The sequence below is a fragment of the Pholcus phalangioides genome, unplaced genomic scaffold, assembly GCF_987345545.1.
Source record: "Pholcus phalangioides strain wild (caught in Gottingen) unplaced genomic scaffold, Ppha-v1.0 ptg000015l_1, whole genome shotgun sequence".
NCBI lineage: Eukaryota > Metazoa > Arthropoda > Arachnida > Araneae > Pholcidae > Pholcus > Pholcus phalangioides.
Genome location: NW_028301608.1, coordinates 99,451,109 through 99,554,258, shown reverse-complemented (window position 1 = coordinate 99,554,258; position 103,150 = coordinate 99,451,109). Strand labels below are relative to the sequence as shown.

Here is a 103,150-nt window from a genome sequence, read left to right as displayed (position 1 = left end):
TAATTTAAAAATATGATCCGTGCTTTTAAAAATCGATGAGCAATGAAATAAATTTATATATAGATCTGTCTTTAAACTTCCAATAGCATCCCATTGTCACAAGAATGTTTGGTTTGTAAAATATTTTTCCCTGAAAGGAAAAGTTATTGCATCATCCTTTTGCTGCCAATTCCAAATTTTTGTAATGAGAAAAGACAAGAAGCATGAATCTCTCAAAGCTATATTAAGTAAGTGCACATTTTAAAAAAATCAGTATATTGAATGATTCAGTAGCGCTATCAACCAACAGTTTTACTATAGTCCTACAACTGCAAAGCTTCTTAGCTACTTAGTATGGAAGTTACTATCACCCGATTGAAAGACTCTGAAGTTGGTGGCAATGAGAAAAGTCGTTGAAGTTTCGCGACGCCACATAACCAATAAATACCATGTTTAACACCACACTTTCGAGCACTTAGCCTTGTTGCATTGAGAATTTGAATATGCCTAAATTCTGCTTCTTAATAACTCTCACATATTTCTTCTCAAAGTGGATTCGTCCAAGCTTGAAATACTTTTGGTGAGACATCCGTATTCAGACAGTGTAACTGCAATCGCTGGTTAAAGAGTGAGATTTACATGGATTGGTTAAAATTCTGAATTTGACCAATCTTCGTTTCAATCGAATCCTTTAATCTGCAATTAAAGTTAAACTCTTATCAGTGAATATAACCGTTAGACCCTTTTTTCTGGTTCCGCCCTCTGACGAGAACTTTCATCTTTTTCCCTGCCAGTCACAAAAGCTTCTAAAATATACCCATGCCCGTTATCTGAGCTGTCTTCGGGCATAGTTAATTAAAACATGCAGAAAAATCAACCTTTTGTTGTCTCCCGAAGGTAAGATTCAAAATCTTTAGATTCATTATAATCATATTCAACATCCCAAGCTTGATTTGAACTTGAGCTTTCGATAGCACAATGGCCTTTGTATTCCATATCAAAGTTTATCACTATCTATGCTCAACGTTGTAAGACAACGGTAAATGTAATCTAAAAAGCTTTTTTTTAAAAAGGAAGTTCATCCAAGTGCTCTTTCAGAAAAAAAAAATTGGGGCATCATATAAATATATTCTATAAGTGTTGCAATCGATGCTTATTCTGCATAGGATGTATCTGCGTTTGATGGATATAAAATATTATGGTAATCAGGAAACCAAATCCTTAAAAAAAAAAAAAAAACAAGTGTTAAAAGTGTATGATCGGAATTATGTATGGCAGGTATTTTTGCATGTAAATGTGCTGGTATTCAAAATTCATGTTCATATTCTCTCAAAATTTTAAACCAATAGCGAAACCCTCATTAAAGTCATATCTTCTTGTTTTTTTTTTTTTTGTTTACTGGTTGAGTCATTAGCAAAGTATATATATATACTCATTTTTTCGTGTATTTATGAAGCGTTAAATTTCACAGAAGTGTTTGTTTTGAATTTGAGTATTTTTTTATGTTCATATTTATTGAAGATTCTTTGTTTTTTTTTCGTTGAATTACACAATATTTTGAAGACCGGGTTTACATGATAAAAGTTCTTTAAAAAAACTTGAAAAAAAACAACCACCAAGCCTATTTGTTACATTCGCTTCTTGGTTATATTTTTAAAGTTTTATAAAAGAACTTTTCTAAAACTTTTATAGTGTAATCCCGACCTGAAAGTATTATTTTATAAATATATATAATCAAAATTGATATAAGAGTATATATTTACTGTATATTTATTTTCCCCCCCCCCCCTTCCGCACATGTTCATTTTATGGAATAGTTTTATCTTTTTACAATCAAGCTATATATGAAGTTCCTAGAATGATTATCACAATTCAAGAAATGTTTCGCCTGTTTTATTTACAGAATCTGAGTCTACTTAATGGGGAAATTATTCGAAAGCATAGTTTCAAAATGTAATTAAGATCCATAACAGAAATTCCGTAGAAATCAATTATGAAAATGCTCATTATTGAAAACATAGGATTTCTTTTTCATGTTTACAATAATAAAATGGCGGTCTTTGATTTTAATTTTTTTTAATCATGTCCATCATGACGAGTTGCAAAGTATTGTCACAAAATTTTTTTTTCTCGGATTATTGTAGAGTTTCAGTGAAGCAGCTATTATTAAAAGGAAACACTGGAATTGTTATCTTGAAATTGTCTTTCTACTTAATAATAGGATACACTGCATCTTATATAGAAACGCTATTATTAATTTTTTAGTTGAATATATGCTTATATGTGAGGATACATTTGTGATAGGGTCTCCTTCAAAGATACCGGATGCCTTAACGCTTCCTAGGAAAAATTTTCTTGTGCGAAAATATATCAATTTGCTATTTTCTGCAGTAGGTGTTCTACTTAGTTGTAGGTTCGTTTAATTTCGATACAAGTTTTTCTTGTATCTTATGCAAAGGGAAAAAAATCTTTATCACTTATATAATATTTACAGTTTCTTTTTTTTGCAATTACTGTTTTGTTTGGCACTTGTGCAAGACTTAACCTGTGATATTTAGTTTATACTAGAATATAAAGAGAAAATAAATATCAGTTAGTTGCTTAATTATTTTTCTTTGATTCTGTGTGCTTCACTTGATTCTAAAAGAAAATATATATCAGGCCCGTAGCCAGAAATTTCATTCAGGGGGGATCAAAGTGATAGAACAATAGATTTATCAATCTTTTTCCGGTGATTTTCTCACATTTTGGGGGGGGGGGGGGAAGAAAGAACCAGACCCAAGTCCCCCCGCTACGGCCTTGATATATTTTCTGTGTTGGACCAGGGCCGTCACATATCGATGTCGGAGCCAGGACCTACAACTTAACCGTACCCATTCCTTTATGGAATTTCTAACTAATTGGTGCATGTCTGAGTGTGTGGCCCTAACGTAGTTTTACGTTGTCAGAATGTTGTGCTTGTTTTCATGTTCATGCTGGTGCGGCCATCTGCCTTCCATATTTTGAAGTAAAGAAGGTAAATGCTTCAACTTTTTTCCATGTTATCTGTATCTGGTGTTGCAGATCTGCCTGCTCTCTGCGGAGACACTTTTTTTATATATGGGAGACCGGCTCGCATTCACGCCTCGAAGTTTGAAACTACAGAAAACCAGTTTTTCAGCCGATATATCCAGTGTGCTAACTGGGCTCGAACCTGGATCCTCACGATGAGAGTCCAGCGATACTCGGATGCAAACGGTGTTCAAGCAACCCTAGTGTTCTGTACCACCGGTCTGGGCATCCCAGAATTCATTCAGGAATCAGTATTTGCTATATAATGCTCGAGCCAAGCACCCACAGGCGGGGGTGTTTGGTGACCAAGCGCCACTGGATCAAGAAGGACGCTGAGTTTACTGTTTTTTCGTTCAAAATTACGGGAGGAGGAGGGCGCCAAAGTAAATTTTTGTTTATAGTTTTTTCCTTGCCCATGGGCGCATACTTCCGAAGCCTTTCGAAAATAACCTTGAACATTTCTATTTTTGCAAAACTTATTGACAGTAATTGTTATGTGACATGGAGAGATGCTGATACAGGCCCGTAACTAGGGTTGCCCCGAGCCGAACTCTTCTTTATAGACAGTTTTCTGTTCACATCTGCAGATATTGCTGTAGCATTAGGAGTTCCAGCACCCGCTTGACTTTTTCCTTCGTAAGGAAAGAAATGTAGATCAGTCATGGTGAAAATTCTTGAAGCGGGTTTGAAACCCGCTTTTTATTTCCAGTGTGAATGGAGCTGTATTTTTTTTAACCCTTTCAAGGGAGCCCCAAGGAAAACGTCTGCCCCGAGGGTCCCGTGCTGATAGCTTTTTTGTCCGCCGGCTCCAATTTGGAAATAGCATATGACAAGAAAAGTCAACATTTTCACAACGGTGCCATCTCTGCATGGGCTCCCCGAGCCCGCAAGTGCAGAGGGGGCCTCATGATATCTCTAAGGTTAAGTAATTTCTAGTAGGGACCTTAGAAAAATCCATTTGCCCGGGGGTTCCTGTTCTATAGTAGCCGAAACTCCAAAGTTACTCATTCGAATACTCAGCAAACATTCTGCCGAACAGAATACAGTGAAGCCTCACTACAGCGATACTCTATATAACGATAAATTCCTCTACAACGTTTTTTCAAGTATTGTTTGAAAATGTCTGATGTGTTGAACTTCTGCCTCACGCTATAACGATAAAATCCCTATATTATAGTTTTTTCGTGGTCGGCAGAGTATCGTTATATCGAGGTTTCACTATTCGAAGAGATACCTGAAGAACCAGATACACCCAGGTTCCCATCACTAAAGCAGAGGCCAAACTCGTACCCAGACTTTCCCAATGCGTTAAGAGGTTGGTCATGGGCAAGTAGTGTGACCGCCCCACCATTGGCAATGATCGTTAAATGGAGGCAGTTCGGAGATAACGAGGACCGTTTAGCCCTTCTTTCCGATTCGTCTGGCTGCACATTGGCCGAAGGACGCCAACAGTCACACCCATAGGCGTCGGAAAAGCCTTAGATCTGTGGGTGTTTAGCTTTATGCAGGAAATTCGCATTCGTGAATAAATTCTGGAGGTGCTTAAACTTGTTCTCTACACAATACTGTACAGCAACTCCGACTCCACTGGTCACAACACGCGAGTGTTCTGGAAGCAAATATTCGTCAGGAAACGTTAGGCCAGCCTGTGCCACGGGTGCTTCATTGCAGCAGCGGGAGGTAAACATTAGGAGCAAGTATTTGAGAATGGCTAATGGACCAGGCTGGACACGAGTGTGGCCGTAGCCTTTATGCGATAAAGGTCTGAATATTCGTCCCATCTCTAACGGGCGGTCCTGTTCTGGAGTGAAAACAGAGTGTGCAAGAGAGATTTCATCTGAAGACTATCGAAAGTTTTAATTTACAGTAAAACTTCGATTAACCGTCACTCGTTTAACCGTCAGTTTCTGTTATCCGTCATCGTCTAAAAAAATACGGAAGAAACAGCCCTAGATTTTAAGGTCCAAAAAGATCGGGTCACTGCTATGGTCTGTACAAATGCCACCGGCAATCGTAGATTACCCTTGCTTGTAATTGGTAAATACAAAAAACCGTGTGCTTCTCCCAAAAATTTGAATATGAACGCATTGCCTGTGAACTTTTGTGTCCAAAAAAAGCCTACCCGTGTAATTACAGTCAAACCTCGTTAATGAGTCACTCTTGGGAGCGCAAAAATATGACTTAGCAGGCGGAGTGACTCGTTAAGCGGAGTAAGACATAGCTGTGCCAATTCCTGCCTGAGGATAATTGGCACTTCCAAAAAGTGACCCTGTAAGTGGAGTTGGAGTGACGTGTTAACAGGGTGACGCACTCACGAGGTTTGACTGTATATAATAATCTTTAATTAAGTTTATTGTGTGATTCATTCTAAATTTTGAATTTTCTTAAATTTTATATTTAATGCTTTGCGCAAATTGAGCCGTGTGCAGCGTTCGCGACACGAAGCAGGGCAGCACTCTGTTTTGCAGCCAACAGAAATCAGAGGGACAGCGCAAATTGAGACACGGGGTGACACTACGCTAAGCGCGTGTACGCGCGCACTCGTTGGCGCTGCTGTTGAGCCGCAGATTTTCGTGTCCCGCGCGCACGATTCTTCGTATTCGGTAGGGGTTTTTTAAAAATTAAACCGTCATTTTGATAGAGTTCGTATTCTCTTATAAAAACTGTTGTTTAATATCAACGTTATTTACATGTATTATCAATTATTTCTTTAATTAATTCCTGAATTATTTTCTTTCTTTCTGAGTTTTTATTAAATATTGTTCTTTCCAAGGTTTTGACTTTTCATTAGCTCTAAATTTTAATTCATTATGGAGTTATTTTTCGGAATTCATTATGGGATTCATTAATTTCGGGATTTTCATTGATACACGGAATTTTCACTAATTTTGTGATTCCAAATTTAAAAAATTGTCATTTATTCTGAATTTTCATTAACTTTTATGCATCCATAATTTTTATTAATTTTTAGAGGAAAAAAAATCCACTTTTGTTTTTTTTAATAGCCTACGAAATATTTTCCATTAAATTTCTGAATTCGGCTTTAATTCCGAATATTCATTAATTATGATATTTTATCCATCGATAGAGGAATAGTTTTTCATTAAATCTGAAATTTAATTATCAATTTCACTAATTCTGGTGTTTCATTAATCAAGTTTTCCATTAAATATGAATTTCCAGCAATAATTTATTAATTTTAAATTGTGATCAGTCGTTTCATTTGTTTTAACTTTTCACAAGTTCCACATTTTCATTCATTATGGGATTAATATCGGAAATTATTTTTGGAAAAATTCCATTAATTTCGGAATATTCATTCATTCCAATATCTGTTAATTATATAATAATCTTTAATTAAATTTATTGTGTGATTCATTCTAAATTTTTTAATTTTCTTAAATTTTATATTTTCATTAATTTTCATAAACACTGAATTGTCATTAAAATTTTTATCCCTCCTAAATTTACCTTAATTTTTATCCATTTTCAATTTCGATTAATTTATGTAAAGTTTTCATTAACTATGTACCTTTAGTTTTTCTTAAGGAATAATTCATCGGAAACATCTGAATTTTCAATAGTTTTTTAATTTTTCTCTAATTTTGAATTCAATCCTGATTTTTTATTATTTCTTTGTGTTCACGTTTTTATATACGGTATTTTAATGTATATTTTTTAGCGAATTCCCGTACTTTATATTTCAATTGTTTTGTCTTCATTAATGTCAACTTTAATGACAAATAATCCAGGTTCCGGGAGCGACAATATTTCCAGTCCCCGAAATCGTTTCCTTTCGAAAACGCTCGTGCACTGGGAAAGCGTTCCAATATGCGCATCCCCTCGCTACTCGTGGTGACGTCATCGCGCTCAGTTCCCGCCCAACCGCGACTCAATTTGCGCTTAGCCTATTAATGGCCTGCCTCTACCACTGAGCCATCAGGTCCATAGAAAGAAATTTCGTTCGGGGTGGGAGCAAGTGTTAGGACAATAGATTTGGCCATCTTTTTCCCTTTTTTCGGTCATTTTCTCACATTTCGTGGGGACCAGACCAACACCCCCCCCTATAGAAAAGATCTTATCTATAGGGGGTGTTGACCAGACTCCCAAGTCCCAATTCCCCACTCCCTAGAGCTATAGAGAAACTGGGGTTAGAACCCCCCCCCCCCCCCCGAAATGTGAGAAAATGACCGAAAAAAGGGAAAAAGATGGCCAAATCTATTGTTTTGTCACTTTGGTCTCCCCCCCCCCGAAATGAAAGTGGTCCCCCCCCGAACGAAATTTCTGGCTACGCCCCTGCCCCCACCTCTTTTTTTGCGTACGCCAATGACTTCACTACTGAAGATGTCTGCCTCGGCTTATGCATGAATACGGGGGTGGGAGGGAAACACACGATTGCCCTTCCCAAGAGCTAAAAAATGAGGGGGTCCGTAAAATACAGGACGATTCATCGAACCCTATTGAAATAAATCGCTCCCCCCCCCCCTTCTAACACATCACCCTAGATCCACGCCTAGTCAATATTAATAGGAGTTTTTGGGGGTATATAATAGGAACAAAAACTAACGGATCAGAAGAGAATTCGCAGTAAGGATATGAGTCATGCGAATACACACAGTTGCTGTCACTTATCACTTTTATAGTTATGACAGCTCGTTAATATCACGAAGTTTTTTTATGACTGGCGTGGAGCTAATCCGACGCAAAAAAAAATGTTGTGAAGACGGAAGAACAATAAATAAACGTAAAATGAGAGACGCTTCAGTGTCATCCTTGAAAATTCGCTTCCTCTCTGCCTCAAAGCAGTGATCGCAGCGTAGTAAAATATACTGTACGGGGTTATCATTAATGAAGTTCTTGGCTTACGTCGTGAATAGCGTAAATAAATTTTCGAATAAAAAAAAGTCTAGCGATAGAAACTGGGTAACAATTGTATACGAGAGAAATGATTGAGAACAATGATATTCAAATGTGAAAAATTTTCGAGACATATTTCGTAATCTTCCTTCGTTCATACTACACTCATGTCCATAAATTAAGGATCATTCAGAATCACACGGAAATCTAAATCCAAAGCCGCTTGTAAGTTAATGCAGCTCATAATGCAGCTTACTCTTAATGCAGCTTTGTCTAAATCTAAAGTAAAAATTTCACCTGTAGAATTATCACACACATTTGCAAGAATAATATGCAAATTTCAGGAAGTCACCAGATGATGCCGATAGTACGTCACAATGACGAGAGTGTAAGAGTGGGGGGGGGGGCACAGCATCCGACCTGTCTCGTCAGCTATCTGCAGCCACGGGTACCACAGTTTCAAGGCAAACTGTGTACATACGTTTGGGAGATATTGGTCTATATGCTCGCAAGCCTGTCAGATGTGTTCCGCTCACGGCAACTCACTGTCGGCAGCGATTAGCCTGGAGTAGAGAACATGCAATGTGGACATCGTCACAGTGGGCTTGTGCGATGTTTTCCGACGAGTCCAGGTTTTGCTTGCAGTCTGATTCCTGTCGGACTTTCATATGGAGAACGCCAGGAACCCGTTACCACCAAGACAACATCATTGAACGACACCGTTACGGTGGTGCAGCATTGCTCGTTTGGGGTGGAATTATACTGGGTTCCAGAACAGATCTGCATGTTCAAACCGGAACCATGAAAGCCCAAATTTATCGGGACATCATTCTGGAACAACATGTACGTTTGTTTAGGGGTGCCATGGGCGCAGAATTTGTGTTTATGGATGACAACGCCCGTCCTCACCGAGCAAACATCGTAAACGAATGCCTTGAATCTGAGGATATAGCCCGTATAAAATGGCCAGCATTCTCACCTGACTTGAATCCGATAGAGCATGTGTGGGACATGCTTGCCCGACGAGTTGCAGCCCGTCAACCACCTCCTACATGTGTACCGGAACTTCGGAGAGCATTGCTTGCTGAGTGGAATGATCTTCCCCAAGATCAGATCGATAATTTGATACTCAGCATACCTAGGCGTTGTACGGACTGTATTTCATCGCATGGGAGACATACAATGTATTAACCATCATACCAACCATGTAACAGAAAGTTTTTGTAAAGGAGATATTTTTTACAATTGCTCCAGTTAGCAAAAATCGTAGTTTTTATGAATGGTATCATGCATACACCATCGTTTTTGTTCTTTATCTTTTGTTTAATAAATGGGCTTTATGAATAAGTAACGTTTGTTTTGTTTCTGAACCTTTATTTGCCGGGGCTGGCATTAACCTTAATTTATGGACATGAGTGTATTTTGTTCACAGTATTTTGTAACAAAAAACGCACTTTTTTGTTCTTGAGTAGAAGTCGTTATTTCTGTGTTTGTTTAGCCTGAATAATTGTAAAAAAGATTATTCCCCTCAAACTTTGCTTTTACGGTGAGGGAATGCCATTAGGAGGCCATTTCATTTTTTTGTAAATTTTTGTTTTTCCACAAGCTCAATATGATTTGCCTAGGGAGCCATTAAGCCATGCAAACAAAGATATCCCAATTTTCTTTTTTCAGTCTTTGAATCTTTAAGGAAGAGAGTTCCTTGTATTCCACAGTTCTTTATTTGTGCAGGGGTTCTCAAAAACTTTTTCCACCCGCGGTGTCCCTTACCCTAATCAACGCTTATTCGTGGCTCCTCAGACAAAGCATCTCTTCGGAAAACCTATGTTGGGCCATGCTCCCCACGGTTCCCTTGACAAAGGATAGCGGTGCACTAGGATGCCACCTCGCACAATTTGGGAACCTCTGCTTTATTGTATAACCCGATAACCCCCCCACACCCTACTCTTTTAATCTTTGCCACAGAAAATGTACGGAGCGTGGCTAGGTGCTTTAGTGCTGCGGATTTCTCATCTAGGACTTTGACAAATTATTCAATGTTATAAATCTCTATGTATAAATGTAGCATTATCACTTTTCTTGGATCAGTCATGTGAAACAAGCAAAATATTATACTATTTTTTAAAAACAATTAACAGCGTGACCTAATGCCGTTGTCGTAGGCTGTGACTATAATTATACTGTTGAGTATACGTATATCGGAAGTATTTGGTCTCGAATCGGCTATTTGATTGATTGGCGTAATTTTGGTTTTGGTAATGAGAAGCAATTTGATCTTTTTGGCGATTGATTGTCGACGATTGGTTGTATTTCCGGCTTTGGTGTTAATGAAACATTGTTAAACCTGGATATCCATGATTTGTGAGATAGGTAGCTTTTACTACTTCACCGCACAGCTCAGTCATATCACCATACAACTTACTACCGATAGAGCTGGGTCGAAAATGGAGGCGCCATCTATCGGTGGTCACCTCAGGAAATAACTTGTTATGGGAGATCGCTAAGGCAAATCAAGGAAAAAAAGTCATTTATATCACACAATATTTTCGTAATACTTCATTAACCCTTTAAGCGGAACAGCAGAAATCATTAAACTCCCTGTAGAACACCATATATTTTTCAATGGAGTAGACTTCCGATTTTCAGCAGGTGCTGTACATCGGCGGAAATAGACTTAGAAGTCTGGGGGAGGGGGCACGATGATGATGATGTCAGTTCAAATGTACATATATACATTAGATCAGTCGACTCCACCTTTGACGCTGGGGGGGGGGGGGGGGGGCAATGCCCCCCGTATCTCCGCACCATGGTGCTGTACAAAGAAAAGTGCTCTATTGCGAAATCAACTCTTCAAAATATCTGGGCTTGCCAGTGCTAAAATAACAGGCTTTCAAATAGGAGAGATATCTTGCCAATGCCGCTTAAAGAGATAAAACTCGCATAATCCTGCTTTGGGTATTTACATATACCTGACCTTCCAAAATAACAAAATTTCACTCTCCGTCACGTTCAAAAGCAAAGTTTAAAACATGAAATTCTGTTTTCTACTCCTTGTAGTCGTATAAAAATAATTGTTATTCGATAACGATGCACTGCGGTGAAAAAAAGTTTTGAATCGTGTGTATACGCATTTCTAGTTAATTCCTGCATCATTTGATCATTTTTGTCGCACCACGGTAATTTTCTGCACACGAGGGCTAATTAGACCGGGACCTACAGTTTATTGCCGATTCCGAATGGCAGGCTTGTTTTTTTTTCATACTCATCGAGAGGTTGGTGCGCTAACCCCTCGATGGCGGACTCCCTGCGGTAGCAATTTTTTCTGCGGTCATGTCGCCGTTTTTTTTTGTCGTACCCCTGTGTCAGGAAAGTTTTCTGACAAGGACGAACCGGGTATCGAACTCGCGACATCTCTAAACATCCTTTGGTACTTTAGGCGAGTATCTTATCGACCTGCGTTACCACACGCCCATTCCTGCTTCGCTTCATTAATCGAAAATATGAAAAGCTATTAAATCCGCGCCGGACGCCTAAGAAGAGGAACATTTGAGCGTATTTAGACGAACGTGAACTGTCTAACAATTTTCAACCGAAGTCGAACCAGTCAAAAATTCAAAACCAAAACTAATTCATGAGAAACGGAAACCGAAGACGAGAGGAAAAGGAATTTTTTTCAGATTATAAATGAAATTTTAATACAGATCACTGAGTACAGGTCAACCGTAACACCTTTGTTTTGTCTTGGGATTTGTCTGGAAATGTTTTAAGAACATGTGAAGTAAATGATTATCAACCAAGCTTTCTTGAATGTTTCGCTTTTTCTTCAGGCATTTGAATGAATAAATCTATTCAAATAAATTAGGTGTTTCGTTTCTTATCGGTTAATAATTATGTCATTACGTTTTTAATCAAACCATACTTTATTAGCCTGGTTCAGTTTCCTCGGCGTGACGGCACTTCAGGTAGTAGGTAAAAAAAATGCTTTCGGGACTAGCAAAATCATTAAAAATTTCTGGAATGGTTATTACGGTAAATGTGATAAATACGGTTATTATGCATAATCGCTGAGCACATTTCGGTAAGTTTAATAGAGATTTCCCTAATTTATAACTTTTACCGGCAATTACACATAATACCCAAGCGTCGCATTGTTGCTAAACATGGTAAATCGTACTATATGGTATACAAGTGATTTCCAACGTGGGCGTTAACTCCCCTGGAGAGGAGATGGAATGCTCCGGGTGGGGGTAGAAGATACGAGTATAACATAACTATGGGTTGGATTGCGTTGGGGCAAAAAAAGTTGGGAAACTATGTGGTACACTGTATACATGGTAATTCATACATGTATCAGCCGGGGCAAGCCATTATCTCCTAGAGGTTCCGTAATGTTAAAAGGGAAGTTGAAGGATTAAAGGAGATATGGGGGGGGGGGTGTATACCTATACCTCCTCTGAGGGTTGAAGGGTGAAAATAGCGCCACTTCTGGTTCGACGCAGCAGACCTGTCTGCTCCCCCCCCCCCCCCCAATTTCGGAGCTGATCATTATCTGGGTACGATCGTAAAATTTATGATTATATCGGGCCCGACTATATTCATCACTAGAGCCTGGATGATCATCACCTGGGACATGCAAGACAGTGGGGGGTGATGCCCAGGTGCGAATGAGAGCCGATCGCCCCCTTTTGAAAAGTCTAGCCGCAGAGAACAATAGACCTACAAACGGCACAAATGTAATTCAATCATTTCACTTCCACAATATTAGGATGGCGGCAGCACTGAAAAATCAGACAATAGAACATGAACACTCAGACCAAGGTACACACACTTACACTTCCGGCATGGCTCATTAGGTAGTAAATTGCCCATAGATGGCGATAGACCCGAGTTGTGCTCGGTTTGATGGAAACGAGGATTGCTCAGGGGACCCGTGCTCTTTCCCCCAAGCCGACAAAAATTTAAAAAAATTTTATATTTTGGTGAAAAAAAATTAATATATCGAAAGAAACTACCTTTTTTAAATGCTATTTTAACCAATTTGTTAATTTAAATGCTTTTTGAAGGGTGATGACTCATAATTTCTTCGGAAGAAAGTTTTTGTGCCTCCCCAAAGGCCAATCCTGCATATGCCCTTGATTATATACACTAAAAAGTAGCAAAATATGCTCTAAAAATATGTAAATATGCACTTGAAAATGCCAAAATATGCATCAAAAACTCTTAAAAAGTTCTGAAATATGAACTAAAAATGTTAGAATATGCATTAAAAAAATTGTTTTAAAAATGCATATTTTCTATTTCTTAATGCATAGTTATTAACCAAAAATATATCCCCACATATATATATGCAAATGACTCTTTTTTTTTTTTTTTTTTTTTTAAAGTTTGGTAGTTTCGATTTCTAGTTTGTTACAGCTGCTAAGTAGCGAAATATGAGTAACAAAAGAATTTCGACGCTATCTCTAGAAGAAATTTAATACTTGACATATCTCTAGAAATAGCCTTACAATAAAACGGTTGATATTTGGAAAATACAGTACTACTAACATATCTATCGATTCACTAAATCAGGAAAAAACCCAATATTATGAAAACAGTGTATGAGCGATATTTATTTAAAAAATTATGTAAAAAAAGTGATTGAGCTTAAATAAACCTTCAAAAATATGCACTTATTCTTTGATTTTGTGAATTTTTATGCTTTAATGTAAAAAGGGCCAAAATATGCAAATGCATATATGCACACATACATTTTCATATAATCCAGTCTATATTCATCACACATACCGACTCATTTGGAATTTTTTTCATATTTATTAAATTGACCAATTACAATATTTTAACGCACACCAATTAGTCATATATTGCCATATGCCAATTTCCAACCATTGGAGTTGAGTGGGAAATGAAGGCACCAGCTATCAGTGGCCACCCCAGGCTTGGTAAGTAAAAAAACTTGTTTCTGATATTCTCCTCCAGATTCGAACCTGTGGATCTTGACAGTAACCTTCATGGTCGAAAACGAGCATCTTACCACTGCACCACTCGGGCTCAACCCAATTACACTAGTGTATTATGCATAATCACAGATAAAGACAATAAATTTCAAGTATTTGTCAAATTTACAGACACTTTTGGTTATGCATAATTGCAGGTAAAAGTGATGTTTTTAGTATTTATCAAATTTACCAACAATGCTTGGATATTATGCATAATCACCGGTTAAAAGTACAGTCGATTCCTGTTTTAATAAATACCGTTATATCAAAAATCTCATTTTAATGAAAATTTTTCTAATCTCAGATAAGTTTACAAAGGACCAATATATAAAAATCTTGTAATCCTTTATGACGAAATTTTGTAATAACAAAGTGATTTCTCCGGTCTCTTGGAGTTCATTATAATGGGATTTGACTGTATTTATCAAATTTACCGGCAATGCTTTGGGTATATGCACATTCACAGTAAAAGTGATAAATTTATCGAACTTGAAAAGACAATTGGTAAGTATGCAAAATTAACCGATTATGTGTAAGAACCGATTTATCACATTTGTTGTAACAGTTACATTTTTTTTTTTTTAACTTTCATCACGCCTAACAATAATAGACCCTCTTGTTTAGGTAATGATGAGCACAGATAGTTTTATTGTGAGATTTATCTTCGAGCATGTCCTTTCCCCTGACCTATCGATCAACAGCAAGTGGGCGAAGGGAAAATATAGAAGTAAAATAGTTAAAAAAATTGATGCCAACACTACACAGAAACGAACTTTACGTTAGGTTCACAACACTTACATGCACATACCATTGTTATAATATTCCCTTATTTTGGGGGGGGGCCACTATCACCTCTGTATGAAATCATAAAAAATAGACTTCTTAAAAAAATGTGGCATTTTACGTAGGGTTTGGTTATTACATTACAGCTGTGCCCAGGGTTGCAACTGGGGGGGGGGGGCTAGAGGGGATGCCAAGTTCACCATTCAACTGCTCCCTTTACATTAACATGAGGTGCCAAAATGTGTGCTTGCCCCAGGTGACAAAGTGTCTAGTTGCAGCCCTGGCTGTTCCAGTTTTAAGTTGGACGCTGGACATCATATGAATTTAGATTTTGTTTGGGAACGGAAAAAAAAAGTTATAAAAATTAAGTTCTGGACTGAATGCTGGATATTTCAGATGCAAATTAAGATCATATCTGAAGATTAACATGACAGAGTCTGTGCCATTTATCAGTGAAATATTAATTTTCCAATCAAAGTAAAAATCTGAATTCATAAACTTTAGTGCATACTCACATAACAATTTAAATGTTTTGGCTAGATTTGTTCAAAAAGTCCACTCCCACAGCTCTGTTTTTATCCTTTATGACCTCTAATCCCAAAAGGAACCACTTGTAAACGTTCCTATATATTTATCATCTCAAATAGCTCTGAAATTCAAATTATTACTCTTAGCAGAGTTGGTAAAAAAAACCAAAAAACCAGGTTTTTTTGGTTTAAACCAGTTTTTTGTTTTAAACAGTATTAACATTAAAAACAATAAAATTTCTGAAAAATCATTCAAACTTCTAATAATTAATTAAACTGAAATGTTTAATGTAATTAACACTATTCCCATATTTAATTAATAAATAAATATTTCTTACATTTTAACAAAAACCAACTTTCGCAATTTAATTATTTTTTGCTTAACTCAACTTTGTGTGTTCAAAAAAATTCTTTTAATGGTATTAATCATATAATATAAAGATTTTTTTTTCTCCAGTTACTTTCAGTATGCTTAATTAGGAAGCTATTTTGCAAAAACTATATTAAAAATTAGGTGAATGTAATGTATTTAATGAAGCATAAATAATGCAGATTAATTAGCAATGATTTACAATATAAATGACTTGAAAATTGACATGAATATTCCTGAAAAAATGGACTTTTATTTGGTAAAGGGAAAAAAATACTTAAAAATGCAAAATTAATGACATCATCCAACACTTAGGAAATTTGCTTGCAGAATGGAAACGATAGCCAGTCATGGCAAAATGATAACTTATAGCATTACAAGATTAAATTATAGCATTACAAGATTTCATAATTCATAGAAACATCACAAAAAACGAAGTAGTTGAACAAATAACTACAACTTACTCAAGAAATGTTAAATATCTTGTCCACTATGATATGAGGTGAATGCACAAAAATTCTTGTTCAACAACAGATCAGAGTATGCCATGGTCATGATGTAGATGCGCTTGCACCACCACTCACCTTTATTAAAACAAACTCGCCCACATGCTAATATTCCCGAGGAACTTCTAACATATAGGGGATGCGCTGGAGATTGCAATTCACCAATGGCATCACAACATTATGAGGTTGCCCCCCCCCCTCCCCAGCCAGAAGTTGTAAGAGGGTTAAGATGCATCCTGTTATTGTCAAAAAGGGTCTTCAGCAGCTGTTTTACTGGTATTGCAATGTGAATCTTGATAGAAGTTGTTCTATTCACACACTGATGCTGTGGAAGTGCTAAAATGATGTGGTTGCACAAAATAGATTATACTGCTGGCCAAGTACAGCATCATCTACTTGCACTTTTTTCTTTTGCCAAATTTCCATTGCTTCAGGAGTATCCATGCAAATTTTCAAGTCATTCTGGCCAGTAGTTGTATATATTGTATAGTTTTGGAATCAAAACTTTAATTATAATCACTTTGTACATAACTGATTATTTTTCATAAATTTGTTACTACTATATAATAGAACCTTGATCAACTGGGCTTAACGGTGAAAGTATAAAAAAAACTATTGAATATTAAGACTGGGAGCTATACAGTAGGAGATGTGCTACTTCTTATGGGAAATAAAATTAAAATGTCTGTGAGGTAATGTAACTACTAGTACACTAGTCTTTGTTTTTTTAAGGACAGCTGGTGTCTTTATTGGATTATAGGACCACCTGCCCCTAGCATGATGGTGTCACTACTGTTGCTGCTTCTTTGTGAAGGGAAAAAGAAATCCTGTGAGATAACACACCACTACATTTATATGTGTGATGCAATCCTTATTTATGAATTTGCTTAAGGTAGAACATCAGAATGTAGCCAAAGGTTAGAAAATGTGGTAAGAATGAGAAATTTTGGCTTCTGTATATAATTTTAAATAACTAAGATATTTCATATGAAAAAAATATATACATTGAGGCCACTTTTATGAGACTTTTTGAAGAAAAACCACTTATACCATCTTATGCCATTTAAAGATATACCATCAGAATGTAAACGAGAATATAAAATGTGGTAAAAAGGAAAAATTTTGGCTAATAATAAACCAATATGATATTTTTAATGGAAAAAAAAATTATATTTAGGCCACTTTTATTTGATTTTTTGAAAATTTTAAACCAAACAACCCTGACTCTTAATATAGAAAAATACAAGTTCAATAAATGAAACAGAGAATTATGTAACACACTTAAAAAATTGTGAAATACACTATCATCTTTTACTAGCCTAGTGAGCAGTTAAAACACATGCAACTGCGCTAATCAATTTTAATAACTTGTTATAACTTATGATAAATTTCGAAGAAAACTGATTAAAATTATTATGATGGCATATATGCAATGACATGCAAGACAGAGTGTCAACAATCGACTCACAGTTTTCAAAATGTGATAGCAAGAAAACTGACAGATATTACAGTCATTCTTGTGGAATATAAATGTGCGCGAACTCAGAATTTCAGATACATCATTCAAGTGCTCAAAAACCCATTAGAAAGTTGCTGCCTGTCTCTCCTGATGAAAAAAAATTCACATTTCTAAGTGCAATATTCGCAGAGATATTCAACTCAAAAATCACAATAAAGTTGCCAAAACAAAAAAACTAATGGACAATGCTTCTTTCCCACAACTTTTAAATTCAGATTTCTCTATGAATATTGCACTTGGAAATGTGATTTTTTTAATTTTTTTATAGCATCAGGAGAAACATCAACTTTCTAAGTGGGTTTCTGTGCACAGGGTGTCCATTTAATTTTTTTATTTTAATAACTACACAACCTCTTGCAACATGAATGACATATTGAAAATTCCTGACTTCAGCCATTTATATTCTGCAAGAATGTCTAATACATGTCACGGTTTTCTAGCTATTCCATTTTAGAAAGCATCAGTCGATTGTGGGGCACTCTGTATTAACATCAAAATAAAAACTATGACGAAAATATCTACATTTAAACATGAGAAAAATTTGCAGCTTGTGAGAACCAAATAAAACAAACAAATATGTTTGCATTCCAAAATTCATATTATCAAATACAAATATAGCCTTTGAAATTCAAAGGAATTTTTAAATATATAATTATGCATATAAATAATATACATGCAATACATTTTCACAATACTGGTATTAGACCGAACACTAATTTTGCAAGCAGCAATAAAAATCTGGACAAATAACAGGAAACAAAGGCTAAATTGGATGACTTCATCATGTCATCATTCATAATGAATCGATCTGAATAGAAATATATATATATATTAAATGGGAATGAATGGATGAAAATGAAAAAGAATTTTCTTACAGCAAAGATTATGAACAATGAGATTCGGTTAATAATGTCTCGACATGTTTAACTTTCTCTGGAATCTTCATCATTTCAGGCGTTATCTTTAGAAAAACCTTCTCCAGAAATGTCATCATCTCTTCGCACACAACTGGATATTTTATGTCGAATACATAATACGTAGCACACAGTGCAAAAAAAGCTGATCTCAGATCATTCGTATCACACACTCGTAGTTTTTCAACACACACTTTGAATTTTGAATTTTTGGCTAAGCAGTTTTCAAACGATGAGTTGCACACTATTTTTGTTGAAGTGCTATTTGGAACCTGCAATCATAACATATATATACTAGTTGGAAACAGCTTTAAAAAACAAGGTTTTAATTTTTAAACAAAACTATACTGAGAATATTTATAATCAAATCTTTATGAAAAACTTGCAAAAAGTTTTCTTTCTTAACTTTCTCAAAGTATTATAGCATTATTTATAAATTATGGCAGATGAATTCATTCGAGACGTTTCAAGGTACTTCATATGTGTACTCATATATGAGCTCACAATAAGTACAAAAAAACTCATGTAATAAATAATGAAAACTCTGATTCAAAGAATTAGAACAACATAAAAAGTCATAATTTTCTTTTCTGAAAAAGAGGATAGGGAAAAATAAATAACGAAAGGGAATTAGATTAGGATCTATAACAGCTCAGCGCAAGACAATTCAGTAGGAAACAATTTAGTGCAGCGACAATTCAACACAGTGATTTATAAATAACACAGTATTATAAATAAAAATTCCCTTCTTTTTCCAGACTTAGGACTAGCATGCTTTAAAATGGTTTTGCAAATAAGGTGTGGTTAAACTTTTTTTTGACACAAATATGTTGTTATCACAAAAAATAAGTAACTTTGCCTGGTTTTAATTTATACAAAAATTGCCACGTTTTTAAGACAAATAAATTTAATTGGTCGAATGGTCGTCGCGTTTCGGCTCTTCAATGGAGAGCCGTCATCAGGACTTCGTGGTGAGAATTCACACGAATGAGTCGTGGAAGAGTGATGTTTACGTCTGGTCGTCCGAAGAGTTCGCCTTTGTATTTGCTGCGTCCGAGTGGTCTTTGGATGTGAATTGGGGAGCCATCTGTTCTAAAGTGTTGAAAGTTTTTTCACGACTGAGGTTAATAAAGCCTGTCCAAGCTGACGAAATAGGTGGTGTGTTTCTTCCATCATTAACGAGGAAATTCTGGCATGTTCTGATGAAGTATCCCTCGAGAAAATTCAATTCAGAATTGTGCGTTGCTTTTTTAAAAACAAATGCTTTATCAAAATCAAAATAATGTGAATGTTGCCAACAGTGTTGGGCAATAGCTGAACTATCCGTCCGTCCCTTCTCAACATGCTTTCGGTGTTCGGTAACTCGAATATTTACCGAACACCGAAAGCATGTTGAGAAGGGACGGACGGATAGTTCAGCTATTGCCCAACACTGTTGGCAACATTCACATTATTTTGATTTTGATAAAGCATTTGTTTTTAAAAAAGCAACGCACAATTCTGAATTGAATTTTCTCGAGGGATACTTCATCAGAACATGCCAGAATTTCCTCGTTAATGATGGAAGAAACACACCACCTATTTCGTCAGCTTGGACAGGCTTTATTAACCTCAGTCGTGAAAAAACTTTCAACACTTTAGAACAGATGGCTCCCCAATTCACATCCAAAGACCACTCGGACGCAGCAAATACAAAGGTGAACTCTTCGGACGACCAGACGTAAACATCACTCTTCCACGACTCATTCGCGTGAATTCTCACCACGAAGTCCTGATGACGGCTCTCCATTGAAGAGCCGAAACGCGTCGACCATTCGACCAATTAAATTTATTTGTCTTAAAAACGTGGCAATTTTTGTATAAATATGTTGTTGTTGCGAGAAATGCATTATCATGTCATAAAAAGTAGTTACGCTTGCAGCTGAAAATTATGTGCTATTCCTCGTAGAAATTCATCTGATGTTCAATTCTTGTAATTTTGAACTATTTCAAAAAAAAAAAAAAAAAAAAAATTCGGTGTCCATAGCTTTTTTATGACGCTTAGTATTTTTTTGACTAAAGATGCACTGCTCTAATTTAATTTCTGTTAATCTTTGGTCACGGAAATGCTAAGTGTTGTAAAAGAGCTATGGACGCTGAAAAAAGAATTTTTGAAACAGTTCAAAATTTTGAGAATTGAACATCAGATGAATTTCTACAAGGAATAACACATAATTTTCAGCTGCAAGCATAACTACTTTTTATGACATGATCTCATGAAGACGACATATTTGTGTCAAAAAAAAAAATTCTAACCACACCTTATTTTTAAAATAATTTCAAAGCATTTTGAAAGTATGCCAGTTTTAAGTCTGAAAAAAGTATGAAGGAAATTTTTATTTGCAAAACAATCACTGCGCTGAATTTTTGCTGCGCTAAATTGTCTCGCGTAAACTGTCCTGATACCATGAAATATATAGTAGTTTAGAATAGCTTAAGTTGCTTAGACATTTATTATATGTCAGAATTGTAATCATTTATTCTTTGAAAAATATGTAAGATATTCACAAAATAATTAAATTTTTGGCAGAGTTTCTGATTGAATAAGTGCCAAAATTAGCATAAATCACACTTTTGCTAAGCTGTTAGACATGTAAAGGCATGCTTGGAAATAGGTTTTATTCAGTTGTCTGCAGAAAATGAGCTCACAAAAAGATCTAATGGAGGCCCTGAAATCTCTGATAGTGAATATCTGCAATTGCTTATAGTGAACTTGTTTCTCCCACTTCTTCGTGGGGACATGACTTCAGCTTCTGTCAATGTACCTAGATTGGCATTTAATTAATTATTGGATTTCTTTTATGTCCATATCATAGATTCATCCTTCATCAATCAAACGTAAATGTCTTTTATAATTTTTTGATTAGTACCGTATAAATGGAAGTGTCTTCGGGCACAAATTAAAGTTCAAGAGAGTTTTTCCAACACAAATTAACTATTTTTATATTTATAGCTCCCACAGCTACAACAGTGATATGAATGACATCAGCGATGGTGTAATTCATTTGTAACTTGAGACGTATGATATTCTTTAGATACACAATCATCACCATTAAGTAATGTGTATAGTGAGCTTTAAATGCTCACATCATATCCTAATCGTGCCACTGGATGATATGTTGTTATAATTACAAAACAAGTAAAGGACATTCTGCTTGGTAGATTCATTGACACCTTAATGATGCACAATTGGCTAAGTTTTGTTATTCATAGTCAGTATGTTGAATTTTTCTTGCAATGTTTTCACTTTCTTTTATTGTTTAGAAAAATTTCTAGATGCACTAGAAAAGCCTGGAGAGCCATCATTAACATGTATAATTCATAGTTTGTTCGAATACTAGAAAAAACATAAGAAGTGTTTTCCCATAAATGGGGTTTGTTTGAATACTAGAAAAAACATAAGAAGTGTTTTCCCATAAATGGGAAGAAGACCACGAATACGAAATCTACAAATACTGAGGGCAGACTGTATTAATTAATCTGCCTACATTGTACTAATAGAGGTACAGTAGACCAATACTACTAAACCATACATGCACCTCGTCCATATTCCTCTGCGGAACTTCTAATGAATTGGTACATATTGGAATGTGTGTTAATAAAGTTAAAATATCCTTACGTGTCCATGTTAGGAACCTAACGTGAAGCTTGTTTCTGTGTAATGCTTGTTCTGTGTGCTGCCATCTGCCTCTTATTTTTTGAACAATGAGTGAAGTGTAATGATTGAAGATTTTATTGTTGTAGGCCTGTTGCTTTCTGAGGCAAGACTTTCTTAATGGGGAGATCAGCTTGCATTCGCACCTCGAAGTTGGGAACTACAGAAAACCAACTTCAGTCGACAATAACATTTGAACCTGGGCCCCTCGCGATGAGAGTCCGTCACTATGACCAGTTACAGTAGACTCGATAACCTAGCATTTTCTTGCCAGTTCTTTTGCTCTCTCGCCAGACCACTTTTTTACATTAAAAATACATGCGTTAAAACATATTCCACAAATATGCGGACAGGATAAAACACTAAGACACACAAAGAGGAAGACAAATGAAAAAAAAAACCATAGCTGTTATATAACTGTATAAGTATATGTAAGTAATGTATGAGTAACTGTATAAGTAAGTAATTAAGTAAGTATAAAATTTTAAAGTACTTTTTAATTGGGTTGCTGTATTTTTGAAATATATGACATCCATATTTTTATGGGCATCATTTTATCAGCCACCTCATTGGGCATTTTGTCTGTCGTGGCATTGTATTTACTCGTATTTCAGTTCATTTTTGACTTTATATGGTGTTTTGTTAATAAAAATCTGGTGTACAGTAGTTTAAATGATTTGAATATATTGTTTTCCAAAGACCTTCCAGTAACCTGACATTTTCAGTAATTTGGTGTACCCCTGGTCTGATATACACAGGATTACAGAGTCTACTGTATGTGGCAAAATAATATCATATGAGAATCAATTTAAATAACACAGTAACAAATCATGACTGTTTCTCACCCGATCATTAAAGGTCATGAAATGATGGAGATCCACTTCAAATAACGAAGGAAGTAATAATACTGTACCAGCTGTCTTGACATCTGTTGAAAATAATAAAAAAATTGACTTGGAATTACACAATTTCAGTAGACACTCATTATAACCCCCATTGTTAAAAAGAAAAAAAGTTGTTATAATCGTATTAAGTCATTATATCGAAGTTTGAAAAAAACAAATTAGCTTTTTATGAGAATTATGTAATTGGATGGAATACAAATTTTATTATTCATTTTTTACTAATATAAGCAGTTGCAATGAAAATGCATCCAGTTAGAACAGTGATTCTCAAACTTTTGTCACCCACGGCTCTCTTGCCCAATTTATGGCTCATTTGCAGCTCCCCAGAATAGTTAAGTAGATATTTTCACTTTTAACACTAGAACCGCGGCACTTTCAGTATACCTAGAACCGTGGACTGGGTTAAATTAACCCAAACTGTGAAAAAACGGTGTTTCATAGCGAAAACAGGAATTTATTTTCAGTTCCTGGGTTTTTTCCTACTCTTATTCAATGTTGTTTAATTGCGTATTCATAATGGAAAACCATATTTGTTTATGAATATAAAATAAGCTTCAAAAAATTAGCTAAAAAATTATGTAATTCAGTAAAAATAAGATTTAGCATATATTATTTACTCTGTTCAGTCCAAAAACATTTTTCAGTAATCCCATAATATGACAAAGATGTAAAATAAGCATGTCGAATTGAGTATGAAAAAGTCTATAATGTGATTCTGTCAAATAAATATTGATTTCTTACTGATAAGTGGAATTTATGATGAGCAGTTGAGCAAATTTTTTTTTCATTATTCTTGCACATTCACCGCATGTTGAAGTTGCACATCCCATGCAAAAATTAACAGTTTTGTTTCAACATTTTTATGTTACCTGACATCAGACTCGTTTATTTTTATTTATTACTATTATTTTAATTGCTCTTGAACAGTTACATGATCAAGAGCACACAAACGCTTCCTTTTGCGCAAGGGCAGCACACGTATGATGAACGCAGTTCTTCAATAAGATTTTAGACGAACTGCTTTCGAAAAATAGTTCTGGCCTTCTGCACTGCTCTATACAAAATACAGGAATATTTTTTTAGTGAGATCCAGGATGTTGTAGGAAACGTCTGTGATGCCACCTTCACAGAACATTTGCTGGGCATTTGATCGCTACAACTATGATAGTTACACTTTGTTGAATTATAGTGTGAAATAACATTTGTGTATGTGTGTGGAAGCTTTTTGGGGCTACTACTGCCAATATCGACTGCCAGATGAAGCGTGCTGAGTAATGAAAAACATGATTCTTTCCTTGATAAACTGTCATTGTGGCATCATTGTTCCATACAACTGTAGTTTCACTATCTTTATTGCGTCAGATAATATTCCTCTTCGATTTCGTCTCTACTAAGCTTGTATTTTTTGGCTTTTAGCATTTGTGCCAGCTTCAGTGTAGTGAAAAAAAGGTGTCGGTTGAGGCATTTCTGCCCTTGTTCTCAAATGGCTTGATCAGTTGCATCACTATGTGCTCTGAAAGAGAGAGATTCGTTGGATGCTGATACTTCCCAAGGTTTGGAAATCTGTACAAAATGTATTTGGTGCAAGCTAGAATTTCATTCTTTTTCTGTGACATCGTTTGCCTACAGAAATTTTACCAACACGTTTTTTTAGAGTTAAACTTTTACTCTCCCAAAATCTTCATTGAGTCCTGACAGAATTTTAAGAATTCATGTTTACAAAGAAAAAAAATATATTTAGCTCCACTTGCCATTTCTAAATTGAAAAAACGATAATCTGCTCTGACAATGAATTGGCCCTGACCTTGAAAGACCTTTATTCTTCACTATCTTCATGTACAAATACTTTTTAAAAAAGGTAACCACTTCCAAGAAAATTCTACAACCCCTTTTTTCCTATAGAATAGTACGTTGGGGCAAAATGACCCAAACCACGGTTCTAGATACAAGTGCTTATAGCTTTGAAACATGAAATGTGAAGATGATAAAATTTTCTTGAATTAATATTCATGTGATATCATGAAGTCACGAAATTTTTTTAACATCTGCGTCTAAGTTTTCAAGATAAATGAAAACGAAGTTTGATTTGGGCCAAATTGACCCACTCTGCGGTTCTAGTGTTAAGAGAAACACTTTGAGGCATATGTAAATAGGCACACAAATCAATATTTCCACCTCATCGCGATGCCCTGACAAAGGTTGGTGACACCCCGGGAGCAGCAATGCACATTTTTAGAAACACTGGAATAGAAAATAATAAAAAATAGTAATAATTAATTGCATGTACATCCTTAAGTATTGAATTCTCCTACATCAAAGATCAAGGTCAAACAGACTCTTCCGAACGGATTTCTCTCATTTTTTTGCAAAAAACAATCAGAGCAAAGCTGAATTCGGACGTTGTATTGGAATGAATGATCTTTGTACGTCTTATGAGATGAATACGGGAAACATTTGAAACTTGCCTATAATAGCAGTCGTTATAATATGATTGTAACAATGCACGATTGTTATAATAAGTAGCGACTGTATTTTTTACACATTTGCAATCTAATTTGAATAAATGACAGGTTTTATCCAATTAAATCTAGAACAATAGAATATTTTGTTTAGCTTTCCTTAAACAGTTTCAAAAAATCCTGTTCCTTACGTGATGTTAATCGTCATTAATGCACAAACTTTTTGATCTGTCATATAAAAGATGAATTATCACTTTGAGGGCCAAATACAAAAGAAACATATCTCCCTCACTGATAAAATTAATATCAGTGTATTAACCTCTTCAGAGGTATGCTTGCGAAATCTTCCAAAACTTTCTCATAGAGATAATTAGAACCCAAGTTTGAAGGGGTGAATGCAAAAGTCTTCATGGACTTCAATCAACATTCAGAGTTCACATAATTCTGTTTCATATATATATCACAATAAATTTCATGACCTGTATTAATTTTAATGATTGAAAAATACTTTTTAACAATAATTCTCTTCTGGCCAGGGTATGAAAAAATCATGATTTTAAAAAAATTAGATTTTTTTAAATATTTAAATTAGATTTTTTTTAAATTAAAAATTAATTAATAAATATCTTGTTAATCATTGAAAATACATGTCTTCATATCAGCTACCTATTTTTTTCACCTAATCCCTCAAATTTAATTCAGCATTAATCCTACAAACTAAACATTAAACAAACTACAGTCAAAAAATATGAACACCAAAATTCTGTGTTTATGTAACATGAAAAGTTGTTGAGCCCAAATTAACTTCATAGATTAACACATTTCTCTTGTATAAAAGTGATTTTATTCATGAGGACTCCGCCCTTTAAAGTGAATGCCTGGTGGCGCTTCAGTATCACATATGGTGCAAGGTTTCTTGATTCATTCAATGTAACCAAAGTCATTTAGCATCAACTAAATGAAAAATATTCTATTGGCAGTCTGGGTCAAAGCACACGTAGGTATTGCTGGAAATGAAAAAGTGGATCAACTTGCCAAGGAAGCGACAACATTGAAAGACTTGGTTGTTCTACCTTGGCCGAGGAGTCATGTCCGCAATATCTTGAAAGACAGAATGCTTCATCTTTGGTAAGTTGAATGGAACAAGAACTCAAAGAAAGACACCCACAAGATAGAACGTAGAGTGGCTTTGCGCAAGTGTGTATGGCCGCGAGCAAAAACAATCTTTTTAACTGAGCATGGTCCGTTTCCGACATACTTGCAGCGCTTTGGACGATCATCTCACAATGCTTGTAAGTGTGGTGCTACGGGCTCACTATGGCATTACGTCTGCCAATGTCCACACACATCAGCGTTTCATTTTGGTCAGATGTCACAAAGTCAGATGACGGCATTCAAAAGAAGAATACTAAAAAGTCCGATGAACTTCTCGCGCATTCAAAATTTGATTCAATTTTTAGACAGTAACCTATATTTGCTGCACGACAAGAAGGGTGGACTAAGGAAGAAGCAGGATGAATTTCAGCCTTCCAGACCAGTAAAGCTGATACCAGGGAGAGTCTACAACTTGCGGCCACGTAGGGGTACTGGAAATTCACGAAACTGATACGTCGTTGAACGGCGAACTTTATTGGAGAAACTATAAACACTTAACATGTTAACGTGGTGAATCAATGCCACCCATAATCCAGCTAGCCAGCCGATGTAGCTCTGGGAATGATGAAAACCTCCTAATTGCCCAGGAGAATTAAGACGTAGGATGCTTATGGAACAGGAATGTGTGCCTAGAATGAGCTAAAACATCTGGGTGTCCGAACATTGGCTGACTTGGACACTTGGACCAGGACACGTGACGCAAACATGACATCGATTCGTCGCTGTACAGGCTACACGAATAGTGACATCCAACAAACGTGGATGGAGTGCCACCAACAGAATTTGATTATCGAGTCTGGACGTTCCAAGGACGCTATAATATCAATTTAGATTCTTAGATCATGATTTATCATAATTATTCCGTTGATTTATACTCCTGTAATTGGACTTGTTATTCTGTTATACAAATTTATATAGATATATATACATATTTAATAAAATTCCGGATGCACCCATCTTTCGGGAACACTTTGATATCTCCTTGAGATGGGAAGCGGGGTGTGTCTGGTCCTTCAATGTTCAATGTATTTCTATTACATGCATACCATACTAGGTTATTTTTACTTCAATATCATTGAAGTTAAATAAAGAAAAAATGAAACTTAAATTTTGTGATTTAAATCAATGATTAAAAAAATCAATTGGTTTAAATTCTGATTAAAATCACGATTTAAACAGTGATTTCATCGCATTATTAACTGTGATTAAAATCATGATTTAAGTCAAACTGATTTAAATCAGCGTACCCTGCTTTGGACAACTTGAAAGTCCACATAGGTCCTATAAAGATTCCAATGTGTATTATAATTCATAAGTGTATTATGTGTAATAAATATACTTAGCCATTTAAAAGGCCAAAATCGAGAAGAGTTATTTTTCTATCATGTAGTGGCAACGGAGCTTTTGTAAACACAATGTTTTTGTGCCTCCAGCAAGTAAGCGGCTTGGGCATTTTCACTCCAGTGCTTAGTTTATGTCTCTCCACTTTTAACGTAATAAATAATCTATTTTTAATATTAAACCAGTTCTTGAAACATTATTTATAATACAGAATATTATATTATAATAATGTATGAAACTAATTTAAAGGGGGAAAACACTGCATACACTGCAGATGTTCTCTGTCATCTTTGTATAGCTGAAGTTGAGACTCTACTAATGTCTTTTCTTTTGATCCACATGCATGCTCTAGGACTGATTGATGATAACATTCCAGGCCTTTGCTAAAATTTTCAAACACTTTCATGATTGTTATTCTTTTGAATTCTCTTTTTATCTGCAAAACAAATTAAAATAGAGTTAGATACAATTGCAAAACAACATTAAATACAACTGATATCAAAAGAGAAAAACATAAAAATGACAAATGAATTTGATTTGGGGGCACTAGACAGATTTCATATATTTAGGCACCTATCAGTCAATGATGAGAAATTTTAAGGGCTGCAACTGGACAGTTGGTTAACCACGACAAACTCTAAATTTGGAATCTTCATGAAATACTGAAAGTTGATGAGTTATATGGTTATATGGCTGTGGGCTGATTAGTCAAGAACCTAAAGTTTATAGCAGATTCTGAACAGCTTTTTCTTTTAATGGCTTTGGCTGAGAGGCTGGTGTGCAGACTAAGGTATGAAGACTTTCTATGGTGGAATATGCTGTGCAGTTGTACTTTTAGATGTCAAACTCACTACGACTCAGAACATTCTGTGGTATGGTAGGGGAACTGTCATCAATCTGGGCTACCATACCATTTGCTTTGCTCGCAGCCCACTGTTTTTAGCTTGAGATGTTCAGGAGAGAGTGAGAGATGTTGCTTTTTATATTTTTCTAAATGGAATAAACAGCAACAAGGAAAATGCATGTTACACTGGCAGATGTTTATAATGAAATGAATGCTTCCCCCTTCCTCCTCCTGGCAAAACAGCGTGAAGACTAATTGCGTCGAACTGACGGTGTCAAATGCCATGAATCCAAGTGTCTCATATTCGAACATAATGTACCTTTGTACTTTTTGCATCATTCATTATTTTTTTCATTGAAATCACACATGTACAAATATGAAAAAGAATACTTTTTATAGTAATCCTCACCTCTGAGAAATTGAACAAAGCTGGATAATTGTTTTGAATTTCAATTACTTTAGGTGAATAATAGCTGATAAAATGTCTTCTGTAGTCAAATGTTGCTGCCATGCATCTTTTAAGAATGTTATGATCAGGATCTGCACGAACGTGATGAATTTTCATGAAATCTATTACATCTTTCAGTTCTGTCCCTATTTCTTCTAGTTTAAAAATAAATATAAAATCAATTAGAAATCAAACTCTCTGTATATACAGTATTCAAGTACAATTGAAAGTGGTAAACACAAGTGCCAAAAGGGAAAATATTGGGAAAATCACAAAAAAAACAACATTTTTATAGCCAGTGGAGATGTTCACGTTTGCTATCTTTTTACATGCTCTTTTGAACTACTTAGAGGACTTCCACTCACATGCTACGTTGACAATGCTGAACAGCAAAACAATAATTTCAACAAGTTCAATATGTAATATTGTACACCCTCGCTGAGGTGGCCTCTGGCTACGTCAGAGCAGGTTGGTATTTTCCATTCGCGTCTTTTGTGCTATTTTAGAGTTTTTCTTCCCCCTTTCCCCCTATTTGAAAAATGAACCCTCCCTTCGCCTGTCAAGGTCAGAGGCCAACTCAGCATGGGCATACAATACATAGGTGCCAATTCCCAGACTAGAAAAATCTGTAGTTTGTCACGTGATGAAACATTTTGCTGCTAAAGAAAACATGCCATAAAAATAAAAGGGAAATGGAGGATTTTTCAGTGTGACCATATCACTTATTTCTAGGACATTCCTGTATTTTCCTGTAATTTTTGAGCTCCAGTCTTTAAATAAAACCACTTAAAATATTGTCACAAAAAGGTCCAGTTTTTTATATTTTCAACAAAGCCAACTTGAATTTTTATTTTTCACTGAAATCAAGGTAATTATGATTGAGTAGGCCCTATTCACCTCCCATATTTGCCATGTTAAATGTTTTTCCCCTGTAGAAATTATTTTAATCCACTGATTTGCAGTACTTTATTTTTTGCCATTAGCAATTTTTTTTTTTTTTTTTTTTTGGAAATTTTAGCAACAATTAGAAACTTTGCTCAGTTTTTGTATATTAGGCAACAATTGACAATTTCCCGCATGTTTCTCAAGAAAACTTAATCAGTTTGAGATTGCAAGGACTGAGGGCTTTTCTTTAGAGATTTTTAATTTATGCAAAGCAAACAATTTGAGGGTTTTTTAAGGGATTTAACTATAAAGATAAGAGAAATCGGAAGAATCTGGTTTTCAATTGAAAGATTTTGATAAGGCTAAAAAAATTAGAAGGCTTTTGGTCCCAAAGCAGAATGTTTTGCATTGTTCTGCAATGAGCCCTAAGCTAACTGGAAATGTTCTGAGGTAAAAATTTCCATAACAGTGTTTTCAACACATTTCTTGAAATTCTTCTAGACTGTTCTGCGACCTCTGTCACAGTTTTCGACATATTCTGTTTTGATGGCTTCTGGGTAAATCAAAGCATTGGCACTTAGGCAATATACGCAAAATACAAAACATAAAATATACTTACCATCAGTTTGAACTTTCTTATTATTCTTCTCTGTACAGATTGGCTTATGTGACATTTTCCTAAACACATAATCATACCTTTAATCTTGAATTTTTACATGAATAATGAAATAAAAATAACTGCACATTTTATTTTACTTTAATTTTTTTTTTTAAAACCAACATTTTCACAAGTAATGAGCTATGTAACACAGAATATTGGTGCTACTCGTGTCAACATCTATTAGGATCATATACAAGTTACACTTTTAATTCTGGGTTTAATTAACAGTTGAATTAATTTGTATTTTCATGCATACAACAATTCATGGTTTCATAACAATGGTTTTTTTTACAATCAAAGCATGATGTTTAGTGTATTGACAAGAGTATATTGTTTTGCATTCTTTTAAAATTGTTCTATATATTAATGTGCAGTAGACCCTTGATTACCCAGAGTACAAAATTTTTAAAACCTCACATACGGTGAAGGGGAGAAGAGAATAAAATCATTCGTTTTAAGGGAAGGGGAATCTTTAATTTGAAATAGAACGTGAGCACACTGCATGAAATTACATCAATAACTAAAGATTGAACGAAGGATTCAATTGAAGTCTGCGGCTTTCATGAACCGTTACTTTCCAACATTCAATGAGTCACAAATGGTTTCCAGGTTTTTAGGCCATGGTCTAAGGAATTTTCTTCCTAACATTTCGCCCACATCTATGGCAGGCATAGATGGTTTAAGGTTTAAATACAAATACAAGGCCACAACAGGCAAAATGCACGAGGTTAAACACAAGTAGGTTTTTGCACCAAGTAAGAAAGAAGTCATACATTCCTCAGAAGTCTATATAAAGAACAACTTGATGCCTTTCTCGTTTTTCTCAGAAACCTATGTGTATAACCTTAGAAGATGCCTGCCATAGACGTGGGCAAAACAGGAAGAAAATACCTTAGAAGATGCCTGCCATAGACGTGGGCAAAACAGGAAGAAAATGCCTTAGACCAAAGGTTTCTAACCCATGGCCCAAATGTGGTCTTTGCAGCTTCTTGCTGTGGCCCACTGACCATTTTGAGAAAATACAAAGAAAAACTACTTCTACTCAATGCCAGACTTGGCCAAGTGCGAAAAGTGCAGCCACACAACGGAATAAAATGCCTTTATTAAGTTACATTTTAACTGCTTAGCAAAGCAATAGCTTATAAAATTTTTTCTAAGAAGGGAACCCAGTCATAGGATTTTAATCCCTCCCCCCCCATCAAGAGTGCATACGGGTTTGGTGCTCTGGGTGCTGAACAAGGAGGAGAGCTAAGTTCATCCTTCAATTATGTACTTAAAACTACAATGGGGATGCGTGCTCACCCCAGCTGAAAGAGTATTTAGTTGCGGCTTTGGGTAGCAACTGTTTAGCCCTGACAGATCTTTCATTGTCTCGCTTATATATATTTGCAGACATAACTTGGCTTTTCACTTTGACCTTCCCCCCCCCCCCAAGAACAAATTTTTCACAGGCTCTTCTATAGCGAATTTATATGGTGAAGATAAAGAGAAAAAAAAATCGTTCTGGGCTGGAGCCCTGTTAGCCTCATTCTTGCTGGGACCATGATTGAAAAGAGCAATGGTTCTCAACCTTGTCTGCCTAAGGACAAACTTACGATTTTTCTTGGTGTGCAGCAAGTTGCCCAAATTTATTATTACCATAATGTATAGTACATAGTTTGACATTGGCTACACTTTAAGAACCTCACTCATGGGAGGGCAAGAACTGCACCATATAGGCAACTGTAGCGAGGCAGCACCCTGAAAACTGCACCAATTAGGCGACTACTCCAGAGGCAGCTGAACTTTGAAGGCTGGGCCACGACTGGCCAAATATTGCAAGGCAGCTGTGTGTATTACGTGTTTATTCGTATACTTCATATATATATATATTTGTATGTAATCTTCCTTGTGGCCCCACCCAGTGTTTTTGGGATCCAGGGATTTGGGGAGACACACTCACACTTCCCACACAACTCAATCAACTCAGTAGTAAATTACCTATGGCGATAGACCTGAGTTGTGCTTGGCTTGAATGAATATGTAGTCATTCTTGTGGGTTAGTGCCTGCCAGGATGTCCGAGGATATTAGAGGATCAAGAAAGCCATTTTAAAGGGCCGCAAAGGTTTTTTCTGCACCTGACCGCAAAATACTTAAGCCTGTCCCTGCTTCTACTTCACATAGAAGACGATTAAATCAGAAAAAAGAAGTAAAAAAGTTACTGAAATCTGTGTTGCTGTATTCAGAACTGTGAAATACTTTCAGATTTAATGGTACTAATCGAACTACTAATCGGTACTAATGGTAATTAATCGAACCCGGGTTCAACTCCCGGTAGAGGCAGAGATGAGTTTTTCCTTCCTTAAAAAAATTAATTAACATCTCAAATAATAAATATCTTCACAACATCTAGTCTTCCATATATCTTGTATTAACAAGTGAAGAGCAACACCCATGTCATATACCCTATATATTTATAAGATCACAACAAACATATGAATTTTGAAGCAATTTGTCGCAACGAAATGACTTTGCTACAACTTTGTACAGTGACGGAATGAGCCTGGAACAAATTTGTACCACGACGAATTGCTGCTGCGACAAATTGAACGCGACAAATTGTCCCACAACAAGTTGACCTAGACCCCGGTGAATATATAAACCAGGGCTGGGCAAATCCCAGGCAACAGGTCGCCATGGTGACTAAAAAATTAGTATCGATGCCTAAAATTTTCTTAGTGCAGATATTAAATTGTAGGCTGAGAGCAGCACCAAATGTTTGGAATTGATAGCAGCATATCTGCCACCATGAAAGAGGGGTCACCATGTCCTGAAAAAGTCAGAAGTATATATTATTTTAGACTTTTGTGTAAAAATTTTTTCTGGCACCTAGATTGTTTTGCAATTTGTCCAGCCTTGATATAAACCCAGGATAAATAATTTTTGTGCATACAAATATTGATTCTATAAATTTGAATTATTTTAAATTTCTGAAGATTTGTCTAGCCACACAATATACCTTTACAAAATGAAAAATAGGTTTAGTGTAATCCTTTCTTTCATTGGCGACTTTTTTTTTCACAATTTCCTTTTTCAGCCGGCTGACGCTTTTCTTTCCAGTCAGCCATTTTCTTCCATTAGCGTTTTCTTTTTATGTCGGCAATTGGTATTATTGTTTCCTTCAGCTTGTAGGTTTGTAATTTTTTTTACTTTCAGTCTATTTTGTCATTGTCTGAAGGCGAAGCTGCCGCTAGTGATATGCTTTTGAGTTGAAGAGTGCAGCTTTTGAGTCCATTAGAATTTTAAAGCTCATTTTCTTTTGTCAGAATATTTCGTTTTGGATCTTGTTTTCTCACAGGTTTGCCAGGGTTCCCCTGACTTTGTATCAATTGCAGCAATTTGGCTAATCAGATGGAAAAAGTTGCAGCCAAATGAGAGAGAACCTTAGCCAAATTAAAGTGTCATATATATAATACGGATTCCAAAACGACTTATATCAAGTTCAAGATGGAAAAATAAATGAAAATGCAAATCATGGACAATTAAAAATTGTTTAATATAAAATGTAAATTCCAGTAAAAAAAAAATATTTCAATTATCAATATCAAGAATTCACCGACATTTTTTATGCTGCCCACTATTCAAAAGCATTTTCAAAATCAAATCGTTACCTGCTGGAAACAGAAACAGAAGTACTCCTATTTGCATTTTATACATCCACTCTGTTCCGCACAATGGTATCTTAATGAAGTTCATGATACTAAGGCAGAGATGATGCTGTACTCTGATTTACCTGGGTCCCAGAATATTAGCAAAATCTGGGTCATTTGAGAGCGAAAGTGGGTCCCTCTCGAAAAAATGTATATGGTCTTTGCCCCCCCCCCCCACCCCCATTATTCACGGCTATCCCTGTAAATCAAATAACTTGTTTCTAAAAAGATTTTCAATCTAAAGGTTCATTGAAAAAAAATAGATTAATTTACCAGCTTACAACTAGGTTCTTTTACTTTAAATTGTCTACTAGTAGAGAAAGCTCGCAAAGAAACGCATAAACCACGGCCGTATCTAGAGGAGGGAAGGAGGGAAGCAACTGCCCTGGCAACTACTTTAGATAGGAACAAAGAACACATTATAAAATTATAGAATTTTAAAGTTGTGGGGGCGGCAAAATAATGTTTGCCTTGGCAGCTGAACAGCCCTATAGACAGAAATTTCGTTTGGTGGGGGAACCACTTTCATTTTGGGTGGGGACCTAAGTGATAGAACGATAGATTTGGCCATCTTTTTCCTCTTTTTTGGTAATTTTCTCACATTTCAGGAGGGGCGACCAGACCCTCAAGGGCCCCCCCCCCCGCTATGGTCTTGCGGCTGAATTACGTTTATCCCAGGCCGCAAAAATCCTATAGTTATAGCCCTGCATAAACACTGAGAATTTAACGCATGTAATAAATCTAAAACACATGTAATTAAATTAAGCTCATTTATATATATTTACTAATAAAAATCAGTCTATAAGTTATTTTTTTATTGATTTTCCAATTCGGACTTGGCTCTTTCAATAATATATTGTTTGAATTTTTTTTAAAGCAAATGAGGTTTTTAAGTTTATCTTCTGATTCCCTAATATTTGCGAAGCGATTTCCTGGTGGAATGATTTCCTTTTCCCTCCTTGGTGGTCCACAACTCTGATCCACCATCATTGAAATCCCACAATATTTTCACACCTAAATATGGGGAGCTATGTCAGATTTCTGTTGGTGAAACTTGTGTGTGTCCAGCGTTTGACATGTTTTGTGGTCAGTATAGTGCCATCTATCCTCCAAGTTGCTAATGTGTGGATTTGAAATATAAAGTGTATACATTTGTGTTGTAGAACTGTATGACCTTTGTGGCAACAGAGTTTTTTCTTTTTTCAAAGGAATAGTTAACTCAAAGTTGGAAAACCTTAGAAAATCATATTTAGCCGATTACCACTGTGCAATTGCGGGTTGTAAACCCAGATTTTTGTAGAAGGCAAAATCAGAGGAGAGCATGGGGACCCGTGCCCACTCTCGAAGGCAATGGTCCTCAACCTGTTCAAGCCAGCAGCTCGGTTACATTTATTTTTGTGAGTCGAAGTCCCGGTCAAACACACGACCGGCGAAAAACAAAACGGCTAATCACGAGCGTTCGGTATAAATGATGTCAGGGCCAAGTACCAGGCAGCAGTTGAGAAACACTGCTCTAAGGAGATCAAAAATTAAAAATATTTTAAATCTTTTTGAAGAAAATTAAAATATTTTTAAAAAAAAACATTCTAATACAATCTGTTATTTTGAAATTATTTTTGAGAGTTAGTGACCCGAAATTTCTGAAGAAGCAATCCTTGTGCCCTTCAAACAATGATTATGTATACACACCTCTGATTTTCGCAATGCAAAACGGTGACGACCACATAGCGGCTAGATGACAAAACTGTGGTTATTCAATATATAGTTTTTACAGATTCAGTTCGCCTTAACAACTATCTCGAAAAAAATTTACAATTTGAATGGGCATTCCAAACATTTATAATTTTTCAAAAAATATGCGTTTGCAATTTTATAGGAACAAAGCGAATTTAGACTGTCTTTGAATGCAAGTAGATAGCGATGAAAGTACCGTAATTTTCAGTATGTAACCCGAAGGGGGAACTCTCAGGAATTGGAAAATTCATTATACAGGGATGCAACTGGATACCTCATCATCTTATTCTTCATCAAGCCACGGATTATATCAATACACTACAGGAAAATTCTTCATCTGTACTTCAACGCAGTAAAATTGGTTTTCGAGATCCTGTAATCAGGATAAGCATTGGAAAGGGGGGAAAAGAAGTTGGGGAGGTTTCCTTCTTTCTATACTTTCTTCTTCTAAGAATTAGGAAAAAACACCAAATTTTTATGAATCCCCTTCTGGAAGTCCAGGTATTTGACACGCATTGCAATCTCTGCTGAGAGAAGTGTTCAAACAATAGGTTGTTTCTTGCATGTAGGCACTTGAATGTGCGGTCAACTAGTCATGGTTTGGTATGAGGTTAATTGCCCCTGTCAACCCCCTCCCTCCTCTGAAACCATCTCGAAAGTTGTTGAACATTGTTCGCGATTGGCCAACAAAAACTTCACTGCCTGATTTATGAACATGCGTCAAATAGTCGATTTGACCATCAAGAAGATTAATAAAAAACTCAGGATTTGGCAAATTCTATCTTTTATTTATTTGCCAAAGGAAATATTTTATCTCGATTTGGAACAATGGAAAAATCGGCAGCGTTGAACGATAGATTATATTTATATAATCCTACTCATCATATTTCCATTTTTATCACTTTTGCATACCAGCCCCGTTATACTTGGAGTTCTAATTCAGCAATCAAGTTTTTATTGAATTCAGAAACCATTCTTGAAGGAACCCAGAAACCTTTTTTTGCCCTGACCGTTTATTATTTAAAAAAAAATCCTGTTTTTATTCCTATCCTAGAGAATATATTTATTTATACATCAGGAGGGACCATTGCATTATTTAAAAGTAAAAGAGTCCAGATTTTGGAACGGCTATAGTATACTCCTCTTTTTCACCAAATATTTTCTTTTGCAATTAACACAAACAAAACTTTAAAGTTGTGTGTTGTGTGGGGGGGGGGGGGGGGAAGGCAAAAATCATAGTTTTACAACCCTGCCATATGTGGGGAACAGATACAGTATGGTCTGCCATGACTTTTTCCTGGCAATAAGTCGCCAAAACCGTCATAATGGTGATTCGGGTTGCCATATTTTTCATCTCCCCAGTTTTCGCTGGGTGATACCCATGGTGTTCCCATGGCTTCGTGAAAATGAGATATGATTGAAACTTTCAAGATTAAGCATGTAAAACTGTTAAGCAAGCATTACTAGACAGGTGAGGGCATCCAAAAAAATCAGTTTATTTGAGGCCACTGGATTGCTGGTGATTTTTTTTTTTTTCTGGCGTCTGCAGTCAGTTACAGCCTTGGCGACTTTTCGTCTGGCCGTCGGACCTGTTTGGCACCGAAAAAAAGTCGCCAAGGGGATCTGGATTATACTGCATCTGTTCGCTATAATCATATTATATATATAATACCTATTTATATGTTAATACCTCTTTCCAACCCTAGAATACTAACTCTACGTCTCAGAAACGTTGATATAGGCAGTAAACATGCAGTTTTTATCAGCTTTTTTTTTAGTTAGCATTCTAGGGTTAATAATAAAGTTTGAGAAAATATTTTTGATAACTACCTGATACAGAAAGGATGATACAACACAATGTTTCTTGAAGAGACTGCTAGAATGCCCAATACTAACTATCTTACTGGATACGATCCCAACATATGGTCATGTTCCAACGCACTTCCAGAATAGAAACCCTATTAACATGAACAACAAAATCTTTATCAGAATGTACAAATTGAAATTTCGAAAATCAGCACAATATAAAAAACAAACTCAATAATAAACGCAGAAAAAAACGCAAAGATCAACGGAGTTCACTGGGTCAACGAGATATGGACGGCTGGGGTTCCGAAAGAAAGAAAAAAAAATAGAAAAAAATATTTACCAGTTGAATTCTTTAAATTATGAAATTTATACGAATTTTTAAAAAAAATTAAAATTTTCATTTATCTTTTGATTATTTTTACGAATGAATCAGTAATTTTGAATTTCAACTTTAAATTTTCAACTAAAAGAGAAGTAATAAATAACAACTATCTAATTGTGTTGTTAAGATTGGCGGGCTCCGAAAAGTCACGTTTGTGTACATTTTTTTCATCAATAAACAATGGTTGATATGCGTTCGTTTTGATTTCACTTTTGTAAGTGCGTGTGTACATTTAATGTAATCTAATCTATAATTATGTAATATTCTTATATTAATGTAATCTAATCTATAATTATGTAATATTCTTATATTAATGTAATCTAATCTATAATATCTAACCAATTTACATGCTTATTCTCAAAAAATCTTAAGACATCTCATTATAAGGTCCTTAAGTGGCCTCAAACAAACTGATTTTTTTGGATGCCCTCACCTGTCTAGTAATGCTTGCTTAACAGTTTTACATGCTTACTCTTGAAAGTTTCAATCATATCTCATTTTCACGAAGCCATGGGAACACCATGGGTATCACCCAGCGAAAACTGGGAAGATGTTGAAAAATATGGCAACCCAAATCCCCATTATGACGGGTTTGGCGACTTATTGCCAGGAAAAAGTCGCCAAAGTCATGGCAGACCATACTGCATCTACAAGGATGATGTCACTCTCCACTACCATACGAAGGTTTTTAACAACTGGCTGTTGCGAAGATATATTTCGGAAAGTATAATTATACATCTTCGCAACAGCCGGTTGTTAAAAACCTTCGTATGGTAGCGGAGAGTGACGTCATCCTTGTATAAGTCGCCATCTGGTGGCAACGTCAGCAGTTCTGAGCTTGGCCTGAGTCTGGTCTGGCCGTCCATGTACGGTCCCTTTCGGTGTACACGAGCTCCGAGGAAAGATTGAAAAATTCTGTGCCTCTGTGGTCACCGGAAAAGGCGATCAAGGGCGTTCACCCGGAAAGTGAAAGGACGTGGGTTCGATTCCCCGCAGGGGCAGTTGAATTTTCTCTCTTTCCGAAATATATCTTCGCAACAGCCAGTTATTAAAAAACCTTCATACTGCATCTGTTCCGTTTTCTGATTTTGAGGCATAAATATGAGCTTGTTTCCCATTTATGAAGTCTCTAAACAAAGAGCAAGCAGATCCATAACATACAGTCGAATCCTGTTATATCGAACAGGAACATTTTAACGAACACGTTTCTAATCCCTACAGATAAGTTTATGTAAGAACAAAATCCAAAAACCTGGAATTCCTTTATAACAAAATTTCGTTATAACGAAGTGATTTCTCTAGTCTCTTGAAGTTCGTTATAACAGGATTTGACCATACTTTGTATATTGATTATGGCCCTTTGCTGTATTTGAAGGAACAACAATCTCACGGGATACCTATTGTACTGAGTAATGGTCAGAATTTTATATGTGATGAAATAAATTTATAAATTACAGACTGTGGAAAAAAAATTGAAATATTTTTTAATGCTTAAAAATTGTTCGATTATCTCTTAAAATGTGAAATAATAAGCCTTAAAATAATTATTTGCTGAATAGAAAGTTGATATTTAACGGCATTATAACAAATTTTACCACCTTAATTCAATAGCATTTTTTGAATTTCGAGATTTTTATTTTCTAGCTTTCATAATTTTGTTTTATTATTGAAAACTTCCAAATGGCTGCGAATTCAAAGAATTTCCTTTAATTTTAAACTATTACAACTTATTTCAGATAAAAAAAATTTTTTTAATTTATTGACATTTCTAATCTTCATATTTTCAGGAAAAAGAACATGTCTTCAAACTTCCGTAGCATTTTATCTCCCAAATGTGGGAAAAAATATTTGAAGCAAAAATCTGTGTCTTCTCCAAACTCTTTGAAAAAAGAAATGAGGAAATTGGGACTAGTCTCTCCAAGCCCCACCAAAAAGAATTTGAAACGTCCCGCTTCTCCAAAAAAAACTCCTACAAAAAAACAAGTAAGTGATCTTTGTATTGCCAAGTTTTTGATGGTTTAAACCGTAGTTTAAACTTTCACATCAAAAACCTCAAATATATTGCTTTTCAATATAAAAATTCCCATTTAACCAGTCAAGTGGTTACGACGGCGTTTGCCGACGCACAGACTTTTTTCGGTCTTTTTCACCAGTCAAGGTGTTAAGACGGCATTTGCCGTCGCTGATATACGTAATGGTGTTGCCTACGACGGCATTTGCCGACACACAGACTTTTCTGTCTTTTTCACATAGAAATGACGAAATAATTTGTCATACATGTGCTGCCATCTCTGTACAGCCATCCTTCTACTTTATTATCTCATCACTAGATGGAGTTGACAATTATATTTAAAGGTCTGAGATTATTATTACTATTATCTTTGTCATGCTTTGCAAAGCTGCATCCCCATCGTTTTTGTTTCAATTTCCAACTCCCTTGCGAAGATGCATCTGTTTTATTACTCATATATCTTTTAGCAAAGGTTCAACTACTATGGTTCCACATAAATCCATCAACAGCATTTCTTTTAGTCACAGGACATTATGACCGCCCCTCCCCACTTTTGGGGTGTCATTATGTCTCGACACATTCAAGCTATAAAAAAACAATCTATAAAAAAAATATTTTAATATTTCAAACTTCCAAGAAAAGGGAAAAAGCGCGCGCATCTGCAAAAAAAAAGTGGGCACTGCTGGTAACGCTCGGAGAAATTAGTTGGACAGTTGACTGGTTAAAATACACATTGATTGCATGTAATGTATAAGTGGTTATGTTATACAAAGAATAAGTACTTAATATCATTATGAAATAATTTTCTACTCTCTACAGAATTATTTTGGTAGATAATTGGTTAATTATGTATGTGTAAAGTACAGTTTAGTAAATTTTGATGTGTCCTTTTTAATTTGGCAGTGCTGATTGTATATGATGTTTAAAAATAAAAATTAATAATGACTAAGTATGATTATGATATGGTGGATCCTGCCTGTAATGTTTTTGTTAAAAAAAACATGAAAAAATGTTAGCAGGGAAATGCTTTAAACGGGAAATCTTAATGAAAATTACTTAGAGTTGTGGGACCGTGGGACCACAAAAATAAGTCATACCAAGCAAGAAAACATTATAAGCAGGATCAACTGTATGATACAATAATTTTCCCAATTGAAGCTGTATTCAAACACGCAAAACAATGCTTTAGGTATCCAATGCTTTGGTCTGAAGTGCTGCCACAGCTCTGCTTTGATTAAAAATACTCTTCAAAACTCTGGATTTATATGACCTAATCTAAGAAATTTTTAGGGGAGAATAAATGAGTTCAATTATTGAATTAACATATGCTGTGTGAGAATTCTTAGTATAGAATAAAATTTTAAGCAGATTTAAAATATCAAAATAATATATTTTGTACTCGGTAATTATAATTCAAAACACTGATCTACATAAAAGTAAGTTATTGTTATTTAACATATCTTTCAGGTTAAAAAGAAAACTATTTGACTACAGCGACAATAGGTTTTTGATTATTTTAATACTGAGTTAGTTTCTGAGGTCAAAAACCTAAACCCTCTCTGATGCCCTATCACATATTTTGAATAAACAGCTCTATTTTGCTTAGTAAATTAAACACAGGTAATCAGTAGTTTAGATAAAATTAATCATAAAATTATATATAATCTGTTCTAGACTCTTTGTATGTCAAAGAATTCAAAGCTGCACATCATAATTAATGCTCTTGTTTTGATTATTATAATAAATTAATGTTTAAAAATAAAATAATGTAATATAAAAAAGTAAGTTTTTCATCACGTTATATACCTATTGTGTTCAAAACTTAATCCAAAAGCATTCATTTAGGGTTTTGACAGTTTAAACCAGTTTTTGATGCAAATGTCATGTCAAAAACCATTTTTTACGTCAAAAAACCAAACCTGAATCATGAGAATCTTTATTCACTACATGAAGTTTACTACGTAATGGAAATTTCCCCAGGTATAGCAGAATTTCCATACTGATTGTGTGTTGTTTGAGTGCTAACTTAAATACATGGCAGGAGGCAGGCCCTTCATTTGGGGGCCCGTTGCCCCTGGCTTTTGAAAATACACTAAAAATTGTATATATATATATGCATATATAAAATTATAAATACATTGAGTACATGTTCTTTGCCCCCCCCCCCCTGGAGAAAGTTGAAATGATGGCCCTGGGGGGGGGGGCAGGAGGGAAGTTTATTTTTAACAATAAAGCAATATTCATGTGATTGAGTTAAATATATTTATTAACATATGATTGCCAACAAAAATTTATCGCATTACTCTTATTTTCCTACATTTGTCTAGACAAATATATTATCCTTTGATATTTAAGGTCAGGTGTGACCTTTATCAACAGAGAGAGAACTTAAGCATGGGTAATTGTAGAGTCTAATTCAAGAACCAAACATTTTGAAGAATTATTTTATATGCAAATATTTTTAAAAAAATATTGTACAGCCCTGGTGACTGTATTAGTATGATTTCTCAGTAATCACATCTCTTCAAGTATTATTCTGATTAATTTTGATTGTTTTGCCAATGGAAAAAAATATTTTTATTTATTTTTACAATAAGCAAAACCAGAAAATGCAAAAAAAATCGAACTTTTTTGGCTCTTGCATCAGGCTTTTCAATTTAGTTTTCATTAACTCAATTCACAGAGAAAATTTTATACAGTTAATTTTAGTTTTTTGGTAACAAATCTGAAATATTATTTATTTGAAATATTGCAGTATCATTTGTTATCCAGGAGCAAATTTATCAAAATAAAAATTAACAAAGATAGAGTAATCAATATCACAATACTTTTACTCATACAAGAACAAAAATACTCATATTAAAAATCTGTTGTTTGTATTTTGAATTTACTTTTAGGAAAATGATCATTTTGAGTTTGAACCAAAAATTTTTTTGCGCTGCCATTCACAAAAAAATGATCCTCAGGATTATAGAACTCAAGTTTGGGCAGCTTCATTCGAACCAGATTGTTCGAATGACAGTAAGTCTCATTAAATATTTGTGTTTTTTTATTTGTAATGTTTTTCCATTTACTACAAATCACTTTTTCATTCTCAAAAATAATTATTACCTTACTATATTTTTATACAGAAAGAACCACAGATTTAGTTGCAACGTGTGGTGGGAATATTGTGTGTTTCATCAACTGCAGGACAGGTCACGTCCTAAAAAGATATAAGAGTGATCTTCCTTCCGAGGCAAGCTATAATTTTTGTTGTGTAATTAATATTAATGCAGCATTTTTGAATGTTTCTGCTTCCTGTAAAGTTTTAATACTTGTGTTTTTTGTGTGTAGTGATATACTATAACAAGGGTGCTCAACCTTTAAGGGGGGGTCGTGTTTAAAAACATGCCATAGACCACTTAAGTAATTTGTAAATGTGCCACGTATCACGTAAGAGATCTATAGCTGTGCCACAGATCACTCCATTGATCTGAAACTGCTGGGGGTTGCTTAAGTGATCTGGGAATGTTCTGTGAACTACTTTGATGATCTGGAACTATGTTGGGTAACTTGAATCAAGTGTAACTGTACCATGGACAGCTTACATGCTCTGAATCTGTGGCACGTGTGGCTTGAGTAATCTGTAAATGTGCTGCGTATAACTTAAGTGATCCAAAACCTCTGTGGGGCACTCAAGTGACCTGAAAATATGCACTGTTTGCATTTGATTTGGAAGAAGCAAGAGATTTGGGAATGTGCCACGGGCTGCTTGAATGAACCAGAACTGTGCCATGAGTAATTTGAGTGATATGAAACTACATTGTGGGCCATTTAAGTGCTCTGAAACTCATAGATGTCTAAAGTATTTCAGATCAGTGGGTGCCCCGAGTTAAATTTAAGCAAGTAATTGTGATTTTGGATTCAATTCTGTGAGTGCTCAAACCTGTTCCACAAAGTTCTGTAGATGCTCGAGCACCCCTGGCTCCGACAGCACTGCTGGAACTGTGTCACAAGTGAGTCACTCAAGTGATCTGTAAAAATGTGCTGCCTAGTTCATTTTTACAAAATTAGGTTTGAGGCCATGAGCCTCTTCAGATGACTCAGAGGGCATATTTAACCTGCAGGTCATAGCATATATGTGCTTTAACAATAATATTGAAGCTAGTGCCCACTGGTGGCATGGCATCCTTGAACAAATAAAGTCACTATGGTAACAACGATATTAAAGCTAATGAAATGGTCATTTCTGACAGTAGTAGCAGTATAAGTGTTCAAAAGAGGGAGAGCAATAGAATTTGTGAGATTACACATTTGGGCACATTAAATTTAAACTAATTCTCCCATATTTTTTGGAACTGCTGCATTTTATTGTTTTACTTGAGTCGTTTGAATCATTTCCTTGCTCTAAAAATATTTTGATGTAGTATTTATGTAGTTTAAAACCCATCATATCTTTATTGTATCCACCCACATTAACCAGTATGCTGGGAAAAAAGTAAGGGGGACCAGAATGCTGGGAATACCAATTTCCGGCATGCAGTAAAAATCAAGCCAAATATTCCAGACAATTCTTAGATTCTAAAAATCTATTAAATTGGTTGATTTAAACATTTCTTTTCTCTGCATTTTAGTCTCCATCCATGCCGGACAATGCAGGGGAATACGGTAAATGTGGGATTCACATCCGGACTTTTATGCTAAAATTATTTGCGATTTGATCTCCCATATTTTTATAATCAAATGATGGTCACTTCAAGCTAGTTCCGACTAAAATAGACTTGTAATCTGTATAAGTTGTATTTAAAAGAATATTTTTTGTCTCCGATTTTTATCTACCCTGGTTTGGAGACTAGAATGATTATAACCTAATAAATATTCATATTAGTTTATGTATGTGTTGTGGTTTTTTTTTTTAATTAAATATTTTTGGTTATGCATTTTGATTCAATAGTTGAATGATTATTTGATTATATTTACAATCAAAAGTTTGAATTTAAAAGGCACATATTTAAATTTTTTTAGAATTTGTATACTCTGGATTGGACAGTTCTGCCTGTAAATGGAAATGATTCATTGAAAACTGGGGTAGTTGCTACTGCGGGACATGAAAAGAAGATCTATCTTATTCATCCTTCACAACTCAAATGCTATCTCAATTTCAAGGCTCATACTTCAGATATTAATTGTCTCAAATTTCATCCTTCTGAAAAGACTTTGTTATTTAGTGAGTAAGATTATTTTCTTTTTTAAAATAAATGTTTTCAATTTTGATATCTGAAGAAAATTGTGAAATGCTGAACTCAAGAGACATTCATGCTTTTAGTTAAATCAGAAACCTAATTTTTGTGCAGATAATTTGTACAGATTTGGATCAGGCAAAACGACATCTTCTGTTTCATTATAAGTCCTAAGTTTATTTATTTTGTCTTTTTTCCCAGGTTGTAGCTCAGATAAATTCATTCATGTTTGGGACATAGGCTCTCTTCTATTACCGTCTTACAAAACTTCTCATAGGTAATTATTGCATGGTTTCTTACTGCAATGGTTAATTTGCATTTTTTTAATCAATTTTTTTTAAATATTTTTGTCTTTTAGAATCATCTCAAGTAACTATCACTTCAACTGATTCAAAATTGTGTGGCTATTAGCTTGCCATCACTTGAAAAGCTTGATGCAAAGTTTTATAAAAAGAAATTGGAGATGACTTTTTTAAATTCTAGAAAATGATTCAATTCAGCAAATTTGGATACTCAGCAAGGAACTGCTTTTGCCTTGCATTATATACTAGTATCTGTTTTTGCACTAAATGAAAAAGAACACTTTTTATTAATAAAAAAAACCACAGAAACCTTGAAATTACAAAAGGAAAAAAGCTATGTGGTTCATGTATCTGGCTCTTTAGTTTCGAATATGAATTAGTTAAAACATGATCTCTATAGTTCTGCACCTAATTTGTGATAAATGTTCATTAAAGAACAGATTTTTATGATGATGCTTAGTCACGCACACAAACTATACATAAACCATACTATATCATTTCATAATTAACAATTGTTACTTCCAGATTATTTTTGGGCTCTTTCACTTTTGTAATTGAGAGTTTTCAATCAGCATTTTATTTATTTGCACATTAGAATTTCATGATGATAAAAATGTTTGAATTCCAACTTGAGTATTAGGTTTGAACTACTAAGTCATATCAGGTGGTCGAACTCAATACACTTTATTTACATGATGGTAAAATGGATATTCAGTGATCAGTAAACATTAAAAGCTTCCTAATTAGTATTGAGAAATTTTTTTATACAGACCAGTAATTTGTGAAATAGCTCACTAGTCTTAGAATTTCTCTTTGTTGAATTCATGCAGCATGGATAACTTTTTTTTTACAGATTTTGATCACCTGGTTTTGATAGGGAACTCAAGGGAAGTTTGTGAAAAATATCTATCCATACTTAGATAAGACAACAAATTTTTTTCATGGGCAATGCATTGTATTTTATCATAATTATTGTTTTTTGAGGTAATTGCTCTTTTATTGGGTTGCTGTGTAGATATATTTGACACCTATATTTTTTATGGGCTTTTCAGCCATCTTGTTGGGCATTTTTCCTGTTGTGGAATTTGTATTTGTATAAAATTCTAATCAATGAAGTTCCGATGTAGCCTTTCATTATAGAAATAAAAAAAGTTAAGCAACTGGAAAATTTCATTGATAAAACCATTAAGTTGATGTTAATCATAAAATGTGAGACTTAATTTGAAGATTTATATACACGTAGTTTTATTTGGTTCATAGTAAATGATGATCATTTTGCAGGAAGTTGATGACTTTTGAAATGCAAAGTGAAATTGTGCAACTCGCAATTTGTCCAGAACATAGCTGTCTCTTTGCATCATCTAATGCTGGACTAAAAGTATGGTCCATCGATGGCCAGCCAGAAACGTGGTCTAAGTAGGTTTTTAATTCTAAATCTTACTGAAGTATCAGATTGAAATTTTTATGAATAAAATTTTTATTTTTAAGGAGAAGAAAAAATAGCTAATACATGCATTCAATCATCCCACAGCCTATCCTTATTTTTATCAGCAACACCATAGTTGTCTATTTTATATCATGTTTCAGGGAACAACCCGTTAATCTACTTATACCAGAATCGTGTGCTTCACGTGATACCAAATTGGTTGATGGACTGACATTATTATCACCACATTATTTAGGTAAAGTGCTCAGTTTTTTGCAATATTTACCACTCCTTTCTTCTGCTGCATATATTATATTCAAAACTACCGTGGTTTTTTTAGTATTCTGGTTAGAAAATGTTTTATTATACTGTTAAGTAAGCGATTTCGGTTTTAAATGCATGATAATTTTAAGTATTTATGCGATGATTGTGCTTATAAAATCTATTCTATTTATAACAATAACTTTCTCACTATAATAAAAATTAAATTTATTTTCTCATATTTTTGTGCAAACAAAACCTTGTTTGATGAAATTTGAACCGTTTGTTGTATTATTGTTTAACATTTATAACGTACATCTCACAGGTTTGAAAGTCAGTCATAGTGGAAAAGTTTTCATTAGTAGGATTTCTCGAATTTTTGAGAAGGGAAAACTGAAGAAGAAAAAGTCTTTTCAGTTACCAGCAACTGCAATGTATCTTTGGAGTGATAGCAATAGTGATTACAATTACTTGAAGTCCAGTCTGAGTAAGTCTTTTAAAATAGTAAGTCTTTCAAAAAGAAATCAAATTCATCAATTACTTTCTGCAAATAAATGTATAGTAGACTTTCGGGTATCTGGCCTAATGTGGCAGGAGGACAGGCAGGATAATAAAAATAGCTGTATAGGCCAGAGTTCTATAAATGCTCACAGTCTACCCCATCTGTACAATTAAAAACACCCACCTTTTTTGAATCAAAACCTGCTCTTAATCATGTTTTTTGACCTCTTAGTAAAGGCCAGTACTTTATAATTGTTTGTTATGTACTTATACTCTATGTTTTAAAAATTTATTACAGAAAAAGAAGTCCAAGAATAAAATTATTGTATACATTTTTAAGGTAAATTTTATCATGTCTGACTTAATAGTAGGAAACATGAAATCGTGTATTCTGTACAGTGTACATAAACACATGCAATTTTAACCTTCTCAGCAGCATTGACAAGATATTCCACCTCCTAAAAAGCCTCTTATTTTAATATTGACAAGCTCAGATATTTTGTATGGGTAAGTTCTCAATTGACCACTTTTCCCTATATCCTTTACTTTGGACTTGCTGAAAATCGGAAGAAAGCCTACTTTATTAAAAAATATATGGCACTTTTTAAACGGGATGTTGTGAATTTTAAAATGCTGCAGAAATGGTTAAAATAAACTAACTATTAATGTAAAATGTAGGCTTAATTCTTACAAAAACTATATCAACTCATTTCACTGATAAATGATTACACTTGCGAAAAATGTCTTGGCAAAGTATATAATTATTATTTTAATTACAGAGTATTATAATAATTTTTTAAATAGGCTGGATAGTCGAGAGTCTACTGTACTTTGCATTCACACATATAATATTGTGCATTCATAGACTTTCATATTTTATTGACGAAACAAAACCTTACATAACCACATAAGTATGCTCAGTGTTCAGTCTGATTCAAATCAAATTGTTCTGAATGAGCAATGTGGTGACAGTTTTAATTGATCAGGATGGAAAAACTGATTCGGTCAATATTATCTAAATAAAACGACACTTTGCTAGCTGCAAATTTTTTGTCCTGATTGCTCCCAATGAATTAATTTTATTCAATTCTTTTTTTAACCTGGTTTAATTGTGATTTAATAATAGCTTATAGGAATTCTCATCACAAGAGTATATGTTGACACAAATTTTCTTCCTTTCATTACAGTATGTTCAAGTACTTTTCATTTCACTTATTTAGTTAAAATTACTCATTTCACTATCTCTGAGGACCAAAATCGAGCTGTTTTCTTCTCAGACTATAGAAATATTAGATGACTTTATACCTTTCAACCTATAGTTTCAATGTGAAAGATGTATTTGTAGTGGCATCAATACTTTGCCTGTTATTAACATAATAAATTATAGAATTCACCCTACAAATAGAGCAAGTGAATATATTTCTTTTTTAAAAAACATATATTATTTAAATTATTATACAGTCACGATACTGTTTACTTTTCAGGTGGTGATATAATGGCTTGTGGAGACAATGCAGGCACATTGTGGGTGTATGATACTAAGAAGTATTCCTCTGGCAAATGTTTTGAAGATTCGGAGGATGAATTGCAGTTGCCAACTATGATGTTACAGTGGCCTTTTCTGAAGTTTGAAGCGGATGATATGCTTGTCCGTTCATCAGTATGTTTCAAATAAGTTAACCTCTCATATCTCATTATGAATTTTTGGAGTTTTTTTCATATATATTCATGTGAATTTTGTTTTATTTATATATAAACTGAAGAGCCAAAAAAAACTGGTACAGGCATGCGTATGCAAATAAAGAGATATGGAACCAATCAGAGTATGGCGCTGCGGTCGGCGATGCCTATATAACACAACAAGTGTCTGGCATAGTTGTTAGATCGGTTACTGCTGCTACAATGGCAGGTTATCGAGATTTAAGTGAGTTTGAACGTGGTGTTATAGTCGGCGCACGAGAGATGGGACATAGCATCTCCGAGGTAGCGATGAAATTTGGATTTTCACGTACGACCATTTCACGAGTGTACCGTGAATATCGGGAATCCGGTAAAAAATTAAATCTACGACATCGCTGCGGCCGGAAAAAGATCATGCAAGAACGGGACTGACGAGAATCATTAAACGTGACAGACGTGCAACCCTTCCGCAAATTGCTGCAGATTTCAATGCTGGGCCATCAACAAGTGTCAGCGTGCGAACCATTCAACGAAACATCATCGATATGGGCGTTCGGAGCCGAAGGCCCACTCGTATACCCTTAATGACTGCACAACACAAAGCTTTACGCCTCGCCTGGGCCAGACAACACGACATTGGATTGTTGAGGACTGGAAACACGTTGCCTGGTCTGACGAGTCTCGGTTCCAATTGCTTCGAGCTGATGGACGTGTACGGGTATGGAGACAACCTCATGAATCCATGGACCCTACATGTCAACAGGGGACTGTTCAAGCTGGTGGAGGCTCTGTGATGGTATGGGGCGTGATATGGGACCCCTGATACGTCTAGATACGACTCTGACAGGTGACAGGTACGTAAGCATCCTGTCTGATCACCTGCACCCATTCATGTCCATTGTGCACTCCGACGGACTTGGACAATTTCAGCAGGACAATGCGACACCCCACACGTCCAGAATTGCTACAAAGTGGCTCCAGGAACACTCTTCTGACTTTAGACACTTCCGCTGGCCACCTAAATCCCCAGACATGAACATTATTGAACATATCTGGGATGCCTTGCAACATGCTGTTCAGAAGAGATCTCCACCCCCTCTTACTCCTACGGATTCATGGTGTCAATTACCTCCAGCACTACTTCAGACATTAGTCGAGTCCATGCCACGTCGTGTTGCAGCACTACTGCGTGCTCGCGGGGGGCCTACACGATATTAGGCAGGTGGACCAGTTTTTTTGGCTCTTTAGTGGGTATATTCACTTTTTTATGAACATGTGATATAACACATACAGTGTGCTTCACAAGGTGTCTGGAAGGAATAAAAATTCTGATTCTAGAAATAAACAATGATCATGAAAAATTCAACTACAGAGTAGTGCACCTCTGTCAAATAATAACAGGCAGAATATAAAAATGAAAAATTTTATACCTCTCCTCAATCAAAAAAACGTCAATTAGTAAAATTTACCCCCTCTCTTTCTGGTTCACAAAAATGAAATTTACTCTAACATTTACATTTTTGTGAATTCATTCACAAATGTATCTATGATTAAAATTCTTGATTTTTTTCAAAGTTTTTAAATTTCTCATTTAGTTATAAAGCACACAATTTTTTTAAACAAAAATTTAGCATTTCAATTTAATTCTTACATTTCCTTCTATCATCATTATATAGTGGAAGTGGTACTATCAGAAATACAATTCCTTTCTTTTGCTGATCATTTTTCATTTTAATTTAAGCATTAACCATAAAAATGTTTATTTCTTTCAAACACTCTTGCATTAAACACTGTGTTTATTTAAAAAAAATCCTGTATATATAATCATTAGACGGACCTTTTTCAATCTTTCATACACTGCAAATAGCATTGAAAATTCCAATGATGAATCCCATAGGCCACAAAGCTACACTTCTATATGCTATATAGATATATAATTATCAGGGCTGGACGAATCCCAAGTGCTAGATCATCATGGCATTCATTTGAATTGGTGCCTAATATTTTTTTATGTATGATAACTGTAGTGACCGGGTGGTAAGGCAGCACTCGACAACAGTATATGCAGGAAAACACATCGGAGGTTTAATTCATTAATGTGAACTTATTAATACGTTAGAAACTAATCACAGCACGCGAACACACATAAGCATCCCCGTGGAAGACACAATGAAGAACAAGCAAAACAGTGTGGGAGAGAGTAAGCCCCGCAACACGGTTACACAGGATATACAGTCAAACCTTGTTAGTGCGTCACCCAGTTAACACGTCACTCCGCTTACCGGGTCACTTTTTGGAAGTCCCAAGTGTCCTCAGGCAGGAATTGACACAGTTATGGCGTACTCCATTTAACGAGTCACTCCACTTACTAAGTCATATTTTTGCTCTCCCAAGAGTGACTCATTAACGAGGTTTGACTGTATATACATACAAAAATTCCAGTGGCGCCACCTAAGGGTTTAAACACAAATATGCAACAATAACTTAATTGAAGTTGGAGGACAGACATTTCTGCTAGCATGTAAATGGGTCCCTAGCCCCGTACAAGTAAAAAAAATACACTTTTTTTTGAAAACTTTATTTAACATAATGAAATGGTACATAATAATGCGAAAAACAAATTCATCGAGATCCCGTGGATCTGTACTGATGAACACAAAGTATCGATGAGTAATTACAATGCAATTTCAAGGACAGAACAAACAGATAAACAAAGAAAAGGTTGATAAATGTATCGAAATAATTCTGCATCTGTGTGTGTATGTGAGTGTGATCAAGTATGCAATCAGAATACAATATGACATTTCAGATATACAGTATACTTTCATATACATTATAAATGAAGAATATGAAATGCTAGTGATGCGAGAATTGTTTAGCTACTTCGATAATTGGAGGCAAACAGCAGGAAGTGTACTTTGACATTGATAAAATTGAATTTAGCACTGACCGATAGAGCTCTGTTTTTTTTTTCTTTCCTTTCAAAAATGATTGTTTATGTTAACTATTGGGAAAAGATAATTTTTTAAACGTTTTTTCAGTAACGGTAAGGAAAGGGAAAAATAATATACTGTAGTTTGTTATAAAATTTCAGAATAAGGTATGTAAAATGGTTTATTTTAGATCAATTTTGTTGGGGAAAAAATTGCTTAGTGCCTATAACATTTTGCTAGTGCTCAATTTTATTTAAGTCCCATCACTTTCCATTAACCTTCATATAATTAGTTCATTTTCAATTTTTTTTATATCATCAGGTGAATAAAAGTTTGCTATGAAAAGGCTGAATTACAATTGTATATTGTTTTATGTGCCATATTGCTTTATAAGTTTAAAAAAAAACTTGATTGCTTTTCTTTTAAAAAATTAATTTCAAATGGTGAACATGCATTTTAAAATTACTTTACTCTCTGCAACAGGCTTTAAAATGCAGAATAATCACTGTTACCTACCTTATATGAGATTCAGATAAAAAATATGTAAAACGAAAAATTACGTAACGGCAGGGCCACCCTTATCATATGCAGGGCCTGGTGTGAAAATAATTTCGGGGCACCCCAGCCTTTATTTCATATGTTTTGTGGGGGAGAAAAAACAAAAAACTTGGTTTTGCCATTTGATATTTTCTCACTGTAACTGTTAGAGTGACACTGTTGTTTTCCATATCATTCTTGAGCACATACCTCAAAATACCTTATGCCAAAATTTCATTCAGTTTCTGTGAATGGTATGATAGTTAGGGGCCCATATGTCGGGATAGTTTTTTTATAATCACCCCGTATATATATATATATATTTTTTTTTTCCCCCTTTTCTACTACCATAAGTGCATGGCTTCCCAAACCATTGGGCTCGGTGCAACTGCACCTGTCGCACACCCCCAAGGACAGCTCTGCTTAATAGATTAAATACATAAGGTTTTATTTTTCCACTTCAAAAAGTTGTTAAGGTTGTGTCAGTATAACAGCTGCATGAGTTTTGTGTGTGCAGGGGGTGGTTTAGAATGCATCTGTACAGAGCAGACAACTGCTGGTAGTGTGAGGTTTTCTGCTGTTGAAAGTTTTAATCTCCAGGAAACCTTTATATCAACGTTATGAAGACATATTCTACTATAAGGCATTAAAAAAAGTAACAAACTATTGTAAAAGGATAAACATGTTAATTCTTTTGATTCATTCCTATTGTGAGTGTAGTCTCCCAACCATGAGTTGAGACTTGGCTATGGCATGTCAGACAATTGTATTTTTTTCCGGAAGGGCAAGCCAAATGTGAAAGTTAGGCTTTGATGAGCTATTCTTAATGCACAATTGTTTGCTCTCTTTAAATCAGTTGAAATGACTTAGATTATCACAAAAAAAATAATAAATTTCTCATATTTGTTTTGATCTTTTAAAAATAGGTCATAGTGAACTCTGTCACCTTCAACTGGAATGGTGAATATCTTGTTGCCTGTACAGATTCAAATATTCTGTGCCTGTGGGAAAAGAAAAGCCTTTAGACTTTCATAGGTCAATCTAAATGGTTAAAAATCTCATTGTGAACATTTTCATCTTGTGTAAATTGTTAATGAAGTTTTACAATTTTTATGAATTTGTATGTATCTAATGTATTTTTTAAAATCTTTTGGGGGTGGAGAATCTAACCTCAAAATTTTGCCATACAAGGAGACATTTCTAATGAGGAAAAAAATTAAAATAAGATACATTTTAATTAACTTTTTATTCTTAGATTGACTTTCCTGTAAGTTTTATGGACTAATTATAATTAGTTCAAAATGAAACCATCAAAATAAATTAATTTAACATGAAAATCTAAAACTCAACAAATAAGATAATTCAAAGTTTAAGACGTTTGTAAGGCATCCCTTTCATCATAAACTCTGATAGATTAGCTTGCAGTATCTGGTTTTTCTTTACACTGGCAAGCCTGTTCTCGGTTTTGTAACACTTGAATCCCTATGTTAAAAAAATGTTCATAATTCTTTCAAGAATTGTAAACATTCATCACAGGGAAACTCTTCAGCAGTGTGGATTCCAACCTGGAAAATCTTGAAACATTTCATTCCCCAGCTAGACTAGAAGACTGCAGCTGTTCTCTGAAATATAAATTAAGGGAAAACATTTTGTTTCCTTCAGTGTATATGAATATGATGATCTTTTTTTTTTAGTCAAAAGTTTTGTTTAGCTAAATTCTAATTTTTTCTTTCTGATAAAATTAATTGCAGAATGGATGTGACATAATGCAAATAAGAAAAAGATTATATTCAAGAGCTGGAAATCATGAAATTAAATTTCAGGGAGGAAAAAATATTTTCCTCATTCTATATAAAAACTTGATTCATTTAAATATTATTTTGATTAAAGAGAGATGCACATAACATCTCTACCATGTAAAGGATACATAGAATGACTCAGTTCTTGAAGCTAAAAGATAAATGAAAAATTAATAGATATAGACTTATAGAAGAATTTAGTTTATTAATCAAAGATAAAATAATCATTAGGTATTTGTTTAGTTTTCATGAATAAATAATCAATGAATCAAAATTGACCCATTACCCCATGTTTAGACTATTACAAAATCATAACTCACATTTGCAGTCAGCTTGAGCAAATTATTTTTTGCCATCCTTATACCTTCTTCAGTATGCTGTCTAAATAGAACAAAAAAAATAAATAAAAAAATAACCATAAAGAATGATAAACTATGAAAAAAAGAATTCAGAATTCTGTAAAGTCACATCCATTTTCCTGAGGTAACATTTTCCTATAATGATGAAGAAATTATCATCACAGTCTGAAATTCTCCTACCAATGAACACGAAGGGAAATAACAATAGATGCACATTAGATAATTTAATTTTGATTTATCGAAGTAGACTTGTAATGATCATGTCCAATAATTGAGGTTTTACTGAACATCAATTTTTTTCTTTCGTATATTAATATATACATGGTGAACACTTAGGGCCCCCTTCGCCACAAACCACTGGGGAACCATTGATCCTAGAGGCATACTTCCAATTACAAAATGGATCCAAATAACGTGAGAACTTCAGATACGTCATTCATATTACAAGAGGTTGTGTATTTATCAGAATAAAAATTTTACTTATTGTTTGGCCACCCAGTCCTTAAAATACCCAATTATAAAGTTATAGCCCTGTCTCTCCCGAGGCCAACAAAGGAAAAAAAACAATTCCACATTTTTTAAGTGTAATCTTTGCTGAAATATTTGAATTCAAAAATCACCGAAAGTGATGGGGAAATAAGTGCAGAATGAGCTTGGTCGTTAGTTTATGCCATTCTTACTCTCATGTTCAGTGATTTTGGGACCCACATATCTCTGCAAATATTACACTTAAAAACGTGAAACTTTTTTCCCCTCAGGGAAGACAGGGCGACAACTTTTTAATTTTGTTTTTAGGACAAGATGTCTTCATAAAAAGTTAATCTTTTTAATTTCGATAACTATACAAATCCTTTGCAATATGAATGAGGCATCTGAAGTCTACAAGTTATTTGGATCCATTTTCTAACCGGGCGTATGTGTGTGCCTCCAGGACCAACTGTTCGTCAATAATTTGCAGCAAAGGGACTTAAGCTGGTTCACCCTGCATATGGGGGTCATGACAGGAAGGGGGGAGTGTTTGGATGATGCTTACGTCATCAACCACCCTTAATAAAAATATGAAACATTCTTAATGGCATCCTGAACTAACAATCTCCCTATTGATAAGTCCCCTACAGAACCACTTTAGTGATCTCAACATGTTTCACGGATCCTTCAAGTGCTCTGGAAATGTGTTTGGGCCACTTAAATACTCTCGAACTGTGCCATGCATCCTTCAAGAGATCCGTAATTATGACGCAGATCACTTAAGTAATCTGGGAATGTGCCGGGGGTAACTTGAGTGATGTAAAGCCACACTGGGGATGATGCTTACGTCATCAACCACCCTTAATAAAAATATGAAACATTCTTAATGGCATCCTGAACTAACTAATAGAGCACTTAAGTTATAAGTGCTCTATTAGTTAGTTCAGGATTAGCACTTATAACTTAAGTGCTCTAAAACTTTGCCAACTGTCACTCAAGGGATTTCTAAATGTGCTACGGATTGCTTAAGTGTTCTGGAACTGGGTCGTGGGTCACTTATGTGATCTGTGAATGTGACACAGGCTAACATGTGTGATCTGAAAAATGTGCTACAGGCCTACTTGAGTGATCTGAAAATTTGTCACAGGCCGCCTAAATGTTCTGGAATTGTGTCATGGGTCACCTAAGCGATCTGTAAATGTGCTGCTTAGTTCATTTTTACAAAATTAGGTTTGAGTGGGCGGGTCACATATGGTCCCCAGGCCAAGGATTTATCATTATTTGGCTTAGAGCAGGGGTTCTGAACCAGTGCTCCGTGTACACCTCCCAGGGCCTCCACAACGACTCGAGAAAAATAATCAATAATCAAATAATAATAAATCTGTAAATTTGATAGATAAATAAAAGAGGCCTACAAGTTCTACCATAAAAATTATGTACAAAAAGGGTTCTTTGAGTCATACAGGGCTCCCCCATAGAAATTATATACTGATAGGGCTCGGCGAGTGAAAAAAGGTTGAGAACCGCAGGCTTAGAGGATGTGTCACAATGAATTTCTTAAAAGGAAATTTTGAGTTCTTAGCCTTCGAATAGCATTGAAATTAACAGAAATTGATTATAATAACATATAAAGGTATTTTCTTTTGCAATTTTGATTTTTGACAAAATTTTTGCATTAAAAAAAAAAAGATTTTTTGATCATTTGGGGGGGGGGAAAGCGGGAGTTCCCCCCCCCCCTCCCCACGTACAGTCGCTCGTCCTATCCATATGTGATAGGAGGTAGGGGTGCAGAAATGATGAAATTTTGTTGACAAGGGGGGGGGTGAAAAATTGCTGACATAATACTTGAACTTCCCCATATTTATAAACATGAAAACACTTTATTTTCCTTTAGGATGATTGGTATTCGAATGATCTGTCAAACAATTTCTTACCCACATAGTTCTTGTTGAGCATTCAGATCAAAATGCAATCTGGCAAGCCTCTCTTGCTGCTCACGCACATTTTCCATTCTCTCGAATGTGCAGCCCTGTCCTGGCGAAGAATAATCATAACCATCAATTTGATATTTAAAAAAAATAAACTTTTTTGTTCCAAAATTTAATCTTTTTCTCAGTAACAACACTTAATTGCTTTTGATTCATACCATGACAGGTTATCAGATCAATTTTTGACAGCCTGTGTGCTGTCCAAAACATTGAGTATTTTTGCTCCAGGGTGACCAGATCCTAATCAGACAAAACCCGACGTTGCTGGTCATTGATAGCTTATTAATGACTAATAATAAGGCCAAATTAAGTTATCTCATGTTTACCATCTCAAAACCCCACTGAAACAAGTCCCTGAAGGTAGGTCATGTGGTGATACTCCACCATTTTCCTATAAGACATATAGACATACGCAAATTGGGGTGCGGTAGCTCAGGTCAATAAGATACTCACCTAAAGTGCCAAAGGATGTTAAGAGGTATCGTGAGTTTCATGCCTGGATCGTCCTTGTCAGAAACTTTCCTGACATGGGAGCCACATAAACAGCGACATGACTGATTAAAAAGACAGGAAATCTCACATCGAGGGGGTTAGCACACCAACCTCTCAGTGAGTATAAAAAAGGGCTGCTGTTTGGAATGGGAAATAAATTGTAGGTCCCAATCTAATTAACCTTCATTGTGCAGGAAAATTACTTATCTATTTCAGTTTCAAGAGAGCAATTCCTGTAAGCTTCAGACCGCTCAACAGGAAAATGATTGGTGCAAAAAAAATTGTGAAATGATATATCAGTTTTAAAGTATTTTATCTGTCTGTCAGCTGTATATGAAATTGATTGATATACTCATACATACCAAATGCTTCTAATTTTCCAGAATGGAAATCCTCGAGTAACTGGAGTAAACCTTGCTCCATTTTTCTAAAATCTGTTGTATCTGCTCATGGAAATAAGAAAAACTTTGAAAAACTGATATAAAGGATTGTTATTTATTGATGAATTTAGTGAGTGAGAACAAGAAATATCACAAACTTGAAAAAAAAAAAACTGATGCTTTACTTTTACAAACTCAGACGAGCAATTAGTAAAATAGTTTAGGTTGTGAATGGGAAAGACATTTAAACAAATGGTATATTTGTAGAGAAAGATGTACTCCCCACCTGTTAATACTAGATACAGTCAACACTCGATATAGTAACCTCCTTTGTCCTGTCGAAAACAGACGTTATACTGAGAGGGTCATTATATCAAAAGGAAAACATACATGATAGTTGTTCTGTGAAAACATTTGGGACTTATCCTACCAATCACTATAATGTGGGAGTCTTTACAACGAGCGTTGACTATATATTGAAGATTGGCTGTTTAGTGAAGATACTGATTTTAGGAAAAATTTCATCTCTGCCCTTACTGGGAGTGGTCTTGATGTCATTTACAAGCCATTAGCTGATTGTTGTCACCATCCACTGCACGGTACATTCAGCATATATAATGTAACCACAGAAAGATGACCATCACGAAAATGGAGGATTCATTCTTCAGTAAGAAGAAATGGGAAGGGGGGGGGGGGAACTACAGCAGCAACCTTTAAGGGGATGTTCTTCCCCCTCCCTCATTTCTCCCTACTCAACAATGAACTCTGTCTTTTTCGTCACAGTCAGAGACCATCTTTCCGTGGTCACACTATAAATGTACTCCACGGGAGAAATATTCTGTCACTATTGCTTAGCTTGGTAGAACAGTCGGCTGGCATTTGAAGGACCTGAGTTTGTGTTCTGGTAGAGGCAGAGGTGAAATTGTTTCCAAAAATCGGTATCGGAACTGTCTCATTTAGCATACATATGCATTTTAAGGGATGGAAATGTCAGTCCTCTGTAGCTTAATGGTAGAGTGATCGCCTGGACTATGAGAGGGGTGGTGGTTCGATTCTCTGCTGAGGCATGTGAATTTTTATCTGCACTTGGTATCCAATCTTTCATTACTTTGTATGAATATATATATGTTGCCATCTGGGGGGGGCTATTGTCGGCAAAAGCTATTAGCTGAGCTAGGAGGCTGCCTATGTGCGCTCCCATTTAAGCTGTCTTTTGGAATTATTATATTAAGTGACTGTACACTTTTTGTTTTGATGCAAAACAAAAAGTTTTGATCATTTTTGTCGCACCACAGTCATTTCTGCACACGAGGGCTAATTAGACCGGGACCTACAATTTTTTGCTAACTCCGAACGGCAGGTTTGTTTTTTATACTCATCGAGAGGTTGGTGCGCTAACCCTCGATGGGGGACTCCCTGCGGTAGCAATTTTTTGCTGCAGTCAAGTCGCAGTTTTTTGTTGTACCCCTGTGTCAGGAAAGTTTTCTGACCAGGACGAACCGGGTATCGAACTTGCGACACCTCTAAACATCCTTTGGTACTTTAGGGGAGTATCTTATCGACCGGGCTACCGTGCCCAAAACAAAAAGTACAGTCTAACAGAACACTTACTATTACAGAAAAGTAAGTTCTTAAAAAAAAAAAGAGTCCTCTAACAGGTTTGAAGGGGGTCAGTGAACTTGGATGGCGAAACAATTGCCATATGCTTTTATACATTATAATATACCTAATGAATATTAGGATCACAGCTATAGTATAATCCCTTCTTTCCCGGTGACTTTTTTGGTGAGTTCTTTACCGGAAAGCCAGTGGTTTTTTTTCTCTGGTCCTCTTTGGTACTGAATTGCCATTTCCTGTCTTTGCAGCACCATCCATTCATCAGGTGGTGCTAGTTTGAAGGAGAGTACTCATTGACCCTTCTTTGTCTTTCACAGGTCATTTGAAACTGCCTTTCATTTATTTTTTCCATTTTAGCGAGAGTAGCAGTGGTGTACCCTTCTCTGTCGTAGTCAGGTCAGGTTGTGCTGTTCCTTTCTACCATTTTTTTTATCATGCTGTCTTAGTTTAGTGTAGTTTAAAAATATCAGGATGTGTTCTCTAAGACCATCTTTTTTGCATACTAGCTATTATAATTTTAATCCCGCAATCAAGTTTTTATTGAACCCGGAGAGCTTCTTTTTCTGTGAGTTGTATTATTTAAAAGAGGGTCTTTTTGCTGTTTTAATATTTTCAATCCCATGTCTGGGCTAGGGTGTTACATTTTTAATCTCAATCACTCTTTTAGTCTGAATGTCATTGTTTTTATCCTTTTTATAGTCTTTTTCATTTTAACAGCCATAGTGTTATCTCCCTTTTTGGCAATTTTTTTCGCAAGAAAGCCATCTAAAAGCAGGATTCCATTTTACTCTTAGTGACTTCTCAACATGTTATTGGACGTTTTTCTCCCCAAAGGAGAAAGTCTCCGAAATGGTAAGAAAAAAAAAATTGCCAAAACCATATAGTATAGTTGTTTTGAATATTATTTTATAAAAGGGGTGTGTGTGTGCGTGTGGCCTTTTATTTTATTAGCACACTGGTATTAGCTTTTGGCGAGAAGATTTTACAAGTGGTTACTGCAGGACTGGACAAGCACCAGGTCGCTATGGTGACTAAAAAATTGATATTCTTTTTGTGCCTGAAATCCCATATTTCGTTGGCGTAAGAAAGAACGGGAGAGATATAATTTGGTAGCAGAATAGTTTGATATCCCAAGTGGAATGGCTAAGGTTTGTTTAGACACTTCTGATAAACATAGTAAACATGTTTGTTCCAGCATGGGTCAGCTGAGGTTATGACACCGAGATATTTGATTTGAGAAACTTGGGATAACGTTAAATTAGTGATGGAGTAAGTATTCAGGAGGAAGTAATTTACGAGTAACTTTCATGAGAACCGTTTTTGAGATATTGATAGGCATTTGCCATAAGGAACACCAGTCAGTGATGAAAGGTTATAGTGGAGAAGTTCTTGATTGGACTCTTGGTCAATGATATGGTAAATTACACAGTCATCAGCAAAGAATCTAGTGGTGCAGTGGAGAGATTCTGGGCGGTCATTGATGTAAATTAAGAATAGTAACGGGGAGAGGATCGATCCTTCAGGGGTTATGATCATTAAAATGGACAAACTATTTACAATATTTTAGGAAAGTCTCCAAGTAATTGTATGTTGAAGCCAAGTTTTAGCAGAATATCTACTAACATGAAAGAGGGTCACTATGTACCGAAAAAGTAAAAAAAGCATCATTTTGGACCTTTTCCTTCAGGTAAAATTTTTTTTGGCGTCTAGATTTTTTTGCTATTTGTCCAGCTGTGGGGTTACTAGGAATGACGTTGGTTGAGTGCATCGCCAAATTTCGAGCTGTACAAAATTCTGCGAATGCTCTAGTCAAAGTGATCACCTCTTTAGTATTGGCCTATATTTATTTTTCCTCACCAGCATAACTCACCTTTCCCGTTGGAGTGTTGGCTCCGTTTCGGAGTCATCCTCAGATCCATCTTCTTCTTGGAAGCGGGGTGGTCGTAGAAAGTGCCTGAGCTGGAGAAAGTCATGAGGCTGTTCTTGCTGGTCTGGCTCACGGACAGCGAATTCGTGACGCACACCTGGATCTCGGATTGGGATTTGGCCATCGTGTACTCCGGGGTATTCGTCCTGTCATTGCGGACGCTGCCGGTCGAGACGGGGCCCTTACCGTTCCGGTGATTAACGACTGGTGAGTTACTGGTGTTTATGAACTTGCTTTCCTCCTCTCCCTCATTTTCTACATCATCACCACCATCATCATTGGCCTTTTTCTTTTCGTGTTTGTCTTTCTTGCTGTCACTATCGAAGCATTCGATCTCTATCTCTTCGCTGTCCTTGCAAATCAGAGGCTGGTCCGTCGGGACAACCACTTCTAGATTGCTTTCCGTCGCCATGTCTAAACAATCTCCGAAATTGTAAACAAACGAATCTGTTGCCAAACCGACATAAATAAACTCCTATAAATAACCATAACAACTGTGACCATATATCCCCATTTGCTGAAAAACCGTTCCAATTAAGATTCTGATTTGGTGACTTTTTCTTAGCAAGATTTTTGTTTTATTGCAAAAGAAGTCTGAAAACCTCCCAGTTGTATTCATAACTGATAATTAGTACAATTTTTCTCACTGAAAATCGACTGTGGTCTTTTAATCGTGTGCTGCCATCTTCTGATTTGCAAGAAGACTTGTGTTTAGCAAATATTTAAATAGATGGAAGCACTAGTTTCTTTCTTAGAGAATTTAACGCGCCAATTTCAAATGGGGTAATTTTACTTTATCGATAGTAAATCTCGGGCTGAATCGTTTTATTGCTCATTCGGAGAATGGATACGTTTTCGGGTGGGTTTTAATTATCGTGTGGTTTCTTTCATGTAATTAAATTAACCATTTCAGTTAGATTCAGTCGGATTATAGTAGAAAAATCAGGACCGTAGCGTGCCTTCTTGGGGCCACCTTTGAAAGGTTCATTATTACGCAAATTAAGTGTAAATTGTTTTGGGGTCACCCAGTGGACTCTGGGCCCTGGAGTAGTGCCCCGGTTGCCCAGCCTAGTTACGGGCCTGGAATAGATTGGATAATATTATCAGATTAGATTAGAATCGAAATATCGATATATAGGGGCCGGCCAAAGCCCGAAATTCAGACATTGGCCGGATCAGCTTTGCGAACTGGACTATTTCGGGCTTTGGCAGTAACACATATACACATGTGGATTGGTTTTCCTTTTTTTTCCTCTCGTTATTATTTGTACGGAGAGATGATGCTCACCTCTACCTTCCCGGCCTATGGAAATAATAAAATTTTTTCACGAAACGGGAAGGCGATCACCCCATCGCTCTGCAACCGCCTATGGTCCGATCCTCCGTAAGAAAGCACTCACCCTCCTCCCCAAAAAAAAAAAATTGACGGAGAGTAGGCTATATGGAACCTACCTGGGTTAAGTAGGGTTTTTACGTAACAACAAGACTGCCGCGAGTAGAGTAGAGCAACGGTTATCAATATTTTTGACTTTAAGTAGGCCTTTTTTTAGAATGAATGAGAGAAGTTGTAATTGAATTTGTATAGCTCTGTTTCGACTAGAAAACAATTATTGTTCTCAATTGTAGTAGCAACATCTGTTGTGGGCATATGAAAGTGACGTTACCATGGGCGGAGATACCCCCCCCCCCCCCAGCGTCGAAGGTAAAGCCGACTAATATAATGTATTTGCGTATATATGCTAATATAGTGTATTTGCGTATATATGAATTGACATCATCATGTCTTAACAATCAGCGTGCCTCCCCAGACTTTCAAGTCTATCTTCGCCTATGGACGTTACCAAGGATGCGCGCTCATGTATCCTCCATTTCTGAGTTAGTTTTGGAATCTAGCAACCCCACAAAACACACATGTTGAAATGCCCAAACACTTCTTTCAAACCGAGTGCAATCTCGGCCTGCCTAAGGGCGGTCATCTTGTGACTGGCCAGAAGACTTGTGTATAGCACATATTTGAATAGATGGAAGCACGTTCTCCATTCAAAATCGGAGAATTTTGCGCGCCAGTTTCAAATGGGGTAATTTTACTTTAGCGTAGCATCGATAGTAAATCGGACTGAATCGTTTTATTGATCATTCGGAGAATGGATAAGTTTTCGGGTGGATTTTAATTAACGTGTGGTTTCTTTTATGTAATTAAATTAACCATTGCAGATTAGATTCAATCGGATTATATTAGAAAAGATCTGGGCCGCAGCGTTCTCTCTCGGGGCCCCCTTTGAAAGGGTCGTTATTAGGCAAAATAAGTGTACATTTTGTTTATTTTATACAAACATTGCCACGTTTTCAAGACAAATAAATTCAATTGGTCGAATGGTCGACGCGTTTCGGCTCTTCAATGGAGAGCCGTCATCAGGACCTCTTGGTCAGAATTCACACGAATCACGAACTGATGACGGCTCCCCATTGAAGAGCCGAAACGCGTCGACCATTCGAAAAATTGAATTTATTTGTCTTGAAAACGTGGCAATGTTTGTATAAATTAAAACCAGGCAAAGTTTCTAATTTTTGTGATAATTTTGTTTATTCTACAGTTTGTTTTTTACTACCGTTTTAATTCTTTCAGGGGCACGTAAGTTGTTGCGGAAGTGTATGTGTACCAAAACAATTTATGAAGTTAGTGTTACATGAGTACTGAATGAGCATTTGTAGCGTTGTAGGGTCTCTACTGCTCTCTGTGGTGAAACTTTTTAATGGGGGAAATCAGGTCCGGTGCAGAATCAACTTCAGCCGACCACCACTGCACCGCCTGTGAGGGAATCGAACCTGGGTTCTCACGATGCTAGTCCATCCTGGTGCAGTAGCTCCGAAATGTGCTATAGCAGTGATTCCCAACCTGGGATCCATGGAGCCTGACCACTCTAAGAAAATAAAATGAATCAGGAAATTTAGTAAATAATAATAATAATAAAAAGCTATAGATTTTAAGGCAGATGTTTTTCAACCTTTCAGACATTGCGGGCTAAATGAAAATTTCCACAGAGCCCGAGGGAGTCAACAAGCCATACTGCTGTATCTAGATTCCCACAGTGGCATCTTGATGGGTTTGGACCCCAGGGCTCCAAGTTAAGCAGGGATCTTTAAATCATTGGAGAATCCATTAATTTCAAATTTTCATCAATTATGAATTTACATTCATTTTTTTTTAGTGTCCATATTTTGGTATAGATATTTTTCATCATTCTTGTACATTCTGTAATAGTGACTACCCCCTCCCCCTAGGATTGTATAATAATATTGCTCAAGAAAGTCGCGAAAAATGTCTGTGTCTCAGTTCAGGCGACCAAAATCGTTATAACGCCCCTAAAACAAGAGGCGTAACAAATGAATATATAACCGGATGGTAAATGGATATGTGCGACCCATCCTAGGAGCCTCTATAATCGCGACCCATAGGTTAAGAACCTCTACCTTAGGATGAGAAAAAATCAAAAGTGATCTCACTCTCGCTAAGTTATAAAATGATTTAATAAATATTGAATCAAAAAATACAAAACGACATAAAATAAATTGCAAAGTCAGTTGCAAAGTCGCAAATTAATTTTGAAAACCGTAAAACAGATAATGAATGTTAAATTCACAAAAATGGGTTATTAAAGAAGTAAAATAAATGAAAATGTTACATAATCAAGTAAATATGAAAAAAAAAGAAAATTTGAAATATATATATGTATATAACAGTATGAAAAACTGTCTCATAAAATAGATGGGAAATAAAGTTGCGAAATGATGGAAAGAAAGTCGAAAATGAATGGGGAAAAAATCAAAAAATGAACAGAAAAAAAAATAAAAAAAATCAGTCGCAATTAATGAAAAAAAAAGTTTTAATGCTGTATAGCGCTGAAAAAAAGGTAAAACGAATGAAAGAAAGCCTGAAAATACATGGAAAACAGCGGATGAAATGAATGAAGAAGTCTCAAAATGGATTATAAAAAGGAGATAAATTGAATGAAAAAAGTAGATAAAATGAATGAAAAAGAAGATTGGGATAAAGGATTGTCCCATTCAAAAAATGAATGGGATAAAGGAAAGAAATATGAATGGGATAAAGGAAAGAAATATGAATGGGATAAAGGAAAGAAATATGAATGGAAAAAAAGGAAAGAAATATGAAAAAAAGGAAAGAAATATGAAAAAAAGGAAAGAAATATGAAAAAAAGGAAAGAAATATGAAAAAAGGAAAGAAATATCAAAAAAAGGAAAGAAATATGAATAAAAAAGGAGCTAAAATATGAATGAAAAAGGGAGCTAAAATATGAATGAAAAAAGGGAGCTGAAATGAATGAATAAAGTCTGAAAACAAATGAATAAAGTCTGAAAACAAATGAATAAAGTCTGAAAACGAATGAATAAAGTCTGAAAACGAATGAATAAAGTCTGAAAACGAATGAATAAAGTCTGAAAATGGATGAAAAAAAAGATAAAATGAATGAAAAAGCCTCAAAAAATGAATGGAAAAAGTTCCAGAACGAAAGAAAAGAAAGGCAATGACAAATTCACAAAATAAATGAATTAACAAAGCGCAAAATGCTAAAATCTGTTGGAAAAGTCACACAGGCTCTCAGCTCTTTCTTTTCTCATAATCTCCTCGAAAATAACCAGCGGCGATGGAATTGTCTAGAATTAATACTATTATACGCGTGTTTATGTATACGTGACTAGCATATACTCTTGCGCCATCGATTTGACCCACTTGATGAATGGATGGATGGATGACAAAAAAGGCGGTCCTTTTCTTTCTCTGTCCGTCCGTCTCAACCAACAATCGAATGTTTAACTTCTCATTCACCTGACTGACCCTTCTCGTGTGTCCAACACTGATTTCTTTCTCTTTGTGTCCATAACTTCCTCATACAAATTAAAGACGGCGTAATCAGCTCTACTGCTGCCGAGCACACAAACAACACTTCAAACCTGGCGACTACTTTCAGTCCGGATAACGTGACTAACTCATCCGTTAGTAAGTATTTCAAAAAATAATTATTATTGCTATGTGTGTGTTCACTATTTTTTACATTTTTAGTTCTTTTCTCATGCGTAGCAATCCTTAAAATATATCGAGGCCTAACTTTTATTTTTAGTGTTTGATTCGATTATTTCATGTCTTCACTGAATATGCCTGTATTTTTTTCTTTTCTTTTGAGTAATTCTGTATGCATTCAATGAGATTGGACTTTATATCAAAAATACATAATTTTATCAATAATTAATCATTTTAAATTAAAACTTGCCAGTATTCGGTTCTGCCATCATGTTCACCTGATAGTTAAAGTATAGATTCGTAAGGTAGAAAAAACGTGAAAAGGGGCGTAGGTGAATTCCGCGGAACCCCTTTGCCAGCAAATTGACAGCCACGGACCCTTTGACGGGAAAATATTCAGCATACTGTATAATGATGTGAATACAGTAAGTTGACTGCTTTCTCATTATAGCTCACGGACCCTTTAAACCTCTCCAAGGATCCCAAAGGCGACCGTGGACTCCTGATTTCATTCACGGTTAAGTTTTACGCCTTATTAAACGATCCTATTTCTACGATGGATAGATTATTTAACCCATGGTTTGAAACAACAGGCGATAGATAGACCTATGATACTCTTGAGACGGCTCTGGCGAGTTTCCACGCGAAATATATACACGTACATAGAGCGAAAAATGGGGAAAAATATATGTAAGGTCGATTCCCGGTGAATTATATTAGAGTCCTCTCAGCCTCTAGTGGCAGCCCTAGAATTTTGGGGGGGGGGGCCAGTGCCGTCCTAACGCATGGGCCCACCCTGGCACGGCCCGGAGACCACTAATGCAGAAGGGCCTGAAGAAAACAAGACCTGCGTGAAATTTTTGACAGCTAGTATGTAAATTGGTAGGGGCTTCAGAAAATCATTCAGCTTATAGATAGACCTATGATACTCTTGAGACAGCTCTGGCGAGTTCCCACGCGAAACTTTTATTTAAAACTCCCAAAATAGGCTGACTCCTATTTGGCTCCTAAAATAGTGACTGATGGAAAAATAAAACACTTTCATTCCTATTGTGATGGGCATCTCCAACCAGGGCCGCACCTAGGAGGGAAGCAGACGGGTCTCGTGCCCCCCGGGCACTGGATCGGGGGGGGGGCAAATTTTATTCTCAAACCTCTTTTTCAACATTACAAGGGGGCGTCAAAATGCGCACTTGCCCCGGGTGACCAAACATGTAGTTGCGGCTCTGTCTAAAACATCTGCGAGGTCCTCTTAAAGTGTGAGTCTCAAGGCGACACATTGTTGGCGTCTATGTCGGGCCACGTTGTCATCCTCTGTTTTGTAGTGGGAGCACCCATAGGTGCCGAAACCTTGAAGCTGAAACCACACATTTGATTCCCCCTCTCCAATAATTCATGTACATACAATGTAATGAACCATTCCGCCTCTTGCGTACGGACTCGTCCGTATATACGTAAAGTCCCGTATATACGGAACGAATAGGGATTTTCAAACATCCTCTCCTCCCCCCCCCCCACAATATTTTCTTCATGTCGGCGCCTCTGGACACACATACAGTCCAGGGGCAGTAAAAATAAAACATTGGAAAGGCCTAAAGTTGTTAGTGCTGTAGTCTCGCGCAGTGCCCGAAGAAAAGATGATGTGTGCCAGAAGATGTGCGCAGTGCCCCCTTCACACAAAATTTACTGAATTTACAGAAGTAATGGTTGCCAGTTTCTGGCACCTATGTATACTTGTAAATCTTTCCCCATTTGTAGACGTGCTCATCCTGTTTACGCCCTATAAGCAGGATATCCTGGGCATGATTTCCATGAAGATATCCCTCTTAATTTCACAGAAAAGCACGGAAAGAAATTTCAAGGGGTTATTGATAAATAACATACATAATTTATCGATGTTTTAGCACAAGAACTCTTTCTTGTATTATCAATGGCTGCGCAAAATACCCATAATTCTTTCTTTCGATTCCATCAACGTACGTAATCAAGGCTGTTATTTCGAATATACACTGCGGCGTGTCCTTCCGGCATTTTTCATGCTTCATGCATCGGATCATGGCTTGATCATCCTCAAGTACACAAAGCGGAAGTTCAGAAATATGTATTAATTCTCTGACATTTATTTATGTATTTTTTAAGTTTGTCACACATCCCCCATATCGATATATTTACGTGGACACAATTGCAATGTGAGGTCTCGCATGAGTCGTCGACCGTAAAAAAGTTCCGTTCCATCGTAAACAGTTTAACTGATTGTACTATATGGTATGTAAGAAAAAAGATGCCCGTTGTACAATGTTGTAAATGGCATTTGTTGTGTTTTAACCTTCTATTTGCTGAATGTTGACGACAGGAAAGTATTTAACTATTACCAGAGAGAGAGAGAGAGAGAAAAGGGAGAAAAGAATTATGAGTGGGAGGGCTGACCATATTTCGTAGAGAAAAATACGGGGATATATGGGCCATGGCCACGACCTCCTAGATCAGTGTTTTCCAACATTTTTAGCTCATGGCAAGCGTTGATCCAGAGGGGAGGGGCGATCCTTTGATCGTTTTTGTCGCACCTCGGTCATTTTCTGCACACTAGGGCTAATTAGACCGGGACCTACAATTTATTGCCGATTCCGAACGGCAGGCTTGTTTTTTTCGAGAGGTTGGTGCCCTGCTGTAGCAGTTTTTTCTGCGGTCATGTCGCCGTTTCTGTTGTACCCCTGTGTCAGGAAGGGGACACCAGTATCGATTGGTGAGGGACAATGCGAGGTTAGGGTGTCGCAGGGAATTTTTCTCTAATAGGGTTGTTAATAAATGGAATAGCTTACCCCCGGAGGTAGTAAATTGTAACACAATTGACACGTTTAAAAAGACATACGATAAACATGTTGGGGTAAATCGAGAAGCTATCCATACTTAGAATAAGACAACCAATCGATTTTAGTCGGAAATGAAGGCGCCATCTATGGGTGGCCCATCAAAGTCTATGAGGGAAAGAACTTGTTACCTATCCTACCCAGGATCGAACCCACGGACCTGACGGCAGACAAGCATCTTGCCACTGCACCACTCGGGCTAGGTTATTTTGTCTGCATGGGTGAATTTTAAATGTTGTAGGCTTGATTGCTCTCTGGTGCGAGATTTGTTTTCAAATGGGAGATGAGCTTGCATACGTGAAGTTGACAAACCAAAAGAAATCAAACTTTTCAGCCGACCAACCGCTGTGTCGTCAGTATAGGGTTCGAACCTGGATCCCCGCGTTGCGAACCCATGACGACACCCACCAGGGCCGCAACTAGATGCCAGTCACCCGGGGTCAAGCGCGAATCTAGTGCCCGGGGCACGAGACCCGCTTGCTCCCCCCTAGTTACCCACACGACCATCACACAATGGCAATGTCAACGATCTGAATGTCCATGAAAATTAAAGCACATAATGCACACACCCGTGATAGACGCATGCGCATTTGTATGATCAGCGCGTCGCAGCCGAGGTTGCTGTGAATGCTCGAGAACACAGTAATCTGTAGCGCATGCGTCCAAGCAACTCCAACTGAGTGTTTGTAACGATTAATTATATCGTAATTATTAGGGCTAGGATTTTTATGCTCTAAAAACTTCTAAAAAATGCTCTATAAAATATGCATTTACGCTCTTAAAAACCGTAAATATGCCCTGTAAAACGAAAAATATGTCTTAAAAAATTCTTCATTCCTATCTCAAATAACATTAGTTATTCAGCAAAATAATATGATAATGAGAAGTGTTGATGCAGTATAAACTATTTTGAACCATTACTTATTGTATGAACAGAAATTCTTCGTTTTACTAACTAACCTTATCGAGCCAAAATTTCCATTGAGAGCAATTTTGTCCCTCCGAATTCAACATTAATGTGCTGCCATCTATAGGCGAATGAATTCATTCATTACCATCTACACGTAAAAATACCTAGACAAGTAGTGTATATTTTTGGCTTTAGACAAAAGCACAAAATTAAATAAATAAATAATTCCTTTCATTTGATAAAAACTCGCAAAATTTCCCACAAGGGCTAAAAAATTCCCCCACTTACCAATTTTTCCCACGAGTTATACCATCACCGTTTCAAATGACTAATCTATTTACAGCCACACACCAGTGTCGTTAAAGGGCTACTACTTTACCGCACACCAACTCCGGTCATATATCGCCATACGGCAATTTCCAACATATTTGCATGTATGTGTGAGTTGTGAAAAGTAAAAAGTTTTTGTCAAGTCCAGTATGTGTGGAAAGGCTTACAAATTTTAGCCAGAGAACAGTTGGACCACTAGGTAAATGCAACCACAACTCATCTATGGCACCGCCTGCAAGAAAGGAGATAAATCCAAACCACAATATAGCCATAGTGGCAACTGCATGCACTGATATGAATTCAATATCTATCAAAAGAAAGGTGGTAGATAATCACAATAAAAAAATACACCATCTCAAAGTGATGCCATCCATTTGTTTTTTTTCCAAGTATCAAGAGTAGATGCCATGAGTAATAGTGACATGAGATAATTAGGTGCCAATGTAAGTATATACTAAATCCAAGAGTGAATAGGTGGCAATGAAATTATGTACCAAAAAACAAGAGTATAGGTGCCAATGTAAGCATGCGCAAATTCAAGATTATACGGATACACACATTTCTAATGAACCAGTGTGGGGGGGGGGGGGGGGAGAGCTCTTAAAACTCTCCTGGGGATGATTTTGTGTTGTGCTGTTTGCAATATTTTTATGTTTGTTATGCAATTCTAGTTTGCCGCCGATAACCCCCCGTTGTATAAATGGGTTTAATTACTCTCTTTGCAGCCGAAATACCACCAATGGCCATCACGTTAGCTGTCGAACAGGAATTCGGGTACGTCATCTTGGTTGGAGCAGCTTCGGTTCTTCTTGGTTTCGCTTTCGGAGGACACGTGTTTTTCGCTCGCAAGTTTTACAATGTTCCTGTGAGTACTGTATTCCGCTTTATTACAGATTATATGGAGCGTATAGCATCCGAAAATTTCACGGGAAAGGGGGGGGGAAAGCAAACAAATTGGGTTTTTTTGGATACTTTTGACTAAAAATATAGCATAATCATCAATAATTTATGCCGTGTTTGAATTTTTTTTTTTTTTTTTTTTGTATAGGCTAATATACGCCAAATTCACGTAAAGTCATTATTGAACGTAAACTAGTTATAAAAAGAAATGAAAAAAAATTCTTTGAACAGAGTCCGAATGCGGGTTACGAGAGTGAGTGACCTATTGTGTTGCTGACCAAGAAATAAAATACTGTAATTACGTGAACAGGTCATTTTACCGCAGGGCACCTTAAATCGTCTTTGAGAATCACGTGGGCCTACGTCACTTTTGCCCTGATATCCTTTTTTTGACATCAAACACATACAGGCCACTCTAATAACTCTGCCGATATACGAGCCCCCAGATGATAAAAAAAATGATTATCTGCAAAATGATCAGTGTATAAAAAAAATGGCGTTGGAACGGTACACGTAGCACCATAAATGCGGGTGCAGGACGCAGACAAAGATCTCATCAAGGGGTTGGTGCGCTTGACCAGTGGTTCTCAACTTCTAGAAGCCTGCGGCCCGGTTGGTATACTTTTGTGAGTAGATGGCCCGATTATACACACGACTAATGAAAGGGCTCCATGAATCAAAAACGGTTGAGAACCACTGACCTAGAGCATCAAAACAGTGTGCAAGCATGGGATTGACTAAATGAATGATTTAGAGAATGTATGAGCATATGAGAGTGCCCAAAAAGAGTGACTTAAAGACACAGGTGTGCTTGCAGGAGTGAGGGAGGGCAAGCGCGTTTAGCACAGGTTGTCGAATTCGAGGAGGGAGTAGCCAAAAAAATTTAGACCAGAATGGGAGAAGGGCGGCAAAACCATAAATGCGCCTCCTGCCGTTTCAACGCTATTTATGTTTTTTTAATACGCTGATCATTTTCCAATGCATAGAAGTGGGTGTTGCCATTTGGATTTTTGGAAATTTTGTTGCTGTAACTGTAAACGCGTACTTTTATATATGAACACCTATAGCTTGAATTTCATTCGCATTCGTTGATTTTTGCGGTCACTAGGGACTCGTATATCCGTAAAGTTATTTTATGACCAACCTGTCTATTAAACTTTTTTTGAACTTCTCATGTATGCATTCATCATCTGAGGTAAATAAGCCACCTATGCACTAATAATTAAAAAAAAAGTTTCGGTAGAAACGCCACCGCTTCCTATAGGATGCACGTAATTTTCTTGGTGGGGGTGGTGTCCCCGTCCTGTGGAGGGTTCTCTCTCGTGTCCGCGGTGGAGGTTCGTGGGGATGGTCGGGAGTCTCCCTTCGCGGGGCGTGTTGGGGCGTTGTGGGCCGCGTCGGTGGGGCTAAGGGGGGATTGCGCCCGCGGTGATGTGCCGTGGGATTGGGGGTGTGGTTGTGCTGCTTGGTTGGCGGGATGTTGGTCCCGGCTGGCTTGAGTTTTTTTTTTTCCGGCACGCCCACGATCAATGAGCTTATATCGCAAAAGCGACAGCACCTGGGCGTGCTCGGTTCTATACTAATACTATCTAGTAACTATTAATCTAGTAAATAACTGCATTAAAAAGAAATGCGTAAAAAAATTCTCATGAGAATTAATGACAATCCCTTCAAATTTCGTCGGAGGGGAAAAAGTTATTGAAGTTATTGTATAGGCTGCGCGTGGCTTCGAATTAGTCGAAAGAGCTAAAAATTTACTTTCAAAGCCACGGTTTTATTATGGTAAATAGTTTAAAAAAGGTCTTCAGAATTCGGAAACTTAAGGCCGCACTTGAAAGAATTTTATTGTATAATACGAGTTCAAATCCCCTACCACTACTCGTTACCGAGTTCTTAAGATTAATCCGTACGCTGGGTCATCAACGGCCCTTCATGTGGGGCCCCCGATTCAGGGGATCTTCAACCTTTCTCGAGTCGTGAGCGCACTGCCTATACTTGTCATCCAACAAAGAGCACCCTTTACTGCAAGAGTGCTCAAACTTTAGGAGAGTGCAGACCACTTCATTTGTTTGAAAACATGTCACGGGCCACTTAAGTACTTGACAGCCACTTGAGTGATCTGTGAATGCGCCGCGGGTCACTTAAATGATCTGGAACTACGCGGTGGGCCACTTAAGTGATCTGAGAATGTTCCGGGGATCTTTTACGACCTTTCCACTATAAATGTGCTGCGAGCCTGTAAAGTGGTTTGGAACCGTGTTGTGCACCGCTTGAGTGATCTGTAAATTTTCCGCCAACCACTTAAATATTTAAATACACCGCGGGACGCTTTTGTGATCTGGACTGCGCCACAAATCACAAGTTATCTGTAAATATGGCGCGGGTCGGTTAATTCCTCTGGAAATGTACCACGGGTCACTTAAGTGATCTGAAATTGTGCCGCTTAGTTCATTCTCACAAAATTAAGGTTTCAGGTTGCGGGCTACATCTATTTCTCAGAGGGTCACATTAAGCCCGCGGGCCATGAGTTGAGCACGTATGCCTTACGGCGACGTATGCTTGAAGTGTGGCGACAGCGTCCACCACTGGATGGCGCTGTCCGCCTAATAGGAAAAAGAGCGCGCCTGCGCGATGGTGGAATGGGACTTGGACTTTGCCGCTCAAACGAGACAATCACGTCCGGGTCACCCAAAGCCGCTTGTAAGTTAACTCTTAATGCAGCTTTGGGGTCACCACTTGTCGCAGAAGGAATAAGGCGATTGACGACAGGGAAGTGTTTGTCGTCAATCGCCTTATTCCTTCTGCGACAGAAGTCTGTATAATCGGAATTCTTGAATGCAATTTTTACCGGGTATTTAATTGAAGAGTTGATCAAGTGCTCGCAAACACGAAATCTGGCATGAACATTATCCCCGTTCACATGTGCAAATATTGCGGTAGCATTGGGAATTCTAGCACCCGCTTGACGACTTTTTCCTTCGTAAGGAAAGATTCTTGAAGCGGGTTTTAAACTAGCTTTTTCTATTTCCCATATGATCGGGCTATTGAGCACTGTTGGTCCTTCAGAGAACACCATAGTGCTCGAGAGCAACAGGTTGAAAAAGGCTGATTTAATTCATAGCTTCCCAAACTTCTTGTTCCATCGCCCCCAGCTCAAGAGAACCCATAGGGTCCCATGTTATACCTGTAGCTTCCATCTCCCCCGGGGAGCGATATTGCCCACTTTGGAAAACACTGATTTAATTTGATCATTTTCTGCATTAGGACTAATTAGATCTAGACCCACTATTGCTGATTCCAAACGGCAGCATTAGACATTCTTTTTATACTCATTGAGGAATTGGTTACGCTAACCCCTCGGTGTGGGAACTCCCTACGCTATCAATCGTTTTCTGCGATCTTGTTGTCGCAGTTTCTGTTGGACCTCCGTGTCAGGAAAGATTCTGACACGGGCGAATCGGGTATCCAACTCGACACACCTAAACATCCTTTGGTACTTTAGGCAAGTATCTTATCGACCTGGGTTACCGCGCCCTTCCTCCACATGATCGAAGCTACTCCAACCATGCAAACACCTCGTGCACATTCCTCTGCAGAATTTTTAAAGAACTGAAACTCAACGAATCGGTACATGCAGGAATGTGTTGTGTGTGGCCCTAAGGTATTTATGTTGACAGTGTTATGCTTGTTCGGTATTTTACGAGTGCTAGTGTCTGTCTTTCAAAATTTGAAATGAAAATCAAATTCAATCGACCACCACTGCGCCGTCAACTGGGGTTCCATTCTGTTCAGGGCTACTCATAGGTGAAATGGAATGACTTTATTGTAATTTAACAAGACCTGGACCCTTCTATCAATTACAATGTTCATTTTGAGCCATAAAATTATTTTCTAGCAACTGTAAAGATTCCAAATGTATTTTGAATATATTTTTCATTCGATTGTTATATATCATGCTACGCAAAATCATTTCAGTATCCAAAGATGTACAGTGACACGTCAGAAAGATTCAACTGTATCCAAAGGGTTCATGGAAATTAGTACGTATTCAACATTTTTACAATATTGAGTTATTTAACGTTAAAAAAGAAATTTCATACATTTCTTCACACAAGAAAAGTCAAGAATAACGTAACATCTAAAGTGAGAATCTGTCATTTTTCAAGCCGCTCAAAATGTAATAAATTTTAGTAACATAAAAAAATGAATTTAAATATTGACGATGTATAACTAATTGATAATAGAATGTTCTACTTAATTGATCATAATCCTCAGTGATTGAAAAAATCACTTAGAACGAACAAAAAAAAAGCCAAATATTCATCAATTTTTTTTAATACTATACTATTTTCACAAAATGCGATACATATATATTTTTTGCACACATGTACACAATAAATCTTGTATAACTTTTCAGTCTGGAGAATTTGCCGATGTTCCTAGTTTTTCTCTTCTGTGGTGGCTTGGCGAATCCGGTAATTACTTATCAATTTATAAATTCATAATTATAAATAAATATTTATACATGTGTAACTTTATCCTTGATTGAATGAGAAGTTACAGGTATTTCAATACAGAATAACAAGTACTCAAAACTTAATCTAAAATATGATTTAAGATATATGCATAAATTTTATATTTAAAAAATTGCGAAAATTGCTAAAAATTTATAATGAAATAATCCTCACCGTGTTTCAAATTCCAGAAACTTTTTCTTTTTTTAGATACATTAATGTTTAATAGTATGAAAATTTTCGAATCTGATAAAATCATATAAGTTGCGACAATTTAAGAGAATGGAATCATGATAACATAAATCAATTCCAAAGATTGCCCTTTAAATTTTGTTTATTTTTCAATTGGTTTTAAATTGGATTTCATAACGTCGTAATCATTAGCATGGCTGAAAGACATCATTGCTAGAAGATTCAAACATACATTTGTTGTCATAGAACATGATAATATTAACACACAATAAAGATTGAGGTTTCGAATTATACAAATAAAACTGTTTCAAGATGTCCTTGAGAAGACGTTTGCTAATGCTATGTCGACATCATTATGGAATTATCATAATAGGAGAAACAAAGTTTGAAAACTGGGAGAATACAAATATACCTTGATATAACGATGCTCTGGGGACTAAGAAAAAATATCATTGTAGAGAGATTATTGTTATATCGAGAGACAGCAGTTAAACGTTATAGTATTGACATTTCCAAAGGAGACGTGAAAAAATATCATTGCAGAGGGATTTATTATTATATTGAGCATTTTTATAGTGAAGGTTCACTGTACATAGCAAAAACCATGGCCGGAGACACGAGAGGGGACTGATCTAATGTACAGGATATCCATAATTAAAGAACCCTATTTCAAAGCTACCTACAGCCAAAACCAGTCATTAGAAAAATTTTGTGGATGACTTAATAAAAGAATGAGAATTTCTTTCAGCGAATGAAAGGTTTCAAATATCACCTCCAGAGGGCATATTATTTTGAAAACTTGAAGTATGCTTGTAAATTTTTTTTGATGTCACAGCAACTATTATAAAACCTAGAAACATTCACAGAGATCTTGTTTTCAATGTGCTTGCTACTTACTCACAATGACCTTTATAATACGAGATCAAACTTCACCTCAAGTTTCCAATCACACACTTCAACTGTGGAACAGGCCATCTTGCGATTTCAGATGGTAGCTGAAAATGGCCATCACGTGGAACATGTTTTGCTGTAATAAAAATTGTACTGGTAAAAAGTGTGGCTAAATGTGTAATTTATTAATAAAATGCCCTCTGGTGGCGATATTTGGAGCTTCGTTTTGCTGAAAGAAATTCCTATCTCTTTATTAACTCATTCACAAACTTCACAATTTTTTGATTGGTTTTAGCTGTAGGCAGCTTTGAAATAGGGTTATTAAATTATGGAATATGCATATAATATGAACCAACATCATCACCACCATCCTTCCCCCCCCCCCAACCCAGACATTCAAGTCTATCTCCGCCTATGGCAAAAACCATAACTCAGACCTGTCTATAACATTTTTCTTAGATATTGACTTATACCCAGTTTTATACTTAACAACATAGCCATGGCCTGGCTTTAAATGGACACGAGGCCCGTAAAAATTTTACCTGGGAGTCTAAACAAAAATCATGGCCAAGTTGCATAAGATATACTTAGTAACGTCAAAGAGAGCCTATTTCCCAGAAAAAATTATCTAACCAGTTCATGTTGAATCCTTCTTTTATTTCCTTTAATTAGCATAGAAAAAAAAAATACCTTGCTCACTATGTTTTAAATTATTTACCAATGTAGAGGCACTTTTTCTCTCACAATCTTAAATTATGTTTATGGGAGACAGACAAATTTGATTTTATAATCAATGGATACACAATTTTTTTGACAAGAATCTTTAAATATTTTTAAATCATTATCAATGTGTATACTATATATTTTTTAAATGATATTGAAAGCTATTTTTAATATTCAATATATTTTTCCCCTATTTCAATTGAGCTTTCGAAAAAAAAGGGGTAAAAAAAAGAAAATATTACCCCATCACTCAAAAATTTCAGAATCTCACCTTCCAATGTTGCCATTATTTATTTCAATGCTAATTATTTGCTTCATTTATAATTTATTTCATATGAATAGAACAGATCATTCACCTTAATTTAATTCAATGTAATATTTTGTGCCTGCGTGTGTATGTATCTGTCATATATTCATAGATGATGTCTTTGTGTGCCTTGCGTTTTTTATTTTATTTCCATTAAAATTATGATTCGTTTATTGTTATTATTTACTTTTCATGCTTGAAAATTAACCCAACAATGATTGTGTCCACCAGTATGGATTGACAACAATCTCTTGGATTGATTTTCTTTGTTTTGCACAATGTATGTTTGTTGACATGAATAAAATTGAATTGAATGTTGATTTTTCCCCCTCCCAAGTCTTATTCAGCAATAGCTGGCGTAATATATCTGATTGGAAAATTGGCATACTCTTTTGGATACTCTAGCGGAGGTGGGTTGCTTCTTAAATACTTAATTTAAACCGTATATTTTGTTAATTATGGAGGTGGTTCATAGGCATATTTTAATCTTTTTAGTACTTTTAAGTTATGGTTGATTTGTAAAATTCCCACTAACCACATTATTAGAATTCAGTCAAACCTTAATTGAATGATCTACAGCTGACAAAAAAGCTTCAAGTCATTGTTAGTCAAATTACCCAATAACATTGAAGTTCTAACGCCATGTAGAAAATTGACTTAAGCAGATATTCAGCTCATCGGAATTGACTGTATATGTATCTGAGCAATACAATGAGCTTAAATTTAATTATAAAGGAATTTTGATTGGCCAAATCACATAGCTGGAAACTTTGGCGGATCCATTTCGTACAAAAAAAAAGAAAAGAAATAGGGATTTTTCATGGATGAAAATAAAATGGAAATTTTTCCCCTTTGAAAATATGTATCATCCTGCTAGTCAATCGCCAATTAGCAAAAAGTCTCCAATCATGGCAAAACAGTAGGTTAAATTATTGTACTCAAATCAAACAAAATTGCCATCACACTATAAAACCGGCATGGGTGAAGATGAAACCGGCAGGAAAAGAGAGAGGCAGTGCCCTCTCAGAATCAATAATAAAGCTGACTGATCAAATGGAAATGCATATACAGTACAGCAAAACCTAAGACAGACACTGTTTGAGACACAAACCTGTGTTGAAAGGAACAGAAAAATAGTCTAGTGGATAATTAATGCTTTTTTTCAATTATGGAAAATTTCTGTAAGACGGAAACTGTCTAACACGAAAACAGAAAGCATATTTGGTAAATTTTTGGATGAAAAAACCTGCTGAAACAAAGGCTTTTGGCCAAGGGCAGTTTTTCCTCTGAATGGGAGGCCATACTGATCCCCTCTTTTGCTAGGAAACTCTTTTACTTCTTGGAAAAACAATGAATGCTTATTATGCATCTGAACTGGTTCTGGAAGTAAGGGGTTGGGCTTGGGTGAAAGCCTATTTAATAATCAAAATTTAATAAAAGCTTGTTCAGCATTTCATCTATGATGGAAATGATGGCTTTTGTTAGAAAACACTCTTTTCCTTGGTAAAATGTTGATAATTTCCATTTAAACAAGTTTGGGAGAATAATAGGTGAGGAGAAGACAATTACTGTTCACAATTTAGCACAATACAGTGTTTTACAATTTCATTGAGCGTAGAGTTATCGACCAGCCTAAAAAAAAAAGACGTCTTGGATTTAAACACAAAATGGAGGTCATAGAGGCCTAAGCAGAAAAGCAAAATTTAAGTGTTACAGAGATATAGAATCTTTCCTTCGTAAACATTATTGGTGGTTCATCTCATCGTCACTATTTTTAAAAAGACACACAATATTTCTCAATTTTTTATTTTAAATATTTAAGTTTTCATTTTTGGCAAAAGTGAGTGTTCATTCTATTGCTATTCAGGAGAACATTTAGGAAGTTTAACTATTAGTGCATTAAATATGAAAATTCAAATGTAAAGTAATTTGAAACACCAAACATGAAAAAATTCAAAATAATAGTATTCATGTCTCTGTTTGATACTTGTTGGTTTATAGTGGTTAGGGTGATTGTAAGGTTCAGGAGAAAAGAGGTTGGGAAAAAGGCACAGGAGAGAGAAGTCACGAGAAAAGAAAAGGGAACGAATTGAGACATTCGAAAAGGGGAGATGAGTATGAGAAATACGATAAACATGTTGGGATAAATCGAGAAGCTATCCATTCTTAGAATAAGACAACCATAAGTATTCTTTATGGGCATTGTATAATATTTTATCATGTGTATATATTGTTTGTAATTTGTGTTAATTGCATTTTTAATTGGGTTGCTGTATTTTTGAAACATATGACAACCATATTTTTATGGGCATCTTTTTATCAGCCACCTCGTTGGGCATTTTGCCTGTTGTGGCGGTGTATTTGTATTTGTATGAAGTTTGGTACCGAAGAGACATGACGGTTTCATTGGGGATGTTGCATAATAAATGAAATTAAGTGTTTTTTCTTCTTTCGGGAGTCTAGAACCCAGTTATTTCGCCCTGAAATTGTAGTCGAAGTACAGCAGAGGACCTACAACCGATAAGACGGAGGAAAGTTTACTGTGATATTCTCAAAATTTAAGTTTCATAGAACAACAGAAATAAATTATTACACATAATTTTGCACGAACCTTTATAAAATGGAAACCTGTTTGAAACAGAAAATAAATTTAGTGGCTTGATGTTTAGTTTTATATACGTTACACCGTATATGAATCGACACCATCATCATGCTCCTCTCCCTTCTATCCTCCCCTATAAAAACTGGGAGATACACTTAACAGGACATGTGTTAATTTATCCATCACTCCATCTTGTGGATCTGACTTCCGAGAGGCCAAACTGACATTGACTGTTTGGCGAATTTTGACTTTTCCCAGCCAAAATGAAATATTCCTTCATGATTTGAAGCAATGGCGACAACCCAAACTAAAAAGCTTTTGCAATGATGAAAATTCATGTGATATAAGTCTTTGGGAGTAGGAGAGGGAATAGAAATTGGCAGCAGTAAAATTTTTTGAATTCACAGAGTGTTATACCAGGAAACTAATGATTACGGGTCTCATAATATTTTAAAGTGCTACATGGATTACCATTTCAGAATAAGTATGTCTAATGAGGATAGGGTGTATCATTAGTATTGAAATCATGCTTAAAGATGGTAGCAATGGTTCTCATGAGGGACAGTTGACACTTCCAATAGCTGCAAATTATTTCATATCATTCAAGATTCAATTTCCTTTGAATTTTCAAAACAATACAAGTCATTGCGATGTTATTGCTCTGCGATACCTAGTGTAAAATGAATTTTTTGCAATTGTATCAAAATCAAGAAATTTTAATGTTTGTTGTTTTTTAACCAGATCCCAAGAAAAGATTATTTGGGCTATTTTCATACTTCGGACTGATATACCTTCTGTACAGTACCATGGCTTTGGCCGTCGGACTCTTAAGATGGTTTTGATGAAGGTATCAAGCAAAAAGAAAAAAATCCATGCTTATAATCCTCATGTGACATCTATTTGTTTTAATTGATCTTTGTATATATATTGATTTGTACACCATATACCATTGAATAACACACAATAAAGAACAAGTTTTTATAATATAATGTGATCTTGTGTACATTTCACTGCACAGTCTAATTTCTAATCCCATCAATTTACTGTACTGATATCTATGCATATATTAAAAAAAAATTCAATACGTGGGTACGAGTAAAAGAAAACCAGTCTCGATAACTGATTTTTTTTAAAGCAACAACTACAATACACCTGAACAAAATAACAAAGCCTTAAATCTTTGTGATACACAAAATAAATAAATCAACATCTTATCAACAAAATTTACGTAACTGAATTTTTCATTTTTCAATGATAATATTTTGTTTAAATAGGGTGCAATAAATCGCTAAATTCACAATATGTGAAGATCTATGGTTGATTAATATTAGAAGTCTGGTGTTATGCGATAATCATTATTACTGTGCATTTAGAAAATAATTTTTCTTACTTGAAATCTTTTGGAGAATGATCAAACTCCATCCCGAGAGACTATCTTTAAACAGCTTATGCTCATGCCTTTGAGGTGGGAAGGGACAGAAGCTTGACGGAGTCTGAAATCTTTTTTGAGTGAATCGTAATTAAGCTCCAAAGTGAATAACCAAAAGAATCCCACCAGCTCAATTTATTTAAAAACTCTGTTCATAAATTACGACAACTTATTTCAACATAAGATACTGGTCATTGAACTAAACATTTATATGCGTGTAAAATGAAAATAAGAAAAGAAAATTGGAAAATTTTAGAATTGTTATCACCAGATTGAACATTTTTAACACAATTATGAAATTAATAGCTCAATCCAGCTAGTACTAAACATCTTCCTGATTGATTTTGTGTTATTCTATTGATAGAAGCCCCTAAAGTGGGGAATAACTCTCCATAAGATGAATAAATACTAAACTGAATCATATGAAATGGACGGAACAGGAAATTAGAATATTTTTCTTATCAGCCAAAGCTACATCATCATCCAGATCAACCATGTTCATCAATCAACCAACACCAAATGACACCTGCTCTATTCAGTCAAATAAGTCCTCCTCCTCATACTGTCAGATATTATGTATTACAGCAATTGATTCCAGCAATTTCAAGTATGGCGAATGAGATGTCATAGACTATTGTAGGTGTGATCACAGAAGTGGATATGAAACTAAGAACTGGAACCGCAAAATAAGCTTTTATGTATTCAACATTGTGGTCCACAATGTTTTGATCAGCTAATGCTAGAATGCCCAAGTCCACATGCTGGGGTATATTAATTAGGAAAGTAGTTCTGGAGTCTAAAACACTTGACAATACAAGTGATTACTCCTACTAAACAGACAGATGAACCTCATACACATTTGGCAAACATTCACATTCTAATGAATCGATACATGCCAGAATACGTGTGGTCCCTAACATATTTATGTTGTGAGAATTGTACTTATTTTGTGCTGTATTGGTGCTGATATCTGCCTTCCATATTTTGGAATCACTGCAACATAATGGATTACTGCAGAATGAATTTCTGAGCAAAATAAAAACTCATCTGAAACAAACAGTACTGCGGATGACACAGATCCAGGGCAATCAGAATAATGCATTAAGTTGTAAGCTAATTAAGTTAAGAAAGGTTAACTCTTTCCACAGTACCATAAATTTCACTGATCCACATAAAATGGGAACAGTGGAAATAAGTAGACTGTAAAAATTACATTTTTTTTTTTTTTTTTCAAGAAGATTTTTTCCCGATTTTGTGCTGGGATGTGCCATTTCTGTTGTTTGATTCCTATACTACCCCAAAGGAAAAGTAGGGGAAAGTATATTTTAAACACCTTCTCTCTACTTCTGCCATCAAAATGTGAACAAAAGCTGATTTCGCCCACTGGCAATGACGTGGCAGGTTGGAGAAAAGGGAAATATGTTTTACAGAGAAATTGAATTGACAAACCTCTTTGGTTTAAGGAGACAAAATATATCATAATTGCTGAAGTACAAAACATCAAGTTGGGCTGGATATCTTGTTAATGCTGCTGAGAAGGTAAATCCAGACACTGGATGTTGATGCCCCAAGAAATCAATAGCTCATGGCATGACCCTACACAGACCATATGAAAATGATTGATTTGTGAACAGTGTTTGATCTGGATGACATGATACATCGACACATCTACGAGTTTCACTTCATTTCGGTTATCAAGATCAAAATCTCATCATTAGAAAAAAGTTTCCTTTGCATCCAAATCTAACGCAATAGTAAAAACATTGTTGTGCCAAATATAAATAATATATGAAGAAATATGTCGAGATCGGCAGAGCTGCTATATTCAAAACATGTACAAATTATAGTAAAAATAATAGCATATGAAAAAGGCTGCCTTTTTTTAAACCGACATTTGAATGATATGAATAGGGTGGATTTTAATCTAGAATATCAAGCAAATTTGAGAAAATAAATAAACATCTCTATACATTAATGCCTAATCACTAAGTAAACTCTTTTTTTTCTTGTGGAATGTCACAACACACTTAACAACAAGCATCAGCTACAGATTACAGATTCTGTACAATTTGATCATCTGACAAAGGCACTTCCACACACGTAATTTCACAGACATGCACTACCAGAGGAGGGAGGGCGGAGAAACAACTAAAATATAAGTCTAAACCTAATAATAATCCATAACAATTACCTGCTTAATAATAATTTAAGAGCACGTTCAAAAAATATTTACAAACGGTCAATACTTCGCTCACTCGAATGCAGCAAAAAAAATCTCACTTATTGCTACTTTGTAGACCGATTCCCACTTCAGGAGAAAAAAATTGAGATGGGCGTATACGTTCTTTCTTTAGAAATCAGTGGCTAACGAATCACATGAACAAGTATCATGATTTTAAAGATACAGGGTGTTTCAAAATTAGCACACATCATAGATTATGTGTGTTTTTCAAACATGTATGAACTTTTTAAGAGAAAATAACGGATTACATTTATGAATTGAAACATTACCTTTAATAAAAGTTTAAAATGGCTTTGAATTTACAATGAATGTTGCAAACGTTGGCCTTTTCTTCCCCCCCCCCCCCGACACATAGGCACATTTTTTTACCAGATTGTTAGAGACTTTACAAAGTCTGAGACAGTTAATGGGTGATATTGCATTAATGATGTTAGTCTTGAATTCATCAATTATATGCAGATTATTGCAGCACCCCATATTTTTAAGATAGTCCGAAATTTTGATATTGGTCCAACTATGCAAACCCTCATATTGTTCATGAACAGCCTTTAGATCAGCGATTTTCAACCGGTGGTCTGTGTGCATTTCCCAGAGGCTCCACTGTGACTTAAGGAAAATAAAATAAATAAGTAAATTTGATAGATAAATGAAAAAAAAGAGGCCTACAGGGTTCTGTCATAAGAATTATATACAAAAAGGGCTCCTCGAATCAAATGGAGCTCCGATATAAGAATTATATACTGAAAAGGGCTCCACGAATCAAAAAAGATTGAGAACCACTGCCTTAGATGATAAAAAAATTGTGTTTGGTGCACCAACATCACACCATCCAATTGTGGGAAGGGGGGAGAATGCCAAAGTCTACACAGAAATCATTACTCAATTCATGTCCCAGATGAACGGTGATGAATGGTAATCCTAGTTTTAACAGGCTAGTGCTAAACCTAAAAGAATGTTTTTATGGTTTAACTGAATTTTTTGTCAATTTTATCACTACGCGGACTTAAACTGCCTTTTCATCAAACTTATAACCCCAAGACATTTTTCTCTTTGGGGCTATCTTAAAAATGCAATAATCCACATATGATTGATGAACTGAAGCCTAACATCATTTCATTAATGTGATATTAGACATTAACTCTAGCAGACTTCGAAAGTCTCTACACACAATCTGGTAAAAAAATGTGCCTACATGTCCGTGAAAAAAGGCCAACGTTTCGATTCATAAGTTTGATTCTTTATTTTTTGTTAAATAGGTCATTCATTTAAAAAAAAAAAAAAACTTTCATAAACTATGATGCACACAAATTTAAGAAAACCCTGTACTTGAAAACCAATGCCATTAATTTTTTTGATCCATATATGCCTTGTGTGAGTACCATCAAAATATTTCTAAACATTATTAAAGCATTCTTCAAAAAAATATAATAACTGACCAAATATGTTTGCACGCAAAGCTTATATGTACATTTTGTTCAATCCTAAGTACATTTATGAACTTCAATAAGGCTGCTAAAAACAAACAAAACTTTTTGTAACAAATTGTTCTCACTTAAATCTCCTGCACAACAAGTTTTCTCAAGTTCCAGTTAAGTGAGGGGAAAAAACCAACACAGTCAGACCTCAGTATAAACATCATGCCTGGGACTGAATAAAAATGATTTTATAAGTAGGGTGACTTGATAACAAGTAAACCCAATATGATAATTATAATGGCAGGGGCCTTTTAAAACTGACATTAAAAGTGATTAACATTATACTTAGGTCTTACTGTACAGTGAAGATGAAAAATTCAGTTCTTTTTAGATTAAAAATGTTTCTATAAGCATTGCAAAATAATAATTAAATACAAACAGGGCTGTCTAAATGCATATTCCATGGACCCCAGGTGGATATATGATTACAATTGATTCTGGTACAACGTGATTGTCAACGGTAATTACACTAATAGTTATAATAAGAGCCGACTATCAAAGATTCTTGTCATGGACAAACACCTGGTTTTTTTTGCTCTGTTGAGCAATAGATTGGAAATCATACCTGCTGCCTTTTCTATACTAAAATCACAAAAGATATGAAATTTTCAACAGAACAATTAAAATTCTCAACTATTATTTCAAGGCTTGATTCCATTGCTTTATAGGCTAGATATTTCTGCTAAATCACAATTTTTTTCCCTTTTTATTTAGATTTGTCCAGCCACTCGGAAATGACTTCAAACTCAAATTCCAGTTATATAAGTCATCGCAGTGACAGTAGTATATTAGTCACTGGGAGTGATAAAAGTGTAATAAAATGGTCACATACCCAATGTTGAAAAAGATGTACCCAATGTACCCATAGTGAAAAAGCGTAAAAATGGGTTTGAAAATTTTTTCTTCGGTGTAAATCCTAAATTAGAAGTACCTCAGAGCAATGTTTACAACATGTGTGATAAGTGGTAGTTATCTTCTTAGTTTAATTTATGGGGGGGGGGGGCAAGGAAAACATACATTTTTAAGAATTTTGTTGACATTAAAGCGAAAAATTTCTTTCTGAGCAACTGAATAAAAACACATTTTTTGTATCTTTAATATTAGCTCTTTGATAACTACTTGCAAACCATTAATGTAATAGCTTAATTCTCCTTACAAGCTTTATTAATTATATCAGACTTTATGTGAACTGGTAGATCTGTACTTCCAGTCAGTTGGGAAAGTGCCTTAGATCAGGGGTTCTCAAACTGTAATCCATGTGCACTTCCCAGGGGCTCTTTAAATGCTCCAAGACAATGAAATAAATCCGTAAATTTCAAAAATGAAAAAAAAAGAAGCCCACAGGACTCCACCATAGTAATTATGAGCTAGAAAGGGCTCTGAAAGTCTAAAAAGGTTGAGAACAGCTGCCCCAGATCATCAATTTGTCTTTTAGACCATAATGCTGTTGAGACAGCCCTATATATTCAGTACAGGCAGCTTAATGCAATCACATTTGGTTCTTGATGTATAAAAAAACTATAAATACAAGAATGCTATAATAATCATTTTCCTTTAAAAAGTCTTAGGACCTTCCTATCAGTTTGGAAAAATGGTCACTTTGTCTCAAACGTTTTTTTAGAAAACTTCTCAATGTGTGTGTGTTGATTAGTAATCTGAGATTGTATAGAGAACCATCTTGGATATCAATGGCAATTTTGTGTGTAACATGATCAAACCCAGTGCTTGACAAATCTCAGGTGCCAGATTGCCAAGGTAACTAGAAAATAGGTAGTAGCATATATTTCATGAGTGATCACTAACTTGGAGTTTGAGAAGTTCGTAAAATTTTTAGAATTCGTGTTTGCTAACTTGAAGGAGTGAGTTAATAAGTCCCGTAAAATTAGAAAAATAGTTTTAGACCATTTTTCTCAGAGAGAAAAAAATGTGGTTGTCTTCTAAAAAATTTGGCTGGTGCCTAAATTTTTCTTTGATTTGTCAAGCTCTGATCTAACCCCATTTGGGAGACTTTATCAAAGTAGTTCAGAGTGAATCCTTTACCTTAAATTTGACCCTCTTTCTGTCTTAAATTGGCGACTATCAGCAATAATCGCAGTATTAGCCCATCATTTTTTGTCATCCCATATAACATTTTCACTTAGAAGAAAAAAAAGGTTACCTCGTCAATTAAAACAACATTTGTTTCCCTTTTCATGCCTCGTGAAACATTTACACAGATCACAACAATCAATGTGATTTAGCTAAGGAAAGTTTTGCATAAAGTAAGTAAGAATTTATTGTAACATCTCTTTTAGTCTGCATGCTGATAACAGCGATTTACAGGAGAAAAAAGTCTGCCACAACTTCACTCTTGAAATACAAACAACGTTTACGAATGAGAAAGTAATGCATCCCCATATTATAAAAGAAATAATAACATCAGTGGAAATCATGATCACTATTTAAGAAGTATTTGGTCTGTATATTTAAAAAGTAATAGCAATACTCAAACAACAGCATTATCTGTGATCCCAATAAGCGCCATTATCTGTATTAATGTTACACTATAAAGTGAAATGCCAAAAAATTAGACACAATAATACTAATAGATGTGTGTGTGTCAAGTATACATGTAGATAATAATAAAATTTAGTTGAGAAAGCCGTTGGACGGTTCTTTCACTTGACACTTACCGTACTGACTTGGTCTAGACTTTAGACCTTACACTCTATTTCATGGTGAAGTGGGTGCTGATAATTACAGGGACCATGGCACCATGTTGCTTGAAGATTAATCACATTTCTAGCTCTAAAAACTAATGGTATATAGTTAATGATAACCATAAAGGATTCATACTATTTATACATACAAGAAAGTGCCATGCCAGCAGGTGGTGTTTCTGGGTTTGCGTGCTTCATTTTAATTAATCATTGCGGTTTGCAAGTGAAATTCATGCCTCATATCGACAGATGAGCCATATGAAGGACATAGTGATAACTACTTAATAAAAATTTACTAATTTTTTTTCTGACATTTCAATTTATATTACAAGGAACAGAAATTAAATATAGTTCTGAAAAAAAATTATAAATGCAAAAACATAAAAAACCTAGTTTCTTAAAATTTATGGATTTGGTCAGCAATATTGATAAGTTGCGGTAAAAAGCAATTAAGCATAATTTTATACATCTCTATGAATCTCAACCAAGTGGCTTCAAATCACCAACTTGTAACAATGATCCCCTTCAAGTGTTCGACATTTTGACTAGCTCCTTTGAGAGTGAATCCCACATAATCAAACTTCTAATTCCTACATAATCTTAGTTGCGAGATGTGGGCGTACCACCTGTTGAGATAAATAAAAAAAGACATTAACTGATAAAACTAAGCTTATGAAAATTTTCACAAGTGAATTCCATGTTTACCACATTAGCTGGCCATGCAGGGAAATTCAATTCACAGAGCCTAGGAAATTCTTGAATATCTAAATTCTAAGAATTGACTCAATTGGTTAATTCCAAACTTGTCTGTTCCCTGCCTTTTAGGATTGTTTCTATTAATTAATGCACTTCAAGCTTCACATTTGTATTTTGCTGCAGAAAATCTTGGATTTTATTGGTAATTAGCTATAACACCTGGTACTGCCCAGGTTTTCTTCAATTACTAGCAGCATTAGAGAAGTGGTAAACCATTATAAAGGCATATGTATGTCCAGAACGCACTGCTAAGAATCCACATTAACCAAAGTAAACATTCTAAAAGTGATTGTTAAGGCCCAAGAACTACTGTTGCCCAACAGTTTTTGCCCATTTTGGGGATTTGCCCAGCTCTGACAAACTTTTAAAGTCGCCTATCATTCAAGTCAGGTCCTGTTTGGTATATATGCAAAATTTGATGACGATCTATCTAAAATTGTAGATATGTATAGAGAACATACACACACGCACACACAGAAAATCAATTTCATATTATTGGCAATGATGGATACTAAGTATATTTTTCCATGTTGATTGAGTTAAATAGAAACATAAGTGGATTCAAAGTATTTTTTATTCTTTGATCGTGCAATTCAATATGGAGTGAAAAATTAAAGAATCGCACAGCACAACATGATGTGATACAAAAACGACAAAATATTTCTCCAATCTCTGGAACATGCAGGAAAAAAATGTGTAAAATATCTGTACTTTGTATTAGATAACTAAAATTTTAGAGCAAAATGCTCTGTTTTTTATTTTAATTATTAAAATTTCTGGGCAAAGCAAGTTTTTTGCTGTGAAAAACTATCATGCATTGAAAGTATAGATGGCAAGCATTTCAAAACTCACACAGAACATTAGATACCCACTTAGACTGTAACGTTACATACACACACACACATTACTTCCAGCACAGCTCACTCAGTAATAAATTGCTCATGGTGATAAAACATAGTTTAACTCATTTTGAAAGAAAGAAAATACTGTAATCTGGGACTAATTTGATCCAACGTTGCCTAGCAATTATTCCAATGAATATTTCCACACAGTTATAATTCTGCCTGACAGGCGACCCTATGCTTAGAGGTCAACTCATGTGTTTGAATTATTGATGCATCTGACATTTTGGATATCATTTGCTGAATATATTTGTGGTGTACGATTTCAGATGGAACTTTTGGTCAAGAAAAAGATGAATTTTCTTTCATGAAATGCCAGATACATGAGTATTCAAATAGAATGAGTTGATCTATAACATCTCCTGCCGTACAGAATCAAAACTGTTTGGAAATATTCATTTGAATAGACACTAGGTAATACTTTTTAATTTCATACACGAGGTAAAGCTCCAGATTACAGTACTTTTATTAAAACTGTGTCAGTAATTTAAATTAATTCAAAAATCATTAAACCTTGCTTATTCTGACATGCTGAGAATGAACCAGGCTCCAACATTCAAAAAGCTGGTTTTATGGCATGCCAGTCTCACCTCCAAGTTTTATGGCATGCCAGCTAATGCGGGGGTGAATACGGCAAAAGAAATTTTCAATGAACATGCAACTAGAAATTTAACAGTGAGAAAGAGAGCTGAGTTACCCAATTTCCGTCTATTCCGCCGACCTTGCTGTTTTTTCAATCTAGCTTCTTTTGGATTGTAAACATACCCTAAAAAATATAATTAAAAATTGAAAAAACCACTAAAAAAAATCAGGGTAATATTTTTTAATTTCATATAATATAGAAAAATCAATAAATGTGACAATCACCTACAATCAATCTCATTAACAATAGCGGAGATCTGTCAAGACTTTTTTTTGTAGGGTCCCGTTTTTGTGAAAATGTTACTTAATTTTGTGAAAATTGAGTAACTTAGTGGGAAGCAAAATAATCTAGTTAATTTTTTGCAAAAGAAATGAAATGTCAGATTTAAGGTTTCACAAATTTGTAAATGGGTTGATTTTTTATCAGTGGCAACAGTGTTGTAGTGACGCTGTGAAGCAGTCAGGCCAAGTCGTTTATACCACAAGTTGACCCTTTAAACAGTATTGATGACATAGCTCGTCTCCTTAAAGGCCTGTTATACAAGCATTGGCAAGCCTAGACATTTTGTAAAGTTGATTGAACATTCTTTCCTATACCCATTAGTTTGCACCTGCTGAAAATCTACAGATAGATTACTTAATTAAAAAAGCTATGACATTTTTACAGGGGGGGGGGGGCATTAGTGATTTCTGCTTTGCAGCATAAAGGGTTAAATGCTTATCTTCCTTCAGAGCAAATGAACTCACCCTGCAGGCGTGATCACAGGCACAGAAAATTTGTGGACTAGCCAGTCAAATACTGTCACAATGTTTTCGAAGCAAGAGCAGAGGAGCTGGTTAAAAACTGGATGTGCTAGAGGTTGCAATGTACAACGTGGTTATCAAGAACTACTATTAAACCCCCACAGGCACCTTGTCCATGTTCCTCTATTTAATTTCTAATGAATGAGCATGTGTTGAAATGTGCACGTATATGTTGTGAACCTAATATAAAGTTTGTTTCTCAGACATGCTTGTTGTGTGTTAAACTATTGCTGCCATATGTCTTCTAAATTTGGAAGCAGACAACATGTCACCAAGTACTGCAAGAGGTTTGAGGTGCATCTGCATTGCCTTTCTAAATAGTGAGCAAAATAAGTAAGACCCTTCAGAGAGGGATGCGTAAATACATCAGGCAATAAACCGCTTTCTTCGCACCATCCAGAGATTAGACCCTGCCAATGGTATCCGAAGGCTTCCACATCAGTGGGAATACGCTGTATGCAACGTTGGTGGTTACATCAAAGGTCTGTAAAACTTGGAACCTTATATGCATACTACATACAGTCAAACCCTGTTACAGTGCTAACCCCGCTTAACACCAAAATTTTTGTGAACAAAAATCTTCCCCATATATAGGGATTACACATGTTAATTTGTGATTCGATATAACAGCAAACTCGTTCGTTACAGCACCAGAAATCTGAAGGACAAATGGCGGTGTTATATCAGGGTTCGACTGTGTTTAGAAAATAAATAGTTGCTACTACTAAAAAATCAATCTATGTATTTTGCGAAGGGTGATGAAAAATGGGTGGAAATTTCAGCTAGACAGATTCCTGGATAGACTTTCAGCATTCAAAAACAGCATTCATTCATACATTTGGATTTGATTAAGTTAAAATTATAGAAGCTCTAAATCAGGGTTTACATGAACATTTTCAGTAACACACAACAGAGCTGAGTAAGAAATAAAAGAATAACTTTGAAGCATAAAGAAAAGAAAACCCAATAATCAACCTGGATAATGCTGTTTGTGTATTGCATCAAGCTGCTCCGCCATTTTGTAGTACCGCGATTTTGCTTCCGGTGAAAGTCCTTGCCATTGCTGTCCCAAGAGAGTACTTATGGCTTTGTTTTCTTTCAGTGGATTCTGTTCCGAAACTTTTTTACGGTACTCTCGGGAGAAAAGCATGAAAGCATTAGGTGGACGACGAACTTTTCCTTCTTTTACAGAGAAGAGTAACTGAATGAGACTTGGGTCAACACCCATAGAACCGAAAATCATATCATATCCTGAGACAGAAAACAAAAACAATATAATATTCCGAAAAAAATTATCATTATGAAATGCATATATGTTTACGAAAAACCATTGTTATCACAACAAATGTAAATTCATAAACAGAATACAAGTTGGCTATTTTCCATAAATTTGTTGGAGCAGGTAATGACACTCTCTCTATATATTCAAAAAATCTTGACAGAAAGCATTAAAAATACGTCGATACTCAGTTGGATTTACTATTGATAGATTGCGCATAACAAGGCGTTGATGTCTGCTACACTTGAAAATGTATTTCTTGACCATCAGGTGTCCTATTTTTTTTCATTGAAAAAAAAAATACAATATTTTACACGAAAATAAAGATATACACTATACAGGCAGACCAACAATCATGAGCTATACTCATTTCATTCAGAGTAATTGAATCATTAGATATAATGTTTGGCTCATTTTTTATTTTAATAAAATCTTGAAAACAGATTTTTTTAATCATAAATTTATTTGTTGCATCTGAAATTCGAAGAGAGAAATCTCAAAACTGAATCCAAAATTGCTCAGAAATGAAAAAATTTCTTGACCTTATCTACCGCGATACTTGTTTTTAAAAGCGTTACTTTGGAGGCATATGACTCTTAAACTAATGCAGCACTCTGATCAATTTTTGTTTCGAAAAAACTTTTTAAAAAAAATGACTGTGAATTAAAACATTTAAATGGTATTTCAACAGTTCAGGGTTGATTCCGAACATTAACCTCCTTCACCAATAAGCTTTTGCAACAAATCTGGATTATATACATATATTGGACAAATCGGCAATAAACTTGATAACCTTGTCCTGACCTAACCATGCATGTTAGAAAAAACGAGGGGGGGGGGGAAACAAAAAAAAATAGAAGAAAGAGAAAAGAAAAAACAATATAATAGATAAATGGATAGAGTATACAGATCTCTTTTCATCCTCACCCTACATGTTCTCATTTGCTCTCTCATGTATGAAGTAGAAAGATACATTACATCGGGGGAGAAAATTACTAGTGTAGAAAAAAACTTTGGTTCATAGTTAGAAAGAAAACGCAGAACTGGGTTGAATTGATTTCACTGGCATTTGGACAAAATATTTCGTAAATGATTCATAGAGGGATTAACAAGCCTATTTGTTTATAGAAGTATAGGAAAACATTGATTATGTGCAAGACAAATTTTCATCCTGGAAAAGTGCAGGTAATATGTAGATGCTGCACTTAGGTGTAAAATTTTTTTCAGATTTTTTTTGAAACACAGCACTTATATCCATGCAGGGAATAGACCAAGAAATACACCAATTCCTTCTATTTTCTCTTAGTAGCTTTATGAAACTTTTTTTGTGAAGAGTTTGACATATGCCTTAATGAAAACTAATTTTTGGCTTGTTTAAATTTTTTTTTCGCAGTTATTTTTTCCACATTTTCCCAAAAAGCCTTAAACTTTTAAATAATTGAGAAATATAATTTCGCTTTTTCCAGCTGAAAACTATCAACCAATGCCTAACAAATTTAGAATTCAATAGGAAGTCAATTCAGAATTCCTTTTGAAGTCCTGATTACAAGACGTGTATTTAATAATTATTTAAATCATTTAATGAAATTAACATTAACTATTTAATAGTGATTGATCTTCACAAATATTAGTGAATTAATATCTGAAGATGTCAATCTCCACTATTACTACAAAGGTTTCGACAGCTGGTTAATGCAAAGATAAATCCAGGAAAGAAAATTCAACTGGCCTTGCGGGAATCAAACCCATGTCCACTTACTTGCCGGGTGAGTGTACTAGACTACAAAGCCAACGAATCCTCTTTTGTTAGAGCTTGTGTGTGCTGAAGGGGACTGTACGCGAGTATAACTCAGGCCAAAGCTCACAATTTCTGACACTACCACCAGATGGTACCTTACCCAAAGATGTCACTCTCTGCTATTATTAAGGTGGTTTCGACAGCTGGCTGATGTGAAGAAAAATTCACACATTACCACGAAAAAGTTAATCACTTATGAAAAATTTTATGTGCCAATTCCGCTATCTTCAAACCGCTCAATATTTTTTGTGCAAATCACATCCCATGTCTTACTTTCAACAAGCGAATTGATTCATCTATAAAAACCAATAATTTGGAAGCGATTTGTAAAGAGTTATATTCTCTTGAAAATCAATGAAAGGTAATATAGCACTAAATGTTCTTTTTTTTTCGTGACATGCCTCTTCATTCAACTGAATTAGCCATACCTACTTTTAAATTTTAGCAGGAGGACTAAATAACTAAATTTTTTTGTTTGCAACCGGTGTTTAAAATTCAATATAGTTATACAGGCAGCATAGCCAACACTTGGCACTGTAAATTACTGGCGAACCCTTAATATTAAGCATGCTTCCAGTTAGAAAAAGTATCCACACAACATGTGAACCTCAGATACATCATTCATATTGCTTAGGGATTGTACAGTTTTATTAAAATAAAAAATTTAACTTTTTATACAGACACCCTGTGCTCAATAAGCCAATTAGAAAGTTGTTGCCCTGTCTCTCCTGATGCCAACTAAAAGCATTCCACATTTCTAAGCGCAATATTTCCTAAAATATTTGAATTACAAAAAATCAGAAAAAAAGTAAGAAAAAAATGCTCTCCCTTTTTTTCAACTTTCCTCAGATTTTTGAATTAAAATATTTCAGTGAATATTGCACTCAGAAATGTGGAATTTTTTCATTGGCCTAAGGAGAGACAAAGCAACAACTTTCCAATTGGGTTTTTGAGCACAGGGCATATGTACAAAAAGTTATTTTTATTCCAATAACTAACAAATTCCTTGCAGTATGAATGATGTATTGATATATCTGAGGTCAATATGTTGTTTGGATACTTTTTCTAACTGGAAGTATGCCTCTAGGATCAACGGTTTGCCAGTAATTTGCGATGCCAGGTGTTAGCTATGCACCTTGCATGCTATACTGACATGTCATAGCACGGTCATGTGAATATGTAGCAAAACCTAAGAGTATTTCTGCTGCCAGTTCTTGATCAAATGTTTCACAGCAAAGATAAAAGCTTAATAAAAAAAATCAAGCCAAGTTTCATAATGACAGAGGTCACAGGTGAATATATATATATATGGTGACTCATAAAAAGAATGGATATGTTAATTCCTCATTTTTCCTTCCAATCAAAATACAGCTCATTGTCAAAAGGTGCCATGTTATAATGAACATTTAGCTATATTACAGCTATTATAATTTCTGTGAAAAATTTAATAGAACCCAAATAAAGTCAATTATATCAGTCTTTATCCACTTCGCTTGCATTTTACTGAATTAAATTTTTTAAAAACCCGACTACTTTTATACTGTTAAAAAAAGAATTATCTAGTGTGTGAGGATAGAAATCATGCAACTACTGCTGTAATTACATCATGGCGACTGCCCCAAAAATTAATAAACAACAGTTTATTTCGCATTTGATTAAACATATGCAGTCGAACTCGCTTATAACGAACAAAGGTATTATAAATTTTCGCATGCAATCAAGCTTTATTTCTTTGCTTATCAAGCCAAAACAAATATAATGAATATTTTCCCTGTTTTTTTCTGACTTTGTTACAAGTGAATCCGACTGTATAACTAAATAGATCTTTCACGGCTCCAGATTAAGACATGCTTAAGACTTTCAAACCATTTCCACAGCAATCATCATCTCATATCAACCAGTTCTTATAGATTCAAGAAATTTCCTTGCAATCTGTTTATCAAAGAGAAACTATATATTCCACAATGTGAATGAATAAAATTTAGATACATGAGATAAAATAATGTAGTTTGCTAATGTTAATTCAGAAAACATGAAAGTAATATAAAAATAATGCATGATATCGAAAGAAACTATAATTAGCAAAATTAAAACTTATACTGGTAACAAGTAAATCACATTACTCTGCTATATTTAAATTCAAACGAATGCAACAATTGTGCTAAAAAAATATATATATATATATAGTCATAATTTTAAGAAGTAATATGCAACTGATGTAGTTTGTTTCGAGGATAGTATGTAGAAAACAATGCTTTAAATTCTTTTTTTCTTTAGTGATGTATTTCTTTTTAATCTTCTTCATTGATAATCCTGAAATGAAAAAAGGCTTGAAAACAAAACTTCAAGAGAAAACTTTAATCATTACTAATAAAAAAAAATTAACATCAGCACTTGCTACAAAATGGTCAAAAGCAATAAGCACATACATCCTTATACCTTTCGCCTCAAATCGCAAAAAAAAAACATAAGCAAAAAAATAAAGAAACAATTAAGAACTTCCATAACCAAGATCTTGATTATTACATGTAGGGAAAAAAACTTTCATCACAATTAAGAAACTTAATGAATAATCCACAAATGAAGCATTGGTCTACATGCGCTTATTCTGTCCATGAATTAAACATTTGCAATAGCATACGCAAACTAAAACTTTTGAATCAACTCAACGCGAAGCTACATAGTAAAATGGATTCCTGCTTAAAATACATGGTACAATACAGGCATAATATATAAAAGCAGATTTCAAAAAAATTCCAAAACACAGTAATTCATCAAAATATGCATCAACACATTTGATTTAAAAAAAAAAAAGGAATTAAAAAATTATTGTATTTATCAGTCGGGGTCTAGGTTACTGTTTCCCAAACTGGGCAATGGAATGATCCAAGGGGGCAGTAGAAGCTATGGGTTGGCTTGAGGGGGGAAAAATCTGAAGGCAAAGCAAAAAGATCGGGGAACTCTGGCCTATAATAAATCGTGATCCATGCATAAAGTTTCACAACATAAATTTAATCACAGGTGGATTAGAGATTCTGCACACACAGTTAGAACTACATCACATTCTTCTTAAATGGAATAGGCCAACAAGGCTTTGGTCTGGAGACACGTGGATAAAACTTACTTTTAAAACTAGGCCTATATAGGCAGGCATGCTAAAACGTGTGGGGCCAGGGTATAATCTTTGAAAAAGAAATATATGATATGATTAAGATCACAAAATAGTTCACGAGAATACAATAAAATGTAGGTGTTACACACACACCCATGATGGAATGGTTTAAAATTGTAAACACACAAAACTTGTATCAAGACATTGCCAGCAATTAACACAATAGATTTTAGTAAAATAGACTATATATATATATAAAGCATGGTATTTCAACATTACTTATCAAAAATCTAAGTATTTCAGTAACATATCCATTTAAAATACAATGAATATAAAAGATATATGCCTTGCAATAACACCATATATATATATGAGGGACGTTATGAAAGTGTCACACAGAGTTAATGAAAAAGTGGGAATCATCACAATGGGTAAAAAGCAAGGAATAGATCCACACATTTTTACACATTTCCAGGCTGCCCAGACAGCATGACGAGAGGATCAAAAATAAGAACAGGGGAGGGCATGTGCAGTGTTCCAGAGAAGTGAGATAAACAGCGGAGAAGTGTGTGGGCATTACTACAAGCAGAGACTGCGTAACAAATATCCAAAGCCATTTAGAGCAACTATTGCGATGATGGCTATGTTCCATCAAATTGTTAGCACTGCCAGGACATTATTCCAGAAGCGATAAAAAGGTCCAACCGGCTGTCAAGAATTTCACCAAAATGCAGGGGTAAAGTTTTACAAAGAATGTTTCCTCCAACTGATTGCACAATTTGACAAATGCATTGACATTGGTGGTGATCATGAGAAAAAAACTAACTAAAACATAACATTATGTTTTGACATTAGGCATCTCTGTGATAAAGCTTGCTTCTAGAAAAAAAAAGATACAACTTATTTTCAAAACGTCCCACATATAAAAACAATTGAATCAATAACCACTTTCTCCTGAATTACAACCAGACAATGTAAATCACAACTGTTATAAAAAATTTGAAACATTCTCGTCAAATTCAACAATTTCCAAGGCACAATTTGGCATTGGCACATACATATAAAACTATACATTTTTGGTCCTTTGCATTAAATGTATACAAATGAATATTATGTGGATTAAAATATCAAAGATAACAATTCAATTCTAAGTAAATCGCACTAGCAAGATTCTTGAAAAATCAACGAAAATTTTGTTGCACTGCACCATTACATGTTATACATCAACAGTGAAAAATGTATTGCATAAAATTGAACAAAAACATTCAAATTTCATAATGCAAGGAAAAATTATAATAGAATATACTCATAATAATATTCAATATACATAACTATGTTTCCTTGGTTTGGAAATAATTTCGAAGGAACTGTCCAAGAGATATGGTTAAACAGTGGTTAATGACTAAATTACCACATATTTAATCATATCCTAATGGTACACAGAGCACATATAAAGCTGGTTTTGATTTAGAGTTGTGAGTTATAATAACACACAAACTTTACAGGCCTATATTATACGACAAAGACTTCATGTTGATGGAGGCGATGTCACTGAAACAACCAACGCGCTTATACACGTCTGTGGCACGAACTGCAAAGTGATAGCATCCTCCTCCAGCAAAGTGTGTGAGTGTGCAGGCCATCGGCAAGGGCAAGGCTTTGAACTCACTGAGTTTCCTCCATACTGGAAAAGGAATGTTGTTTGACATTTGGCATACATACAATTGGTAGGACCTCATTGGCGCATGGCTGGCAGTCAGTGTCAAATTCCATGCCAAAATAATGCCTTCATTGCATCTTTCGATCTTCAAGACTGGTTGTGGCGGTGGCTCTTCAACAAGGTTGCAACTCTCCAGAGGTGGCATGGGTTGCGAAGGTAAACGCGGAGGATACCTCATGTTTCTTGTTGGAACCGTAGATACAACTGTACTTCTTCCAAGATTTTGTGACACTACAGTTGCAGCTAAATGTGAAACAGTTCCCAATCGAACACCAACATTCGGAGGAGCTTGATTTTCTGAAACATCCGAGGCAACCACATCAGAGACATTAGGTTGTGATGCTGGTGAGCAGAAAGAAAATTCACTCAGCTGGGACGGGGTAACATAAAATATTGCGGAATCATCAATTTGAGACGTGGAAGGACCTGGTACAGCATCCGAGCTTCCAGGCATCTGAATTGGTGCTGCATATCTCTTCCTACCATCTGTGTTAGAGACCACACGTCCAACATTCGCCGGCAATCTGGACACCTTCACCAACTTCGGAATCGAATCTCTTAAAGCCAAATCATGTCCCACAGCTGATACATTTGCAGTACCCAGGAATGGATCAATCCCAAAATCACTAGAACTTCGGGAAGGTCCAGCTATAGGTGAAAATCGAGCTAAATCCTCCTGCTGTGGCACGGACGTGTGAGACATTGAAACCACAGCTGGAGAGGCCCCAGGGATGTCACGCTGAATATCAACTTGGACTCCAACACTCACTTGCGACATGCGGGTGTGAAGGAACTTCTCGTGTTTCGCGATGATGGAATCGGTGGCTGCACCCAGCGAGCTGGTTCTCTTGGAGGCTTCATCCAGCTGAGACTCCAATCCTCTCATTGAATTCTCTATCTTGGCTATCGGATCTTTCATCGTGTTCATGCAATCTTCTATTTTTTCACGCAGTAGAGTATGTAAAGTTTCTCTGGTTAGTATTTCGTAACGCTCACCATCCTCACCAACAAATTGGTTTTTATCATCCATTTTCTCGGAGCCGCACACACACACAAAACACGCCTCTTTCTATGGACAACTTACAAACAAAATCAAATAGTTTCGTTAAAATAAACTCTTTGGGTTTTTCAAAATGTTTTTTTACATAGTTTATAATTTAAATCATGAAACACTAATCCACGAAACAAAACCTTCCCGATGTTACTTCACCAGTTTCCATTAACGAAAACACAAACACTAGTTTCATAAACACCAAAGGACAGATTTACAAATGCGTGCATTCACTTTCTAACACTGAAGCCATCCTGAGGATTCCGGCCAATAATGCACCGCCTCTGATCACAGCTGACTGTTCAAAAATGCAAATTGATTCGTGATTGGCTGTTGTTTTGAAAGCTGTTTCTGACATCTCATCCCACAAGCACGCCTAGAAATAATTTAGCCAATACAAAATTGTTTTATAGATTTTGGATAGCAATATTTTTGTTCAAAGATATAAAATAAAATTCTGAATAAAATGAAAGAATAAAAAATTGATTCAAAACATTATTTTTTATATATAGTGTTTTGCGATATGAATTTTCAACTAAAATTCATTCTAAACTTTATGATTAGTTTCACTTTTTATGACTCTATTACAAAGGTCGTTTTTTGCTGTCAGGGCCCAAAGTTGAAGAACCTTCAACGCTTTGTCAGGGCCTAAAAACTTCTGCTAAAAAGACGTTAAACGTTAGCAGATTTACAGATTACTTGAGTAACAAACGATACAATCCAGATCACTCACGTGGCTCGCGGCACATTTATAGATCACTTACGGCGCGTATATATTAGCGTATGCCTGTGTGGTTTAGTAATAGATCACTTAGGTGGTTCGCGGTACAATCCCACATTACTTGAGTTATCCGCGGCACAGTTCCAGATCACTCACGGCACACCTAACTGATCTATGGCTCAGTTTCAGATCGTTTGAGTGACTAGCGGTGCTGCTTCAGATAACTTCAGTGGCCTGCGGTACTTTTCGAACCAATTAAGTGGCCCACACTCTCTTAAAGGTTGAGCACCCTTATCATACGGTGACTAAATAAGTCCCATTTTTTACGGGGGGGAGGAGGAGGGGGAGAGCAAATTCTTTTCTCGCATAATTCTTTTGCTTCCAGGATATACGGTGAAGGGGCGGGAGAAAAATCGCAGCCCTCTGGGTCTAGGTAAGTGCCAAACTTACACAACAACGAGTCGAAAGTTCTATTTCCATTGAAGCAAAAACCATTTGAAATTATGAACATCACCATTTCGGAACTATTCATAGATATGTATAACTAACCTCAAATAATTACAGTCATGCAATGAAAACGATGAAACCTAGAAAAGAACACGTGGTGTTTAAACTGAACAAGTTTATAATGGAAATTTTCCTAAAAGAAGAGATAAACAATAAAAAATATGTTTTGGCACCGGTAAGAATTTGCTTTATACGCCTCATGCTCTCGAAGAAAGTGTTTTATATTCACACCTCAAGTTTTTTTATCAGATTTTCAATCAAATATTGCTACATTGTTTCGTGAAAAATGAAAAATGTGTTATGCATATACTGTATGCACAT

The 103,150-nt window shown here is 35.6% G+C and overlaps 6 protein-coding genes across 7 annotated transcripts; 2 read left to right on the top strand and 4 right to left on the bottom strand.

Moving 5' to 3' along the window:
• Positions 1–17,934: 17,934 nt before the first annotated feature.
• On the bottom strand, positions 17,935–38,445 carry LOC149077181 (sterile alpha motif domain-containing protein 3-like). 2 transcript variants are annotated; one of them, XM_089244917.1, is made up of 6 exons: positions 38,152–38,445; positions 30,856–30,914; positions 29,313–29,506; positions 28,327–28,495; positions 23,045–23,127; positions 17,935–18,777 (listed from the first exon to the last, which is right to left on the bottom strand). In XM_089244917.1, the coding sequence occupies exons 2-6, from the start codon at positions 30,908–30,910 to the stop codon at positions 18,475–18,477; spliced, it is 804 nt and encodes a 267-aa protein (XP_089101043.1). In that variant the 5' UTR covers positions 30,911–30,914; positions 38,152–38,445; the 3' UTR covers positions 17,935–18,474. The 2 variants fall into 2 exon arrangements, with proteins under 2 accessions (XP_089101043.1, XP_089101044.1); XM_089244918.1 differs by having other exon boundaries at positions 29,313–29,503.
• A 191-nt stretch (positions 38,446–38,636) lies between these two features.
• On the top strand, positions 38,637–54,498 carry LOC149077180 (leucine-rich repeat and WD repeat-containing protein 1-like). The gene is made up of 11 exons (XM_089244914.1): positions 38,637–38,726; positions 40,300–40,495; positions 43,421–43,544; positions 43,655–43,761; positions 45,531–45,732; positions 45,947–46,022; positions 47,329–47,463; positions 47,635–47,729; positions 48,060–48,221; positions 49,720–49,895; positions 54,312–54,498. Exons 2-11 carry the CDS (start codon positions 40,310–40,312, stop codon positions 54,408–54,410), a joined length of 1,362 nt encoding a protein of 453 aa, XP_089101040.1. The 5' UTR covers positions 38,637–38,726; positions 40,300–40,309; the 3' UTR covers positions 54,411–54,498.
• On the bottom strand, positions 53,722–62,847 carry LOC149077179 (uncharacterized). The gene is made up of 6 exons (XM_089244915.1): positions 62,359–62,847; positions 58,854–58,934; positions 57,946–58,045; positions 55,505–55,565; positions 55,313–55,335; positions 53,722–55,007 (listed from the first exon to the last, which is right to left on the bottom strand). Exons 1-6 carry the CDS (start codon positions 62,825–62,827, stop codon positions 54,971–54,973), a joined length of 771 nt encoding a protein of 256 aa, XP_089101041.1. The 5' UTR covers positions 62,828–62,847; the 3' UTR covers positions 53,722–54,970.
• Positions 62,848–67,154: 4,307 nt separating this feature from the next.
• On the top strand, positions 67,155–82,681 carry LOC149077178 (glutathione S-transferase 3, mitochondrial-like). The gene is made up of 6 exons (XM_089244912.1): positions 67,155–67,435; positions 72,289–72,428; positions 76,439–76,503; positions 76,881–76,938; positions 79,428–79,500; positions 82,434–82,681. Exons 2-6 carry the CDS (start codon positions 72,303–72,305, stop codon positions 82,532–82,534), a joined length of 423 nt encoding a protein of 140 aa, XP_089101038.1. The 5' UTR covers positions 67,155–67,435; positions 72,289–72,302; the 3' UTR covers positions 82,535–82,681.
• On the bottom strand, positions 76,781–97,783 carry LOC149077177 (sex-determining region Y protein-like). The gene is made up of 3 exons (XM_089244913.1): positions 93,617–97,783; positions 91,893–91,961; positions 76,781–90,163 (listed from the first exon to the last, which is right to left on the bottom strand). The coding sequence occupies exons 1-3, from the start codon at positions 93,882–93,884 to the stop codon at positions 90,138–90,140; spliced, it is 363 nt and encodes a 120-aa protein (XP_089101039.1). The 5' UTR covers positions 93,885–97,783; the 3' UTR covers positions 76,781–90,137.
• A 278-nt stretch (positions 97,784–98,061) lies between these two features.
• LOC149077176 (uncharacterized) lies at positions 98,062–101,841 on the bottom strand. Its single transcript, XM_089244911.1, has one exon. The coding sequence runs from the start codon at positions 101,578–101,580 to the stop codon at positions 100,330–100,332; it is 1,251 nt and encodes a 416-aa protein (XP_089101037.1). The 5' UTR covers positions 101,581–101,841; the 3' UTR covers positions 98,062–100,329.
• Positions 101,842–103,150: the final 1,309 nt, after the last annotated feature.

Excerpts from the sequence above, each read along its gene's own strand:
- LOC149077179 (XM_089244915.1), bottom strand. The coding sequence starts at position 62,827 with ATGGCGACGGAAAGCAATCTAGAAGTGGTTGTCCCGACGGACCAGCCT. Across the intron at positions 58,935-62,358 it reads CCAACACTCCAACGGGAAAG|ATACAACAGATTTTAGAAAA; the intron begins GTGAGTTATGCT and ends TTCCATGAGCAG. Across the intron at positions 58,046-58,853 it reads TGGAAAATTAGAAGCATTTG|GACAGGGCTGCACATTCGAG; the intron begins GTATGTATGAGT and ends ATTCTTCGCCAG.
- LOC149077180 (XM_089244914.1), top strand. The coding sequence starts at position 40,310 with ATGTCTTCAAACTTCCGTAGCATTTTATCTCCCAAATGTGGGAAAAAA. Across the intron at positions 43,545-43,654 it reads ACCAGATTGTTCGAATGACA|AAAGAACCACAGATTTAGTT; the intron begins GTAAGTCTCATT and ends ATTTTTATACAG. Across the intron at positions 47,730-48,059 it reads ATTATCACCACATTATTTAG|GTTTGAAAGTCAGTCATAGT; the intron begins GTAAAGTGCTCA and ends TACATCTCACAG.
- LOC149077181 (XM_089244917.1), bottom strand. The coding sequence starts at position 30,910 with ATGTCACATAAGCCAATCTGTACAGAGAAGAATAATAAGAAAGTTCAA. Across the intron at positions 29,507-30,855 it reads TAAGAAAGTTCAAACTGATG|AAGAAATAGGGACAGAACTG; the intron begins GTAAGTATATTT and ends TTTTTAAACTAG. Across the intron at positions 23,128-28,326 it reads TGACAGAGAACATCTGCAGT|ATGTCAAGACAGCTGGTACA; the intron begins GTATGCAGTGTT and ends TATTTTCAACAG.
- LOC149077177 (XM_089244913.1), bottom strand. The coding sequence starts at position 93,884 with ATGATTTTCGGTTCTATGGGTGTTGACCCAAGTCTCATTCAGTTACTC. Across the intron at positions 91,962-93,616 it reads ACACAAACAGCATTATCCAG|GGTATGTTTACAATCCAAAA; the intron begins GTTGATTATTGG and ends TATATTTTTTAG. Across the intron at positions 90,164-91,892 it reads GCGGAATAGACGGAAATTGG|GTGGTACGCCCACATCTCGC; the intron begins GTAACTCAGCTC and ends TTATCTCAACAG.
- LOC149077178 (XM_089244912.1), top strand. The coding sequence starts at position 72,303 with ATGGCCATCACGTTAGCTGTCGAACAGGAATTCGGGTACGTCATCTTG. Across the intron at positions 72,429-76,438 it reads GCAAGTTTTACAATGTTCCT|TATCCAAAGATGTACAGTGA; the intron begins GTGAGTACTGTA and ends AAATCATTTCAG. Across the intron at positions 76,939-79,427 it reads GTGGTGGCTTGGCGAATCCG|TCTTATTCAGCAATAGCTGG; the intron begins GTAATTACTTAT and ends CCCCCTCCCAAG.
- LOC149077176 (XM_089244911.1), bottom strand. The coding sequence starts at position 101,580 with ATGGATGATAAAAACCAATTTGTTGGTGAGGATGGTGAGCGTTACGAA.